Raw genomic sequence first — 121,896 nt, 5'->3', positions numbered from 1 at the left:
TGTCATGGGACAATGCCCGTGATCCCATCATCCCCTGGGAGCAACTGTGGTAGCCAGAGTGGAAGAACAAGCCAAGAGGTGTAAAGGCACAGACTGGAAATCAGGACAGAAATGGAGCTGTAAAGCAAACATTTACAAGATCATATAGACACTCACGCCAAATCTTCATCTGATCCGAGTCCCTTTCCTGCAGTAATGTCACTGGCTGACTGGCTGAGTTTGGCGTCTACCTCTCCCCCTCCTCTCTTACTCCTACCGAAGAGACGAGTTTTCAGAGCCTTCAGTTTGGACTTTTTACGTCCTGACAGAGATTGAAAAAAGAGACAGATTCAGGTCACAGCAGCTCACACACACATGCGCCAAACTAACATACTAGTCTCTTCTTTTTTTTTGCACCTTTTATATTCTCTGTTTTAACACTTACATCAGACGCATGTCACTGACAATAAATGGTCCCTGATGTGTGCTAGTCACATGTTTCAGTGTTATGCTGACCTTTATTCTGATTGATAATGTTTGTCAAAGACTTGCTTCCTCTTCACCATAACACTCTTATGTAAAACTTCATGACAGGTAATCTTACCTGGAATGTCCTCGGTGCTTCCTTCTGTATCTCTAGAGAAAGACTCCATCGGTCTGATCAATGAAAGAAGTGCAGAACAGACGACAGGAAAGTGTGTAAAGAAAGGCACCGATAATGAGAAACAACTGTGACAACCAAAACCTCAGGCGTACACTTTTTAGAGGCTGTTGTCACATGCTGGAGGGCATCTAACGTGGTGTGAATCTGCCAGTGGTCTGTTCTCTGTTCTCTGGCAGGCACGCATATGCACTTAATGCACTGGTGTGATAGCCTGAAGGTGTGACTCTGGACTTGAGGTTCAAAGGTTTATTGGCATATCAGGAACGGCACAAACCTTTACTGTAGCTAGGCAGGGCGTGCTGAGGAGTCTTTATGGTCAACAATATATAATCAAAGAAGCTTTTACTATTAAATGACCATTAAAAACACATTAAATGCAGTGTCATCAAGAAAAAAACAACACACTATGTAGGTTATAGAGGAGGTATTAGTATTTTAAATATGGTATTGTTCTAGTAGGAGTACACATAAATATCACGCTGTCACAAAGCAGTGCAGCCTGGATAATATTTTGTGAACGCAGCAAAAGCTAAAATCTTGCTCTCAGACAGCTTTACTTATGCAACTCTTTGTCTGACAAACATCCAGATTTGGGTTGATGTGTTACTGGGTGCAAGATTCAGTGCAAGGTGCATGTTTTCATTTGTTTTTACAGGCTTCATATTGTACCCTGCCCTGCAGCTAGCGTGCTATTTGAGACACACAATTTTCAGTCATTTGGTTTTCAACTGTACTGATCGGCTACTCGAGTAGCCGAGGAACTTTTAACAGAGCATGATCCTGTACAGCATCTGTGTCTGATAAGACAAGATGGGGCAGGTTATGGATAAACATGCAAAGTCCACACTGCACCTCTAACATCATCAAGCCTGCCCTCAGAATACTCAGAAGTCTGACCTATTAACAAAGGATATAAGTGTATGAATAACCGAGGAAACTCCCAAAAAACTGTGGTTGTGACTTACACAACATTTGAACCTCTTGCCCAAATACATTTTGTGTGGGTTTTCCACCAGAACACTGAATGAAACTAAAGTGCAAATGAATCAGGCCATACCTCAGAGTTTTATCACCCCTATAGCTATAGCCCCAACCGAGACAGCGGATAATCAAGTGGATTATTGACATTGCAGAGAGATCCTTGTGAGATTTCACAGCAACATAATCCACACAACAGCTTGATCATAAAATCCCCATGCCAGGTACTGCATACTTCTCCATCTCTATGTTAAAAGACACATTCACACAACGTTTAGTGCAAAATTGAGTAAACTTACCCAACGTCTAATAGCAGTGCCTTTGCTTCTCTTCCTCCTCTTTGTCCTCCTCTCTGGGCCGAGTTGTCTTGTCTCAGCTGTGTCACTGTTGTTATGTTTAAACCTCAGGCTTGAGTCGTCCAAATCTGCAGACGGAGGAAGATGCAGAGGGAAGGGAGCGAGGGAAGTGGAAGGAGAGAGAAAAACATGCAGGGAGAAAGAGATAGAGAGCGATGACACTTCATGACCGGGTAAGCAAATGCACAAAGAGAAAAGAGGACAGAAGAGAATAAGAGAGACAGAGAGAGTGAGAGAGGGAGAGAAAGAGAGAGAGATACTCTATTACATTAGTGGCACACTGTGGCCCTCTGCGCTAAGCTCCTTATAAAACGCTAACCTGATTTTAGGCCCAGAAATGAGAGTAGAGGGAAAAAAATAAAGCTTCAGTTGGAAAGAGGGCAGGCTGCTGGAATAACGGCTCATAGGACTGTTTACACATTACACCAGGTTGCTTACACCCCCAGGAGATCACAGAGGGGTGTGTGTGTGTGTGTGTGTGTGTGTGTGTGTGTGTGTGTGTGTGTGTGTGTGTGTGTGTGTGTGTGTGTGTGTGTGTGTGTGTGTATGAAAGTTAATAATTGAAAAAAACACACACACAACAACCCAGAATTAGCCATCTCCCAGCACTAAGATCCAGAGTTCAAATCCAAATTCACCACACATTGATGTGTGATAATTGAGATGTGTGTGATTTTAGAAATACATGAACATAATGTATGTAGACTACTGTATGGTATACTGAGTGTCCATACATCACTGCTCTTTTTGAATGCATAAAAATTGACCTTTTTTGCATGTTTCAACTATATCTCAACTGTAAATTGTCTAATAAAGTAAAAAAAAAACTAAAAACAACAAAAGTGAATCTCTCAGTAATACTGGTAATAGAGACAAAGCTATCCCACACGTTACGTTTTATAATCGATGTGTTTCAACGGTGAATCTAATTGTCTACACATTCACACAGGATAACATTGAGAGATGGGAGCACTATCTAGGCCACTGGGCTACAATCAGTGAGAGGGAGGGCAGCAGGAAGAGAAAGGCAAACCTTTGAATCCATATTTTTTGTGTCTAAGTGTGTGGCCGAGTAGCTTCTGTGATGAGGCTCCTCATCACACAAATCCTTATCTCTTGCACCAGAATATAAACCCAGCCGGTGACATCTGGTTTACATGCAACCAACAGCATGTTCACAGAATACAGTGACATAAGAGTCTTGGATGTGGTTTTATTGTCTGTAACCTACACATAAGGGACAAAATGTATGTTTATTTGATCTTAGAATGTGATTACAGCTGATGTGTTGTCCAGTATGCGAAAGCTGTTTGCACATAGGCCTATTTAAATACACTTGCACAAACTGCTTCTCGCACATCAGCTTTTTGTAGGCTACTTGAGGACGCTCATTGACTGCTCTTAGAAAACAAAGGCAGCGATGTGTGTTAACAGTTATGGTCATCTCTGGTTCATGTGGTTCCCTGATGGATTATATTTCTTCCCCTCAGAGCCCAGATGAGGACGGTACACATCGAGATTAAGGGCGATAGATAATCCGATCACGGCGCTGTTTGAAGTCATGCGGGTTTCCATTCATTCAAACAAACTGTTCCCCATGAAAATTAAATGAGGGAGATATTTTTTCAATGATTGTTGTTTTTTTTTATAGGGGAAATATTTCTGTCATTAAATTAGCCTACATAAAACTAGACTCATATTGGAGTTTCCTAAATATGAGTTGTAATCCTTTACAGCGTGCCTACATCCAGCAGCAGTTGAGATTGTTGTGTAAAGGAGAATAAAAAATAATGTTTTTATATCAGGCCTATCTGATAAAGCTGCCACTACAGTAAGGTTTTGTTATTTCAAGCAATTTGAAATAATGGTTAATGATATGATGCTATTTGAATGACTAAGCAATCTAAGCAATACAGTTCATCCTTGGAAATAGCTAAGCCAAGGAAGTCCAAAAGTGCCCAGAATAATGTGAAGTTTGGACATCCGTTCAAGCGTTCCATGACTGATGAAGATCGTGTGATATGGTCAAAAGCCCAGAAGCAGGAGAGTAAATAAGTCTTGAGTTGAGATTCTTTTGAAAACTGGAAATAGTAGTTTGACAAAACAATCTTAGGTTGACTTTCTAATAAATCACTATATACCACAAACTTAATAATCTGCTGCGGTTTGTGTTGTTTATCAAGTTAAATATAGTTCTAATCAGGTTTACAGTTCTAAATCTTGTAAAACTCCTTTTTATTATTACACTTTTTTATGTATGAACTTTTTTTTTAATTAGCATGAGAGACACTGAATATAAAGTAACTGGACAAGCTCAAATCAAGGTTAAAATTGAATAATAACACACAGAGAAATTTTATATTATAAAAGCACTTTAGTTATAATTTTTGAATGTTTTAATTTATTTTTCCACCAGATGGCGGTATGGCACCTTAAAAAGCAAATAATAGAAAAGTTTAAAAAAAAAAGTCAAAAGAACCCAAAATTACATATATCTTACATTAAGATTCAAGCTTTATGAATCTCATAGTGTTTTTGTGTGTTTGGCTTGAAAAATGTGTACGTTGGTCTCTTGGCACTGCCTGAGGTCATAGTCACAATATCCAATAGAGAATCGGCCCTGGGAGATAAAAAGAAACACTTCTTACAACCAAAACTCAACATGTTGATACACAGACATTCAGCACCGTAATTCTGACAATGGCAGCAATAGAGAAGGATGAATATTAATTAGTATGAAGTCTCACCTTAGGTTTCTTGAAGTAATCCAGCCCTCTTCCTATTTTGATGATCCAACCATTGTCAAACCTAAAAACACAATTCATTTTGGATTACTGCCATAAATAAAGCCCCAATCACAGAGAGCGGAGTGCTGATGTAAAGGTAAATCCTATAAACTCAAGCAAGAATTTCTTTAAAAAGAAGACACCATCATTTAAAAACAATTCTTAGGCTATACAGTGTAGTGTTTTGGTATGAAATCCTTTATGTGTCAGTTGCAGCTGTACCTGATCTCCCTGTCATGTATGGTGGAGGAGTACTGCAGATCCAGAGTCACTCCCTGAGCACTCAGACTCTCTTTCAGCCCAGCCAGAGCACTGCTCTGCTGGCTACTATCCGCCTGCAGAACGGGACGGACGGCATTAACACAACAACACTAACTGAACAGAAGAGACCGCTACGGCTGCTGTCATTCACTACATAGTGTGACCTCATTTGTAAGTAACCTACTTCATCCTGTGAAGTGAGGAGATGGATCTTTTTCACCTTGCAGGGTGCTTTCAGCAGCATCTCACAGTACCGCAGGAAGTTGTACAACTGTAGTGGAGAGGAGGGAAAAGGGGTTTGTTTGACATGTTAGAATGAGTTTGGTATGGTTATATGTCGAGATCCAAATTTAGTTAAGCTATAAACATTAGGGGTGGGGGAAAAAATTGATACAGCATAGTATTTCAATATTTTCTGCGTCAATGCTGTATCGATACACGGTAGACGCCAAGTATTGATCTTTTATTACATATGGGTTGGTCAGTTTGTTTGTTTGCATATACATAGGTTTACTCCTCGACGCAGCGGGCCATAGTTCGACTCCGACCTGCGGCCCATTGCTGCATGTCATTCCCCCCTCTCTCTCTTTAATATCGTATCGTGACGTAAGTATCGTGATGATATCGTATCTTGAGGCCTCTGGTAATTCCCAGCCCTAATAAACATCAATACAAAAGGTACAGTGCAATGTAAAAATAAAAAAATAGGTTCAATATCTAAGGCAATAAACGTAAATCAATTAATTCTTTAAGTCGTTTACATATTACAAATACCAAATACAAGTTAACATTTTGAAGACATCGCTTTTGTAGTTGAACTTGTAAAGTGAAACAGGAGCTTTTGGGGCCCTGGTGCAGATACAGGCTGTGCCCGGTTATTAAACCAATTTTTGTTTTATTAATCAAGTAACTAAAAACATAATGTATAAACTGATTGATAATAAAAAAAAAAATAATTTGTAGTTGCAGCAGGAAGCCAAATAAAAGAAGCCAAATCCAGCTTGAAAGACAGAGGAAAAAACCTGCACAATAAAGTAATGATGAAAACTAAGATCTTACTTGGTGGGTGTGCCGTATGTATGGGTCTTGTACCCAGACCTCTGTGAGTAAACTGCTCACGTATGGCTTGAACAGAGACTCGTAGCTGTAACCAGTCGCATCCTCTGCTATTCTTATCTGCTCATGGTATTTCCCATCTGCCCCCCCCCCGCCCCACACACACACACACACACACACACACACACACACACACACACACACACACACACACACACACACACACACACACACACGCTTGATTAAACACAACTGTATTTAATGATATGCACCGTGTAACTTACATAAGATGAACTGAAGTAGTAAGAGTGGGTAAAAAATACAGAAGCAACCTTAGGGCCCTTCAAATGTTTAGTTTTTACTTGTGCCATGTGAATCACTTGTTTGTTGGACAATGATTCATTGAATTGTTATATATTTTTAATATGCACCACTCCAGCCTTGTGTCAAAATGGACATTCATAAATTTCAAACTAAATGTCAGATAAGACAATTTTTACCAAAAAATAAAAAGTAATTTCAGTGGGTCAATGGGGACCCACAGAAGGTAAATCCAGCCGTGGCAGGGGCAGATGCACACTTTGCCCGGTTTGTTATTCATCCTTTAGTGCTTGTATTACCGTAATTACCTTCTTTCATCTGGTTCACATTAACTTTGATTTGCTCTGCTCTGTCCATGTAGCTCTTTATCTTCTCTCTGTAGTGGCCTCTCTTTGAGTCATCTTTCACAGCTGCTGACAGAAGAAAGTAAACAAAATGAAGTTACGGTTCGTGTATTCATTATGCGGCCTCTACTGTATGTATGTATACCTTTCATCGTGTCTATAAGCAGCTGGATGCCCTCCTGGTAGCAGACAAGAGACTCTTGGAAGCGGCCGCTGTGGTCGAGCTCCACTGCCCGCTTCAGGACGGAGATGGCGGATGCCTCCATCCCTGACACATGATTTTGTGTCATTATTCTCTCTCTCCCTCGTCTTTTTAGAGCTATTATAAAACCAACAGGATATTCATGCTTATCTACTGTCAGGGAAGTCACTGAAAGAAGTGGCACCACCTTCTAACTTGATAGCTACGTAGGTGCGCCACAAAAATATTTCCCGTAAAAACGTAATGGTGGAATAATGGTCCACGATGCTTAGACGGGTGCAGTTAACAACATAAACATACATTTAATACATCTATATTTTAATCATATATTATAAAATGTAAATAGTTCATTTACCTTTTTTTAAATCTCAAATATAGTTTAAAAATAGTTCTAGGAACTTTGTTCTGGGAACATTTGCCATATCGATGCAGTTTCAATGTAACCCCTCGATGTTTCCGGTTTATACATCCATGGAGGAGACAAAACTGTCATGATGCTTACTTACTGTTGCAGTTGTTTTTCAGCTCTTTAATTAATGTTGTACGTGTGAATTTGATGTATATATAGTTACGTTTGTGTTTTTAGTCATAACGTTTAGTTACGTTTCATCCACGCGCTTATTTTGCGGTTAGCAGTGCTGGACATTAAAGGTAACCTTGGCGTGCGTGACTAGTTTTTTTTGTACCTGGGGCCCGTTAATAGTAAAACTACGGAAAAATTAAACATGTCGGTTGTATGTCACGGTTTGAGCTCTTTGTCAGTCAAGGTAGGAACAATATTTTTTTTTTCATGTTTCAACTTTTCCATTCTGACCGAATCAAATAACGTGTTCTGTAATTTTTAATTGGGACAATCAATGTCGATACTGTGGAGGTATTTGTATTTAAATGTGAGAATTCACTGCATTGCTTTGTCTTAAAATGTATAGTGAACAGTTTGGCTTTTACAAAACAATTTACAATATATTTTCAAACTCTAATTAGCTGACAAAACTTGCTGCTATGCTGAAAGTTGCACACAATAATCTGTGATAAATTGTCTCAAAGGTCATTCAATTGTAAATAGAGGACACTAATAACACGTAATAGGGATACATTCTCTGGCTGTTTTTTATTTTTATAAACCAGCAAATTGTATTTGATAGGGGTGCACGATTCAGAAAATGTCACGATTTGATTCAAAATCGATTTTTAGTCTTAAGATTTGATTCATAATCTATTTTCGATTCAAAAACGATTCTCGTTTTAAAAAAAACGATTCACAGTATATAAATGTAGTTACTTTTCCCATGTTATTGCAGTAGACATACAATAAAAACAAAAATTGAATCGATTTTTGGAAATCTATGAATCAATTTTGAATCGGTAGAGCTTGAATCGCGAAACGAATGTGAATTGATTTCTTTTTTTTGCACACCCCTAGTATTTGACAAATTACAGTACTCAATCACAGTGTTGCAAAAAGTTAAAGCATTGCCCAATGCTCTCAATAAACCCAGGGATGTTAAAGTGATAGCCACCACAGTATAAACCTGGCAAAATCTGACAGTTGACAAATTTGTTATTGTCTCATGTTATATCACTCTGTATATGGACACTGTATTTGTGTGCTCCTGTATCAGAAAACAAATCTGCCTTTTAGCCTATGCCAGTTACCCCACTTTGATTCAAATCTGTTTTACAGTTCCTGTCAGAAGCTACACTTTTGTCACCTTGCCCATGGTTTGTGTCTGCACGCAGCAAATTTACCAAAGCAAGAATCCCAAAAGAGGTAAGAATTACCCCAGGCTCGCTGTATGTCATTAGTTGCACAAAATTCGCAGCATTTTGTCAATCAACCACATTTTACTTCCTTAGTAGTTTTAGTTAGATTTTACTCACATAGTATATATTGGTAAATTAGGTAGATTGGATTAGTTATGATGCTTTGTTCTGCACTTCTAAATGATTTAAGAATCACTTTGGCTCATTTGCTCTGCTCAAATGATCCGTTCCTTTTCTTCGCAGCTTTTTGCAGAGAGATCAAAAGAACATGAGAAATATGGGGGAGATCCAGACCAACCTCATAAACTGCATATAGTGACACGAGTCAAAAGCACGATGCGCAGACCGTACTGGGAGAAAGAGATGGTGAAACATCTTGGGCTTGAGAAGGTACAGCTTTTGTGCTATTCCGTTCAACAATAAAGAAAATGTTTAACATTAGATTTGGGAAATATGATATTAACATGTATTGTTTAGGACTACTTATGTGTTAATAGGTATGTTCAGTGATTTTTATGACTACAAAATAAGCACCTCAATAAGCATTATACACATAAAGCTATAGTGCTCAACTATTTTTTATTACTGGACGTCCGTTACACTTAAGCCATTGCCAGATGAGTTAATACAAAGCTAATTAAGCCTAAACTCTGTATTTCTCAGTATAGCTATGTTTAGAAAATGGTGTAGTCTGGCGTCTTTCGTGCACAGAAGCTCGAGTGAAGATAATTACCTCCTCTGAAGAGTCTATGTTTTTTAATCCTCCGGGTCCTCCCTGGCTACAAGCAACTGCATGGAGGAGGGGTGGGGGTGGTGCCATAGGTGGTGCGCCATCACTGAAGGCTGGCTTCATGTGGATGCAACGTCAGTGTTGTTGTCATTACTTAGAATTCCTCATGAGGGAGACAGAAACTAGGCACTATAGCTTTACCTCGCCTTGTAGACTGAAATGATACCCTAAAATAGTTAGCTGTGATTAGGCTCGTTCGAGATGAGCCAGATCTGCGCAGAATCGATCGCCACCCAATGCATGCCGGTTAGATTTGTGTCCGACTTGATCCCATTGACATATATATAATGGACCAATAGACCCCGTTGCTCTGGACGGAGACCAGTGAAGGCTATTAGAAGCACTTTTCCGGTGATGGCCAGCTTTACTGCGCAGCCTCCAACTGAGAGAATGTGACGTGAGCAACGTGTCTGAAAGTTGTAAGTCTTCTGGTAGCTGTGCCAAGAGAAATCTCAATCATTTCCAATCTTACAGAGACGGAGAGTGTAGGTATATGTAAGGAGATAACATAAGCACAGGCTAATTATTGCTAACTAACATGCTAGTTAACATTAGTAATTAAACCTAAACATCTCATGTAAGTTGAAACTGCCTGCGTGCTTTTCCTGTACTATACGGTAATTCCTCTACTATGGAGCGACAGTAAGTCATTTGGTTATGACAAACAATCTTTAGCTTATTTTTTACAAAAAACGTAAAAAAAAAAAAATCTGTCACGGAACCATAACGTGCAACAAAAGGTACAAGGTAATGGAGCCTTTTTGATTACATTGGGGATGTTTCTTTAGAAATAAACAACGGACAAATAGAGTCTTTAAAGTCTTCGGTTCAGATGTAAAGTTCATTCCCGCTGTCAAGTAGACGTAAGGAAAAAAAAAATGGCTAATTATTGGTCAGTGGAATGCTAAAACAGGAGGTGATCCTGTACTTTGTAAGCAACAAAATGGCGACCATCGGATTTTTCAAAAACGTTCTGAAGCCATAACGTGAGGTACAAGGTAATGGAGCCCATTGCTTGATCCCGACAAATTGTCTTTCTCAGATGTAACGTTACGCTGTCAAGTGGGTAAAAAAAAAATGGCGATAATCTGACGATATCAACAAAAGGCCATCGGAGGTTCCGCAGTTTTTAGAGCCAGCAACGATAATCTCACGATATCAAGGCGGCCGCAGTTTTTAGAGCCAGGCGCTGCAGTTGCTCTCCACCGACTCCAAGACCCAGGCGGACCCAGGGCATGCTGGGAAACGCCGGCCTCTCAGCTGATCTAACAGCTGATTGGTTCAGAATCGACTTAACATGATGATGTTTTATATAAACTTTTTATTGATTTTGAATCTGAGGGATTTTAACTGCGATTTGTCTGATTTAAAAGCTTATTCTGTACAGAACACATGTTGTGTGGCTGATAGTTATGTTTAGAAGTCAGAGAGACTAAATCTGTTCAGATTATGGATCATCTACAGTCTGTTGGTAATTAAAATCAGCAACAGATCGCATGTAAAGAATTTTGACAGCTACTCTGTCATAATAAAAACAACTGGAGACTGTACAAGCTGATATATGGGTATGATGATAAGATTTTATTAAATCGGAATTGGACCACAGTGTTTCTGTCACTTCCTGTTCAGCCTGAAGGCTGCTGGAAACTGTCCGACTTGAGAGCGGATTTTTGTCACCCCCCCTCCCCCCTCCACTATAGAGGCCCAAGCAACATTTATTAAAACATCTTCTACAGGCAAAATTTAATTTCTAACTCTTAACACTCTCTGAACACAGTCTCTGATTGTCCTCTCTGTTTTCTCTTTGTTGTGTATTTAGGCACATGTTCCTGTAATTCACAAAAATACACCTGCAGTCAATAGCCAACTGAAATTCGTCAAGCACCTTGTCAGGTAAGATTAATGTAACATCTGCCTTAAATGAATGGGCGTCAAGCCTCTGCTAATCATTAAAGCATTTGTCTGGACATTTAAAAAGACTGTTTGTATAATTTCTTGTCCCTCTATCGTCTCTTCGTGGTTCATTCAGGATCCAGCCCCTGAGGACGCCCTATGGACTCCCTGCTGAGCAGGACATGGGTGACACCTACATTAACAGCAAAGGGGAGTTGATTGTTCGTCGCCTCCTCCAACCTGCAGACCCCAAGGCTATCGAGTCTTAGCTCTGCTTCCAATCATATCAATTAATAGTTCAATCGTTCATAAATATCATTAAAAGTCTTATGCTTCATAGCTTCCTGTTCTGGTTCCACTAAACTGAGAAACTTGTTTGGTTTAATGGGTTCTAGATCTACTCAAATGTTCATTTAAATAATGCTCACACTAATGAGTAATACAGATTACAAATTAGGAAATCTGCAACCAGGATCTTGGTGCCAACGTTCTCCAAGGAAATACGCTGGGGGGAAAAAAACAAAAGGACTCCGGGGAGTAAACTCCCCAGAAGCTAGGATTAGTAACAAGCATTTCTGGGACGGGATACACACAAATAGTAATAGTAATAGAAAGGGAGAGGAGAGAGCAGCTCAGTGTGTCAAAGGAAGGAAGTCCCCCGGCAGTCTAGAACTATAACAGCGTAACTATAACAGCGTAACTAAGAGAGACAGGTCATAAGGAGAGGTAGCTTTTTCGGGCTTAGAACTCTCTCCCTGCCGGATCGGGCTTGGCTGGCCTGCCTCCCTCTACTTTGTTATGTATTATTAATCTAACAATTATGAAGAGAAGCAGGTGGGCCAGTTAGGTGAACACTGCAACTCCTCACTCCCTAACTATAAGCTTTATCAAAGAGAAGAGTTTTAAGTTCATTCTTGAACGCGATTACAGTTTCTGCCCCCCGAACCCAGATCGGGAGCTGGTTCCATAGGAGAGGAGCCTGATAACTGAAGGCTCTGGCTCCCATTCTACTTTTAGAGACTCTAGGTACCACCAGTAACTCTGCATTCTGGGAGCGCAGTGCTCTAGTGGGACAATAGGGTATTAGGAGCTCTTCTAGATATGATGGTGCTAGACCATTTAGAGCTTTGTAGGTCAAGAGAAGGATTTTAAACTCAATCCTGGATTCAACAGGAAGCCAATGCAGAGAAGCTAATACAGGAGAAATATGATCTCTTTTCTTAGTTCTTGTGAGAACACGCGCTGCAGCATTCTGGATCAGCTGGAGAGTCTTAAGGGACTTATTTGAGCAACCTGACCGTAGGGAATTACAATAGTCCAGCCTGGACGTAACAAATGCATGGGCTAGTTTTTCAGCGTCGTTTTGAGACAGGATATTCCTAATTTTGGCAATGTTATGAAGATGAAAAAAAGGCTGTTCTTTAGGTAAAACAAGAATGGAGACAAGTCCTTTGTCTGCAGCAGTTAAAAGGTCGTTGGTAATTTTCACCAGTGCCGTCTCTGTGCTATGATGCTTTCTAAATCCTGATTGAAAGTCATCAAATAAACTATTGCTATGTAGAAAATCACATAACTGATTAGCAACCACCTTCTCAAGGATCTTGGAGAGAAAGGGAAGGTTAGATATAGGTCTATAGTTTGCTAAGACCTCAGGATCGAGGGTGGGTTTTTTCAGAAGAGGTTTTATCACAGCTACTTTAAATGACTGCGGTACATAACCTGTTAATAAGGACATATTGATCATATCTAGTAATGAAGTGTTTACCACGGGTAATGCTTCTTTGAGTAATCTCGTTGGGATGGGGTCTAAGAGACCGGTAGATGGCTTAGCTGAGGATATCTTTAACATTAATTGTTGAAGGTCTATAGGATAAAAGCCGTCTAAGTAGATGTCGAGACTAGTCGTTATTTCTAGCAACTCTGCGTTTAAAGGTGAACCGTTAGAAGTTGAGGGCAAAAGGTGATGAATTTTATCTCTAATTGTTGTAATTTTATCATTAAAGAAGCTCATGAAGTCATCACTACTCAGAGCTAGAGGAATAGATGGCTCCGTAGAGCTGTGGCTATCTGTCAGCCTGGCTACAGTGCTGAAAAGAAACCTTGGGTTGTTCTTGTTTTCTTCTATTAATAATGAGTAATAGTCTGATCTGGCCTTTCTTAGGGCCTTCCTATAGGTTTTGAGACTTTCTTGCCAATCCAAATGGGATTCTTCCACTTTTGTGGAACGCCACTTACATTCGAGGTTTCGCGAGATTTGTTTTAATTTGCGAGTTTGGGAGTTATACCAAGGTGCTAATTTCCTTTTCTTCATCATCTTTTTCAGGGGAGCAACGGAGTCTAAGGTCGTCCGTAGGCAAGTCGTAGCACCGTCTACAAATGTATCAATTTGAGAGGGACTGAGGTTAACATAGAGGTCCTCTGTTATGTTAAGGCATGACATAGAGTCGAATGCTGTTGGAATATCTTCTTTAAATTTAGCTATAGCACTGTCAGATAGGCATCTGGTGTAGACGCTTTTATCTAATTCAATATAGTCAGGTAGTAAGAATTCGAAAGTGATTAAAGAATGATCTGTTAATACCGAATTCTGCGGAAATATTATTAAATCCTCAATTTCAATACCATATACCAGCACAAGGTTGAGGGTGTGGTTAAAACAGTGCGTCGCCTTGTGCACACTGACTGAAACCGATTGAATCCAATAATGAGTTGAAAGCAGTACTAAGGCTACCATTGTCAACGTCCACGTGGACATTAAAATCACCTACAATAAGTACTCTGTCTGATTTAAGGACTAAACATGATAAAAAAACTGAGAATTCAGATAAAAATTCTGAATACGGACCTGGAGCCCTGTAAATAACGAATATAATTGGCTGTAATGTTTTCCATTTTGGATGTTGAAGATTAAGAACAAGACTTTCAAAAGGAGTTATAATTTAATTTAGGTTTATGAGTAATTAACAGGCTTGCATCAAAGATGGCTGCAACTCCCCCTCCTCGGCCTGAGCCTCTAGGAATTTGAGTATTAATATGACTGGGAGGAGTGGCTTCATTTAGACTAACTTTTTAGTTCATGGCCCAGCCAGGTTTCAGTAAGACAAAATAAATCAATGTTATTATCTGATATCAACTCGTTTACCAATAATGCTTTAGAAGACAGAGATCTAATTTTCCTATTTTGTTCTATCGTTGCAGTCGTTTTAATTCCAATTATCGCTAGTACTGTAGCTGCTGTGGCCGCCGTCTTCACGTATCGCAGTATAGAGCTCCCAATAACCAGAATTGGCTTCTCAGCGGGTGTAAGAGAGGCGAAGACGCTCCGGTTTAGAGCGACCGTCATCATGTGCACTCCATGGTCTAGATCTAACGCTACGCTTCCCCCGGACAGTCACCCACTCGCCCGGCTGCTCGGGGTCTGACGGGGGACAGCTAGCAGAAGTTAAAGAAGCTACAGTATGGTGGTCCGCATTAACTACATGGTGCTGGCTAACTACGGAAGCATACGATTCTGATTCCATGGTGCGGAGCCTTGACTCAAATTCACTAAGCCTTGCCTCCAGAGCAGCGAATATACTACATTCATTACATGTATCGTTATCACTAAAGGAGGCAGAGGAATAGCTAAACATTTGACACACAGAGCAAGAAAGAGCAGGAGAGGGAGAGGAATTAGCCATTGCTAATGGCTAAGCTAAAGTAGCTAACAGCGTTTTAACAATTGTAAATTCAGCGAGTCAGTCACTGTAAGTGAAGCTAAGTATAAGTGTTTGAGTAAAACAATTGTAATTCAAATGCAATCCAGGCAAATAGCCGCCAATTTAAACAGTAAAGCAGAGTTTAGTATCTAAGTTTTTGCCGGAGCAAACTTGTAACACGCGAACACCGGAAGTGACAATACTTCTTCTTCTTCTTCTTTAGAGTTTAACGGCAGTTGGCATCCAAGTCGTTGCATTACTGCCTCCTATTGACAATTTCTCAATATTTATTTATTCAGACCAATACACTACAATTTCCTAAAAACACCAGTACCTTTCAAAAATAGATATTTCCTTCCATTCATAATAACACCACTTTCAAGGACATCTGTAATCCTGAGTTCACCTAAACCTAATTTCCGTAGTCCAGCAAACATAACCCCTCTTTCTCGGACATATTTCCTGCATGACATCAATACATGCTCCACTGTCTCCATTACCTCACATACATTGCACAGGCCAGTCGGATGTTTCCCTAATATAAAAAGTGTACCATTTAATCTACTGTGACCTATTCTCAGTCTACTGACAATTACTTGTTCTTGTCGGTTAAACCCACTGTAACTCATCCCTACTTGGCCTACCTTAGCCTGAATCATATACAATTTCCTCCCCTTATTTCCACCATCCCAATACTGTTGCCACTGTCTGGAAATTTCTTCCAACACAATGCTTTCCCCCTCTGACTTTGATAGTTTAGTATTCAGTTCCACAGCACCCTTCTTAACCGCCTCCTTTGCCAATGTATCCACTCGCTCATTACCTGGTATTCCTGCATGAGCAGGAACCCACATGAACACCACATTCACACCCTGATCAACAAACCTTGAATTTGTAAAAAAAATTTCATACACAATTTCTTGGGGATTCCTGGCTGATCCTGATTTGAGACTCGACAGCGCTGACACTGAGTCACTACAAAGGAGTACATTGCGCATCATCACCTCTTCCACCCATTGAGTGACACAATACGCTCACTTTACACGTCAGCACCATCAAGCCATCTAACTGACTTTAGGATGACGCTGCCGACGAAGAAAAAATATTTCCCCCAAACATTCAGTTATTTTCTGATGTTTCTGGAGTGGTTTCACCGCCACCCACAAATATGTAATTATTTTCAGCTGTGAAAATCTCAAATTCCCTGCATCGTAGGAGGATGCAACTTTTGGAGTCTAGTATGGATTTGGGACTCCGTTTAAGTTGGCGTGTTTTAGATTTACACATGCCTCACCATCCTGTTGAACCTGTTAACACGGAATCATTTACACCTCATTATTCTTATTGGTACGTTTTTTGGTGACCACACAAAATTCCCAGTAATCCCCTGCTAACCTCAATCTGAGCACAGCTCTAATCAGCCAGAATAATTGAAGACACCTGAACCAACATTAAAGGGGAACTCAAGCATTTTCCAGGGAAGAAAGGTCTTAACAAGAAACGACCCAGTGTTTTACACCCATACTACTAACTAAACAGGATGCTGCTACATCCACTTTTCTCATCTGTCTCTCACAAGTACCTTAACTTTATAGAACTATACAAAATCACAGCATACCTTTTTTATTCACATTTTTTATTAAGTCTGCATTAATCAAGTCAAACTCTTGCTACAAGGAAATGGGATGTAAAAATGAATTCTGATGCTAAAAGATGATCTTGGCAATCATGCATCAGGGTTTCTGTTCAAACATCAGGTTAGGAAACACATGAAATAAATAGAACTACCCAAACGAGCACAGCCGTAAGTGCACGGATGTAATTTTTTGTTGTTGTTCAAATGTAATTCATTAAATAAGGGTAAAACAAAAAGCGCTTTTATAAAAACAATTAATTTGAGATATGGTATATTAAAATAAAATCTGTTATGAATGGGAAAGTCACTGAGAGAAAAGGAGAAGAAAAATGAAAGCGGGCTGTCTGCTAAACTTTATTTTCCTTAAAGGAGGTAGCCCTGAGAGAAACAACCAGATGACTGTCGGTGCTTTTCAGTCATCTTCAGAATCAGAATCCGAGTCGTAACCCCCGCCTCTGATGGTTTTCTTCTCCACCTTTGTGAACTTGGTGCCCGACCTTTGTGTCATTGTAGGAGGCTCCATCAGGTTACCGCTAGAAGAGATCAAAAAGAAGGATGTTAAAATCAGGTTGTATATTGTTTTTATCAGCTCATTACTGGGATTCTGTAGCTACGATGCCTAAAAAGGTGTCTCACCTGTAGTTAATAACATCTGCACAGCCCAGTCTCCATTCAAGCATCTCTGTGGAAAACTCATCTGTGTTTCCCAGGTCAGAGAATCCAACCACATAGTCCTTTGTTATCCCGTCTAATAGCAAGGCCAGCGTAGGAATAACCTTGATTCGCAGCCTCTCTGTCAGAAACGGGGCCTTTTCCACATTCAGTTTGATGAATTTGGTCTCAACATGCTTCTTTGCCAAGATGGCCAAGTGTTTGTCAAGGATCTTACATCTTTATGTAGGGAACAGAGGACAGAAGGACAAGTTCAGCCGCCTGATGTACAAAAAAACTTGAGATCTAACATCAAAGAAAATGGGATCGTTTTAACAATAATAAAGTAACAATGAACTAAAAGCTGTGTGCTAGTAATATGTAATTTTATATTTATATATATATATATATATATATATATATATATATATATATATATATATATATACACACACACACACACACACACACACACACCCCCCCTTGGTGTTGTCTTCCCGTCAACCCCCCCCCGACGTTTTTGACGCGTTTTAAAATTTTTCTTCTACACATTTTCAGCGCTTATTTCTACATCCCATATTTTCTGATATAAAACAAAAATTGAAAACAGGTCAATGTTACCCGAAGTCAACACAAGGGTTAAGATTCTGCGGAATCCGAATCCTACTCCCATCCTCAGTCCATTAACACAGTAAATACTGAATTTAGAATAAATGAACGACAAATCTTTCTAGCACTACATTCAATTTCTCAAATCGTACATCTGTCTCTTTGTCACTTTATTGATTTAAATAAATACTAGCTATACCTAGACTTACCTGAAGGTAGAATTTTTGTAGAAGTGGCAGACAACGTTCTTGCTATCTTTGACCTCGCTGAAAAAGTCTTTCTCACTTGAGATTTCTCTGTACTCTCCATGGCCTTTAGACAACCACTCCTTAAAAACAGAGAACTAGGGTGAGTAGCAGAACAAATCTCAAAAAATAGACAAACTGGCTTTTACATGTGAGCATCATGAAAACATTTTTTGTTGATTATTTGGGATGCGTGTCAAAACCATTTCCCCATGAAAGATTACTTGTACTCTAGATGTATAGAAACTCCAAAGCAAGACTAAAAAAAAAATCACCACAGGGTTCCCACCATGGTCCTTAAAATTCTATTACTTTTCCTAAAACATTACTAAACAGGTTTTCATTTATAAAAGATTATTTGCTGTTTTTACAATTTTGTAAAAAAAAAATAAAAAAAAATTTAGAAATTCACAATATTCCAGAAATCCTGTGACAACTTGAATAAGGCCACAATCAATCCGTCACATGATAACAAATAATGCCAAGAAATAGATTATTGCAATGTTGCTGTAACAAGTTTATTTACTAAATGGTCCAGATAATTTAATCTGCTTCAGAAACTGAATATAAAACTGTTACAAAGACATCCCACATACCTGCTTCTGTTTCTGGGCTTTTTTAAGCGCCTCTAATCGCTTCTCCTTCAGTCTTTCCAAATCATCTTCATCCATTTCATTCAGTTTGCTCAACTGTGCATCCACCTTCTCCTCCACCAGCTTGGCTGAATGCTCCAAGACCTTTGTTATGATGTCAATTGATTGGTTGGCCATGGTTGCCTGCTCAGTGAAACTCTTTGAATCTGGGGCAAAAGAACATGACAAACTCAGACATGACAGCAGATAACACACAGGTTAACAATAAAGATACCAGTTGAGATTTCTCCTGGCCATAATTGCATGGACATGCTGCAATGATAACAATTAGGCTACATCAGAGATAAACTTAAAAAAAATTTTACTATGAAAATACACAGTTGTGCAATGTAAACTGTCTGACTCAGACTCATGCGTCTAATGCTAAGTCTAGTGTTGATTCAATTCCATAGTCGTTTTGGGGGCTGTAGTTTGTGATAATGGTTAATTGTACTGCGCCACACGGAGGCATGTTTCTAATATTGAGTGTATCCTCATTGATTAAACATGTTGGGGGGTTCAAAACTGAACATCAGAACCATCATGGCGGTACCGTTAAGGTGTATGGCAGGGCTGTAGTACTGCAATAAATTTAGCTAGGTGTAACGTTACCTAAGCAACTGGCATCTGTAAACCCAGGCATGGTTGCAACTGCCCTAACATGAGCAACGCAGCAACTTACTACGATAACCACGTATGTAGCTAGCTACGTAGCTAATGTTACTGTCCAGTCATTGTAAAAAACGATACGCCGAGAGCGGTCAGACTGAACAGCGTCTTTTAGGTAACGCTAGAGACAAAGCCTTGGTGACAACTGGGCACACCTTATTTTCAGTTCGCCGGTTGTTAGCCATACCTTACGGATTGTTAGCTAGCTGTGTTAGCTAACGTAACCAAACGTTACTTGGTTATGGTCGTCTTATCTGTTCGACATTTCCTTTTTCGCTTCTTGTGCAGCTAATTATACACACGCCAGTCAATCGAAAAATGAAGCTAGGTGCTAACTCCTGCCAGTAATCCAAGGAAAAATCAGACCATAATAACGTTATGTTAGCCTGCTAAGCTAGCTAGCATTAGCTCTGCGAATTGTTCTATGTTAACGTTAACACCTAGCTAGCTAACACTCGGATATGGAACAATACTTGACAAGTGTTTGAGATGGTAATAAACGTCATTAATGTGTGGTTTTAAATTAAAACATGCTAATGCATAACCACACTATCGTTAAATGACTGGGTTAACGTTACCTGATTGAACTCACGGACACTTGTGTTTGTGCGCGATATCGGTTGCTGCGGATGTATTGTCACAGTAGGCACGTTTGACATTAAACTACATCCGGGCAATTCATAAAATAAGTTTTAAAAAAGTATTTAAAAAAAACAACTTGTGATGCATGTTTTAATAAAGTTAAATCTTTGCATTTTATTTGAAGAAAATTTATATTTAAAAGCAATAAATGCTTTAAGGCTTTGCTGATTTTATTTATTTATGTAGAGCTCAAATCTCCATCCATCCATCTTCGTCCGCTTATCCGGTGTCGGGTCGCGGGGGGAGCAGCTCCAGCAGGGGACCCCAAACTTCCCTTTCCCGAGCAACATTAACCAGCTCCGACTGGGGGATCCCGAGGCGTTCCCAGGCCAGGTTGGAGATATAATCCCTCCACCTAGTCCTGGGTCTTCCCCGAGGCCTCCTCCCAGCTGGACGTGCCTGGAACACCTCCCTAGGGAGGCGCCCAGGGGGCATCCTTACCAGATGCCCGAACCACCTCAACTGGCTCCTTTCGACGCAAAGGAGCAGCGGCTCTACTCCGAGCTCCTCACGGATGACTGAGCTTCTCACCCTATCTCTAAGGGAGACGCCAGCCACCCTCCTGAGGAAACCCATTTCGGCCGCTTGTACCCTGGATCTCGTTCTTTCGGTCATGACCCAGCCTTCATGACCATAGGTGAGGGTAGGAACGAAAACTGACCGGTAGATCGAGAGCTTTGCCTTCTGGCTCAGCTCTCTTTTCGTCAACGGTGCGATAGATTGAATGCAATACCGCACCCGCTGCGCCCGATTCTCCGACCAATCTCCCGCTCCATTGTCCCCTCACTCGCGAACAAAACCCCAAGGTACTTGAACTCCTTCACTTGGGGTAAGGACTCATTCCCTACCTGGAGAAGGCATTCCATCGGTTTCCTGCTGAGAACCATGGCCTCCGATTTAGAGGTGCTGATCCTCATCCCAACCGCTTCACACTCGGTTGCGAACCGATCCAGTGAGTGCTGAAGGTCGCAGGCCGATGATGCCATCAGGACCACATCATCTGCAAAGAGCAGCGATGAGATCCCCAGCCCACCAAACTGCAACCCCTCCCCACCCGACTACGCCTCGATATCCTGTCCATAAATATTACAAACAGGATTGGTGACAAAGCGCAGCCCTGGCGGAGGCCAACCCTCACCTGAAACGAGTCCGACTTACTACCGAGAACCCGGACACAGCTCTCACTTTGGTCATACAGAGATTGGATGGCCCTGAGTAGAGACCCCCTCACCCCATACTCCCGCAGCACCTCCCACAGTATCTCCCGGGGGACCCGGTCATACGCCTTCTCCAAATCCACAAAACACATGTAGACCGGTTGGGCATACTCCCAGGCTCCCTCCAGGATCCTTGCGAGAGTGAAGAGCTGGTCCGTTGTTCCACGACCAGGACGGAATCCGCATTGTTCCTCCTCAACCCGAGGTTCGACTATTGGCGAACCCTCCTTTCCAGCACCTTGGAGTAGACTTTACCAGGGAGGCTGAGAAGTGTGATACCCCTATAATTGGCACACACCCTCTGGTCCCCTTTTTAAAAAGGGGGACCACCACCCCAGTCTGCCACTCCTTTGGCACCGTCCCAGACTTCCACGCAATGTTGAAGAGGCGTGTCAACCAGGACAGCCCCTCCACACCCAGAGCCTTGAGCATTTCTGGACGGATCTCATCAATCCCCGGGGCTTTGCCACTGTGTAGTTGTTTGACTACATCAGTGACTTCCGCCTGGGAAATCGACGACAATCCCCCGTTATCCTCCAGCTCTGCCTCTAACATAGAGGGCGTATTAGTCGGATTCAGGAGTTCCTCAAAGTGCTCCCTCCACCGCCCTATTACCTCCTCAGTGGAGGTCAACAGTGTCCCATCCTTACTGTACACAGCTTGGATGGTTCCCCGCTTCCCCCTCCTGAGGTGGCGAACAGTTTTCCAGAAACACTTTGGTGCCGACCGAAAGTCCGAAGCTCAAATCTCAAACACCTTTATATGCCTATTGTAATTGAAAAATAAAATAAAGTGGCAACCTGTAAGATTTCAGTCCTAGTTAATTTAAAATTCTTATTTGAGTGAAATCAATAGAATTGTGCTTAGAGTTTAGCAGTCTGGAGTATACGCGGGCTGGACTCGGACAGAAAAATGCGGTTGGGGGTCAGACCCAGAACCAAATGGGGTGTTAAGAGTCAGTGTCGGTTGGGGTCTGGGGCCTTGTTGGTGAGGCTTACTGCTGAGTGGAAAAAACTGTTTTTGTGAAATGAGGTTTTGGTCCTGATGGACTGCAGCCCCCTGCCAAAGGGGAGAGGTTCAAACTGTTTGTGTCCGGGGTGAGAGGGATCGGCCACAATCTTTCCTGCCCCCCTCAGTGTCCTGGAGGTGTACAGGTCCTGGAGAGCTGGCAGATTGCAGCCAATCACCTTCTCAGCAGAGCGGATGATGTGCTGCATGTTGCCCATGTCCTTAGCAGAGGCAGGAGCATACCAGATGGCGATATAATATATATATATACATATTTTTATATATATACACATACTGTATATTATATAAATATTGCAATACTTTTATCAATTGGCCATAGGCTCAATCGCCATTGTGTTACCTCCTTCCACGGTGGATAGTGTCTTAACAGATTTATTTAAATGAAAATCTTTCAGACTACAGCTTTAACATTTTGTTCATTATTTTTATGTAAAACCTGCACAATGTAATTTATTGTCATATTATTGATATAATTTTGTTTGTATTTAATAACACATAAATGACTCCAAAACAAAATCAAATAATATTAAAAATATATATATAAACGTGCAAACCATGCAAAAAAAATTGTTGATAAGAAAATGACTGTGGCTGGTTTTACTGGGATTCCCCACATTGTTTATTGGCACAAACATGCAAGACTTCAGCATATTGCACATTAGTGGATTTCATGCCTGCAAGCCCCCTGCAAACACATTAACAATGGGGGAAAAAAGTTTTTATTATTAAGTTTTGAGTATTGAGGTATGGAATACTACTGTATTTATCTGCTCCTCACTGTCAGATCAAGGACACAGTGTAGATGAAGATTGACAGCCTTTATCTTTCAAGAATAGACATTCGTCACTATTCCCAGTTTGTAATATACCAGTAGAAGAGAATAGCCATTTCCCCCCTTCAAAAGGTTACTTTCAGAACCAACATGATCTTGATTGGAAACCCTTCTACAATTCAGGTTGTAACCTTAAACAATGACAAAGACAAATAAATGAATACAGAGTTTACAGTTTATTACCAAGATTTAGAAAACTTACAAACAAGTTCACAGCTTCAGGTCTTCAGGCACGAGCCAGTTTAGAGAAGACAAGACTGGCCAATTTTAACTTCTGGCCATTCCCTTCTGGAAAGATATGAAAGGTGAAAAGAAGCAAACATCTTGAAAGTGATTGGAGACTTGCACATTCTGAATTACATTCATTTCAACAAGTTGAAAAAAGTGACAGATTGATTTGTTTTGCATATAGGGGATACTGCTTTAAACAAACTATGCACGCGCACACGCGCGCGCACACACACACGCGCGCACACACACACACACGCGCACACACACACACACGCACACACACACACACACACACACACACACACACACACACACACACACACACACACACACACACACACACACACACACACACACACACACACAGATCACAAGCCAGCCAGCCGCATCTGCTGAGTACTTCTAATCATCAATCATAAAAGTTAAGTTCACAATACAATGATGTAGCCACAAGCCATACAAATGTCTCCAATATATGAAGTACACAAGTACATACTTTAAATAAAAATCAGGTCACCTGTTCCTTTGCAAATCCAGCATTATTTCAATATTCAGATTTGTGGAACTGGTAACTAGGTTGCCAACACACTAGAAAAAGTTTACTCCAGATACAAAGGCTGTATGAAATGTTACATTATCTTGAAGGAACATCTCACTTGCTAGTGAAAAAAAAAAGAACTGCATAGGCTACTTATTGATTGCCATAACCCCTGTCAACATCCTCCCAAGGCAGAGTGCTACTGAGAATCAACAGTTAACCTCAAATGAAGTGCTTTGGCCAGCTTCGGATTTCCATGTTGGAACACTTACAAACAATTAAAGAGTGAGAAGATTTTACAATTTAAAGACAGTTACTAAGAATTCACTACATGTAAACAATACAAGAGGTAAACCCTCCACATACATATTTTCTCTTAAAACTTTTAACAAGGGTCTTTGAAAACATTATTTACATTATACTATAATAACAAGGCTTGGCACTTGTCTTTGCGAGAGACAAGAAAAAAAGATACCACTTTATGCGGCAGACTATATATTTTTTTTTTTTTGTGACACAGCAGTAGTAGATAGTTCACATGTCCGTACAAGTGGCAGGAGCACCAAAGAAACTGATGAAAAACAAGACATTTTAATCCTACCATTTCTGGTATTATCATAAATCTGATGTCTGAGGAGTGCTTAACTGATTCTAAAATCTCTAAAAGGTGCTTTGCGTTTAAACATTATGGATGTGTTTACCACAGTCATTATTTTAAACCAAGACTGATTTAACTGCATACATGGAAAAAGAAACTCCCAACATGTGTATTTTAAACCTTAGGAACACATAGGGGACGTCAACTGCTATTTCAGATGAAAAACGCTCATCAGGAGGAAATAAAAAAATCTTATAAGGCTTGGCTTGTATAACAAATAGTTAAGCACTGCCTGCAAAATGTTTTTATTTATATAAAATTTCACATACGTTTATTTAGAAAAGAACTCCACATGAAAAATGATGAAATTGCAAAAAGCTGCTACGCTTACCACTGTTCTGAGTTTTGGGGAGTAGATTCTAAGTTAATTTTCTGCCTTTCAGTTTGTCTCAATTTCACTTTTCCCTTAAAAAAGCAAGCACAGAAAATAATGAACTGTACAAAATCTCATGAAATACTGTCATGGCTCTTGTAACACTTTCTCATATTGTGTGTGTGCGTGTGTGTGTGCGTGTGTGTGGGGAGTCATTCATTTGTGTCTCACTCTCAGGAGGCCACAGAGAACATTAAGTTGAGAAGGACGAAAATCATAATTTTAACGTCATAATTTGTATTGCAGATGACCATGTGAAAGTAGCAAAACAAAAAGTCTTGGTGCAATGGTAACACACAGAGAGAATAGTACCCCCTCCTTCTTCATACTACTTTTAGGGTGCTACCATAAGCCTGCTGCACAACCACCTGCACGTTGTCTAGGATGAAGTCAAAAGCCATACTCCAAACAGACTCTACCGACTGCTGCATGAGCCTGCAGAGAAAAGATCAAAAGGCAACATAAATAAAAACACAAAATAAAGCGCGTTAGGTAGAGGAATGGAGGTGGCTAAACTGTACAGTTCTTACCTTTTCATATATTTTATAATCAGATCCAACTTCTCCAGATCTTTATCCTCAATCAGATCAGTGCAGTATTTTACCACCTGCAGGATGTCCTCCTCCATGGGTTCTAACAAAAAGTAAGAAGTGATTAAATGGATTACATACAACATAAGTAACTGCATGAGTAGGCACTATGAGAGAGCTGTTCTTTACTGTCTACCTCAGAGGTGTCAAACTCAATTTCCCAGAGGGCCACACTGGAAACTAAGAATGACATCAAGGGCCGGACATGTTTAGTTTATTCACATGCTTTTATTTCATCGAAAAACTCAAGGATCTTTTACTGGATTATTGCAGTGTCTCATATAGTCTTCTCACTTACAGTTTGGTCCACATAAAGCCCCCAAAAAGTAACTACTAACATCAAAGCGCCAGAAAAGGCCCCCAAAACGTGGAAAAAGTGGCAAAAACATTGGAAAAAAGGCACCAAAAGCGTCTGCAAAAGTGACAAAAACTTCAGAAAAAGCTACAAACACTAGGTGGGCCGAAATGTATTGTGAACCTGAATTGATATACGTCAAAAACATCTGCAAGGGGCCAGATTATGCCCGCGGGCCTCGAGTTTGACACATGTGGTCTACCTGTTATGGTGGTGACCCATTCCCGTAGGAGGGTTTTAATGTCCGTCAGGTCATAGGCTCCGGCCAACACTGGAGAAGGGCGAGGAATGAATTTGGACAGAGACTCTGGGATGTCTGGTTTTGAGGTTGATGTGGAGGGACAATTTTCAGTCTGGGAAGGGAAAACAGGTGTGAGCTGGACAGATTACTTAATAGAGTACAAACTGGCAAAAAAGGGGTATATCTTCACATGCTGCCATTATCAACATATATTGAACTGTTCTTTGGCTCACCTTTAATATGTTTATTGTTTCCCGTGATTTCATAGGAGGTGGTAGGGTTTTGGCTGGGCTGTTAGTTGTGTGACGCCTCTTTAGAGGGGAAGGACCTTTTTTAACAGGGCTCACGGCATTTTTTCTCTTGTAGCGCCGCTTCACTCGACCAATGCCAACTCCAAGTCCTGACTGTTTTAGCTGCAACAGTGGATTCTTCTGCTCCACTGCTGAGAAACCAAGAGGAAAAACAAAAAGATAAAGAGAATATGCAAGCTGATAATAGTAGAAAAAACAAGCAAAACTAATTCTTAACAAATTCACTTGGGGACTTACATATTTTTGCCTGGGGCTGGACATTTATTACGCGGTTGTAGGAAGACTTCAGTTCGTCCTGGAGCTCTTTGGGAAGGGCAGCAAATACATCCGGATCAACCTGCAGTCAGAAAGCCGAGAGACTAAATCAAATAAAACGTCTAGTGACAAACAATAAAATCAGCTTTATATAATTGGGGACTAATATGCTCATTTGGAGAAAAGCTTTTGCACTTCGAATAAAAAGGTGCCTCTTAAGCAGGGATCTTCAATAGGGGTCCCGGACCCTAGGGGGTCCTCAGAGTCATTGCAGGGGGGCCTCCAAATTATTGTTAATTTTTGAACATTTAAAAAAAAAATGTAAAAGTCTTAACATGATTCCAACATATTATTAGCTAATATAAATCCACACTGATGATAGGCTTACTGGCCCATATAGGTAAGGTAGTCACTAAGGTAGCACAGATACAGTTCATCCCAAAGGATTACCTGTTCCACATCATGAATTATAAAATAATTCATAAAATCATGCCGACAATTATTAGGCTATTTTAATAGCTTGATAGCTTAGTATTCTATGCAAAAAAAGGTATCTATAAAGGCTTTAGGCTGCCCTAAAAGTTATTGTAGTTCCAGTTTGATATACAACTTCATTTTATACAATATATGTAGTAGGGGGTCCCTGATCCGTCTCTGTTTCAGTTAAAGGGTCCTTGGCTTAAAAAACGTTGAAGACCCCTGCTCTTAAGGATTACATGTATTGATATTTTTAACCTACACCGACCGTAATAAGTGTTCACATTTCTCTGTGACAACTTGGGCCTTTGACAGATTTATGGATTATCTACAAAAGGCAAAATCTCAAACGTTTGCATCCCTACCTGTGAGAAGTTTGGTAGTTCCAGCACAATTCCTGGACTGTCGGGCTGGTTTGGAATCTGTAGAAGCAATGTGCCAACGGGTGGAGTGTAGAGTGCAGGACCAGAGACAGGAGGACGAAGAGGGGAGGTAGGACGAGACTTTAGAGATGGAGGCTGTGGAAGAGGAGCAGCGGGCCGTGGACTGGGTGACCGACGGTTACTTGCTCTCCCATCCCGATTAGTCCATGACTGCTCCACTTGTTCTCTCAGATCTGCGGGCAACGCCGCCAACACAGAATGATCCACCTTGGATATCGTAAAGAAACCCGAGTTGTTGAAAACATTCAACTGTTCAGCTCTTATTAGACGTGCCCTTCAAGTCCCTACCTGTGAAGGGGAGGGAACCTCAATGCTGAAGTTGAGACGGGCTCGAGAATGTTTTGGAGTTTGTCTGCCTGCCTGCTGGTCTCTGCTCGTCCCTGGGACCGGCTCGGGAGAGGACAGAGGACCTGGAGAGGAGCGAGATGATGGGCCTGTGGTTGACGAAGCCTTTTCCTGATGTGTGCTGTTGTCAGCAGCATCTGTAACATTGATGCTGAACTCAATTGATTTAACAGACAACAACACATATATAAACTGAAACACAAAGACTTTACACAAACCTCCGTGACTGGATCTTGCACTTCCACTGCCTAGCAACATTTCTTTGATGGAGCGTGTCCCGGGGCCCGAAGAGTCCTGGGGGACAGAGCGGTGTCCGTCAAGAAGCTGAACCTGGATGCCGACTCCTCTCATGTCCTGAACCTGCAACTTCATGGCGTGGAACAGCTTGATGACTGCAGTGGCTATCAGCTGACCACTGTCAGTGGATTGAGCGAGCATCACAGTCCTGACAAAAAAGGAGACGGATATGGATATAATATGGAGAAGCAATGCATAGAGGACATTATCAATCAACCCGTAACATACACAGATGATAGTTTCTTTCCTACCTGGCTAAGTTATCACATATGCCATGACCGCCGTATTTAGCAGATTCGAGTGGCGCTCCAACCTTGCGAACCATGACCTTAAGAGTAACTCTGCGTCCACGCAGCCCTGCTTCTTGTAAACGTTTTTGCACCTCCATGGACAAGTTAGTCAGGAAAGACTCTGCCTCATCAACCTGATCACAGAGGTAGGGGGACAAGAGGGTTTGAGAGATAGATGGGAAATGCAGGGAAGATAAGAAAGAAGAGAAAGAAAAAAACAGGAGAAAGAAAGTAGTAGTAACCGTAGTAAAGCGAATGTTGTAGTTCATCTCAGCTGAGACGGACTTCCTTTCCTTCTCGTAGCGGACAGGTCGGTCATCTAGCCCCCTGCAGAAGCGGAAGAGGGTCTGTCCGGTCCGGGGTCCAAACTTCTTTTGTAGCTGAGACAGAGACACCTGTTGGAGGTCCCCACATGACCTCACACCCATAGCAGCCAGTTTTTTGCCCATAACAGGCCCAACGCCTAGAAAAAAAGAAATGAAAGATTTATCAAATATTTACCACAGGAAAGACTGTACGCTGACAGCCGGGACTAGCAGGTGGTGCTGTATCTACCTGGTAAGCTGGTCACTGGCAGGTCCCTGATAAAATCATCCACTTCTTCAGACTTTAACAAGTATTGGCCATCTGGCTTGGCCTTACGGGTCGCCAACCGAGCCAACAGGATGTTGGACCCTGAACGGATGAGTCAGTCTGAGTTTGTTAAACAGGAACGCTGGCTTGATGTATTTTACATTTATAAGACAAACTCACCCATGCCCACTGAAGCACAGCATCCGGTTTTCTCCTTGATGTCTGCTCTGATTGCACTAGCCAGATCTTCTGGGTTGCTGCCCAACTCGGTTAGCAGAGCAGAACCGTCTATCAACACTTCGTCACAGCTCAGAGCCTCAATGTCATGGGTGTAACTGCAAAAAAATAAATAAATAAATGAGAAGGTGTGCTTTAGGTCATTTTTTATGTAACCAAGAGGGAAGTGATTTAAAAATTGAAGAGGAAGGTTCTTCTTACCCTGCCAGAGTCTCATACATGGTGAGCGCCACCTCTTTATAGGCCTCAAAATCATATGGGACAGACTGCAGCGAGGGACACAGCTGTTTTGCTTTGCCAAAAAACATCCCATTTCTCACACCAGCCTGCCTGTGAGAGAAAACCAATTCCCGTTAGTACAAAATACAGACATTTGTGCTGTTTAATATAAATGAAAAGCCCACAAGTGTGTGATTATATCTTACCTAGCCTCATAACTGCAGGATGCAATCTCTGCCATTGAGAGAGTGGCAGCAGCCTGGTCCACTCCGTTAGCATGGGAGTCAGGACTCTCTTGTGAAGGACTTCTGTGTAGATCCTCATCTGCCCTCTCTGAGAGGCAGAACAAGGGTACACTTAAGATTGCATGTTAAAGGACGACATGTACGGGAAAATACAGGAAACACACTGAGCCAGGCCTATGGAAAATCAAGGTCAGCGCGCTCCATGACAAACAGGTTGAGTATAATGATCTCACCAGGTTGTGGATGAGTATGTTTCCTCTGGTAGTACTGCTGCTCCAGCTGAGGGTGGGCCCCGGGCCTCAGGGGCACTCTGCCCTGTCCACGGTTACTGGTCACAGCTATAGGCTTCCCTGCGAAACAACCATGAACTCAACCAGGAGCACAGACTGGATGGATGAGACTATTCTATGCAGCACGTGCCTGTGCACATCATCCACACGTTTCAATGGCAGCACACAATTTAAAACAGAAAAAAAGGCGCCTTACCTCTAAGCTCTGGCCGATGTCGGATCCCCACAGACACAAAGAAGCAGTCCATGTCCACATGAAGAATACAAGATTTAACACTTGTGGGTGCTGACGTTCCTGACCACACAAATAAATACATACAATATCGTCAGAGAAAGTTTTCCAAATCACAAATGAACATGAGCATGAGCATCTAAATCCAGTTTAAAACGGGCCACACATGCAACATCAGTACACCGTAAATTAGCAGGGACACAGACGATGATCCCAGAGAGAACATTTTTAGAAATAGAACATGTACTCCTAGGCCTTATGGTGCTGGTTTGCTTTTTCACGATGAGACACGATTTTTTTAAAATGTTTTTAGCATTTATTGACACTTTACAGTCGAGGGCAACAGGACACATTGCAAGAATGAATATCACTAATGTCTCGGTCTAAATTTGAACAAGAGAAGTTGGAGTTAACACTGCCTTTTCTTAATTCATTTTTGTATTTAAATTTTTACTTTTATTCATTCATTTTTTATAACTGTTTCTTCATCTGTTACCAATTTGTATGATATTTTTAACTGTGTCTTTATGTCTTGTGTAAAGCACTTTGAATCGCATTGCTGCGGAATTGTGCTATACAAATAAAATTGCCTTGCCTTATGAGGTATGCGTCTCGGACTGTGTAGTCACCTAAATTTACCCTTCTTTAACAAAAAAAAAACTAAAATAAATAGCTGCTTTTCTTTTTACAGGGAAAAGCAACAGTGATCCTTCCTTTCCTACCTCGACTGTCTGTTGAGCGCTGGGCCACAGATTTCCTCAGTCGGTCTTTCCCAGGAAAGGAGGCCCCTCCCACCGCTTTTCGCTTCCCGTGCAGTTCATTGACATACTCCGAAAAGCTGGACCTCCATGTGGAGATCTGGTGTAAACGTGAGTGAGAGTAGAACTCAGAGATCAAACCGCCTGTCTGTGCCAGCAGCTGAGCTGACGACTTAGATGGTGATAAAACCTTTTCAGTGGGAGGATCCGGTTTGGCTGTTACGTTGGTTGTGTTAAGTGAGGCAGGGTCAGACGAAAAGGCATTGTGGTGACTTCCGTTCAGTCGAATTGGAGTATGTGAAAGAGAGCGAGATGCGGGTGACAGAGTCTTTTCTGGATTTGAATCAACTTGACAGGATTGCTGGAGCTGTTTTGGGAGTAGGTGGCTCTCAGTGGCTTTTATAGCCTCCTGGTAGGTGGGTGGTGGAGGTTTAGGTCTCTGCTCATTGGCTCCATGTGAATTGGATTGCTTTAGAAAGACAGGAGACTGGTCAGATTGTTTTGGAGGACTATGGGGAAACTCATAAGGGTCAGGTTTGCTCTGAAACTGTACTGGAGGACTCTGAGGTTTATCATCTGAACTCTTGACTCTGCATGGAGGCCATTCATTGTCAACAGAGTGTTCATCTGTAACAGGAGACAGGTCCTCTGGCTTTAAGGCACCATTAACAAGGTGAGTGTGTCCATTTGTCAGATGTGCTTCCTTCACCACCTGCGGGAGAGGATCTCCTTTGCCACAATCTTGTATTTCATTCATTTTTGAAGGGCTCATCACATCCAATGAGTTCTGTAATAATCTGTTTCTGTGAGATCAAAAGTTGAAGAAGAGATGTCTTAATCAATATTAATGTAACAAGATGTTCCAATTGTGTGTGCAAAACTTTGTAATCTCTCATTTAAGTTTTAAATAATAATAATAATAATAATAATAATAATAATAATAATAATAATGTATACTCACATTTTTATTTCCACTTCCTTGCAGCCACTCCGGGCACTGTTGCAAGAAGAGTTGTTCTGAGGTTGTGGTTGGCTAGCTCTTTGATGCTGGAGATTAGAATTAGCTGTTTGAACAGCAGACTGTTGGGGCTTGTGGGGGTGCTTTGTGGGGCTTGGGTTAGACAGCAGGTGGGTGTGCAAAGGGCTTCTGTGTCTGGGATCTGTATTGAGGTAAGTGGATGCTAAGTGACTTGGTTGTTGGTTAATGAAGCAAACTGCAGAACTTTGCTGGATGGACTGAGGTTGGATGTTGCCTTGGTAAAGTCCACTGTGGCTGGGGTTAGGGACAGAGTTGGATGTGGACTGGTCATGGTTGAGTACAGAGTGCTGAATGCTGCCCTGTGGCAGATGAAGCTTTTGATGGATGCTCGGCTGAAGCAGCCCATGGCTGGGTCCTGCCATCTCTGACGTCTGGCGCAGAGTCGTGCCAGGGAAGAGTGGGCCTTTCTGTTTAGTGTACAGCTGGTACTGGAAGTAAGGCAGGAGACGCCCAGCCTTGATACTGTTTCAAACAAATGACAAAGTTAACACAAGGATTTTCAGCAAATATTTAACAATATGGTATTAAATGAGCAAGACAATTCCCACTGAACACACCTGTCGGGGATCCACTCTGGCCTGATGATCTTTTCCCCTTTGAGCTCCTGAATTTTGCTGTTGGGCAAGTTATTGGCGATGATGTGGGTGGTCTTGGAGCGAGAGTAGTACATGTGGAACTGGCCACCATGCAACATCATTAGTCTGCGTAGCTCATCTGCACTTGGCTCTGCTCACAGAGAGGCAACCAATAAAACAGTAAACCAAAAAGACACAAAAAACATCACAATATCAGACAAAAGTCCTACTTATAGATCTGCAGACCACATCACAAAAAGAACAATAGATACAGTTATCACATAAAACCATGACCTGAAAGGAAGTAAAAGAACGTTTACATTTTTTTGACATTAGTACTGTAGCGCAGTGTTACCTGTGTATCCATTGACATAGATGGCCACACCGCTAAAAATATTGGAGCATGAACCATCCTTTTGTTTCTCTCTGGGGGCATCGAGTTTAAACTGCTCCTCCAGCTTAGAAACTTTTGCAGCCATATAGCCGCCCTATAAACACAAAGGAGAGCAGTGAGACAGAACTACAGTCTTGATATGCTGGTATGAATATTACAATGCCTTCTCTTACAATAAGGTACAGTATATCTACTTCCCTCAGCAAGCAACACTTTTTTAAGTTTATGTATAAAGATTAAACTCAATATGTGTATTTTTTTTTAAATGCTGCTGTTATCCAACATGCTTGCACACCATGTGCATTTTCTTTTATGGGTGGTACATAGAATATCAGTGTATATGACATTTAAATAGGGGCACACACAAAAAATAATTTTCTTCTTCAGTTACAGAGACACTGCCTAATTACTGTCATGCTATGGTGATATTATTGTTGTTATGAGATGTTGGCTATATGGCAAAATGCAGCTCTCGCAGTTGCGTTAAAGCTTTGCCCGGCAGTCTAGCCTTTACCTAATTAGACAGTGACTAGTGATCTTCTTCAGGCTCTTAGCTGTCATAATGAAATTGCATGGAGTGAAGAACAGAATTGTTCACTTCCAGTAATATTGTGAAGCTCACTATGCATAAACCATGTAATACATTTTATCCCACTGGATTTTTTACTCTTAACACAGTACTCTGAACAACTGCCCATTCAGCTGCCTATCTATCTACCTTAAGGTTACACTTCTCCGACAGTCATATAGCCTACTGTTTTCCTTTTTAGATCGAGCATGTCCTCATACTGGGTTTATTTCTGCTTTACATTGTTAATTATGATGACATGAGAGATACTCACACTTTCAGCCCAACCATTGTCACCACTGTCATTGGCTCTCTTCTTTGTCCATCCATCTCGGCTCATACTGAGCTACCTGAAAGCAGCACAAGAGGAGTTACTCATCAGTAGTCATACGAGGCAAAGCTGAGCTCAGGCACCAGACTGCAAAAGTTTAGTGCTTAGTTAATTGCTTAGGTTATTTATAAAACTATTTAGAGGAGCCACTGACTTCTGTATTTATGACGCACATAAATAGCTGTCCATACATCCTAAAATGATCCTGGATGTCAACACTAATCAGATAAAGGTGTGTCATTTTAATTACCAACTTAATATTAAGGCAAATACACTTTTGAGAAGTGAACAATTACTGAGTGATGTTTTCTTGCTAGTTTACAAAGGTTTCTCAGGTGCATACAAACAGTGACACTGGTAACAACTAACATTTATGGCAGTTATGTTGTGCATTTATTATTGTGGTGTAATGTTTATTCAGCATAAATGTTATGATATTGGTTTTATGCTCAGCTTTGTGTCCAAAGGCATGCCCGGGCAGGTCTTCGCGAGACTTCACTGTGTTTTATAGTGGTGGATCTACATGTGAAGAAATCAATGAAATCTCCCTTTTATTAGATTTTCACAAATAGAATAAAGCTTTTCCAAATCTCAAAGTGGATTGCAGGCAGCTTTAATGCTTTACCTAAAATGTCAAACACGCTTGCACAACAGTAAAATGTGGTAAAAACGGAGGATGAGTCGCTCAGCATTATAAGTTAACGTTATGTTTCTCGCATTGCCAGACCTATTCTCCACAGCGCTGAACTGCCGAATCGGAAGTCAACTTCAGCGTTGTCGGGCAGGTCTTCTGCCATTGACAGGTAGGTTACAACAGAGCCCCATGTGGCACTTTGTCACGTAGCCTAGCCACTCTGCTTTGCTAATTAATCGTGCATGTCGCTGCGCCATGGCACGACTGTAATATCATGTCAATTCAAGCAAGCAAAAATACGGGTATAAGTGTGTTGACTGCACTCGCTAACAATGCTGCCAAAATTAGCTCGCAAACAAAAGACACAGTAACGTTATATGACTTTGGAACTTCAGTACGGTGTTAATCTGTAAACAAACAACAGTCCTGAGTGATTGTAACAGAAGTCACTCGCTTTTACCTTTTATTCTGTCAGACTGGGTTGTTCGCCACAGACTTCTCTCTGCAGATAGCTACAGACCAACACAAACGTTGAGTGCGCACTGATTACGAGGTAGGACCAAAGCAAAGCGAAATCAAAATCCTCCAGACAGTTAACGTTAGCTCGACTCCTCAACCTTGACTTTGTTATTCAGAAAAGCCCTTTTGGTGGACAGATATCCCCTTATTTTGTCTTGTTGCCACGCCATGTCTCTTCAACATTTTCGCTCTCTCTCCACCCCAGTCCTTTTGCTCTCCATTTCTACCGCCTGATCCCTTTGCTTTCCTTTTTCCTCAGTGAGCGTCAAGCGAAGAAGGCGAAACATAGCAGTTCCGGAGAAAATTTCAAAATAAAACATATGATGAAAATTTAAAATTTTGTCTAGGTGTGTGAGTGTGTTGAATATACCGTCATAACATTGTGTGGAGAAAATGTTGGGTTAAAGAGCAAAACAACATAACATTAATGAGTTATCAAACACATATACAGTGCTTGTCCTGCAGGCAGTAGGCCTTTGCCATAGTAAATGTGTACGTATGTTAGGTCATCAGACATAGCTTTCTTCTACTCCTATTAAAGTCAACTGGCACAAAGCTTGGATAACCAAAAAGGTGTTAATGTAGAAACTAAGTCTATATAAATATATGAATATAAATCTATATAAAAAGTTATATTGTTTCATAACACAAGTAAGACATCATCATAGGCTGAACTCTAACTGTTAAATACCAATAATGTTATGGTCTTTTGTTAGACGTAGCTAGTAATTGGAAAGAAAAAAAACATACGTATAGTTGTGTATATTTGTGTACATATATTTTGGTTGGACCATTCCCCTTTGGCTAGTTAAGTTCAGAAATTACTATGTTGACTAGCAAAAACACCTGTATTTTATTTTCAAAAACAAAATAAGCCAAATTTCCGGTTCACTTGTAGCAGCCAATGGTAGCAGCTCAACCCGGCTGCAATATTTCTTTTCCCACTATAGCCACGACAAGACCCGCCCTTCAACAGCATTCGCACACTACTATTGGCCAGGCGTCCATGGGTCCTATCCCCTGACCAATCCCCGAATCCTAACCTTAACCACTCGAGGTGAAATGCCTAACCCCAACCAATCGAGCTGCTTCGTAGGGCGGGTCTTGGCGTGGCCATAGTGGGATTTGTAATTTTGCAACCGCCTAGCCTATGCGGACTACTGAGTGCATGTCACATGAACTGACTGTATAAAATAGCTCTTGGAAGCTTTGTACAGTTTTGAAACACCCACTCGGATACTTCCGCACCGATTTACTCGACACGACCAGCGTTGGTGTGAAGCTTTTCGATGTAGAAGTAACCGTTAATTAATCGCACTCTGACCGATTGTTCACCTTTTAAAATGTTTCCCTGCGGCTTAAGTCAGGATGTTTTCTGTTCACAGGGCGCCCACACCTCCCGCTTTCCTGCGGTAGACAGTCGATCAAACGCCTAGTCTAGGATTTTTTTTCCCGGGTATTTGTACTGTCTGGCTCCGAGCAGGGTTGTCCTCAGACGGCCTGGCATACAGACACTGACGGCCGTGACGCAGAGGCACGTGCAGATTGAACGAGCCAGCAGCGTAATGGCAGGCTGTAATCATGGTGGTCCGCAGACAATAATAACCATGTTGGCTACAGTCTTCCCAAAAAAAATAGCACACTTCTTGTGTCACTTGTCACGGCTTCTGTGCATGTCCACGTTAGTCAGCAGCTCATTGAACGAATTAAATTATCATGGAGTAAAATAAGGTCATGCAGACAGAAAGGGCAGGCTACAACCTGAGCATTTTTTGTACATCAGTGCCTGATTTGATTTAGACTAATTGACACATGAATTATCTAGCTTTTTAGAGAACAAAGGGTAAATTGCAAAGAGCATGAAGACATTGGTTGATTTACTTGATGTTAAATCAAATGGCATATAGGCATACTTAATTGTAGCCTACATCATCTTTAAATTAAGGACAGTGGAATAAAGTAGGTCATAATACAGGGAATGAAAATTAGATTAGTTTGCAACAAACCCCATTTCACAGAATCAAACACACCAAGATGCTATAATTGACCTAAGGTTTGTCGTGGCCCCCTTATTGGTTGATTTCTGTTGCTATGGTACCAGACATCGGATGCTGAAGTTTCATGCGCGATTTGAGACTGTGTTGGTGTAGCATGAAGTATGGTTGCAGTGATAGATAGTCAGAGAGTGATTGATGAATGTGTGAGTGTGTAGAGAGAGAGAAAGAGAGAGAGGGAGATATCTGCACAACTGGGCCGACTAATGAGTCTGACTCACACGCACTGACTGTAGTGTGTGTGTGTGTGTGTATAGTGATAGAAATAAAGCCAGGGAGACAGTAAACAATCTAGGATCCTCTTCCTTTCCAAGACTAATGCATCAATATATTAACACATGAATGATTGATTTAACACCCTGCCTACAAAGTTTATGATCATGAAATAAAAAAGAAACACTGTGAGACAATAAGAGCAGGATATTCAGTGGGATGCTTCTCCCAAACATTGATGGCTGAGTGTTTTTCAGGGAGAAATATGTGCATTGTGTTTTTAGAGACCAGGTATGCTGCAGGCACAGGGGGCCATGGGATCACTTTGTGTATTTGGGGCATCCTTGTTCATAAACAATTACCAATAATTATGCAAAAGTCTCAGAATCAAAGACTGTGTGCATGCCTGTATCTGAAAAATGTCACAATTTCATAGCTCTGAATCACTGCCCACATATTTCATTTGTTGAGCAATTCAAATAATTTAAAGAAAATGAATGAAAATAAAACGGCAATTCAATTTGATTGTCTAGCTGACTCTTTCACAGAGTGAAACAAAACATCCTGGTTTTTAAGAGGTCTTTGAGCGGATGATTTGAAGAAGGTCATGACTCACAGATAACATAGTAAGCCTTCAGTTAAAACATGGTAGCCTGACAAGCCAGACCCACACCAAGATGTGGCTGCAAATTAAATTTGCTGCCACTAGGGTGCGTCTAGATTTCTAGGCTAAAAACATGGAAGATAACCAAAATTAGAGGTAAAAGATTATCACCTGATAGTGATGCTGTGTTACCTGTGTCAATCATACTGTAAGAAGCTTGACATTTAAAATGCATACTCCTGAACTAGACCTAAGACAATACACGTACCAAAAAGTAAGTGACCTCTTCAACTTCATTATTCATTAAATTATATAATCCCATACTCAAAACAGGGACAAAAATAACATTTGCATAAAAGGGACATTGGATGTTGGCAACTAAACTAACCAACATTTTTATTTCTCCGGTTATTGTTCTTTTTTATTTTTTTCTAAAAACAGATAATCCATGAAATATTGCACAGTAAAAACACATACAAGATATTTAAAAAGAAGAGTCATTAAAACCTTCATTAGAAAAAGATGCAGACACATTTCCTACTTTAGAGAAAGTGGTATATGATTGATTGGTCTAGTTATTTTTTTTAGCATCTTTTCCTGTTTTGGCAGCAGAGAAACAGTCCACTGGTTAATAATTAAATCTGAAGTATGAAAAGTTTGAAGATGCACATGGAACTGTACTGTATGAGAGTACTGTCACTGTGGGACATTTGGCAAATGATTAGAGACTTAAAATCCATAGCGCACACAACTCTTCAGATTAATCCAATGATGAGGAATAAGGTGCATGTAGTTCATCTGTGAGAAGTTAAAAGACTGCTCCTTCAGAAGGTTTTGCACACAGTACCCCCAACATCCTATGAGGATGATCAGGCTCCATGGGATTTCATCCAACTCCATTTCACACAGCTCAGTAGGTATCAGTGCTGTCCTGTCGGCTGCATAGAGATCCAGAGTGTTGTCTCTTCTAAACAAGACCTGGAGATCCAGTGGGCAGGTTACAGTAAATCCTCTCCGTCGTTAGTTAAGTTTGGCACTAATGCGTATCCACTGAAGAGCCTGTCTGGTGTACTGGACAGCGTGAGCAATGCTACTGTGAAGAGTCAATGGCCCAGACAACGTATTCAAGTAGTTGAAGAACTCTGTAATGAAAAAGGAAGACAGACAGTGCTCTTAAAACATCTTTGTTTGACACAATGTGGCTTATTTTCATGTAAATCCATCTCAAACATTGGATGTGTCTGTGTACCTTTATTCTCCTGTGCGAGGTTGTCTGCCACCTCCCAGTACTCATAGCTGTACAGGACACTGTTGGTAATGTTCAGGTGATTTGCTGCCATCTGGTGGATACGTTGGGGAATGCTTATGACAGAGGAGAAGGCGCTGCCCCCGTGTGAACCCCGTCCAAGGTGTTTGGCATCGGGTGAGAGTGAAGAAGGGGGTCCTCCTGTACCCCTGGAAGTGAAAACACGTACACAAAGTGGTGGTGATCAATGAAGGTTCAGTGGCTGGAATGCAAGCTAATGAAACAGAGAGCCTGTAAGATGAAGAAGTAATCATCCACCTACTTCCCAGAGTCACTCCAACAGGGTGGTGTAGAAGGCACTTTGGGAGAAGTCTGTAATGACACCATAAACAAGTCATCCAAACCCAAATGTTTACATTCTACCAAGAACTTGAAAGGACAATAAAATGTACTTTATCTTAATGTCTCTATGTAAATGGAACCTCAGACTTTTTTTATTTTATTTTTTTAGATATACCTTAAAGTAGTCCAGCAGAACTTTGGAGTATTTCAGTGCATGGTCCTTCTTTAAACGAAACATTTGCCAGTAAAGGAGGGCAAGGCACCGGAAACTGTGGACAACACAAGCTCACGTCAAGGAGACTCAGATGGACCACAAATCATCCTCAAAGTACAGGTCCTTCAGAGTGATGATAGATGTGGCGTAAACAATGGAAATGACATACGCACCACAGAACCGCCAGCTGTTTGTCTTCCTGTCTCGCCCCAGGGCCAGAGTGGCTCTTCAGCCTCATTGCGTACCTTAAGACACAGGACCGTTAAAATGGAGCTGCAGTTCATGTATATGTATCTGTGAGTGTCTGTTTGTCTCTCAAATCCAAATTACTTGCTTTTGTTTTTGCATGATTGTGCAGTATACCTAATAAGCTCCACTGTCTCTGAATACATGGTATAAGGAGACTTTGCCTCTAGTGGCCCTTCCTCCATTGCTTTCCCACATTCCATGAAGGAGAGAGCAGCATCAACGTAATTCACAGCCTTCCCCAGCTTGTCCACCTGGAAATAAGAAATCCAACATTTAAGTAATATTGAGAGTAAATATTAAATCAATACTTGCATATTGTAGCATCTAAAACAAGCAGGAATTAGCTGAAAAGTACTTCAGCTCTGTGCAGTAGAGAGATTTATCCAGGAGGTGTTTAGCCTAGCTTAGCACAAAAACTGCACACAGGGTGCAACGGCTGAATGTATCTTATGTTTGTTAGACTCATGCAGCATCCTCCTTGCTGGTTTACCTAAAAGGCTGTCGGCTGACTACTTGATTACAAAATTCTAAGTAATTCTAAGAAAAAGAAAAAAAAAATTACTTCTCTTTTTTTAAAGCCCTATATGACCTTGTTTCACAATACCTCTCTGACTTGCTTATCCAATAGGAACCTATCAAAAAGTATCGGTTATGTGACGGAGGCTTTCTGGTTGACCAAGTGTATACATGTACTGTATATAGACAGTATCTTATGTTTCTCTGTGAAGCACTTTGTATTTTCCCTGAAAACAAATGTACTGTGTCAATAAAGTTTTGTATCCTTGCTTACTGAACACATAGACATTAAAATGTTGCCAAACGTCTCATCTTACTCCAAGTCAAAAAGCAAGTGGTTGTATTTCCCCAAAAATGTCAAAGTATTTCTTCAATGATTGTACAACATCCCATTTTTGCTTAACTGTCGACAATTTCTATTCAGTTAAAGATAAAGGACTCACCATTGCGTCGGCACGGTGCTTAATCCTTTTAGCTTCATGTAAGTAGTACTCAGCATGGTGTGGACTAAGATGGACAGAAATACAAAAAAATTAGTACAGTGCAGTTGTAGTGTTTTTTTGTCACCAGTAAGTCACAACAGTTGTCTGGTGAGTGTGTATCAAACTAGTCTTGCATTGCCAGACCTATCTCCACAGTGCTGTGGAGTAAGGTCTGGCTACACCCCAGATACATTCTGGGATAGGAAAAAAAAAAACTCTGGGTTGTTCGCATTTCTTCAAACCAATTACATCGTCTTGGGCCACGCTAAGCTCCGAACACAGCGACGATAGCTCTGTAAAATAGTCCCGGGAAGGAACTGTGAGCTATTTCAATCAGCTGGATACGTGGTTAAACATAATTTGCTTTCACCAGTGTATAGCTGTGTGTACTTCGCCCCATTGCAATCCCACCAATCGGTCCCAAAACGTCCCAGTTAGATAGTAAATGCCGTAAAACATATTCTTTGTAAATCTTTACAATCGATCACTAAAAGAACCAAGCAGGCCGGACTTGCTGCACGATCCACGTTTTCTTCAAAATTTGCAATTTTCAGCGTGTGGTTTGCTAGCTCGAAGTTTGTTGTTGTTATCCAAAGCGAACAGAGTTTGAGAACGGCAACACACAGAGAACGGAAGGTGGCGCCGGATGTCAGATAATTATCCTGGAAATGTAATTCTGTTGATCCAGACTAGTAACTAACAAACATCAAGCAGTGCGGGCTATGCAGTGATGCTTACGTTTCATTGTTTGGCACGGTCCCCCTGTGTCCTGCAGGGCCCCAGGACTCGAGTGGTGGTTGGGGCTGTCTTGACACTTTGACACATTCCACCTCCATCTTGGGCTGAGGGCACAGGTGAAGAAAAAGAGGTGAAATAAACCAAAAAGTTGTGAGGAATGAAGTTGGGATGATCCAAACAAGTGCTTTAGTTGTATCACCTTTATAGCAGAATCTCTATTCTTGTCTCTGTTTTTGTGGACATGGATGTGATGCTGCTCTGAAGTCTTTGTTTTGAGGGGAGGCTTGGTGGACTCCGGGCTGTCGGACAGTGGAGACAGGGGAGACAGGGGAGACAACGGCCTCTTGCTGTCCAAGTACTCCTCCAAGTACCTGCACATACACAATCGCACATGGGGTGTAAATATAAATACGCTTATTGTATTTGTGTATGCAGTATGATTGCACATGTGTATGTGAGACAAAGTGGTGTGTTTAGTTGTCTTTTCACCCGTTGTGTGTGGTCTCGGTCACAAAGTTGCGCTCAGCTGTGTGAGATGAAGACTCTGTGTGGCCTGAGAGGTCATTTGCATACGGAATACTCCTCTTGCTTTCACTTTGTGACACACCATTCTCCAACTGGTCACACACAAACACACATCCGCATGCTTTGAAGAACAAGCCTGTATCATTGCTTTCATATTTATGCATGCAAACGTACACATCAAATTCAACAGAGAAGACGGTAAATATGCATGTTGTCTACCTTGCGTTTCCTTTTACTGTCTTTCGTCACAGTCTCAGGGACGTACAGGTGTTTCATAGCCTCTCTTTGCTTATCCTTGGTTGATGAAGAGGAGGAGGAGGAGGGTTTTTTAACAGTGGAACTAGTAGTGCTGTCCGGGACCCTTTTGAGAAGACAGAGGTCTATCTGCACCACCAGATTTCTAAGCCCTCGCTGGGAAGGCGCTGTAGCTTGTTCACCACGCCCGAACGGGACCAAGGTGTAGAGTTTTTGCTTCCCCTCACTCTGCTGCCCCTCACTTGGATTACCTGAGGTTGGTCCTCTGTTGTGCACCACCTTCGGCCTGTTGGCGTCAGGCCTGCCTGGGCCTTGTTGCCCTCTTTTGGGGAGTCTCTTGTGAGAGGTGGAGTCTGCTGGAACTTTAGTGATCGGAGTCTGATATTCTGATTCTGAATCTGAATTTGAAGAGGGCGAGGCAGAGGGCGAGGAGGATGGTCTGTGAGGGGTTGGGGAACGTGACGGAGGAGGTGATGGGTCTTGCTGTAACTCTCTCTCCTCCTCACTTCTCCCTCCCTTTTTTGTCCTTCCCTGGTGGTGTGAGTTGTCTTGAATGCGGTGTCGCTCGGTGTTGGTAGGCAGTCTCTGTTTGGCCTGGACTGTTTGCCATTCGCGTCTATGTTGCTGCTCCCTCCCCCTCCTCTTTTCCCCTCTTGCAGGCTCCTCTCTCCTCCTCTGCCTCTCTATCACTCCCTCCTCCTCTGCCTCCTCCTCCTCCTCCTCTTCTGCCGAACTCTGAATCCAGGGACGTCTCAGTAGCTGCTCCTCCGCCAGCCTCCTGTCTTCCTTTCTCTCCTGTTTCCCTGGTTTTTCCTGATGTCTGTCCTCTTTTCTCTCGTGTTTCCTCCCCTCTGCTTGGGTCAAATGATCTCCTCTGTGTTCCACATCCTGTTCCTTGGACTGGGGTTTCTTTTGTGTTGTTTTTGTAAGGTCAACATGCACAGAGTTTGGCGCTGTAGCCTCAGAAGACTTGGCCCTATGTTTAAAGCTGGGTGTTGATCTAGAGTTCAACCCAGTATTAGATTTAGTAGCACCTTTAGAGATAGATTGGGAACTTTGATCAGAGTTGGTTTCACGACTAGTGGGAATTAAGTGCTTAGCTGTTGTGGGGCTATGTTGTAAACTGGATTGAAATGAAGGCCTGGGCTTGTGGTTGGAGTTGTGGTTGGATCTGCTACTCTGGATTTGCTCTAAATGTGATGTGTGTTTGGCTTTGGGAGCCTCAGAGAGCTGTTTAGAACTTGGATGAAAGTTAGGCTTAGGTCTAGATTTGTGGCTGTGATTCTGGTTAGAGTTTAAAAGAGCAGAAGCCTTGGGTTTGCTTTGGTCTTGGTCCTCTGTGGGTCGAGTCTTGGACCTGTGCTGATGAGTTGGTTGAAAATGAGTACTGTTTGTAGGCTTGCTTTTCGTGTTGGTGTAAGGCAATGGAGTAATCCTATTTTTTGTCCTGTGGGGATTGGTTGTTAGGCTAGGTTGTGTTGTCCGAACCTCGGGGTAGTGCCGGACCCTGGAAGGAGCAGGTACGCTGGGACTGGGTCTTCTTGGAGGCTCTCTAGGTATAGGGCTGGGGCTACGGCTTGCTCTCAGGCTCCCACATGGACTGGGGCATACACTTGGAACCGGGCTAGGGATCGGATTTTGCCTTGGGCTAGGGCTGGGACTTGGGCATGTGCTGGGGAATGGGCTGGGGCTAGGGCAGAAGCTATAACCAGGGCTAGGTAGGGGGCTGTTGTTGTGGCTGTAATTAAACTGTGGGCTGGGAATAGGGCTTTGGCTAGGGCTGTATTCCTGATTGCTGTCCCAGGACCTGGCTGGAGATGGGGCTCTTTGAGTTTGGGGAGAGGGAAGGCGTCCTGCAATGCTCTGGGAGGGATCCTGGTCACTGCTGGCAGATTTGTTCCGGGACTTCTTTAGCCATTTATCCAACTGCCACTGGGCCGCAGAGGGGTGATCAGTCTTAAAAGAGCACAGAAAAACAAAATTAAATATTAAATCATAAACTAGTTAAATCTTATGGTGAGGCTTAAAAATAAAAAGTATTTTCAACAAAACCTACCCAAAGTTTCAAAAGTACAGAAGAATGTTCCATTGCATAGTCATATATAGATTGTAGTATTGGACTATTATTACTGATGTATTAATGTGTACGTAACAGCTAATTTTAACTACTTCATACTACTTCATGTTAAGGAGTTCAGTCTCTAACTCAAATATTAGAAAGACAATTCTGGCTACAATTGGCTCCTCAAAAATTGTGTTTGTGCAGGAAAAACAAACCTGTCTAAAGAATGAACTGAATCAAGAAAGTATAAAGTGCGTTTCTTTACTAGAATTATGAAAAACTTGATTTAAAAATACTCAAAACAAATTGATTTGCACTGAAAACCTGCTCAAATATTCTTACTGCGCTAGTGGATTTTTTTCACATTTTAAGAAAATAAGAGGTCCAAGAGGACTTATGGACTAAAATGACTTGATAAGAGGGACATTTCTGCAGGGAACATACAGCATGTATCATAATTGAAAAAGGGGAAAATTTGAAAGTTGAAAAATCATAATTAGTAGAGTAACTTAAGCTCTGAAATATATATGTATAAAAGTAGTGAAGTAAAGTACAAGTACCTCAAAATTGTACTTAAGTGCGGCATGTGAGCAAATGTACTTGTTATACTCCACTGTACATGTCTTTTTCTGTACTAGTTCAGAGATACTAAGGTGCAAGAAGAGACATTTAACATGTGAGGAATGACACATATGACTACACTCACTGCACATAACAAATACCTCACTAACTCAGCGGCAATTAAAACAATTTAAACTCCAAAAACCTGAATCTGGATGACTCATGTCTAAAAAGTGTGATAAAAATTCCAACTGACATTATAACCTCCTTTCAATAGCCTACTTACTACATGGTCTCACAGGGCAAATCTGTGCTTACAGTAGCTCAACCCCCATCCAATTATGCCAAATGACTCACTTAATGTTTTCTTAACAACTGGCTTGGTAACCAAAAATGAGACAAACACATGAGAAAGCAGAAGTTTCTAGAAAAAACAAAGAAGTTACTCACGGCTGGAGAGCAAACTTCTTTCTCTCTCTCGCGTTCTCTCTTTCTCTCGTTGCTGACCAGGAACTAAATTAAACCTCTACTCCTCAAGTCAAACAGTGACCCTCCTCCCTTCCTCACATCCCTCGCCCTCTTTCCAGAGAAGACACTGCATCTCTTGTACCGTCTTAACTGCCCTCCCTCCTTCTTTTCTGTCCCTCCTTCTTTCTCCCAATACCTGGAACTCTGAATTCGCTGCTTCCATAACTCCAACCCCCATCTCTTCCTTGGGAGACATTTAAACAGTCCACGTAAATGAAAAACACATGGTGTGCACCCCTCCGCCTCACCACCCCCAAACACACACTCCACTCCCTCCCTCTCTATAGGGGCCCAATGTAGTGCATGTTTAGTAATACAGTCCACTATGTCGTACAGGGCCTTCCATTCATAAAAGAGGAGCAGGTTTCCCCTTCATTCCACACATAGTACACGTCTCAACACTCACAATGCCGCATACCTCCAAAAGCTTGTCATACCTACCACACTCCACACCTCATCACTAAGTGACCCATTCAATAGTTATCTAAGATAATGCCATGCAAGTAGTCCACATTATCTGTGTGCACGGTTGTTTTGAAAGCAAAGGTAACTCTAGTTGTAGATGTAAACATGAACTCGAGTCTTGATGACTTCCACCTCCCGAGGGCTTTCCTCTTTAAGACTGGACCTGTTGACATGACACCCGGGCACTATTTCCCAAAGCTACCTCTGCCCCTCACCCTCCTCCTCTACAACTCATATACATTCCTCATCCTTCTGTCCCTCCCCACACCTGCTGTCAACTGCCTCGAGGCCACCTCGCCCTGCAGAGAATTTACCCGAGGAAGAGACAGACAGGCGAGGCATGGACAGAGAAGATAGAGAGCAGAAGAAGAGGAGGCTGGGGCTCAGCGCTGGTACCTCCTTGCTGTTGCACGGTGGCTGCGTGTTGGCAGGCGACGCAGGATCTGGGAGAACGTCTGGGCTCCGGCTGGGGCTCCGGGAGTGAAGGCTGCTGCTGCCTGACTCAGCGGTGGAGTCCGAGCCTGAAGAGTCTGAGCTGGAATGTCTCACCCGCCTGCCATGTGTGTGTGCTCGCTGTGCTGACAGGCTGTCAGTCAGTACACACGCACACGCACGCACACACACACACACACACACACACACACACACACACACACACACACACACACACACACACACACACACACACACACACACACACACACACACACACACACACACACACACACACACCAGAGAGGGGTCAGTGTACGTACACAGCCGAGCGGAGCCCACACAGGCAGGCAGGCAGGCAGGCAGGCAGGCAGACACACACACACACACACACACACACACACACACACATCAGATAGGGGTCAGTGTACGTACATAGCCGAGCGGAGCCCACACACACACGTCACACAGGCAGGCACGCACGCAGGCAGGCAGGCAGGCAGGCACGCACGCACGCACACACACACACACACACACAGAGGCAGGCAGACAGATACTGTTGTTATTCACAGTTTAACTTATGTTTACAGACAAACATCCAAAGCTCACAATATACACAATATACAATATACAATATACACAATATACAATATACACACATGATATTTGTAATGGAGTACCTGTGTCCATCCCAGGAAGCTGACTCATGAGTTACCTACAGAGACACAGAACAAAACAACAGTAAGTAATTATTTACCACAGCAGCATAATGTACAGCTGGCTACACTCAATGTCTTACCTCTGCTGTCTTAATATCCTCAGTAGCAGTTGTGCTAAACTGTGTATGGGTGTGTGTGCACACAATTAAACACTACCAGAAAAACAGGCATTCTTCAGCAGGAGCTGCCAAACTATCCAATCATAGTCTCTCTTTCGCTTTGTCTTAAATTTTCTTTTTCTGTTCTCTCCCACTCTCTTCCACTGTCTGTTTGCCTTCTTAAGCATGCACAATAGCATGAAGATATGTCCAACTTAGATCAAAACTACTTAGTGACTTAATTTGTTAGTTATTATTTCTGCCATACCTAATATTTGTCCCATCCCACATGGGATAAGAAGACACTGCTATCTTACAAAACATGCATCTTCCTGTAATACATATAACATATGAAGACATTACATTGCTGTTACAACGTTATAATTACTTTTATATACTTTCAAAAAAACATATTTACATGGAAAAATTCCAAATAAGTCTATCAAGATGAAGGGCTTTTTTTTTCTCTCATCTCTCAGATTTTTTCCAAGAAACTGGATAATTAATCTTACTAAACAATAATGCTGATGTTATTATTATTATTATTATTATTATTATTATTATTATTATTATTATTATTATTAATAACCAGTAACAATAAAGAAATAGTATCACCTACCCTTTGAGTGTCATCATCATCACTGCTCAGCTTCAGGTCATCAGCAAGCATTCTGTAAGCAACGAAACACACAGTCAGTCACTAGGATTTCAATAGAGATGCACCAATACTGACTTTTTTTCTCCCAGTGCTGATTCTGATACCGATATCTACCAATACTGAGTACTGATTTGATACCAGTGCTCTCTTTTACAAATCCATCATATCAGATTGGTGCATCCATAGTTTTAAACACTTTTAAGTCATCCTGAAAATGTTCCTTTACATCAAAATAAAAAAATATGATGGTTTATTTTTACAGTAAACTTCCAAAACAATAAGCCTCTGTAGGCTTCTGTAAATGTGATCAAACCAAGAGACTGTATTAGACAGATATTTATACACGAGAATCCACAGTTAGTTAAGATATTGTAGAAAGTAGTTTATTCACAGTTATATTACAAAAACAAAGATAACTCAGTTCTCAAAGCCTCACAAATTTGCATCCAATGTGTCTAATGACCTTTATATACTGTACTGATCTCTGTCTTGTTAGGGCCAGAGCGCCGACTGCGGCGAAGGCCCTATTGAAACTGAAGGAATTATTATTATTTTCCCGTCAAATGAATTGGCTTTTTGAGGGGCTTAATATATTCAAAAACTCACCAAATTTGGCGGTCGCATCAAGTCTGGTGAAAATTTACGTATTTTAAGGGTTTTGGGAATAGGTGCACAAAAATGGCTCGCTAGCGCCCCCTAGAAAGTTAAGAAAATTGAGCCCCTGCAGTGCGTTTAACGTAGACTCACGAAACTTGGTACACATATGTAACATGTCAAGATGTACAAAAAACTTCATTAGAGCCATATATGAAATGTGCCTTATATGACAAACATCATCCGATTTGCATGAAACTCACAATGTGTGGTCTACGTGTGATACTGAGCCGCCCCCTATAATATGACCACGCCCACGTACTCAGGCCACGCCCCCTTTCATAAAATTTGAACCGTTTAAGGTAGAGTCTTGTGTGAGGTGTCATTGAACTCAGCGGAGAGTTCCTTCTTCATTGGTGATGGTTTGGCCCGCCCCCTATGTTCAAGCCACGCCCCCTTTAATTACTAATGGCCCGATTGATGTAAACACTTGTGTGAGGTATCATTGAACTCAGCAGAGACTTCCTTCTTCATTGGTGATGGTTTGGCCCGCCCCCTATGTTTAAGCCACACCCCCTTTCATACATGCTGACCCATTTAAGGTACAGTAGAGTCTTGTGTGAGGTATCATTCATCTCAGCAGAGGCTTCATTTTTAATTGGTGATGGTTGGACCCGCCCCCTTTGCTTTAGCCACGCCCCCTTTCAAAGCTAATGAATCGTATGACGTAGAGTCTTGTGTGAGGTATCGTTGAACTTGGCGGGGAGTTCCCTTTTCATTGGTGACGGTTTGTGGCGTCTGAGTGCCGCTCAAATGCTTGGTCGCAAGGAGCGGCGTCCGCCGGTAACACACGACGCGCGCAGAGGCGCGAGGGCCCGTCCATCGCTGCTCGCAGCTTTAATTAATATATGTAATTAAGTACATTTCAGTTACATTGCAAAAAGTGCTCAGAATCTGTGGAAAAAAGGCTTCTTTCAAATGTTTTGAAAATGTTACATCACAAAGGCCGTGCGATAATGTGGAACAGGAAGTTGGCTTACAACACTGAACATGTGTTTCGCCATAAAAGGAGGATGTAAAGAGGTAACAAACAGGAGCACATCGGTCTCAACTGACAGCTTCAGGAATGTTAACTGACCTTTGACCTGACCTTGTTATGTAGCCTGAAACACTGTGTTGGCTGACCCATAAGTCTATTTCCCTGCACTCTCCTTAATGCTGTTCCCTGTGACTGTATTGACGATGATGTTCATGATTTGTAATTTCACAAAAGTTGCTGAGAAGAAAACATTAATTATGTGTGTGATATATTATATTGTCTGTGTTTGGTGACCTTCAGTGGATCATGTTTCCTCATTACCCACTTACGATTTGTGAGGTGCTACGCGAGGGTGACGGGTCATTCGCAGCTGTACATCCCCCCGATCTTACAGAGAGAGAGAGGGAGAGCGAGAGAGAGAGAGAGAGAGAGAGAGAGAGAGGAGAGAGAGAGAGAGAGAGAGAGAGAGAGAGAGAGAGAGAGAGAGAGAGAGAGAGAGAGAAAACATTTAAAACCAGGCGACAAACAATAACAGAGCGCCAATTGTAAATTTTTGCACATATCAGACAAGCCAACTTCTCAGTAAATATTATCACATACTTTGCCTTTGCTGTGCAGTCGGTAGTTTTGCTTCCTTTGGAAAGAGGGAGAACAAAAGATAGTTGACAAAAATCTCTATTTACACATACCTAAATGCTTATTTATTTGTTTTTTTTATATATATTTATTCATGGCGCTCTATTTTATTATGCAGTTTTTTTTATCTGTGTTTTTAAAGGAGCCATGCTCATAATTTCATTCATGCTTTACATATTTCTGTGTTTTGCGGAATGACAATAAAAGGAATCTTGAATCTAAAAGAGTACTACAAAGGTTTAGCATTACACTACACAACACACACACATACAGTACCTTAGGGTTGTAGAGGATTCGGGCCCGGTCACCCCCTAAGGCTTGCTGGGACGGCCAGGACTGAGTCATGTCCTGTGCAACAGAAGGGAGGAGGGTCAAAGGTGAACTGTGAGACTTCACTGTGATTGATGTTCTAAACATACAGACACTCCAGCCATCCTAAATCTGTTCCCTGAACTTTCTTTTTTCTTTCATTTAAGAGCAACTTATCTCTCCCATTTGACAGCTGACACTTGTTATCAGCACGATTTCTTCCCACCAGGGGGAGTGTGACTGTGATAAATATGGGTTAGTCTCAGTGTCTAATGTTGGCTGTAGGCTGAGAGATGTGTGTTACATGGTTGGTGTGGGAGTGTGCACTTTGCAGCTGTGTCAAGAATCCTCTGCAATCATTTTGTTTCTTTTTGACTGATCTCCAGCTGTATCTTTTTCCAGGTATTTCAAGTATCTGCTATATTTTGTTAAGCTATTTTAGTATGTTTCACAGCTCTTTTCTCTTTTGGAAAGTGAAGTTGTGTATGGCTGTGTGCATTCCGTGAGCAAATGAAAGACCCTGGCTCCATTTGTTTTGTTTGTGAACCAATTACACAGTATAGGCTGAAAATGTGATCTAATAAACTTTCTAGAAATGGCATGATTTTGAATTCCAAGAGGACCGGTCTGAGTTTCACTAAACTGACAAGTTTCATATAAAGAAAAATATTGAACATTTGCTGGTTACAATCTCTTGACTGTGAAGATTTTCTTGCTTTTCTTTATTTCTTATCAAAGTTATTTAGCAAAAAATTGAAGACATCAGTTCTTGCTCAGTTAACTTGTGATGGACATTTGCGACTATTTTTTACATTTTACAGACTGAGAGATTAGTGAATTAGCAATACATTAATTTATTGTGAAAACTATTTTTAGCTGCAACCATATTTAATTCTTGAACGCATTGTACAATTACAGCCAAATTTAGTTTACAGTTCACATAGGGACGCCTACCCACCCTACAAAAGTGGATGGTAGTTCACCTATAGGTGGTGCTACAGCAACCTGATATATATAAGGTCTAACCCTCACACCATATCCTTTAACAAATCCCTAATATTCTCACATACAAAACAAAATTCTGCCTTCTCCCAAGTACTTTAAATGTTGATACAAAATTAAAAAAAATAATAATATAAATAAATGTAGGCTTGCCAGAGGTGTGAATGCTCTGAGCTCTTTTGAGTTAACAAAACAGTATTTACTAAAACATGATAAATTGAAAATTACAAATTATCCAAAGGGTAATTATTATTATATTTCAAATACATTTGGTGCATTCTCACAGATAGCAGGTGTCACTGCTCACCCTGAGGGAAGATTAAAGTGATGATTACACTTGATTATACACCTTGACTATTATGAAAATTGAAACCATTTCTTATTTGTTCTCTCTGCACCATACTCGAGAGGAAACCAGCCTCACGGAGAGACCTCTGCAGCCACAGTGCACAGTATTTTCTCCTGCTCTGATTATAATCTCTGCTGATTAGATTGCCTGCAGTCACATTCAGACAAACCAGGCCTCATGGATGCTGACAAAATGGCCTGATTTTGTACAATGTTAGCATAATCTGGTTCCTCAGCTGTGTGTCCTAATGTGGAAGCATGGGGTTTCAGTGTGTAATGTGTGTAGCGATCACTGTTTGAGGGATAGCAGTAACAGAAACAGTGACCAGGCTCTGGAAAAGGTTACATTTTTCAGCAGGGTTGTCTGAGGATTTGTGTGTGTAGCCTATGTGTGCTTGTGTGTGTCAGTGGTCTGAGTGCGGATCAGAATGTGTGGTAACAGACACCAAACTCAACTAGAGTTGTTGAGATTTAAAGGAATAGTTCAGCATTTTGGAAATTACACTTAGATCGATACCAGTTACATGTCTGTACTCTAAATATGAAGCTACAGCCAGTAGCTGTTAGCTAAGCAAAAGCCAAAAAACAGTCACACATAGCACATAACCCCCTGTAAAACAACAATGTGTCGATTTGACATGTTGTTTTATGTACGCATTAAAAAAAAAAATGAATGCAGTGAATGAACAGAAGAGAAATCCGAATCAAATCAATATTTGGTGTGACCACCCTTTGCCTTGAAGACAGCATCAATTCTTCTAGGTACACTTGCGCAAAGTTTTTGAAGGAACTCGGCTGGTAGGTTGTTCCAAACATCTTGGAGAACTAACCACAGATCTTCTGTGGATGTAGGCTTCCTCAAATCCTTCTGTCTCTTCATGTTATCCCAGACACACTTGATGATGCTGAGATCAGGTCTCTGTGGGGGCTATGCCATCACTTCCAGGACTTCTTGTTCTTCTTTACGCTGAAGATAGTTCTTAATGACATTGGCTGTATGTTTGGGGTTGTTGTCTTGCTGCAGAGTGAATTTGGGGCCAATCATACGCCTCCCTGATGGTATTGCATGATGGATAAGTATCTGCCTGTATTCCTCAGCATTGAGGACACCATTAATCCTGACCAAATCTCCAACTCCATTTGCAGAAATGCAGCCCCAAACTTGCAAGGAACCTCCACCATGCTTCACTGTTGCCTGAAGACACTCATTATCGTACCGCTCTCCAGCCATTCTGCAAACAACCTGCCTTCTGCTACAGCCAAATATTTAAAATTTTGACTCATCAGTCTGCACCCCAGTTCCTATGTTTTCGTGCATAGTTGAGTCGCTTGGCCTCGTTTCTATGTCGGAGGTATGGCTTTTTGGCTGCAACTCTTCCATGAAGACCACGTCTGGCCAGACTTCTCCGGACAGTAGATGGGTGTACTTGGGTCCCACTGGTTTCTGCCAGTTCTGAGCTGATGGCACTGCTGGACATCTTCCAATTTTGAAGGGAAATAAGCTTGACGTGTTTTTCATCTGCTGCACTAAGTTTCTTTGGCCGACCGCTGCATGCGATCCTCAACGTTGCCCATTTCTTTGTGCTTTTTCAAAAGAGCTTGAACAGCACATCTTGAAACACCAGTCTGCTTTGAAATATTTGTCTGGGAGAGACCTTGCTGATGTAGTATAACTACATATATACTATAATTGGTTGATCATACACCTGACTACAATCTTACAAAATCCCTGACTTTTTGCAAGTACCTATAAGAATTAGGTAGTGAACACCAAAAATGTATGTGATTTCGATTTTTCTTTAGTTTGCTCACTTTGCATTTTGTGAATTGATAAAAATAAACAATCATTATTTATATTTTTTAAAGCCTTCTTAGTTTACAAAATTTTTTCACACCTGCCTAAGACTTTTGCACAGTACTATATATATATATATATATATATATATATAAAACATGTGATTGTGTTACATTCAGACAGCTAGCTGTTCCACCTGGTTCAACTGTTTATGCTAAGCTAAGCTAACCAGATGCTGGCTGTAGCTTTATATTTAGCATACAGACATGAGAGTGGTATCGTTCTTCTAACTAACGCTCAGTCAAGAAGTGTAGAATTATTTATTTAACTCTAGTTGGAGTCTGCTAGAAGGAATGTTTCCAGTTTCATTTATTTAAATCCAAAGATGCTCATGAGATGACACATTTTTATCAACCTGGCAGGTGACTCAAAGCTTTTCTTCCTCCTCTTCAAACTTGCCACCTCTACAGTAAGCCCTCGAGGACAAGTGTTTCCTCTCTCTGCTCATCCTTTCACTTCATTAACTCTCAGTCACCAAGGACACAGCACCAGCCCTCACCCCTTTCCTCCTCCAACAACAACAAGGTCTCCCAGGTGGAGCATTATGTGTTGCTATCTTCCTTGCCCCCTCCTCCACTCCATGTTCTGTATCTCTATTCTCCTCCTCCGCTCCTCCTATCTGTCCCACACTGGTTACAGCCTGACAGGACACAGGGAGCTGTGATCCTCCGCAATGTAAAACCTCAAACATAATAGGAAAAAAAAGGTAGAAACCTCAGAGCCACTGAGCACAGACTGAGAAACCTTATGAGATTAGAGCTTTGATTGATTAATTGATTAGTTGATTGATAGATAGATAGACGATATCCTGATTTCAGCATCTTAGACATTAAGACTCTTTTTCTGTTTTATATTATTTCAAATGAAAGATTATTGGGTTTTGGACTGTTGGTCAGAAAAAAAACAAGCAATTTAAAGATTTCACCTTGCATTCTGGGAAATCTAAATGGACATTTGTCACTATTTTCTGACATTTCATAAGTAAACGACTAATCAGATAATTAAAATAATCAACACATCCATAGTTGCAGCCCCATGTCTTATGTGCTGCTGGTATTTTCTCCACTAAGCAACGATCGTCTGTAATTATTCTATATGGCTGTTTCCAATGGCTCAAACCTGGAAAAAGCAAAATATTCCCCACAATATAACTTGATACATTTAATGAGGGATGAATCTGAATTATAGCACATGTTCAAAGTAAATTACCGCTACTGTGATTACTATTACTTTTAATAATGATAAAAAAAAATCATCAAAGTCAAGCGATGAAAAAAAAAGTAATTCCTTACCTCCAGAATATCTTTGGCACAGTTGTGTTGGCTTCTTGTTACCTGTGCAAACAGAAGAAAAGTGATGGTAAATGAGGAGAAAGTCACAGGAAGTTATGACTTTGTGACACTTCAGAACAACAGACACAAGCCCAGCTATTAACTAGACAATCACATGGAGAAAGAGCTGCTGTTGCACACAAACCATTTGAGCATCTAAATTACAAGTGCAGAGTGTGTCTCATCTAAAATCCACACATACGCAAGTTCAACAGCAAATAAAGCTGTGCACTTGTACACACACACACACACACACACACACACACACACACACACACACACACACACACACACACACACACACACACACACACACACACACACACACACACACACACACACACACACACACACAGCTCATAGACTCATTCATTTCTTTCACCTGGCCGTCATTGCTCAAGTTGTGAACTTTCAGTCTCCTTCACAAAGATAACATACGCGTATAGTACATAAACAAAAAAATCAACTTCGGCCCTCTGTTCCCGCCTTTTTGCTGCAACATTCATAACACTGTCACACTTTACTGTCAATCTTACAGTGTCTCTCTCTCACACACACACACACACTCACACACACACACACACACACACACACACACACACACACACACACACACACACACACACACACACACACACACACACACACACACACACACACACATACAGTAATTGTGAGAATTGAGAGAATTGAGAGAAGGTTGAAAGCTTGTTGATGACTCATATCTTAGAAATCACAGCTGCAGATGATCAGACGGATGTTGATTCTGCTGCAAGCAACTTTCGGTTTCCATCTGCATCAGGCAACCCCGCTCTCTCTCTCTCTCCCCCATGTTTCTCGCCTTTTTACAATTCATCTCACAATTCAAATTCACCTCGTTCCCAAGAACCATGTTGCTCAAGCATTAAGATAAAGGACCTAATACTTTACATTTGTGTGCAACTGTGTAGTGCTTTCTATTTATGTGTTTCATTCTGACTGTGGGTTTTGTGTGAAAACAGATGATCCCACTGCACAAATTAGTATCACATATTTAGTTCCTCATCCATAATAGCTCATCTGCAGAACACTTATATGGTCTTTCTCCTTGGTTATATACATTCCATACTTTAAGGAACAGTGTGAAATACCCTATATAATCATTCTATCACCCCTTTAAATATTTCCTTTACACACTATATTCCATTTTCATTTAGGTGATTTGCTTCTTTCTTTTATGCCCCACTCTGTCTTCTGTGCCATCTGTGCAGCATAAGTATGTGTAGGCCTATGTGTAGTGAAGCGTGCGTATGTGTGTGTGTGTGTGTGTGTGTGTGTGTATATGCGAAACTGCCTCTTCTTGCATGCATGATTCACTAAGGTCAGTGTCTGAGAGTGGCTGGACTCTAAGCCTGCGGATGGAAAACAGTGTGTGGGAAAACTGTCACAAACAGCTACAAGGCAGTTATGGGGAGTAGGCACTAAATGAAAAACATAAACACAGACAGACAGTGTTTTATCTCCCTGTGGCAGTGCACACGCTAAAGCCTGGTCTGCTTCCTCGGTTTACACTAACACGTCCATTATGGATATCATCATTAGCAATGTGTTTCACACGTCCATATAGGCTACCAACTAGCACCACAGGCTACAGCTCTGGTGCAATACCCTGATGAGTGAACATTCCCCCGGGGCCAAACAAACCACAACCCATCATAACACCTGCAACAAACAGCATGCAAGCCAACTACTACCAACCACCTGTTACATTCTTAAAGCATCAGCAATTAGGCTACTGAAGTTATGCTCATTTTCAGATGCTGTTCAGCACTTCAATCTGCGTTGAGTAGGCTACCTTTAAGAAAAATCTGAAAAACACTTTTAATCTGCAAACTGAATATTTATGAAGATAGAAACACAAAATGCACAACAGGAATTATTCTCTTATCTTATTTCAGGATTCAGTAATCTTTAAAAAAAAATTAACCTGCAGGTAGGCCTACTCTGTGTAGGCTACAATTTGGGGACTTTAAACATCCATCATCTTGTGCAAGAACAAAAACAATATTGAAAGACGTACTCAAACTGCTTTATACATAGACTATAATCCACACTCCATGCACCCTCTCACCTGAGAATATGCGCATCTGAGTAGAAAACAGACAATGGAAAGTTCCCCTTTGCCACCGAGGACAGTAGGCATGGTTCCTGGAGATGGTCAGTGCTCTCCTCCGGTGTCCATGCCAGGGAGGACTCGCGTTAAGAGCAGCGGATGCCCCTGCGTGACGCTGGCAGACCGGGCTCTTCACTGCCGGAAAGTGTCTGTGTCACTGGGGGAGACAGAGGGCGATGTAGGCGGGCCGGTAACGTCAGAGATGACACACACGCAGCTCACGCAGGGACATCACGACTCAAGCACCCCGGTGGATGTTCATCATGTGCTTTTCAAAGGCGTATTAGGATGTCAGAGCTGCTAAATACACCGGCGTTGGGACACTCTGTAATGTAGTAAGATTTATGACATAAATGTCTCATTTACAGGGGCGGTGCTAAGAATTAAGTGGCCCTTAAACCGAGATTAATTGATGTTTTGGCCACATGGGGGCATCTCAACAAGTGTGTCAATATAATAGATGACGGTGTGGTGTAAACATAACCTTAGGCAAGATAATATGGCTAACGTGTTAGCAGTTGCCTGACACAACTATGAGCAACATTTACAGACATGAAGAGTCTGTTTAATATTCACTTCCTTCTTAGGTTTGCTCTTCATCAACTCTTAATAAGAAAAATACTGCCCTGAAAAGTAGAACTTTTTAGCTGCTAGTGTAAATGCTCCACTATGTTAACTAGCTAGCATATTTGCTAACTTTGTCTGTCTGTCGTTTGCTGCTGGGCTGGTAACCTGTACAATCTGTTGTTAAGAGCTTTTTGCTGAAATGATATGGAAAGGAGCAATGACTTGCATCTTTATATATATTTTAAAATCTTTATGGTGATTTATCTAAAACTTAGGCTATGAATCAGTATAATATGTATGGATACTACTAACATTACAGAGGCAAGAGAACATTTAAATGGAAAGTGAGCAAATATACTTTATGGTATTGTATCCAAATGTAAATATGTAACAAACATACATATGTAAATATGTAATATAAACATAAACATAAACATACATACGTGAATGGTAAGATTTGAGCCAAGTCCAACACCGTGTATGCCTTGTTACAAATATATTTTGTTCACAACAAGGTGAAGTCTAGCCTAGCTAGATGTTATGTCACAGTAACCCAACCTGATAGATATTTATTATTATTTAGCATATTTATCATACCCCATTTATGTCAGTGGTTACTAATAAAATCCAGGAACAGTTTAACAAAACCCCCATTAAGATTTGCTTTCCTAAACAAGCATGTAAGTGGACCTTGTTTTTTTTGTCTTGTTTTCAAGGTCAAGAATGAACTTTTAAGTCAACGTGAATGAGAAGTCCTAGAGATCTGTGTAATGTCCAAGGCAACTGAGCAAATTCAATCTGCTTATGAGGTCTGCATGATATGGCCAAAAGTGGACATTGAGTTGAGTTTTTTTTTTTTTACAAAAAAATGTATATTACTTACTTTTGCCCCTCTGCTTAAAGAATTTCTTTTTATTATTATTTTGGATTGAAGAGTATATAGTGTGTACTTCTTTATGTGAATCCATATACATAAATACTTTAACTGTAAACTGTATAACATTAAACAGTTCTGTGACTGAGAGCATATTGTTGGCCAATGACAAAATCTGATTATCTTTCCTTCCTGCAGCTTGGCCTTGTGTGCTTGTCGAGTCCATCTATTTTTCTGCTTAATGCATTCTGGCCTGTGAAGTGGCTCTGGATTGCATGGATTTTGCCTTGTCATGATAAAATATGAGCTGTCTCCCTGGCTCAGATGGCTCTGGGGGAAGGCTGGGAGAAGATGGAAAGACGGACACACAGAGCTTAATATATTTGCATTGACTTCATTGATTTAAGGAATCATATTTGACACATTGTTCCATATAACCACATATCCTCCTCTGAAACAGAAGCAGAAATTTGGTTTGGGCTGCACACCCCTGAAACCACAGTGTCCCTTATTTGTTTGAGGCACCTGTCAAAGACTGACCTCAGCCACAGTGTATATAGCTGGTAGTCCAGATATAGAAACTCATTTAAACTGCAGAGTGTTGAAGAGACAAAAAACACTAGTTAAGGAGACGAAAAGGATACATACTGTGTACTGTGCCTAATAAATGAGCGACTTTGTGACGTCCATTATCTTTGGTTCTGGTTAATTCAACCTAACGTCATTGCATAAATTCATTCTTCTTAGTTCAGTCTATCAAATGTGCGTTTGTGTGGGTGCACACCTTTTTGTCTGTGGAGTTTGTGTTTCCGTGTTTTAAAGGGAAGTTTCATACACTCTGTTTCTTGTGCATTAACTCAAGAAAGTGTTTAGTTAAGATAAATAGATAGATACTTAACTTATCCCCAGGAGGAAATTTGCATGTCACGGTACAAGAGAGATAAAAACGTGCTTACTTGTGACTGGGTAAGGCTTTCTCATTGACTAGTGACAATTCTCACATTTTAGTTAAATAGTTAATTAGTTATTCTCACCACACAGCTTTAAAAATTATACAAAGACAATACAAGGCAATTGATGAAGCAGCAGGAACACAGCATCAACAAACAACATGATTTGAAAAACACATAACTTTAGAGCAGTTAATAAAATAGTGATTAAAAAACCCAAAAAATGTTTTAGGGATGTGCTCTATACTGAGGAGAGACATGGGTGGAGACAAAGGTTATTGTTGTTAGATGTGTCAGTAAAATTAGAATTTTTTTGACGTCATGCACCAATGACGATGTGAGAGGGAACACTGACAGGGTCATTCCTTTCGTCTTGAGTCATAGGTGCCACTCCTGTATTACTAAAAGTACTGACTCCAGTGGCAAAAAATGTAGAGCTATATCGATTAACTGATAAGTCAATCGACATAAAATTATTCAGAAGCAATTTAGATAATTGATTACACATTTTCCTGCATTTTTTAAGCAAAAATGGCAAATATTCCCTTGTTCCAGGTTCTTAAATGTGAAGACTTTATGCTTTTCTTTGCCATTCATGATAGTAAGAGAGATGTTTCTAATGTTTTGTCCTCCTTATTTACATACATGAGGGGTGCAGGATATTAGAAACACCAATGAATATAATGCAGTCCAATACAACACCAGCACAAACTATGACTTTAATGCTAAAACACATCATTAATACATATAATTAACACCTCTATGGCAGTGTCAAAAACTGAACATTATAGGCATAATAATAGACTTTAGGGCAGAACAGTGTTATTACATTGCATTAGATTGTACACTAATAAAGTGTATGTGGCTGTCAGTCTGCTCTTTTCTTTGGACTGGATTGACTCACAGCATGTGGTCCTGATATTACAGCAAATCTCTGTCTCTGAATCTTTCTGCTCTCTTTCTGCATGCTCACAAAACAGGAAGCAAAGAGAAGAGAGAAGCAACCATGTTTTCCTATGGAACAGAGTGGAAATGTAGGGATGAACTGGGAATGGAGGGATAATAAATGCCTGGGGCCGGTCTCCACAGCCACACAGTAGCACCCTTGGTTACAGACCCATGGTGACAGGACCTCAAAGGCACAACGGCATCCCTCGACGCTGCCTGTTTAGAACACGGCTGGCCTCAAGAGTCAGCCTTCCTGACAACACACTCTCCCGCTTTCTTTCTGTCTTTCTCTCTCTCACAGCCTAAACGAGGAAGATGGATCTGGAGAGGTGTTGGGAGAGAATGAGTGGGCCCGAGCTACGTTGTCTGTCCCTGCAGCTTGCTTTGGTTACCATGGAGATTCTAGATTCCTGCAGGTAAAGAGGGAAAAGTAGACAATTGGGTACCACTTTCTAATAAGACACCCTTTATACAGGCTTATATAAGCTCTAATTTGTGTTTTTTTATGGTTAACAAATCATTTACTAATGCTTTATAGATATAGTTATAATCTTTTTATAAACACACCTTTTAGGGTTGCCAGGTTGTGAAACATCCCCCAGAAAGGTGCTATTCTCATTATCTAATAAGCCAACAAGTCTGTGGTTCAAAAATGTTTGTCATTTCTGAAGAATGTTTACACCTATCTCAATGTTAATAAGTTGTTGAATGGAATGGATTTTGGTCCAGATGTTCTGCAGCCTTGTGCCAGAATATAAGTGATCGTCTATTGAAGGGGTCTTTCTGATGAATTTAAGGGCTAAAAAGCAGCATGGATGCAACACTGGATGAATAGATGATCAGATGGTATACAGTGAGCAGTGAGCCCCACCCTGTGGCCAAAGTGAGAAGTGAAGCTTTATTCTACTACACTGGCAATTCCCTGCATTACTGTGATATGTATCATAAATGTTTTATTTTTCCCTTTGCCTCAGGACAAACAGTGAGAGGGCTGGATTATGTATTCTTGTTTAATAACACCTCGTCAACATGCACTCAGACGCAAACAGGCTAGTGAATATGATGATGTGATATGATACGTCTCAGGGCTCCAACTAATGATTATTTTCATTGTCTGTATCTGTTGATTATTTTCTCGATTAATTATGTCAATAAAAACAGAAAATATAATGCTGATCGCAATTTCCTCGAGCCAAAGTTGACATATTCATATTGTTTGTTTTGTCCAGCCATATGTTCAAAACCCAAATGTAATCTGTTTACTATGATATGACGAAGAAATGCAGCGTATCATCACATTGAGAAGCTGGAACCAGAAAATGTTTGGTATTATTGCTTGAAAAGTGACTCAAACGATTTAGAATTGATTATCAAAACTATTAATTTTGTTTCCTCGGCTGTAATATGTTGGGTTTCTTCCAGGTACTCCAGTTTCCTCCCACAGTCCACAAACATGCAGCTCAGGCTGGACAGAAACTCTAAACTGCTTTTAGTTGAGAATGTGTTTGTGTTTTTCACCCTATATGCAGGCTCCAAAGCACGTAGAGGCTGAGATAGAAGATATATGGAAAAAGAATGGATGATCTGATATAAGCACTCTTTAGCAGTGGTTCCCAACTGTGTTTTGCTTATAAAAAAAGTGGTGTATTGTGACCACATATCACAGGTAAGCCTCATTGTGGACACATTTTTCCTTCTCACATTTTCCAGCTGAAGGATTTAGAGGCCTGGAGATGTGAAGGTATCACAAGAAGAAAGAAATTGAGAAAAGATAAAAGTCAAACATGAGCCTAATTTTGTATTACAGAATTTTTTCTTATTATTTTCCCCTTTTTTTAATGATCTTGTTTAACCCTTCAGTTTGGGAACTACTTCTCTTGGGGTAGACTGAAAGCCATAAAAAATAATGACTCAAAACAGTGATGTTGGAGCATCACTGAGGTATTTTCTGGTTAAAACAGACCATTATGGCTCAGTATTTAAATCCAGCTGTCTTGACTACATTTCCTGCCTGTTCTTTGTTGCCATTTGGTAAATGGTGTCTTGAAAATGTAGCCAAACGTAAAAACATTACTGAAGCTGTGCTCTAACGTGTTTGCTCAGCTGCTTCCCCATTTGAATTGATGCCTCTCCAAAACACAGCAGATAACAGCAGATAGCCTGCGGCATGGTCATAATAAACGGATAAAAAGAGCAGGATATGCAAAGCCACGCCGAGAGAAGCCTATTCATGCCATGCTGAAGTGCACTAACAACTGCTTGGACTGGCTTGTCCCTCTTGTGTGATGTCATCCAATGGATGAGTGGCTGGCGGCTGCGATGCGCATGTATGCAGTCTATTGCCTCAACGCATCACAGCGAACCGCACTTGACAGCTTACCAGGTTAGAGGGGGGAAAACACACCATTCAAGGGAGGAAACCAGACCTGCTGAATTTCCACCAGCCAGCCGTCAACCGCATCCACCCGAGGTAGAGCAGGGTTTCCCGCAGCCCCTCTCTGTCTCTCTCTCATCGACACCTCATGCATCATTTTTGTGGATTAATTATGTTTCTGTTCTAACGCACAGATGACAGCGTAAACGGGGCGGTAAGCCGTTCAGATACCCAAAATACAGCCGCTTTGTTGAATAGGATCTGTTGTGACTGGACATGAATTCGGCGGAACAGACGGTTACATGGCTGATTACGCTCGGGGTGCTGGAGTCGCCAAAGAAGACCATCTCGGATCCTGAAGCGTTTCTGCAGACCTCCCTGAAAGATGGGGTGGTGTTGTGTCGGCTGCTGGAGCGGCTCAGCCCGGGGTCCACGGAGAAAGTAAGGGCAACATATAGCCTAGGCTACTCCCCCCCCCACCCCCCTTCTGCATAACCAACCGCCCGCCCCGTCGGCATACTGTGTGCTGCCCAGATCCGTGAAACCGACGCGGTTTGTTGTCTGGCTTCTCTTTCTGCCCAGTGGCCCATGAGGCGATTTCTTTTGTAGGTCACGGCAGCCCGGGTTATTGTCTGCGAAGACAGCACTATTTTATGTTATATGGCTGCACATACGCGTATGTCAGCGTGTGTACAGAGAAGAAGAAAAGGCCGCTGTTTCCACCGCGTATTGGTCTATACTCTAACATCACAGCACACAAAAAATTGATTGATCAAATATATCAGGAACTATTATATCCACTATATGGTTTTAATAATGAAGGCGTCGAATATGCTTTTAATGCAGGTTTAAGCACTCAACAACGTTATCGTGTGAAGCCCCCGTTTTAAATTTCTCTTTAATCGACGGCGCCGGTTGCGTAGCCTACATGTCAGTGTATTTTGATACACACAGTATGATCAGTCAGGGATGACTAGCTATCTGAACACAGACCACAGCAATAAGAGTGGGCCGCCATTGACTGCAAAGGCACACAGACAGAGATGGACCCTCTCTCCATTTAAAGAAACAGCGCAGTGTTTGTGTCTGTCAATGTATAGCGTCAGTTTAGAAGGGAGGCAATGTTTTCCTCAAAAGAGGCTCAGGGCTGCCTGCACCTTCAAATAAGCGTGAGAAATGTGACTGTTAAATGGCAAAATGTTCCTCCATTTTTCACCCTCTCACAGTGACGATGGGGTGTTGTTCAATTTCAGAGACATAACCAAATTATGTTTTACTATTTTCCCTCACAAGAGGACTTGATAAAAGACAGCCTATTTAAAATACTGTGTTTGAAAGAATCTGTAGCTACTTGAGAAAGGGGAAAACAACTGGGAAATAGGTGCCTTGTCCTGATGGGTGAAAGCCAAAATCAGTGTGGTAGGATGATCTAAATTATGTTAAATATGCTGCCATCTCATTTGGGGAAGATGTTTTCTGGACACATAACTGCTAAGAACTTCCAAGACATGACATGACAAAAACTGTCATGGATAAAAAAGCTTCTGTCCTGCCCCACAATATGTTCATTTTATCAATCTAACTTGATGTGATAACTTTATCCAAATGGTAGCCTAAAGAATAGAAACATTTGAGTTACAGTAGTAGTACAAATCTAAATCTCTGGTCAGAGGAGACAGGTTTTTGTTACTCTTAAATTAACTCTGACTAGTGTTCACTTCAATGGAACAACAGAGGCAACAAATGTCTCTAATAGGTCTGAAGAGACCAACTATAAATGGATATATAAACAAAGTGAGCTGATTATATATATATATATATATATATATATATATATATATATATATATATATATACACTCACCTAAAGGATTATTAGGAACACCTAAATTTCACGTTAATGAATTATCTAATCATCCAATCACACGGCTGCTGCTTCAGTGCATTTATGGGTGTGGTCCAGGTCTAGACAATCTCCTGAACTCTAAACTGAATGTCAGAATGGGAAAGAAAGGTGATCTAAGCAACTTTGAGCGTGGCATGGTTGTTGGTGCCAGACGGGCTGGTCTGAGTATTTCACAATCTGCTCAGTTACTGGGATTCTCACCCACAACCATTAGTAATAATAATAATAATAATAATAATAATAAATTGAATTTATATAGCGCTTTTCATAGACTCAAATTTGCTTTACAGGGGAGGGTAGATTACAAAAACAGAACAAAACAAAATAAGATTCAGGCACAGATGAAAAGGGGAGGGGCGTGGGGCTACGGATAGGCAGAGGTGAAGAGATGGGTCTTGAGGCGGGACTGGAAGATGGTGAGGGACTCAGAGGTGCGGAGTAGGGTTTACAAAGAATGGTCTGAAAAAGGAAAAACATCCAGTATGCTGCAGTCGTGGGGGGTGAAAATGCCTTGTTAATGCAAGAGGTCAGAGGAGAATGGGCCGTCTGATTCCAGCTGATAGAAGATCAACTTAGACTCAAATAACTACTCGTTACAGCCGAGGTATGCAGCAAAGCATTTGTGAAGCCACAACACGAACAACTTTGAGGCGGATGGGCTACACCAGCAGAAGACCTCACCGGGTACCACTCATCTCCACTAAAAATAGGAAAATTAGGCTACAATTTGCACGAGCTCACCAAAATTGGACAGTTGAAGACTGAAAAAATGTTGCCTGGTCTAATGAGTCTCTATTTCTGTTGAGACATTCAGATGGTAGAGTCAGAATTTGGCGTAAACAGAATGAGAACATGGATCCGTCATGCCTCGTTACCACTTTCACCTTCAGAACTGCCTTAATTCTTTGTGTCATTGATTCAACAAGGTGCTGGAAGCATTCTTTAGAAATGTTGGCCCATATTGATAGGACAGGGTCAAACACGGTATTAGTATGGTGTTCCTAATAATCCTTTAGGTGAGTGTATGTATATATGTATATATATACATATATACATATATATATATATATATATATATATATATATATATATATATATATATATATATATATACATATATAAATACATATATATATATATAGTTGAAAAATAAACTTATCAGTGTCCTCTGGTGGACAAACTAGGTAAAGGTGATACCTTAAATTAAATTATATCTTTGGCATAACTGCACTGACAGTTCTTGTACTTGCTCCAAATACTACCACCACTACTTCTACTATTACTCCTACTGTTTGTTTGTTTGTTTTAATTTTATTTCTGGGTCATGCCAAACATTTTGGCCCATCCCACATGGGATTACAAGACAGCACAAACTTATTTAGCAAACGTCTTCCGGTCTAATATATATATATATATATATATATTTTTTTTTTTTTTTCCCATGTCTTGCTTCCCACTTTCCCCCTAACATTTACATGTTGAGCTTCTATAATAATGATCTAAAATCCCTGGGCTAGTTGTTAATTGTCTAGTCATATCGTGCCACTGTCTGGCCAAGATGTGGGCCTTATCTGGTTCTGTTTTTGCTGAGCAGCACTGTATGTGGACCAGAAGAAAGTGGGAGATATGGGCCACAGCTGGGTCAGATGCTGGGTCAGTTGCTATCTGGGTAAATACCAGTGCTGTATAGACCAAAGACGATATATACTGTATCATGGTATCATATCATGGTTCTTTCCAATTAGCTAAAATTGGGCCGCTTTCCTTCCTCACTTTCATCTCTTCTTTGGCTTTTAGATTTCTCCCAGTTACATTTTGATAGACAGATGAGGCATGAAGTGAGGATGGTGGACTTGAGGGCAACATGTATTGCCTCAATTCTCCCTGTATACTTTATCTGCTGGGTAGCTTCTAAATTTCCCAAGAGTATGCAGAGTATCCTAGTATTGCATTATGGATCTGGATCCGCAAAGTAACTAAAGTTACTAGATACATTTAGTGGATTACAATTACAATATACATAGGCTATATATATACTTATTGACAGTTAATATTAGGTAGCCTACACCTAGCTAAAAGTATTCTGCTATAAATCCCACTTTCATGAAGGTTATAATATTTTAGAGAGGTGTAAATTCAACTTTTGTTGCTATTGTATTGCCTTTATAATGAGAGGTGTTTCACATATTTTGTCCACCCCGTATATTAATGAGGCTTCATTTTGGTCTCAACACTTTTCTTCTTGTTGAAGTAGGTTGTTAAAAAACAAAAACAAAAACAAAAAAACAGTGCACATAGGCTACACCAACCTCAGTAGGGATCCCTATTTGTCAACGTCATTTCCCTCGATCCAATACCACAGCCTCTTCCACTTCCCTCCTGCGGCATCAGCGTCCAGCCTCCCCGGAGCGATAGGCCCACTGCTAACACACACACACTGTAGAATGCGTGTCAAGAGAGACTCGATTTGAAGGGCTGATGAACTCACAAAAAAACCGCACTGTGAAACCAAGAAAAACCTGCAGCGTGAAGTGGAAGTTTATCTCTAACCAGCGTTTCCGTCTTTCCAGATTTACCAAGAACCGAAGAACGACGGCGAGTGCCTGTGCAACATAAAGGAGTTTCTCAAGGGCTGCACATCGTTTCGCGTCGAGGTAAGTACCTTCTCACATCTTTGCTTATCTTGTGTTTGTACCACACCCGTCCGCATAGTATAACACCGAGAGTTGTTGTTTGAAATTGAACGTTAACGGGGAGACACTGATACAATAAACAATGGGTTCATGGAGTGGACACGGACGGAGACCCTTACAGAGGGAGGAGGAATGAACTACAAGCCGAGAACAATCGCCCATCGCCCGGCTGAGTCAGATTTGCTTGTCCGTTCAGTGGCGATACATTTGCAACATTTTGGCAACCTCAAGTAACTCAAATTGATAAAACTATTGCATTGTAGCGTGCTCACATTTCCTGCTTAGGTTTTGAAGCGCCTGGTGTTTACGCTTTCTAATTAATGCAGAGCTTTGTCCTCGGGCTCATGCGTGGCTTTATTGTCACCACCACCGTTTCACACTAGCCCTTTTATAAAAATTGTTTTGTTGAGAACAACTTTTTGTAGCTATGAACAACATAGGGACATGGTTATGTAAGTATAGCTGGTTCTAACTTGGTAATTACAGTCTTATTATTGTCTTATAATTATAAGGTGTAAAGTCTAAACATGTCCTCAGATTAAGTGCCTCACCCTTGCAGGGCTATATGTAAATATTCGGGTAGGTTCTAGTTATGGTTAGTGAGAATACCTCCATAATCTTTAGCGAATGGAGGACAGCGTGTTGTTTAAGGCTGCATAGAAGGGTCATTGAACCACACTAGTTTGACAATACAACTCAGTGTTCCTCAGCATTGCCTCTGCTTAATGAGTCTGCAGCCACTGGACAAGAGGTGGAGATGGGGTGAGACAGAGCACTGTCATATTAAGTGTATAAAACATGCCTTTTAGTATTTACAGACAGCTGAAATGTCAGGGAAGCGAAAGACATCTGTCATGATTGTATTGGAAAGGGCTTCTGTTTGTTTTGGCTCACAGGGGCAGGCTCTGGCAGTGTTGAGCAATAATCTGCAGTTTTGGTAACAAATAGTCGAATTCCCCATCATAAACACTCTTTTATGTCCTGCTGACTTGTGCCATCTCTGGCGGAGATGCTGTGCTCAATACCATCACAATTTTCCTGTCTTTCTCCCCCCCCCACTATCTTAGGTCTTTGCTTGCGTGCAAGAGTGTGTTCAAATATATGTGACTTTTTTTGAGTGAAGTGGACAGAGCAGGATTACAGTAGTTTGGGAGCTGGCAGTCCTCCCGCTCACCATTTGTGGAGCAAAGATGGATCTTCTCCAGAGCCCAGAGCACTGCTGGCTCTGCCCCCAGGTAGCTGCGGCTTCAGATTAGTGCAGTGGCTGCTTGCACGAGAAGACAGACGGACGCTGTGCTTTCGCAGTCTTGACCTACCTCTTTTAAATGCAGTTAAGCTGGGTGTTTGGCTGAACATCAACAATGCTAGCCTTGCTGTCTAGTGGGGATGTTTCAAGAGGATTGTTCTCTTTTAGATATAGTTTGGATTCCTTATGCAGATTAGACACTCAAGACCGTGTCTCACATTTAGGCAGCTGCTGTTACTGACCCTTAACCCCAAATGTATTTGACCACAGGAAGTGATCATTACTGTTCCCATGACCCCACTGGTCCCTCTGGAGTAATAACCTTACCCCATGTCTACCCTGAGAATAATCACAGATCCATCTGTCTCGACTAAGGGGAGACTTTGAATCCATTGCATTCAAAAATGAAAACAAGAAAAGGCTGTTGTATAGCTATCGCAGTAGACGTATAATGCTGTTTGAGGTATTTGGCCACTGACATATTTTTTATTGAGTAAAATAGAGAAAAACACCCATCAAAATTATCAGAGCCGATGTGAAATCTTTAAATGTGTTGTTCAGTCCGACCAACAGTAGCTACAAAACCCACAGATTTTTTGTTTTGAAATAATATTAAACACAGAAAAACAGCTAATCTTAACATCTTGGGTGCTGGAACCAGAGAATATTTGCCACTTTTGCTTGATTAAATGACTGTATGACAATTAAACGATTATCAAAATTGTCACTGATTAACTGATAAATTGACTGAGTTCTGGTTGGCTCTTTACTCAAGCAGTTTGGATTTGGATTTAAGCAATGTACATGAGGTAATTAAAGGGATATTTATATTTAGATGCAAATCCTTTGCAGTGAGTGACTTGCTAATGTCTGTGACCCATAGACATCATCTTCACCAGAGCTACACCGATAAATTCGCCGGGTCGATGCATCAAATCAGATTTAGTCATTTATCAAATATTGATATTGGCCTCAAAAGTCCAGTATCGGAGGGCTATAATCTTCCCTTCTTGCTTGTCAGTGGGGGTTTTGTCTTCAGGAACTGAAACACATGATCAGTTGGATTGGGGTCGGCTGACTTACTTGGCTGGTAAAGAATATCCCACTGTATTTGGCCTTAAAGAAAGCTTGGCTGCCTTGTCTGTATGTTTAGGATCATTATTGTCCTGTTACATTGTCCTAAAATTGTGACAATCAGTCCAGTGATGTAAACCCTATATGGATGTGAACACCCTTAAAAGTCAGCACTTTAGACCTATTGTTTTATTTCAGTCCAGTGTTATTGTCTAAATACATACTGTATGTATTCTTAACTCCCTCAATGTAGCCAGCTGTACATACTTGTGTACTTGTGTACACAGAATCATTAATATTTCAATATCATTTTAAGTAATCTCTTATGAAGTAGTCTGATATGTTACCATATCCCATTAACTGTAGGGTACACGGAGTACATGGTTGTAATACCCTATAAATAAAAAAACACTCATTTTCTACCACTTTGTTGTAGTAGCTGAGTCACAGAGGGGTGTTGCACTATTGGCTAAGCCTGTTTTGAGGGATCATTACCTGACTGTAATGTGGTGGCCTAACAGACACGTCGAAGCCTGTTATGTTCAATATTTCCATTAGGGCTGGGCAATATATCGATATTATATTGATATCTTAATATGATACTAGATATCGTCTTAGATTTTGTAATATTGTAATATGGTGAGTGAGTGTTGCCTTTTCCTGGTTTTAAAGGCTGCATTAGAGTTAAGTGATGTAATTCTCTGAACTTACCAGACTGTTCTAAATGTTATATTATTTGCCTTTACCCACTTAGTCATTAAATCCACATTTCTGATGATTATTTATCAAAAATCTCATTGTGCAAATAACATTTTCTTAAAGCACCAATTGTCAACCCTACAATATCTTCGCAATATCGACATTGAGGTATTTGTTCAAGAATATCGTGATATTTGATTTTCTCCATATCGCCCAGCTCTAATTTCCATGCATGAGTGTTTGATTTAGGCTATGTTTAGACGGAAATGATCTGAAGAGAAAACGCAAAAGTGGCGTTGCATTCTCACTTTTTATTCCGCGTTTAGACAAGCGTTATGGGGGGGGGAAATCTGCGTGTATATGGTGATGCAAAAGTGTGTGAAATGCGATGTAGTGTGCACACCAGGCGGCTAGGTGGTAGTGTGACGCACTGCCACACAACAGCACCAAGTCCGCGCACCTTCCTTCTACTTGTCTCCCCCTCCTCCTCCTCTCTCCCTCTCCTCTCCCTAGTAGCGCGAAGCAAACAACAAAACCTGTCAATTTTGTCTGGACAGATGAGGAGGTTATTGCTCCAAACAATGCACACACATACACACACGCGGAACACTTGCACTGTACATTTTTACCCTTTAGAAGGGAACGCGACAGTGGAGCGTTTTTAAGATTTCCACTCTGGAGGGTGGTTTCACTTTTTTGCGTTTTTAAGCCCCAAAAATGCCGTCGCCGTCTAAACGAAAGGCACATCTGATCAAATATTTTGTTGTTTTCACCCACGAGTGTATTCGTGTAAACAGGGTAGAGCTGGGCCATATGGAGAAAATCAAATATCCCGATATTTTTGATCAAATACCTCGATATTGATATTGTGGCGATATTGTAGGGTTGACAATTGGTGCTTTCACAAAATATATATTATATATTTATATATATTATATATTTTTGATAAGTATTCATCAGTTATGTTGATATAATATCTGTGGGTAAAGGCAAATAGTAGAACAACTAGAACAGTCTGGTGTGTTCAGAAAATTACATCACTCTACTGTAATGCAGCCTTTAAAACCAGTAAAAGACAACACTTGTCATATCAGGATATTACGATATCCAAAATCTAAGACGCTATCTAGCCTCAGATATTGATATATTGCCCAGCCCTAAAACAGGGCCTAAGATCCTACATCATGTTTCACTACTGACGACTGGTAACTTTTTTTTTCCTAACTGAGAATCTGTTCAATTGACTTTTACGATGGAGGAAGAACCAAACTTTTGCAGTTTTTGCGTGAAAGAAAAATTAAGTACAAATACTGAAAGTTAGTTGTAGTTTCAGTCCCAGTGGATGTATTGACGGGTGAGGAAGAGGGTCCTTCCACATGAATGTTCCTTAAGGACAGCAAGTCTTCCACTAGCTTGTAACAAATACACACACATATAGCCTCTTTTACATAAATACACTCTCGCAATTCACATATTCCCTGAGGACATATCTGCAATCAGAGCGGAAGATTCAAGAGACTCATATCTCTCAGTCCCTCGCCCGCAGTATAACTGAAGCGAGAGGAACTAATCAAATAAAGCCGTTACACAGGAAGAGCGACAACAACTACAGTCATCAACAGCGATACAATCACTGCCATTCATAGTAACCAAGAGGCTAGTGAGCGTCACACTGACAGTGATACAGACCATGCTGTATGTGTACACTTTTACTAAAGTTAAAGTAGAAGGCTGGCATTATTCAACATTTTTTTTATTGTCAACCCATCCCATGGAAAAAAACAAAACCATCAATTCATTAGTCTGTTTATCAATACTTTCTGACCTTCCTTCCCTGTCTGTGACACTTGTAAATAGCGTTCACATCAACATTCAAGTTGTGTGGGAAACTCTTCTCTGAAACGTCTGATATATCCGACTACACTTGATGTTAGAATGCAGTTTCTGTGTTCACTGTCTGGACTCTGATCTGATCACTGGTCTTTGTGTTTAAACTTGGTATTAATAAGAGTTCTCGTTATCTTGATTCTGGCCGCATTGTTTTTGGATTGCAATATGCAAATTAGCTCTATATTCAGCCAAACTTTGGTTATGCAGGAAGTACTTGTCAATAGACATTGTTGGCTTTGGTATTTTCATGGGATTGGTTGGCAATGAGAAAAATATAGAATACAACCCTTATCCTTTGATGCTCTTGTATGAAGGGAACTCAGCTTCAGTCAGTGTCTTTTGTAATGCACATAATGCATTATGATAGAACGCCGTAAGCATATCTGTGCCTGCTGAGCTTGTGTGTTTCGCCCACAACTTTTGTCAAAGATAACAAGTTATCGATTGACTGCTCGGTGCTGGCAGTTTGGCCCAGTGATGACTACTGTGCTTAAGGCCCGGAAACCACCCTGACTCTCCACCTGGCTCTTCATGCCACTGTTCTCTCTCTGCTGTAATGCTCTTTGCTCTTTATTTATTTATTTTATTTTATTTCTATCTTTATTTTTAATTTAATACATACTGTGTACATATACTTATACTTATATTGTTTATACCTATACTTATATTGTTTATTACATTTAGAGAATGTGTGATGTGCACCAACAACACCAAAACAAATTCCTTGTATGTGTTAAAAAACGTACTTGGCAATAAAAACCCTTTCTGATTCAGATTCTGATCAGCGTTTAGCTGTAAAAGGGAAATACGCTTGCTTATGGCTCTCACGCTCATGTTCTTCATATCCTCCCTCTCTCTTTCCTCTCTCACCCACAGCCGTTTGAGGCCAGTGACCTGCTGCTAGGACTGAACTTCTCAAAGGTGCTTAGCAGTCTGGTCTCTCTCAATAAAGTGACTGCAGGTGAGTCAAATTTTGTGCAATGTGTGTGAGTAATATGATGTGTGTGGGTGTTTTATGAAAGACAGGCAAGTAGTCATGAGTGTGTGGGCGCTGACTGCAGATAACAGGTCTGGTGTATTTATATTTTGCCCTTTCTGTCCAGATATCGGCGTGGGCAGTGACTCAGTGTGCGCCCGACACTCTTCTGCCCATCGCATAAAGTCGTTTGAGTCGTTATCCTCTCAGGCTTCACTGAGCCGATCCTCCAAGCTGCTGCACAACCAGTTTCGCAGTCTGGTAAGGTCAACACTCACTAACAGCACAGTTTAGGAACACTGTAGTATATATCCACGAAGTTCCACTTCTGGGATTGCTCTCGTTCTGCCGTAAATTCCGCCGTTACCTTCCGCTTTCTTTGTGTTGTAATTTTAAACTCCGGTGGATTTATGAGGACTATGGTTAACTGCTCCACAGATCACTGCATGGTAAATCCAGACAGCTAGCCACACTATCTGTTGGATCTGAGTTTTCTGTTGCACGACTAAAACAACCTTTTGAACGTAGGCATGTTCCACCAAACCAAGTTCCTTCCCGAGGCTATTTTGCAGCGGCACCGTGGCTCCGCTCGGCGCTTAGCACCCAAGACGATTGTGAGTGGTTTAAAGAAATGCCAATAAACAAGAGCTCATTTTTCTCCCATCCCGGATTGCTGTGTGGACTAGCCAGACCGTCCTCCGCAGCGCTGTGGAGGAAGGTCTGGAGACTATTGATTGGCTGATGTTGTTTTTTGTGAAAAGGTGCAAATTGAGCCTGAAAATTGGGGTATGAAGATAAGAGAAAGGTTATAATAGAGATGGTGTTGAGTGTTTGACTGGAAATTAGAAAAGCACCGTTGAGCCAATGGTTTGTGTTCAAATATTTGTTTAACTTTAAGCAATATCTTCTAAACCAATCACATGAAGTCATAAAGACTGGGTGCACCATACAGGAACATAATTGTATGCTTTGTTGTGTACATGTTTTATTAGATCATGAGCCAGTTAATGTACACCCAGGTCTATTTACATAGGTAAACACATGTTGTTAACCCACCTCAGCAGCGCTGTGGAGGTGGGTCTGGCAATGTGAGACTAGGAACACAGTAGATCTGGTCCACTGAAAAGAGTCACACAATAACATTAACACCCGCCAATATAATGCAATAAAAAGCCACAGATATGCAGTGCGTACTACCTTTTGTAAAGCGTGTAATGTACCGTTTTTGATTACACTGTGTCAGAGAGCAATTGATTAGATATTTGAGTTCACAGTTTGTATTTGTTGTCCGTGGTTATAAGACATAAGTATATAATGATATATACTGTAGATTGTTAAAGGTCTTGCACACCCACATAGGTGTTTTCTGTTGCATTGGTGCAACAACCTGAGCAGCACTAGAACAAATGATTAATAATGAATGAAAATGAGATTGAACGTCAACTAAGAGTTCCTTAAAGGCACAAAATCAGGAAAAATGACAATAACATTCAAGATGACAGAATAAGAAGTGTTCCCCCAAAATAAAAATAAAAACTACAGTTGTAGTTTATGCTCTCTGTGATGATGTTAGTCATACCTGTCTGTCGCAACTCATTTATAGATTGTAAAATCGCTTAAAAAAATGAAGCTTGATTTCGTTCAGTTAGGGTTTAAATTGCAGGAAGACAGCAAGAACTGCAGTCACAGTGGAATTTGGTTTTGGTTGCAATATGGTGAAATCTCCGAAGGATGGAAATAATGAGCAATTAATGTTACACAATATTAGTTGAGTTTGTTTAACAAACCAGATGGAAACTCTTCTTGTTGTCACTTTTCTCACACTCCTCACGCACACACACGTGCCTGCCCTGCTAAGAGATCGACGCACACACCAATGCACAAGTATAAACATCAGGCCGCTTATGTAGGCTACGGCGAAAGCTCTGCGTGGAGCCTCCACAACCATAAATCACGCTTAACTTTACATCTCTTCCATAGAAACTGTCCCCATCACTCTGTCATCTTCTGACTGTTTCTGCTCATTTTTTCTTTTGCCTCTCTCTCTCTCTCTCTCCTTGGTGACATCCTTCTGTCGTTTGTCAGGACATGTCAGAAAATAGTGGACAGCAGCTGCTGGTGAGGGCGCGTTTCAACTTCCAGCAGAACAACGAGGATGAGCTCACCTTTGATAAGGGTGATATCATCGGCGTGACTCGTCAGGAGGACGGTGGCTGGTGGGAGGGGATGCTTAATGGCAGGACTGGGTGGTTTCCTAGCAACTATGTCCGCGAGATCAAAGGCTCTGGTAGGTAACTCATCTACCTCTGAAAATTTCAACATTAATACAGCAGTGTAGTAATTCACAGCATTATCTTATATTCGTTCCAACATCATTTAAATAGGTCCTCCTCTACTGCATGTGTCTGTGAATAATCACAGAGCAGCTGGAAAGATTGAGTAGTTTTCTAAACAGATGTTTCACATCACACACATCACATCACAGTTGCCATTGTCCTTGCCATTCCATCTGGCCTCGTGACAGTAACACAGCCCAACATCTGTTACTTCTCAGGGCCTGCTGGGATCTGCTGTTTTCCCCCTTGTAAAACAGGTTGATGTGCCATTTGGCAAGAGGTGGCAGCTTAAAATCTGATCCTCTGTTTGACTGACATTTATTTCTTCAAACTTATTCACAGTTTAATGATAATATTTGGTGATCGTAAGACCAAACTATAAAATACAACAAAAGGTTCATGTGAGAAAAGCAAGAAAAACAGCAATATGAATAAGAATAAAACAATAATATGAGTAGGGATAAGCTGCTCAGCAATGCTGAGATGTGATGAAGGGAAAAGAGGTGAAATAGTGCTGCTGAAGCAAGTAATGTTGAGCTATTGTTATTTTTTTCCTCAATAAATATTGTAAGTGCAAATTTGCATGGCTGATGTGGACTTACTGTGGATATGAATCAGTGTAAAGACGTTTTGTGCTTTAGACATGCAATAAAACGACAGCTGTTATTTTTAGCCAATAGCTGTAAATATCTTTATGCAGATAATTATATTTGTAGTTTCTGAATTTGGAAGGAGCGTTGGGTTGAAAACTCTGGAGTCTTTTAACTGTGTTTTAGGTAGTGATTCATGCAAGATTTTCTTAACTGATTTAAAGCCATATCAGCACTCATCCACAGATAATTTTGGAACTACAAGTCATGTCACATATTAAAATCTATTTGAATGGATAAGGCCAAAAAACTCCTGTTGGCCCACGTTTATATATTTAATATTTCATGCATAAATTACTTAAGGCTTAAGTATTCATTGAAAATGCTTATTTTCACGTCTCATTAGATATAATGGTAAGAAGTATGTGCCCTAAGGCTCAGATCAGACAGACCACGTTTTAGCAGCCTGGGTTGGCTTTTTGTAATTGTTTGAAGCTTTTTGCTCGCTGCAACTCAGATCAGAAAAAACGCCCAACGTCATTTAACTTCACAGCAAAATGTTGGCTAAGGACAGGTGAGTCGACGGTTGCTGAGCAAGAATAACAAAAAGACGCAACTGGTCTGATCGGGGTATCTTCAACAAAAAAGGCAGTGCAGCGCACCTCGCGTTCGTCTGATCATGTTTGCATTCACACCGCCTGCGTCGGTCGTCAGACGGTGTGGCAAAAACACATGTCTTTCCATTCATTTAGAAAAGGGGTAGTGCGTTTAGGCTGCGGGAGGCTTTGCCGCAGGGGCGGCGAAAAATTTACACCGACTCAAGTTTTGGAGAAACGCAACCCCACATCACGCTGCGGTGGCCAATCATGTAACCGGCGTTCAGTCTTGTCAGTGTTAGAGTCCTGTACAGTTAACAGTATCAGTTCCTCTATCGCTGCCACAAGAAAGTTTTAAAACACAAGCAGCCCAGGAGTTTGTCAGCTGAATGTTTGCCAAACAGCAAAGCACTGCCGATCTGTCTTGCTCATCTCTTTTCTTTCTCCGTGAAATGAAGCTGCCTTCAAGTGTGGTCGGAAATGTCGAGATCTATAAACGATCTGACAGAAAACAGTAACTGTGAAATATAAAGTCTACTTGTGCTACATTGAGGGGTTAAAGAACACAACAGGACCTCACACAAATGGGCTGTTTCAGTGACACTCCCACACGCTGTTTTTGGTCTGAATGGGACCTAATTCATTTCTTGTGTCTCTGGCTGCAGACAAACAAGTGTCCCCCAAGTCTGGCACTCTTAAGAGCCCACCTAAAGGCTTTGACACCTCTGCGATCAGCAAGACGTACTATAACTTGGTAAGGACTTGCTTTCCCACTTCTCTGTCTCTCCTTTCTCCACTAACAGCATGTTGAAATTCTGAGATTCTGTCTTTTTATTTGTGCCTGTATCTATACTTTTTTGCATTAAGCATTTGTAAATTCTCTTGCCTGAAAGTAATTTCATCGAGGACCAAGATAAAATCTAGCTGATCTCCTAAACCACAATTCTCTTTAACCATTGACTACTTTCTCACCTCTAAATGTCTGTATTGCAGCTGAGGGCAGGAGTGGTTTGCCTGCTCTCTGCCATCACATTTGCATGATGAGAGCAAAGTTTGTTTTCAATTTGTTTTAATTTTTCTCTGTCTCTATCACACACACACAAACAAACAAACAAACAAACAAACGCACGCAGACACTGCTTACAAACGGGGGATGATTACTGTTATTTGAACAGTTATTTTAGTCTGTTTATTTGGTTCTCTCAGCTGGCTGTAGGTAACTGTTTAAGTAGGACTGACATTGTCAAGTCTCACCCTCCTGATATGAAAGAATATGCTTCATTACAATTCATTATATACAGTAGTTGATCAACCAGGACTTTTTGCTATATTCTTATCAGAGACACAGTATATGCTTGCGTGACTGAATAAATGAATGTAATGTGAAAACACTGATCAGTTATGTGACTCACCTTCTGAACCTGTGTTGTGAATCCCTCCATATTTTTCACTACACACAAAATACATACACAACATGTATAAACTCTGAAGCACATCTTGTGCATATATAGCACACTCTTTGGGTGTTTGAATTGGATAGAAGAAACATTTGCATTATAACATTTATGTGTTATAAGGTTTTATTGGATTTATACCACAATTTGTGCTACAACTACAAATTAAACTACAATTAAACTGTAATAAAACGACTGTATCAAAAAACAGAGCTGTTTTTTTTTCTGTTTCTATTGTAGGTGTTGCAGAACATTTTAGAAACAGAGACCGAATATTCCAAGGACCTTCAGAGCCTCCTGACAAACTACCTGCGACCTCTTCAGAGCATTGACAAGTACGACTCATTTACACATAAAACTAGAACCTGATTATTTCAGCATGATTGTTGTATAACAGGAACCTGGATCAATCCGATTTTGTACACCTCCCTAACAACAAATCTGGGTTGAGTGCTTGACTTTCTTTTGCACGTTACTGAATATGTTGTCACCATTTTGCTTTACCCATCCTGTCTTTTTCTTGCAGACTGAGCAGCTCAGACGTGGCTCTGATTCTGGGAAACCTTGAGGAGATCAGCACCTTCCAGCAGATGCTCGTCCAATCGCTGGAAGAGTGCACCAAGTTAGTCCCTCCCCACACACACAGCCCCTCTGCAGCAGCATCCTCCTAACTGTTTCATAATAAGCAGAGGGACATCTAGTGTCTGGCCGACTGTACTACAGGGATGTTGGATTAAACAATAGACTAGGGAATTTGTCATATATTGTGGCACTTTTGGCCTGTGGCACACATACACATTCCATATACTTCTGCTCTATTTTCTTGTCTGTGTGTGGAAGTTTGCATAGAAGCATCTTATCAGTGTGTGACCTTTTTTTTGTCTTCAGGCTTCCGGAGAGCCAGCAAAGGGTGGGAGGCTTCTTCCTCAACCTCATGCCACAGATGAAGGCTCTTTATGTCGGTTACTGCTCCAACCACCCCTCTGCAGTTAATTTGCTCACCCAGCACAGGTACGTTTATACATCAACTACATTTAGTTTTATTTTAAAGTCTTTTAAACCTGTTTTCATGCAGCGGGAAGAAGAATAGGGCTTTCATGTTACATACACAAGGAAACAGCTGTTTGTGACAGCTTGTATTAGAAAAGGGACTGGTTATATTGTTGGAGTTTGTGGAGTTTTTCTTTGTTATACAGTTGTACTGTTTGATGGTTGTGGCAGCTTTCAAACCCTGCAGTCAGCTTTTTGTATTATCAACACAAGTGGATACAGGCTGAAGGAGAGAGAATGAAAGAAAGATTTGTTTGCAGGTTCAGAGCAAATTACAAGAGCAAATTACAGTGAGTACAGGGGGTACAGGTCGACATGTTTAACCCACTCTGAACCTGCATAAATAGATTATAAAATAAATAAATAGAGTCCCAACTCAGGAAGGGACCCCAGGACACTCAGGAACAGTCTGAAAAAGGCCCAAGGACAATCAGACCTGATCTAAAATTTGTTTGTTTTAGAGAACTGAGAGGACGTTTTTCTTTAACTCAGCTGACACAGGGGATCTAAATAATGTGAACTGCCTATTTTTATAAATTAGGGCTGTCAAACGATTCATTTGATTAATCGCTGAATTTCTATAGTCTATAGTTACGATTAATCACATGTTTTATGTAAAATTCTATTATTTTGCATTTCAGAACTGTTTTTAATAACAATGGAACAATTTTAACAATGGAAAAGCAATTCTTACCAGTGTATCTTGATTGGGAATCAAATGAATGCAAAGAAAGTTAATTTATGAACTTGACTTTAAGATTTGTATTAGTTTATTATTTATTTACTGTAAACAAAAGAAGAAAAAAGAAAAAAAAGAAGGTCAAGAACAGTCAGGAACTTGTTTATTGTTAAGGCCCTGGTCAAAATTTAAGATTTAATAATAATGTAATAACTATAACAATAACTTATTTCACCAGTAAATTGCTGTTGAACGACAAAAACAACCACCAGATGGGAAAATGGTATTTTACAATTACTGTGAATGCACCTTGAGCCTACCTGTTTTAAGCGAACGCACCGTCTGCGTTGTTTAATTCCGACAAAGGCTGCTGCTGCGCTGCAGAGCAGACTGTTAGGTCCCGGTGTTGAAATACAGTCACACTTTACTCTGTTTAACGTTCGCTGTCAGCATTTTAACCGTGTTTAATCCAGCTGCTAGCTAAAGGTAGGCTAACGTTACATGCTGTCAGGTGTAGTGTAAAGTCAGGCACCGAAATTTTCGTTCTTATTCGGTCTCGTTACTACCGTTTAGGTTGGCACGTTTCGGTACCCAGCACTACTTACCAGAGTCAATATAGTGTGCAGTAACTTCTAAATGATTTTGATCACTGGTTGATGAGACAGCGTTTGGACTTTGCACTTTGGTTTCAACAACAGGTCGGCGAGTAGCACTCTCCAAAATAGTGCTTTGCCTGAGCCCACTAGCATCAATCTGAGCTACTATGCTTAGCTCGTAGCTGGTAGCTCAAGCTTGACGTGCTTCGGTTATATTTTAATTCGGCTTTATACAATGTGCCTATGGCTTTCGACTTGTCTACGAGCCGTCCGGGAGTTTTGAAAAATAAAAAAAAATATAAAGCGCCATTCAGAATTGTGTTGCTGCTGCATTTTTCCATCATGCCTGCAGCCTGCAGCAGTAGGATATGTTAGGAGGAAGTATGGCAGCTTGATGATAAGTAAAAGTGCGGCAAAGAGTCAAAATAGTAGCCTGTTAGGCACGATGCGAAGTCGAGTGAAGTGAAAATAAATTAATAAATGGCGGCATGCGATTAATGCGCTTAAAAAAAAATGTACGCGTTATTCTAGACCATTAATCGCAACGAGATTAACGCGTTAATTTTTAAACTATTGTGAATGACAATACACTGCAACAAATACTGCTTTCCCAAGCTGTGTGAGAAGTGCTGTTTCAACTTAACTGCAGTGTTTTTTTTTTATTGCACTTAGTTGCCAGTTGCATTATTAGGTTGTATTATTAGATACACCTAGTTGAAGGTAGGTATACCTAAAAATAAAAAAAACAGTCTTGGAAATAATCCCACCTCCATGAAGATGTTTTGGTTTGCAACCTGGGAAGTTACCGTTTGTGATGTTGACTGAAAAGTCAGTGTAGGTCATCAAGGTCACATGATAAGCTAAATTAATCATTTATTTTGTCTCCCTGTCTCTCTCTCTTTCTGTCCTCTTGCAGTGAAGTGTTGGGAGAGTTCATGGAGGGGAAGGGTGCAGTCAGTCCTGGGATTCTCACCCTGACCACAGGCCTCAGCAAACCCTTTATGAGACTCGACAAATACCCCAATTTACTCAAAGAGCTAGAGAGGCACATGGAGGTGTGTATCTAATGATCTGTCGAGAGCACTTGTGTTATGATGTGTGCTTAACAACCCACACGTTTCTTTTTTTCCCCCCAGGAGAGTCATCCTGACCGACCAGACATTCAGAAGTGCATGGCGTCTTTCAAAAATCTTTCTGTAAGATGATCTCACTTCCTACCCTGTCAAATGTAGCATGTAACCAGACTTAATATGAAATAAATGAATGAATAGTCTTTAAGCAGTTTTTTGTTTCCAATTGTGTCAGGCACAGTGCCAGGAGGTGCGGAAGCGCAAGGAGCTGGAGCTGCAGATTCTCACCGAGTCCATCCGGCTGTGGGAGGGGGATGCCATTAAGACCCTGGGCTCGGTGCTCTACATGAGCCAGGTCTTAGTCCAGAGTCCTGGTTTAGAGGTACCAGCACCATCGACCTCCTCCGCCTGCACCTCATTCAGCTAAAAACTGCTACGAATATTGCTTCTCCAATACATTTTGCCCAAGCCATTACGCTCACTGCTGACTTCAGCTGTGAATGTATAAATTACAGGATTTTCTATTGCCATTTAACTAACTAGTGCAGTGCCCGTTTGGAGCATTTGAAAGACACACACACACACACACACACACACACACACACACACACACACACAGAATCCTTAATTTATAGTTAGATTACGTTTTTTTTAACGCTGTAGCACATTTGGGTTACTTATCAATATAAGTATTTCATTTTTGTTAAAGTTGCATTAAATTGATGTTTTATCAAAGGACAATATAACATGAATGAAACAAACTTTTGGCTAATAAGTACACATCAGTCATTTTAGATGAAGAAAAGTAAGAAAACAACCAATTTCTTTAGATTTGATTAAAGTAGCTGTTACAATTTGGTAAGATACATCTACGGCTGCTTCATACAGTATCATTATTAAATCGTGTTTATTACTTGACAGGAAAGTCTGGATCATCACCATATTTCAGCTTTCAATAAACTCAGTGATCATGTATTTATCATAAGTTAACTCCCAGTTCTCTGTGGCTGAGAAGAGCAAAATGGATCTTTTAATCATGGCATCTTAAGTGGACCTTAATTGCGATAAAAAAAAAGCACTATCGGATTTGAATACACAAATTGTAAGTAGCTTTGGACAAAAGCTTCTGCCTAATGAATGTTTATGAGAACACGTTTAAAGGATTGACCAAAAGTGACATCTTTCCAGACATTTTTCTCCATTATGATTTAATAGTACCTCACCTAAAGTTTTATATTGTAATTAAATACTATAATGTAATTTGCTTGACATGAGAGCGTTTTCAGTTACTGCTTGCATTGTTGAAAATGGTCTGGTTCATGTCAAAGATTCACGATAATGAATGAGGTTAAAACTGAGGACAACCTTTCAAAAATTAATTCTAAAACTTATCAATTTCACATCAACTGTAGAGGGTGTGAACTTTTTTCCTTGCTGCTACTGCCTTTTTGATGGTTTGTTTACATTATATAGCTTAAAAAATTGCAGTTGTTTTGATCAGCTGCAACCCACCTCTGGCCTGTGGACCGATACCCAGCCATTGAATGTTTCCTACAGGGACACAAGGAAATTATATAATTTGTCAGAAAAGCTAAATAATAATTTTATAACTTTGTAGACTTCTGCGGAAATTACCTTGAACTTGCTGTGGCCTGTCTGTGCTGTGTTCCTGTTACTGTTGCAGCTAACTAGCTATGATACAAAGAAAACAAAGAGAAAAAGAAAACGGAGCATTTGAGTGGCGATTGAAAGAGTTTTTTGAGATGAAAGAGGATGTAAGAAATAAAAGACCTAAAGTGGGTGTTATAATATCCTAATGTTCGTGAAGCAAAATGCATAATGCACCAACAGCCTATGGTTTGTTGTGGTAATGTGAATAACTGACACATGAAAGGTGCACTTCATCAAGAAGATCATTCAGATAATGAATGACCGATAATTCACACTAATGTGACTTTTCTCTGAGACAGTTTGAAATGGTTTTATCTCGTCTTTAGTCAAATGTTTACATACTAGAGTGTTGATATACAAACTGGATTACACCTTATAATTTTCTTGCATTCCCGCTCTCTTTCTCTCTCATTCTTATTTGACAGGAGAAGAGTGAGCGTTACCTCATGCTCTTCCCTCATGTCCTTCTCATGTTGTCTGCCAGCCCCAGGATGAGTGGCTTCATATTCCAGGTCAGTAATTTACATTTTCTCAGATCAGTCTTGATTTTCTGTTCCACTCTAGTGTGTAACCTTAGAGTTCTGTACTTGATATAGTGATTGAAAGATAATGTCTCAGTTGCATCTTGATGGGATGATTTCCATCTGCAGGGAAAATTGCCCCTGGCCAGCATGACAGTGACCAAACTAGAAGACTGTGAAGCCCATAAAAACGCCTTTGAGCTCAATGGTAAGGCGAACATGAGACGAACAAGAGTGTCTTTAATTTACACATAATTTACACATGAGGCCTTTAAATTCATTGTCTCTGTCTCGGCAGGCACAATGTTTGACCGTCTCCACGTGGTTTGCACCAACCAGCATGACCTGAAGGACTGGGTGGAACACCTGACCAGACAGATCAAACACACTGCAGCCACAGGACCCAGCCACAAACCCCTCACTGTTCCCTGCCACACGGTCAGGAGCTAATCTTTACATACCCACATACAGAGGATTTTTTTTTCTTCTTTTTATTTATGCCCTAATGTCGTGTAAACACTGTAACTATATATGCTGATTTCTCACAGATTTGTATCTGCCATCAGAGGTTTGCCTCACATAATGCTAGCAATTACTGTTCAGCCCTGTGTAAAGTGGCTTATTTCTCTCACTAGAAATACAATGCAAATACGTAATTATCCACATTCAGCTTTATCCCTTGAATAAACAATCAACAATAATGAGAATTTTATTCACAATTGGCCACTTGCATGTTGGTGGCTGCATTGTGGCAAGAGGTAACTGTCTGCGGGACTTCAGTTAATGGGGAATGTAATGTTCTTCTAATCTTTAGGCTCATTAAAAACAGGGGGTCACATGCAGGAGGCTTCCCTGTAGAGGTATTTTGAGCATCTTCAAATGCACCAGAGATGCACACGTCCCATCTGGCCTGGGATTGGTTTGGGTTCCCCCAGGAGGTGCTGCAGGATGTGGATGGGGTAGATGACATCTGTGCTACTGAGGGCTGCGGTTCCCAAAAGGACCGATGAATATTTGCAGTGTTTTTAATAACTTGGTCCATGTACAACTACATTGTCGCTGTATTGGAGATGCACTCCTGCCTAGTTTCACTGTGACCCAGAGTTTCTTTCTGAAAAGTACATACTAAACATATAATTTCTTGGTGTTAAATAAGCATTTAAGAGCAGTTGTAAAGTGGAGGAGCAGAACTGTTTAGTGATAAATCTAATTACATACGGCCTTTTGTTTTTGTTCCTCAGCTCCCATCTCACCCTCTCACCCCATCCCGGCATGCTGAGGGAAGGGGCATGACGGTGGCTCCCACCTACCACACCCTGCCTCACCCCTCCTCCCATGGAATGTCTCACAGCACCATGATGTGGGGCCCGCTGGAACCACCCAACACCCCCAAACCCTGGAGTCTGAGCTGTCTGCGACCCGCACCCCCTTTACGACCGTCTGCAGCCCTCTGCTACAAGGAGGTGAGGGCCCGTGTTTTTATGTAGTTAAGACTTCTTGATATGGTTTTGTTATGTAGATTTTCTAATTGTCATACAATCGTCTCACTTTCTTTTCAGGATCTTAGTAAAAGTCCTAAGAGTGTGAAGAAACTCCTTCCCAAGCGCAAGCCTGAGAGGAAACAGTCTGAAGAGGAGTTTGCCTTGAGGAAGAGTACGTTTAAAATCTTTCATATTTATGTCCAGAGTTTGTGGATTATTTGCTTATTCGCTTTCTTACTGAGGGTTAGATGAGAGAATCACTAACACTTGTGTTTATGTCTGTTAAGTATAACGATACAGTCATTGACAGTTAGCTTAACTTAGTAGAGGAGAAACGGCTATCATGGTGTTACAACTCCCCAGAAAACCACATATGTGTAACAAAAAAACAACAACAAACTTTTTGCTAAGCTAAGCTAAGCTAATGTTCCGACAGCTATAAGAGGGGTATTGATCTTCTCACCTCACTCTCGGCAAGAAAGAAAATAAGTGTACTGTTTGTAGATACTGTAATTTGTAAACAGTGACCAGGGATCTGATGGACATGAGCATGACAATTTATTATTTCCCCTTCACCTTCTCTTTCTCAGGTACAGCTGCTCTGGAAGAAGATGCCCAGATCCTGAAAGTTATTGAGGCATACTGCACCAGCGCCAAAACCAGGCAGACTCTTAATTCCAGTAAGAAAACACCAAATCGTACTTTTGTGCATACACAAAAGAAGATAGGTTCATACTGGAGCTTGCTGTCTTTGTTACTGCTATACTTGTATTCTGTTACTCAGTGCCTTTCTTCAACTGGTATTCTGAACTGATCTTTCTAACAGTATCTTCTCCTTCTGTCTGTCTGTCTTTCACTCCTCACTTTTGGCATTGCTCTGTTTTACCTCGAGTTCCTTTTTCTCTTTTTTACATCATTTTTTGTTTTCTCCATACTGTGCTATTACCTTCTCCCATCCTGCATCTCTCATTGTTTTTTTTATGATTTACCATTTGTTGCGTGCTGCATATGCTGCCTTCTCCTTCTGCACCGTCCCTCCTCTGTTTCGCCCACCGTTTCCTCCCTCTACTTTTGCGACATCATCGCCAAACTTGGCTCCGCCCCGACCAGCCTGGCAGGGCACTGACCTGATGCACAACCACGTGCTGGCCGATGTGGACCGGTCCTGTATGGACTCCCCGGGCCGCCGTAGCAGCGTGTCACGGCCAGAATTGTCCTCTGACCTTTCGGAGGACTCTGACTATGACTCCATCTGGACCACCCACAGTTACAGGATGGGTTCAGTGCCGCGTAAGAGCTGCATCTCTCACCAGAACTAAAGAACGTTCAGTACTGCCACGCTGTACTGAAATGTAATGTACAGCACGCTTACCTCTTTTACCTTCAATCGATTAAAAGAAACTAGATTTTTTTATTTATTTATCTATTTATTTTTTATTTTATATTTGTTAATTTTTTTTGTTAACTTATTTGGTTTATTTATTTGTTTTTAGATTGTTTTAAGATGTTTTAAGCATCTCCCTGTTGCCTTCGCCACTTTCCCTTTTATGTGCCTCCTCTATTTGTGTAGTTGTCATGCAGTAAGTGTTTGGTAATTCTTGTTAATTTATCTTGAATGTGACCACTTCCCTTCTTTGACCATCAATGTGGCAGACTCTCAACAGGGAGTAGAGGGGTGTGGAGTGGACTATAGGGGAGGGATAACCAGGGGAGGGAGAGGTTGGGACTGATCTTTTCCTGTCTGATATTCAGATGTAATTCAGGAACGAGTGTAAATTCAGGAATGAGTGTATTCTATTTACCATGTACTACTTCTCTCCAGTATGTGTTTCTAGAGTATATATGCTCAAACATAGCACAGATGCCATACACACACGCACAGGTTCAGGCACACTTGCCCCTGTTGCCTGATAATATAGCAGCATGCAAAAGAAATCTTTAAAACATTGCTGTTTTCATCATTTTGAATCTTTATTTATGTTGCTAAACAGGATTAGATTTAACATACCATATGACCAATAGCTACTAACTACTAAAAACCCCTGCTAAATGTAATTCTTTGTGAAACACGGTTCATTATTCTAAGTAGCTGCTACAGAAAGAGGAGATTATTACATACAGGTCACTCTCTTGTCAAGCTTTCTCCAGCTAGATAAGAGCTAGTGAATGCTAAGTTTAAGATTGAGATTTCTTCCTGTACTCCGATACAATAGAAGTGTATGTGATTTTGTTGGTGGTGCTCGCAGCTTTGAAAAATTACATTTACACACCAATGTATCTTTCCAGGATTTATTGTACCCATTACTCTGGATAATCCAAAGAACGCACTGTCAACAGTCCACAAACTACTTCCTACTGCAGAATGTGTCACTATGATACTGTTCACAGGTTTCCAGACACATAGTTTTATAAGTTTATTTTTTTCAATCCTGCGAGCACCACAAACTAAATTCATGTAAAGTTGTGTAAGCAGAAATATCAACGTCAGTAACCTGGAAAATTTCTGCGTCACTAGATACTATGTCTAGAGTAAAATATTTTTGGCAAACTGACCCTTTAAGTTACTCATTTGAATGATTTACTGTATTGTGTAGTCTCCGAAGCATCATCCTTTAAAGCCTGATCTTCCATCCAGTAATGTTGCTGTCTGTCCGTGGTTCTACAGGGTTACATTTATATTTAGTTTTAAACCTCAAGTTAGTGCGTTAACAAAATAAAAAGCTTCATTTTAACCAGGCATAGCATACCAGCCTGACACCAATAAACTGTTAACAGCCTTACACAGCTGTAATAAAAATCAAATGCCTTTGTTTAATGTCTCCTGCTAGTTAAAGGAATAGTTCGACATTTTGGGAAATGCGCCTATTCAATTTTTTTATTGAGAGTTGGGCAAGAAGATCGACGCCACTCTCAGATCTGTCTGTAGCTGGAGCCAGGAGCAGGTTAGCTTAGTTTAGCTAACAGCAGTTTATAGCATATAGACTGGAAGCAGGGGGAAATGGCTGGCCTGGCCCTGTCCAAAGGTAACAAAGTCCATCTACCAGCACCTCTAAAGCTCACTATTTAAATACAATAAACAAACCAGATATAATATGTTAAATAGTGATCTTAAGAGGTGCTTGTACATGGATTTTTTTCAACCTTTGGACAGAGCCAGGGAAACTGTTGCCCCATTTCCAGGCTTAAACCTGCCACACAGAAGCGTTTTTCTTTGTATTTCTTTTTTAAATATGTTAGGTCCATATGTGTTGTGTTATGTGGTGAATGTGAAAATGAACTGCTACCTCCTCTGCCAGCTCTAGCCACTGAAAAGAAATAGGCAGAGAAATCAGGCCAATTACAAAAGCTGCTCAGTCTGACATCATGTTGCCTGAGCTCATTACTTAGCATACATTAGCTCACCCAGTTGTGCTGGATAAAGGATTCTGACAGCCAGGCTCTCATTGGCTAGCTGTTAGCCAATCAGATTCAAACAGCTTAGCTTGTTGAATATTAAGGAAAACTGACAGAAATCGAGGAGAGTCTTCCTGCAGGCTTTCTATACCACGCTAGAATGGCTTGCAACAAGGTAGCAAAGGCATTTTTTTCCACAAAAAATGTTACAGAGTCCATGGTAGAACTTCAGACATCACCACAAAGTAATGAAATACATGTGGCAGGGCACCTTTTAATGCTAAGCTAGGCAAAACATGTCCCTACTCCAGCTCTATACCTAACACACAAACATGAGCTTGATATTGATTTTTTTTTGTCTTACTAATGGAAAGAAAGCAAACAAGTATAATCTAATTTTATGTTTAAATCTTTTAGTTCCAAGAGAACAGCAAACAACTCATTACTTAAAACTAGCTGGGCTCCTCTGTTTCCAGTGTTTACCCTAAGATATGCTAAGCTAAGCTAAGCAAACCAGCTGCTAACTGTAGCTTCATATTCACTGTACAGACATGAGAGTGGTATCTATCTTCTCATCAAACCCTTGACAAATAAGCGAATAAGCCTATTTCCCAAAATGTTGAACTCTTTCTTTAAGTCGTAGCTGTTACCAGACTCTGACAATTTTGACCAGGTTAGCGTAATGTCAAAAACACAACTAGCACCTATGCTACGGCCTCATAAGCCAGACATGCCTTTGTGTTGTCTGGCTTTCGAGGTTTCCCATGCTATCTCTTGCATTAATGACTATTTTTATGAAGAAGTATTTTTCCAGTGATGGTATTAAAAGTACAGGTTGGAATCCACTTACAGTAGAGTCTTATCACCTCTTACAGCAAGCAATGTGGGTGACATACGGAATATATTGGTCCATGTTACAGTACTATTTACTGTTTCTGATTTCTTTATTGTATTCATTATTTTGTATACAGGTGTTTTTTTTTATTTATGTTTTATTCTGTATGTCAATGTTTACAAAATGATTCCTGGAAGAATTATTTGTTTTCTTTTTTACAATCGTATTGCTCTGTATCAAAGTTTACACAAAAAATTATAACATGAAGTGTTTGAATTATTTTGCACAATCATGTAACAGGCCAGTGGGGTGGGGGATAGAATCTGTTAAATTCTGTACTTTTTGTCGTCTATCTAGAGTGTGTATGATATAGACCTAAAGGTAGACTTGAGTATTCAGTGTTATTGTAAAGTAAATGCTCATTCATAGTGTAAAAGCATTGAGGGTAAAAAATAAAAATAAAGAAACAAGAGGCTGTGATTATACAGGAACATTTCTATATGAACTACTCATTCAACCCCAGAAAACTGACAGAGTGAACTTGAAATATAAGAGCACATAGTCTCCCTTTCTGTAAATACTAGTTGTTATGGAGCAAGAAAATATAAATCCATTCTACCTTCTATGAATATTTGAGCTAAGAATATCACTGTCCTTATATCATGTGCTATACTTTGTGACAGGTGTATTCTGTGGTTTAAGAAGACAAACTGTGGGACAGGCAGGCTGAAAAGAGACCAATTGTCTTTGACCAACGTTGTCCTAATGCTGTATTCAGTTCACACATGTGACCATGTCTTATCTGCAAACAGCACCTTCAGTGTATTTGTTGTACTCTGCTGAAGTGTTCAAGTCCCAAAACGCTGTATTATGAGTTTTGAATAAATCTGTCATTTGGTAGACACTGGCATTCTGGTGATTTGTGAGAACAGCAAATCTGATTGTGTTTGGTGTTTGTTGTCTTTTGGGGAAGATGCTGGAGTTCTCATTAATTTCAGATTGAGAGAATTGTTACATGAATGAATGGATTAGCATGTGTGTTTTTTTTTTGTTTTTTTTTACCAGATATCTTCACAGCCTCTCATTTCCCTTTACTTTCCTGATCTCTTGTCTTGTATGACTAACACACTACTACTGCCAATTTTGGTCTGTGCTTGGTTCTCTTTGATTCTGTCACTCGTTTCAATAAAGAAGTTCTGTACGGTCTCATCTTACTACAAGGTGAGACAAAGCAACGTACCGATTTTTGAGTGCACTTCTGTTTTGAAACAGGACCGCGAAGGGAAACAGGGCTGCATGTGATCATCCCCGGTGAGAAGAAAAACCTTGTGGAGGATCCCAGTCGCAACGGACAAAGTACAGCAGAAGAAAAGTAGGATAATGGATGCATCTCTTACACTTCAGTTTTGCCCTGAATCACTGTATTGACATATTATAAAACCCATGTAGGCCAAAACCAACAATGCCCGAAGCTTATTTGTTCCTACTGAAGACTTAAATCTTAAAAAAAAAAAAAAAAAAGGCTCAGTAATTTTATAAAACAGCTGGACACTGTATATTGTTGCAAAAATTACTCAAACAGGAGTTAATAGTGCATTTATTTGAGGCTATTTTCAGCTGCGGATTAATACACATGGTGCTCTAGTGAGTATCTTCAATAGCAGAAGCAACTATAGAGCCCATGTTGATCGTAATGAAGGAACATTGAGTGCAAGAGTGTTGCTTGTTGATGTGTTTTTAATAACAATGGGCATCTATTACACAGAGGAATAAGCTGTTTCAGGCTTTGAGAGCTCGTTAGTAGGCTCAATTATTCTTGGATATGCTCTTTTCATGTTGTCATCATCAGCAATAAAAAGTATAGAATATCACCAGACCATCCATGAAGTAAAAAGTTGCAATGTCAGCTGCTACTTTTGACGTCGTAATTATTGGTAAACCAACTGCTTTTGTTTTATGCTGCTACTCTGAGCTAAAAGGATAGGCTCACATCTTTTCAAGTGTGTCTTAAAACAACACTCACAGGCGCATATGTGCAATGAAACAGATTTTGGTTGATGTAATTGTTCCTCTCGTCCATACTGGCTTGGAAGTGATCCATTCCTAATGTGAATCAAATGTAAGTGATGGGGAGACAAAATCCACCGCCCTTGTTCTGTGAGTGTTATTTTAAGATAGACTTGGGGGACTTGAACCTATCCTTTAATAACCAGCCTTGTGTGCATCACTGATGTGCTGACCTGTGCATTTTTATCATCTTACAGGAGCCTGGTGGATGTGGTGTACGCCCTGAGGGATGAGGTTCAAGAGCTGAAACAGGTGATTGTTTATGAATAGGATGTTTTATGAAAGAAAACAATAGTGTGATTTATCTAATATGTGACTCTCAGATCTTAGAATTTAGTGAAATGGGCGTTTCCTGTTCTCCATCTTGCACATCAGAAGTTTGAAACATTAGATGTTTCACATTTTTTGGGCCAGTGACATGAATGATAAGATTGTTTTACCTCACAGGATAATAAGAAAATGAAGAGGTCCCTGGAGGAGGAGCAGAAAGCACGGAAGGATCTGGAAAAGGTTGTGAGGAGGGTGTTAAAGAGCATGAATGACTCAACGTGGGATGAGACAAACCTCTGAGGATCTTGTGCAACATCTCCATCCGAAGCTTTCAAAAGAGAAAGAGCATGTACTGTATATGTGTGGACTTGCTTGCGCTGTCTGTGATATGCGCACAATCACACACGTAATTTAAGGTTGGTTGTGTGACTAAGAGGACAAGAGTAAATCTGTAAGCAGGCAATTTTGTGCTTGTTTGAGATGGGTGTGTGTGTTTGCCCTAAGAGGAGTATCGTTACTGCCCCTCTGATGAAAAGACAGGAACCACTGCGACGTCATGCTGAACAGGCTCGACCATCTATCCCACGATAACATTCCTCAAAACAACAAGCAGGCTGGTGGGGAGATTACACACTTAACCCTTGGTGTGTCCATCACCTCAACATCCATCATCGGTGTCTTTGGCAGTGTTCAGCATGGCTGGAAGACAAGTGGAGACAAGTCTTCTCTCTCTGTTTACAATAATTGAATGGTCCGCTGTCCAATGGTACATAAATGGTATACTTTCATGATGTTAATGGTCACAAAGGCCTTGGACATTTCTGAACTTGAACCACACCATTATATAAGCATTTCATAATGTTATTTTTATGAGTTGATTTTTGTTCTGTCTCTCCCTGACACCGGCTTAGCCTGGTGTTTTTTGTCCTGAAGTGAAGCTTGTGGCAGGAAACTCATCTTTTGTCTGTTTGTCTGTTTTTTTTTTTTTTTTTGCCTTTTTTGTCCTCTTTATTGTTTGACCACTTTGCGGTTTGACTTTTTTTTTTCTAGGGATCCTAGGGAATTGTACAGATATTGAACTTGTTCTGTATAATGTAAATACTGCTTAAAGGTTAGCCTTTGCCCTTTGGGAGAAATAAATGTGTTTCTAGAAGAATGACTTTGAGTTGCTGCTAAATCTGACTATTGACTACTTAAATTTATATTGGATATAATATTACCTCATCTTGTGGCCCTATCTTTCAGAAATGCCCCATGTTAAAATGTAGTTTTAAGACTTTATTATAAGTAGTACACCATAGGAATACTGCCTGTGTTTCTTGGTCTCTGTGTGCACTGTACTTAGTGGGAACCTGGAGATGTCAGACGATCAAATTCACGTTGATGTTAGGAGCAATGTGTATTTAACCACCGGTTATGTCCTAACTACTGTGAACATGAATTTTCAGCAGATCAGCCATTAATATTTGCTTCTCACATTGTTTGATGTGAAGGATTTTCAGAACCCCGAAGAGGTGAAAGTATCCAGTATTCCAAATAAAAACATGTTTAAGAAAAGACAGAAAAAAGTAAACTAAAATACATTTTGTGGAATATTTTTTCCCCCTTTCTGATCTCATTATCATTATCTTGTGACCTCTCAGATTTACCCAGGGGGAATTTGGGGGTCCCAACCTCCAGGTGTAGAAACCATGTAGCGTAGTATCCTACTAGGTGTATAATGAGTAATGTCAGTGAGAGATAAATACCACCCAAGATTTGATAAGTGTTGACCCAACCTTTCTGCCTTTGTCTTATTGTTACACTAACATTAAATCACTGTGGAAATATTTTCCTGTCTTTTTTGGACACTGTTAAAATGAAAACGACTCCTGTCAAAGTGAAAACAAATTGATTTAAAAATAAGTCCAAACATAGAACAAAAAAGATTCTGGAAACCCAGTCGCTATGACATCACTGACGGTCGGTTTAGAATTCTTATAATAGGCTACAGCAATAGGAAACCAGCAAAGTGGTCAAGTGAGTCAGATCATCAGGCACTGTTTAGGCCAAGTTTGTTTGATTTCGAAATTTGAAGTTATTTACAGGGGCGTCGGACTGGGGGGAAAAAGGGGACTGAGTACCCAGGGCCTTCATGTGAGGAGGGCCCAAAAAGATGCTAGAATTAATAGAAGTGGATGTGGGGAGGGGCCCATAGAAAATGCCTTTCTACAGGGCCCAGAATTGTGTGCTACGCCCCTGGGTATTTAAAACAAAAGTATTAGCCTTTCTTTTCTTCTTTTTCTCTTTTTTGACTTGAACTACTTCAAGCCGAACAACTCATATCCCACACGTGATGCAGTCAACTCAATGCCGACGCACCCTTCGCAAAATGGCGGTCTGTTTAAATAGTTTCTGTCTGCCATTTTGCTGCTGGAAATCAGGTTCAAAGAAGTCCTTGAAAGTGGGGTTTCTGTAAATGGAAGGAAACATATATTTACATTTTTGAAAAGCACTGGACTACTTAGAAAATGATAATGAAATGAAATAATAGATAACGAGTAATTACCAGTAGGAGGCAGTAATGCAACACATAGGATGCCAACTGCCGTAAAACCCAAAAGAAGTAGAAGCAGAACATCTTGCTGCTAGTGCAAACTGTCTAATTTTCTAACTGTACTTCTGCTGCTCATGTAGCATTTCACAATAAGCTTGCCTGTTAACAGGTATGCTTATTCCGTGCTTTTGATAGTATTTCTGGATTTTTCAAGTGAGCTGTCAGTTGTTTGTCCTTAATTTTGGCTCAGTCTTAGCCGGAAGAAAAAGTTTTCTTCTCTATTGGCAGATTCAGACCTTCATCACCCATTCCCAAATGACTCCACTGGGGTGTCAGGGATAATTGCTTTACTTCACACAGACTTAACCAAGCCAGGTAGGCCTATGTGCTGCTTCTGAAAACAAATATATCTTAAGATGTCTTGGTTCTGTTAAGTTGAGTTTTTGTACTTCTCTCGAGGCTGAGGCTGCTGCTGAGCTTTTGTTCTACCGTTTACATTGCTGTACTGACGGTGACCTGCTGCTTATCACACTACTTACTGCAATTAATAGATTTTCTTTGGCCACTTGGGGGGCAACTGAATAAGCTGTCAACAAACATTGACATTATCACCTAACGCAGTGTTCAAATTACAGGGGAGCTAGGTGTGGGGGCGGGGCTTGGCTTCCCCAAAAGAGACCTGAGCTTCCCCAGAAGTTTGGGCAGGTCTCTAAAACCTGAATAATAGCCATTAGCCCATATAATGCTGAAATGAATGATATAAGAAATACATAACAAATTGAAATCTAATGTCCTCTCATTGTTTATTTTAAAAGTGTGTCAGTGCAGCTGACTTTATCTTCTGTCAATAATGTGTGTAACATGATTGATCTCGACATGTGCAGTTTTTTTTATTCATGGCTTGCTTTTTTGTACTTTTGTACTTTGTGTTACTATTGTGCATTGATTTGGTGTCAGATTGGCGATTGTCAACAAGTGGTTCGTTCAGTGTTCGCTACTGGAGCGCCTCTGAATTTTTCTATTTTGTAATATTTGGTATAGAAGAAGAAGACATGCCTTTATTTATCTCGGGGGGAATTCCCATTTTCACTCTATTTGTACAGTTTTTACACACATTACACATGCCTGAAATACACACACATGCTCAGGACCTACATGCACTAATGGGGAGATGTCAGAGTGAGGGGGCTGCCAATGGATGATCGCCCCAAGCAGTTGGGGGTTTGTTGCCCTGCCCAAGGGCACATTGGCAGTGGCCGTGAACTGGCACTTCTCCAGATACCAGTCCACACTCTGGACTTACTGCTGAGCTGGTAGGCGGTGATAACTAAATAAAGCTTCTATCTGCCTGTTAGCTCTGAGTAAGTTAGTTTGTTAATTTTATCATCACTCCTTAATCTCTGCTGTGCTGAAGATAGTGTATGATTGCAGGGTTGGGGGGGAGGTCAGACTTATGTGAATACAGGTTCTTTGTTCACGTTATAAATCCGTTCCACATGAGTTGGACATTCAAAAAGTGCAGCAAATAGGTTTGCATGGCAATAATATTGATTGCATCTTGTCATTGACCTAACACAAAATCATTCATTGTTTGAGTGCATGCCTCCTCCTTTTTGAAACGACCAGCCTATTGAAATCTTTTGTGTACCCTGATAATCACGACGAGCTTTGTGGATGATGATGATCCCATTCTGCTGCTGTTGGATGAATAAGCACAGATGTCAACCTTTTCACTGTGACTCTCACCTTGTCCACTCATTGGTAATGAAAACAATTGCCTTTTGTTTCACGTTGAATATTACTTCATCGGAACAAAGGCACAATTCACAATCCTCCTGTGAAGCAGATCTTGGCAGATAAAGCCAAGACAGTGCTATCGTGCTCTGACCTTGTTGACTTGACTCTCACAGTGTTTGGCTGGCCGACTGCCACTCAGTCCCCACTAATGAACCAGAGCATGAAAAGAGCCACTGCAGTGCTGCTGGGAAGTTTACCTGGATCTCTTAGCTGATGTTAGCTTCTTTCCAAGTAGGCAAATAAGTATACATTGCTTTAAGACTTGCGCTCCAACTTTCCTTTATTTCTACTCCCACTTTTCCAGGACTCATTTTAAGAGCCTTCTTCCTGTCAAGTGTATGGTTGGTGAGAAACATGTGAATTGTAGAGGCAGACGTGTATTATCAGGGTTCTGACCTGCCCCAGCCCCTCTTCACTCTCTCTGCCTCTTTCTTCCTACCAGGATGGAGTGACAGCTTGTCACTGTGGGTGCTCCACAATACAGCCCAGGCTCCCAGACTATTGTGGAGCTCAGAAAAAGCATCAAGGTCTTCCTCTCTCTTTCGTTCACTCTTTTCTCTCTCTTTTCAAAGCAGAGAATCAATCAGCTGTACACACACACACACACACACTCATACATACACACGACTCACTTCTTTTCCCTTCCATCTGTCTATTCAGCAGCCAGTGATCATTTAGACTTGACATGTATTGTGAAAAACTGAGCTGCTCTGCCTCTTTCTTCTTCTCTTTCTTTCACTCCCTTTCTCTTTCAACTGTCTGTCATTAATGTCCAGGTCTTACAATATACGAACAGAGGAGAAAAAGAAAGCGAAGAGTAAGGGATGAATTGATGGATGGGAGGATAAGCACTGTCTTTTCTTTAAAGATTTGTTATTGTACAGTACTGTCTCCCAGTCATTTTTGGTTGGTGTTTCAGTCTGAAAGCCCGTCCACGTGCTCTTTTGTATGGGAAAGCAATAAGGCCCCATTGAATGAAGCTGAATGGACCTGCCATCCTTAGGGGCTGAGGCCTGAGGACTCCTATTCTTTAGCCCCCAATCTAATTGGAGCTGAAATGAAATGGAGGTTTCTTATGAAAATAGGCTTTGTTTGGCCGCAAGGCTGGTAATTCATAAACAATAAGCAGGGCCCCATTGTGTAGATAATAATATATTCATGCTGCTGGAGATGGGGAGAAGGCAAAGCGAAGGCTGAGGATATATAAGGAGGATAGGCAGAGACAGGGATGGAGAGTGGAGGGATAAGAGAAAGGGGAGGAGGAAGACTAGGGGCTAATAGCAAATAGTGGGTCAGAGAAAATTGGTAATGGTTGGGTAAAGGCAGAGGACTTATTAGATGAAGTGAGAGGACTCAAAGTGGGTAGGAGTGAAACCTGAGTGGGAGTTGGGGATGAAAATTACGGCAATAGGAGAGATAGACAAGATAAGAATGAGGCGAGGAGGGCGGGAGATTGGGAAATGGCTTTGAGTACTTCTAAGCCTACAGGTGACTGGTTTGGCAGCGGTGGGGGGAGAAGGCAAGTGAGTGAAATGGAATAGGTTGCACAGTGCAAATCTGTGTGGAGTTGACAGCGGTGGAGCTGAAAGTGGATTGGTCAAGTGCAGAGATGGAGCAGAGCAAAGCAGTAAATGTCTAACAGGCGATGGGGGAAGATGAGCGAGGAGACCAGTGTGTCTGCGGTGGTATGAAACTGACAGGAGGGCTTTCACTGCCTGGAGACACGAGGGGTGGCTGAGAAAAACAGGTGAGCTTTCATGCCACTTTGATGCATCAGTGTATCTAGATTATCTCTCACTGTTATCATCTGTAATCGTACAGGTCAAAGCTGCTTCTGTGAGATGATCCTCAGCTGAGTCTACGCACTCTGTCGGACAGAGTTTCTCTGTCCGACATTCTCAAACAGCAGGACCATAAAAAGTGCTGGACTTAAGTGCTCTGTGGAGTGATGGACTGACTGAGAGGGAGCCTGCTTTCTGTGTCTGTTCTAAGCACTTATTTCAGTTCACTTTGCAGGCTTTTTACCATTTCATTGGGGAGTGATTACAAACTGTACTGGAGATACCCATTCCTTTGGATGCACTTCCTCTGTGCTGCAACTTTGATTACCGATTTCTTAATATATATATTATAATATTTTTTTTTTTACTAACTTTATATCCTGGACAGAGTTTGAGGACATGAATGCAAAACTGAAATTGTAAACACGTCTGATTTGAATTTACTGCCTAAGATATAGATGTCATAACTAATGGTGAGTAAACTGAAATGACACTTTATTTGAGTGGACTTGAACTGAGTCTGTGTGTCTGAGTCAGAGGAGTTTGCATGCTCTTGCACAGACAGAAAATATTTGATCTGCATGTACACACAGTATGAAGGAAAATACAAGTGCATTGTCAAGTGTTACAATAATCCATGTAGTTTAGCTGTGGTCCACCCATCCCCACCAATTATTTCTAATGAAACTAGAAGTTATTCTGTCAACTTCTTAGCAGTGAAGGAGGCTGATAAGGTATGCAGAGAACTGACAATGGCAGGCCTATTATGATAATAGCGACCATTTTTAACACCGCCGTTGTGTGTTTACATTTTTAAACCTGTAATTACATATTTTGTGTGTGTGTGTGTGTGTGTGTGTGTGTGTGTTATATAATTAGTCATGATGTCACAGGAGTGTTAACTTATCACTATGTATCCTCTTAAGAATGCGCAACCAATCAGTTCTTTCCAAGGTTATGATGGATATGGGAAGATTAAAAAGTACTTAAAATACATTTCTGATATGCACTGATGTAAGAAAAATCTGGAAATGGTTATTAGCCAAAAATAACTGTGTAAAAAAGAAAAAAAAAAAACATTTATCCTTCATTATGTTGTTGTCACGTGGGTGTAATCCCCAAGAGGTGGTGGTATTTGCTTAGGTCCAAACATATGGTATGTGATCCTTGTTTACCTGGTGCTGTGAGTTTTTAGGTTGAGCCACTAGATGTCAGTATTTATCAACATATCAACCAGAATTGCAGCAGCTCCAGCATGTCCTACATAAGACCAAATTTAGCATAAAGCTGAACGTATGCGCTCATATTCTTTTGGTTTACTTGCCTATGTGTGCACACATGGTGTTTATGCAAATTATTATTGAGCTTAACAATGTGAAGATATAAACTTAACATTTAGGTATCATGCAGCAGTGAATTAGTGCTAATGCTCTGTTTTTAATGCTTTAGCAGTGTTTTATGTGTACATTTAAAATTATACTTTCCACCAGCTTAATCTCAGCAGGCAGATTGGTCTAAAGTCATTGAAAGAAGTAGAGAGATTACCTTTCATGTTTTGGCCAAGACTGTAGAATTGTACTATTTAATTGCATTTAACAGTAAAGGTTATGCATTTATTCTGAATCCTATAGTTACTTCTACCACAAGATGGCAATCACACATAATGATAATCCCCTCAGGTGTGTGTCTGTCTGCGTTGGTGTCGGAGGGCATGGGTGTGTACGCTCTCCACATGCATGCTTTTGACAAAATGTCTTTACATTGATGTTTTGGATTTGTTTGTCTCTATCCTACATGTGTGTGCGTCTTTTCAGTAACCTGCAGTATTTAGTGAGTATCCGTGCAGGCGGAGCTGGATGTCTCCCTGCTGGAGGTCCTTGTTTGTTTTGTTTATTTGCATGCAGCAAAGTGGTTGCTGGCGGTGCTGGTCACTACAAGTGGCTGGCATTCGGAGCCTGGTAATCAGGCTGCAGGCAAACTGGGTGGCAGCACTCCGAATGGTTTGCTGGAGATTATCCCAAAATTATCCATGAATTATCCCTCAGAATTACGCCATTCCAGTCAGGCCCTGTCCATTGATGGGACTGGGAAGAGGGAGAGTGTTGGACGAAGAAGTGTGTGTGTTGCACGCGTTGTCAGGGGGAGATTTGGATGTGTGTGTGTGTGTGTGTGTGTGTGTTTTGTAATGACTCTGGCAGTGTTGGTACATTGGGGTAATGGAGCATGTTAATCCACATCAAACAGCTATTAGCAGCAGATTTTACTCATAAAAGTTGCTAGTTACAGTAAGAGGAAGGACAGCATTAACATACATCTAGCAACCTGTGTACTTTTTTTATTTAATTTTTTCTCTCAGTCAGCCAGTGTTTTGTTTTTCCCAATAGGCATTTTTTGTTGTGCCAAAAAAAAACAATCAAATCTAATGCAAAAGAAGTTTGGTGTTCAGCTCTCTAGCTAAACTATCATCAAATCACTAAAATCTGCAAGAGGCTGCTGTGTAAATGTTGTGTATGTCAACATTTTTATGTATTTATTCCCAGAGCTACAGGTTTTCATGCCATTTGGAGCATTGTATTAAATTCATTTCTGTGTGGCTGCTGTCACTGCAGATTGTGCTGTCATTATAGTCTGGGTAGATAGGAGGGACTAGTTGTCTGCGTGTGTATGCCTGCATAGCCCAGGAGGATGAATAGTGCTGGTGAACCTCTCTGCGATAAGTGTTCGGTAAACGGGTCAGTGGATTGTCCTCCGAGGCTCAATCTGAGCTATTTTCCCTGACTGAGAACACAAATTATCCTCCGTATTCATCCCATAAAGAGACCACCAGTGGCGCAGACTCCATGTAGTATGTTGTGGCTGTGTTTGTGTGCTCAATCACCCTATTTTCTTGTGCTTTGGCTGAACACAGGGTTGCTTGTACATGTGAACCACAGTATGGGATAACTTATGCACGCTTTTACCCACTCAACAATAACGTTCAAATGCAGCGTTGGCAAACAGATGAAAGCACAACTATTGAAGATGAGAAAATAATTAGGTGTAGAGCAGGTGCAAGTGGAGGATCACAATGAAACACACACTGGCAAGGAGGAGGAAAACGGTGAGAGGCAAAGGGGAAAGAGAGGGAGAGGCCAAGGTGGCGAAAGGTTAAGTACTCCTTTTTTGGATGCGGTCCTTCCTGCAGGGCCTTGTTCCTTGACCTGCTAGTTAGAGGAGGGGGGTAAAAAAAAAAGGGAGAGAGGGAAGAGGGGAGAAAAGGCTAAAGCTGCATGTGAGGTTGCAAGGTGAGAGGTGGAAGAGCTAAAATGGGAGTAGTATTTGCCTCTGGCTGACGGGGAACAATTGAACACACAAAGAGGCACGCACACACACTCTGCACACACACACACACACACACACACACACACACACACACACACACACACACACACACACACACACACACACGCACTTACACTTAGAACTACAGTCCCAGCAGGCTAAGAACTTCAGTGCAGTTGTTGCCATGGCGATACACTGAGTTGCTGACCCCCCCGACTCCATTTTTCCTGCTGCTTTGCTATTGAAAGAGATGATTGACAAGTGTCCAAATGTCAGCCGACCTAGCCAGGCCCCAACACAGATGGGGGGAGGAGGGGGAGCCATTTTATGTTACTTTCACTCACAGGGAGGAAGATGTGTGTGTGTGTGTGTGTGTGTGTGTGTGTGTGTGTGTGTGTGTGTGTGTGTGTGTGAGAGACAACAAGTACTTCCAATAGAAATCGCAGTAAATTGTATCTGCCCCCTGATGCCAACAATACATTGAACAAACCTCAGATACACACACCTACTGTAGATGTTGTATTTACACACACACACACACACACACACACACACACACACACACACACACACACACACACACACACACACACACACACACACACACTGTCCTGCCCGAAGAAAGCCGCTTTTGAATGCGAGACAGGGTAGTATATTTGGTTTGTCATTTGAGCTACACTGATAACCCATTCAGTAAAAAGCTGGTTTGGTTGTTTGGTGGTGGTTATTGAGTTTTAGTGTTTAGTGCTCTGCTGTGCTATGTGCATATTTATGTGTGCAGCCCTGATGGACTAAATCTGCATAAATCCACTTATTATAAAATATGATAAACAGTAGTTTACATGTGGCCGTGAGTCTTACACAAACAGCTCCATATTGTCTACAAGGCTTTTGCTTATTTCTGTATATTTGTTCCACCTTTTACCTCTGGTTTTTGTATCCTCTCTCCCTTTCTCACTGTCTCATTGTCTGCAGGCTTAAAAGGATCGGTCTTATCTTGATCACCCACAGCAACACATTAACCTCTCCTCTCTTATCTCTACACTGGTCATTAGTGCCAAAACCCTTAACGTCCTATTGACAAGGGCCACCGAACTATGTGTGTGTGTGTGTGTGTGTGTGTGTGTGTGTGTGTGTGTGTGTGTGTGTGTGTGCATGCGCTGAGTTATCGTAGGTGACATGCGGTTGAGATCTGCTGAGTTGGTGATCTGAGGCGATAACATTATTAGCCTGTGGTGTGTATATGTGTGTATGTGCCAAATATAGCTAGCAAGACAGTGTGAGAGGGGGATATGCTGTGATATTTCTTTAAAATGTATTTGAGATTATTAAATTGAACAGGTGATGGTGAATATTTCTGTGCTTTTCTTTTGATTCTTTAGTGGTCTGTGCATTTTAAAACATCTGGTTAATATGTTTCTGATTTACTTAACATGAGTATATGTATAATAAGGTCTGAATTACACTCCCCTCCCACCTGAATACTTTGCAGGAAGATGTAATAATTCAAAAGATAGTCATTCGTTTTGCTATGAGACCATTTAGAAAGTATTGAAGGAAGATTAAATGTATTTCCTGTCTCTAATGTGGCAGTATTGGTGTTGAATGGGTTACTCCATTTGCTGCTGATGGAGAATTACACCTGAGCGCAGTCAAACAGCTGTCAACAGTGAGTGTATCGCAAATTAAATCAATTCAATGATATCATGTCTTGACACAAAGCAATCTAATCACTTGTAGTGGTAATATTAGCACCTGCTTTAAACACTCCTTGTACATCCGAGGGGTTTTGAAATACAAATACAAGTAACAACAAAATCCTTACATAAATCAATTCGCTCATCGTTTATCACTTTAATCTCTTCAGGGTCACAGGTGCTACAATTATTGTCATTTTAAAGAAATAAAACGACAACAAAATATTGAATTTAGTTCGTTAGTGTCTCTTTTGCAGATGTACCATTAAAACCCATTCATTCTGACTGAAAAACAAAATCAGATTTCTAATACATGTCATAGAGAAATTTAGGTATTTAGTTTTGAGTTAAATGTGTGCCACTGTTTGTCTCTAAATGCGGTACTTATCTGTCTGTCTCTTTTTTTTGTCTGTTTTTTGTCACCTCCTTGCCCTGTGTGTTAGTGGTGCTGACAATCTAACAGGTTAAAAGAATAATTGCAACTCTATTTACCCCAAACAGCCTCTCCTCTGCACGTAATTACACACACACACACACACACATACACAGATAAATACACAGACACACTATCACATACTGAGGCGCACTAAGAGAGGGAGAGAGGGAGAGTCCCTGCACTAATATTTAGGTAGTAACAGTCATGTGTTTGAGTGAACCCTCCTCTTGTCCTCCTCTTCAACGCAAAGCACTGTTAACCACCGGCACTCGCTGAGAGAGGAATACACCCCGCATTAACTGCACTTTGTGTGTGTGTGTGTGTGTGTGTGTGTGTGTGTGTGGGTGTGTGTACTGAATGTGAGAGAAGAGTGAGAGATTTGTATGAAAAAATATTCTGACAATACCATCCTCCAAGGTGAAGAGCTCTATAGCGAGTAATTTATGAAAATACTGTAAATAATGGGATTATTTTCATTATTTACTACTCTTTTGATTTATTTATTTTTGATTATTGGATTGACTTATTGGTTCAAACACCAACTATTTTCAGTTTACAGTAATACACAACATAATGTATTTGCTTGAAAATTACCTAAAGGATTGATTGATTACATACATCCGCGGGCGGACATTTCTGTTGCCTTGAGTGAATTAAGTGACATTGTACACAAATTTGAGAATTCCAAGGTTAATGCTGTGGCTATAGTAGCTGGTGATTTTAATAAATGTAATTTTAAAATTGCCTTTCCCAACTACTATCAGCATGTTAAACATCCAACTAGGGGAGCACACATCCTGGATCACTGTTACAGTAATGTAAAATCTGCTTATAAATCCAGTCTCAGACCAGCCTTTGGAAAATCCGATCACTCCTCTGTGTTACTTCTTCCTACATATATACAGAGGAGTAAACAATCAAATCCTTCGTCATGTATTGTTCAGTGCTGGATGAAGGAGAGTGAAGTGAAACTACAAGGATGCTTTGATGCTACTGATTGGTCTGTGTTCCATTCAGAAAACTTGGATGAGTATTGTGATGCAGTGACTAGGTACAGTGACTTTTGCATTGATTGCTGTGTTCCAAGAAAGGTAATTAAACGGCATGCTAGTCAGAACCCGTGGTACAATGCAAATGTGAATAGGAAAATGCAACAGCGGGCCGTGGCTTTTAAATCTGGTAACGCCGCTGCTTATAAGCTGTCCAGATATTCTTTGGAGCGGTCCATAACAGCTGCTAAACGAGCTTGTGGAGCTAAGATAGAGGGTCATTTCATGGAGGGGGACCCACGACGTATGTGGCAAGGGTTAAATTCTATCACTGCTTGGAAACCTAAAGGAGGATCTATCACTAATGTTGATCCATCCTTGCCAAACGAACTAAATGAGTTTTATTGTCGTTTTGAAATCGGAAATGTTGAACCTGTTGTTTTTCCTGCTTGTAATGAGCAGAGTTTTAACATCATTCAAGAGGATGTCCAGAGGGTTTTGGCCAGGACGAAGGTTAGGAAGGCACTTGGACCGGATTGTATTCCTCCCCGTGTCCTTAAACTGTGCTCCGAGCAACTTGCTCCAAGCTCCTGTTCTGACAGATCTTTTCAACATGTCACTGAAGAAGTGCACTGTTCCAGCTAGCTTTAAAAGATCAATTATAATTCCAGTGCCCAAGAAGACACCTGTGACGTGTCTGAATGACTATCGGCCAGTGGCCCTCACATCTGTCCTGATGAAAACCTTTGAGCGGTTGGTGTTGGATTTTATCAGAGATCAAATCCCTGTGTCTGTGGACCCACTATAATTTGCATACAGGAAAAACAGAAGTGTTGAGGACGCCATTTCTTTTGCTTTAAACTCTGTCTATAAGCATCTAGATGCACATAAATCATATGCTAGAATGCTATTTATAGACTACAGTTCAGCTTTTAACTCAATGGTCCCAACAAAGCTCATTCATAAATTGAAATGTCTTGGACTTGATGATGCCATTTGTAAATGGATTTTAAATTTTTTGACTTGTCGACCACAAAGGGTCAAAATCAATGGTTGTATCTCAGATGAGCTGTATGTTAGCACTGGTTCACCGCAGGGGTGTATTCTGAGCCCCCTGCTGTTTACATTGTATACTCATGACCTCGCAGCAACTCATGATAATATTGTCATAATCAAATACGCCGATGATACAACTATCATTGGGCTGATCAGCTCAAACGATGAATCTCATTATCGCGAGGAGGTGGAGAATGTTGTTCAATGGAGTAAAGAAAACAACTTGCTTTTGAACACTTCAAAAACGTGTGAACTTGTTATTGATTTTTGTCACAATAGGATTCAGTTGCCTATTACTATTCATGATTCTGATGTGCAGATTATTGAGAAATGTAAATTTTTGGGTGGGACTCTTTCTCATGATTTGAATTGGAGCTCTAATACGACTAATATCGCTAAGAAAGCGAGACAGCGCCTTTTCTTTTTACGTAGGCTTCGAGAGTTTACTCAAAATACTACGATTTTATTGAATTTTTACTGTTGTGTAATTGAGAGTGTCCTAACCAGTTGTATTACTGTGTGGTTTGGTAATCTCACTCAAAAAGAGAAGAAGGCTTTGAATAAAGTGGTTTGCTCAGCCAGCAGAATTATTTGCTGCACTTTTTTAACAAAGCATCTTAAACTAGGCACTTTAAATTTATGTATGGATTTCATTGTACAGCATTTTTATATTGAGCATTTTTAATATTGAGACTTCATGTGGCTTTGTTTGTCTGTTTTTATGTTGTGTCCTCTGATGTGTTGACTTTGCACTTTGAGCTACTTGCACATTTTTTCCAATGCAGGTTACACTGCAAATGGCTAATAAAGTGAATCTGAATCTGATTGTCAAAATAATGTTTCTGACTAATTGATGCAATAATAAAAGGATGCATGTTTTTAGGAACTATATTAAGTTATAATATTTAATGGCTGGTTGTGATTATTTCAAGTAGCATGCTGCCTAATAATTGCTGCTAAAATATTCCACAAATTAAAGTTTTATCAAGCTTGCTTTTGCTCAATAATTAGAATCAGCTTTAATGGCCAAGTATATTTACACAATCAGGCTGTCAATATACTTAAAATAAACATTAACCTACAGCCAAAACGAGGACAGTAAAGCTGCACAAAGATTAAACATATAACTATTATGTGCAGACAAGTAGTTGAGATGCTGTATATAAATTAAAACAACAAATAGACACCATATAATGTCTATACAGGTCAAACTGTTACAAATAGTGCAAAGATTGCCTAAATTAATTTTGTATGGATAATGTAATAGTTAGTTTATGTGTATACATGCATGTGTACACATCTATGTACAATATACAGTTAACTTAGATTCACATTTGACAGTGATGCAAAATATGTACACGTTATCTGTATATTAAACTGTAATATATACATTCATAATTTGTTGGTTCCGTAAATGATTTTAAAAGAAAAACATAAACGTAATGTTGAGAACCTTAAGCTTTTCATATTGCTCCAGGTACAGTTCCTGTCTCCAGTCTTCAGGCGTATGGTTTCAGCCTGCAGCTCAGTGATGCAGTGCCTGTCCTCAGACTGTGGTGGCGCTGCTGCTGCATTGTGATTAACAGCTGCTGCAGCTATACTGTGGATACACTCATGGCCCGGCATTACATTAGGAGACATTATCTAAATACTCAACAAAGTGAAATTGAATTTAGGGCTCCGTCTTCAGCCCCACCCACCCACCCCCCTCTGCTGGTTCAACTGGCCCGCTCTAGGATCCCATTCTCTCCTTATTGTTAGAGCGAGTCGAGCAGGATCCTCTGCTCCTCATCCACTCTCAAATTGAATCAGTCTCAATTTGACCTTTTATGTACCAGAATCTGCTACAGATGTACAGTATGTGCATGCAAGTAACGTTTGGCGTGTGTGCGTGTGTGTGTGTGTGTGTGTGTGTGTGTGTGTGTGTGTGTGTGTGTGTGTGTGTGTGTGTGTGTGTGTGTCCACATGTGCCCCCGTGTCAGCTCGCATTGCTCACAGTGAAGTGGGAAACAGCATCTCCCTATTTGCTGCAGAATAGACCAATTAGTGTTTAGCAACAGAGCAGGAACCCATGTGAATGTGTCATTGATTAGCAGGATTTGGCTAATCATCACATCTCATAAACTCACCCGCTAATGTCAGCTGGATCTCCTACAGTACGCCTCCTTCTCCTCGCTCAATCTATCCTTCTATCTCCTCTCCTTCTCCTTTCAGCTCCCTCTTCCCGTCTGTCTTTCCGCACTTGTCTTTTTGCCCATCTGTCTCCGTCTGTCTTCTCTCCCTTCCTTCCTCTGTTTTTCTCCCCTCTTCTCAATTTCTTCCTTCCTCTCTTCTTCTTTCTTCTCTTCTTTTTTTCAACACTGGAGCGTTTACAGTAGAAGGAGCTGAGCGGATGCTGACTTACCTCCTCGTACATCAGGAAAAGAGAACAAGTCTGCATTGCTGCTGATCTATAAATGCAATGCAATGCTTTTTTAATTTGATTTGTCCACTCTGCAGTTATATTTGACTGATTTCACTGTACTCTTCACCTTTGCTGGAAAAAGCAGCTTTTGATGTTTCTCAGTTTTTTACATCTCTTAAAAGACATCTTCAACAAGAGACAGAAAGTGCCTCAAACTATCACTTTTACCCATCCAAAACTCTGTTTAATAATTTTGTTTAATTAAAGCCTCCCTGTTTGTAATTTCAGGTCAAAACAGTGAGAAAAGACATGAAGTGGGTTTGTTGTTACAAAAAACAAAAGATGATGTCTGCGAATGCAAGTGCATTATCCCAAATCTAATTACATTTTAAGACCTTGGCTTTAGATGGAACTGGGCAAAGTGACAAAACAACAGTAGCCTACGTTTCATAAGCGGAAATGTATTGTCTTTTTTTTTTCACATGTAATTAACAAAATGCCACTTGCTTACAGATTTTAATTATTAGTATACCATGTTCATTTATTTAACCTGCAGATTTTTTTTCTTGATTAATCCTGTTAATCCTATTAGGCTAAATGACAGAAAATAGGGAAAAATGCCTTTTACACTTTCTCAAAGCCCAAGGTGACATTGTTACATTGCACTCCAACACCTAAACATATTCAGTTTACTATCACATAGGAAAAATAAAAGCAGAAAATCCTCACAATTTAAAATCTTAAACAATGAATCCATTATTGAAATTGTTACAGATTATTTTTCTGTTGATCATTTCAGTTCTAGTACATTGTTTGTATTTGTTAAATAGCACAAGTATAGCACTTAAAGAAGAAACTTAAAAAAATGTTGTTTGAATTTTAACTGGATTTAATACATTATTTTTAACATATATATATATATATATATATATATATATATATATATATATATATATATATATATATATATATATAACGTATTTAATATTTAACTGAGCTTGTCTTCAAGTACACTTAAATCTTACCACCTATTCAGCTATTAACTATTTGTGATAGGAACAGGAAGAAGAGTTTTTCTCGACATTTTATCTCTCTGCTTTTGAATAAGAAGAAATCAAATTAGTGGTTTTGGAGCTTTGTGTGTTGTGTAATAGGTATTAGTTATCATATTAATTAGCATCTGTTTGACACAGTATGGTGGCCAGCTGGGAGCATGAAGGAGTACATGTGGTGTGTGTGTGTGTGTGTGTGTGTGTGTGTGTGTGTGTGTGTGTGTGTGTGTGTGTGTGTGTGTGTGTGTGTGTGTGTGTGTGTGTGTGTGTGTGTGTGTGTGTGTGTGTGCGTGTGTGTGAGAGAGGTTGCAGGGGAGAAACTCAGATCGTTTGATTTGTTGTGTTGCTAATGTGACACTGATTATACAGGTCAGAGTAAAACAAAGCGGTGAAACGCTGCAATGCTAATACAGACGCTGTGATAACAGGGTTGTCATCATAAACACACACACACACACACACACACACTCTCACACAAACACAGATATACCTTCATGTGAATGTATACACATCTACATGCTTGTGTCCTTGTGAAACACATGCACGCAAGACACACCAACACACTCATGACACACACATTTGCAGGTCATGGAAACATGTCTCACAATGACTTCAACAAACCACACTGAGCCTTTTTTTTTTTGTAAGAGGTAGACTGTTGCCATGGAGAGAAGAGGTTAGTGAATTTGACCTATGCTATCATGCTAGCTTTGGTCCCGCAGCTGTAATTTCAAATGAGAGAAAAAAAATATGTGTTTCTCACTGAATTGATTTATCCCTATGTTTATGAGTAGATAATTGCAGTGATGCTTAGATGGAGGGTTATTTTCATGGGGTGACTCTTTTGTGTGTATTGTTTTTTTCTAGGCCACTGTTGATGTAGGGAGTACTGTAGCTCTTTTTCTTTCTTTGTGTTTGTGTGTGTGGGTTTTCTGTATGTGCGCCTGTGATTTTGTTTGTGTGTGCGCCAATCTCCACCGCAGGTACGGCAAAGGCATGGGAGACATTGTGGTTTATGAAGAGTGGTGCGTGATCAGACTGCCCTGTAGCAGTAACGAAATCAATCACAATAGGACTGAAAAACTAAAAGTGACTAAATATACAGCGTATTTGTTCTGATTTAGTCAGCACAACTTGTTGTTCCATTTAAACTGAGCCAGTTTTGTGGCATTGGTTCTGCTTGCACTAAGGCAGTCAGAAGGAAATAAAACTCATCTCTTATTACCTTTAACATTATTTGACACAATTAATCCATTGTGTCAAACAGAATGGAGCGTATGTGTGTGTAACATATGGAAGACGACAAGACAGCAAATAGGGAGCCAAGATATGGTCATCTGTCTGGCTTTTGGGATAATTTGCAGGGACGGGTGTGAATGTTGGTCGACATGGGCGGGGACGTGTCAATCATGTGTTTGACAGGGCCTTGTATTGGTTGTCATGTTGCTCGGCAGCCGAGGCAGCGGAGCCACGGACCTGGGGGCAACACAGGGGTCACCGTCTGCCCTAAACGGTCCCCTCAACAGCACAGGGTTGCAGATAGGCGAGGCGTTGCTCCGAGGAGGTCAGACCAGGGGTGATTCAATTCTCTGTGTTTGGGCGTTGGGAGATTGTGTGCTCACCTCTGTCAAACCCTCCATATACAGGTCAGCAAAAATAAGATGAGAGACTCACAGCAGCGGAGACAAGGGACGACATAAGAGAGTATAACCTGTGTGTGTATGTGTGTGTGTTTGTGTGTCTGTGTGAATGTATGTATAATTCACCCAACAGGTTTGTGTCTCTTCCATCCTTTCTCCAGTCGTCTGCACAGGCAATGTAGTGGACACCAATGTGCCTCTTAGTTTTCAGTTGACACTTGAAGTCCCCAGTGGGGATACCGAGGGGGTGACTTTGCTCCTGCAGCCTGAGAGACTTCCATATTCATTGTTTCCTGTTTCCCTCTCTTCATATACCTGTTATCTCTCTTTCATTGTCTGTCTGTACTTCTCTCTTGTACTATGTTCTCTCAATTTTTTGTCTTTCAACTTTCCTCCTCAGGGACACTTCTCACCTTGCTCCTATATGCTGAGGGTGTGTACAGATGTCGTCGTTAGGTATTCCTGTGTGGCCCTGTTCTTAATGGGATTTAATACAAATCAATCACGTGCTATTCTTTCAGTAATGTCAGCAAAGTGTGGAGGTGAAGGTTTTTGCAGTTGTGATCAGTTTGTGTTGCAAGAGCCAGTTAAACATGTTGCACCTGTTAAAGGACATAGGAGTAGTCCTTCAACCCAGAATATTATGGGCATAATTTGACTACTACTGAGGACTTGCAGTGTGTGTGTGTGTGTGTGTGTGTGTGTGTGTGTGTGTGTGTGTGTGTGTGTGTGTGTGTGTAACCAGTGGGATCTACCATCTGGTAGTGAAGGCCAGTAGACCGTTGGAGCCATGCTGCCCTATCCTTGTCAGTGGCAGCTGTGTGTGCCTATGGCTACATGTGTGTGTGTGCATTCACATGTGCTTACAAATTATGACTGTTGTGGGTGTCACAATATGATCAAACCAGTAACGGTCACCATGTGTTTACACATCTAGCATCTAACTAACTGAGTCGTTCCTGTCTCCTGTGGTCCTGCAGCAGTAAACCTCCGACTGACTCATACAGTAATGGCTTTGGCGTGGTCATAACTTGATGTTTTGCTGGTGTCTGGTGCTCAGTTTTCTGATTTATTCTCTGGCTGACTAACAATTATTTTCATTATTGTTTCATCTAATTATATTTTCTTGATTAATCAATTCATCGTTTGGTCTATAAAATGTTAGTCTGGTTGACACCAGACCCTTCTCAGTTGTAACTGAGAGTGGGTCAGGGCAAGCTTCATTCGCAGCGCATTTCCAAAGGGGTGTCACCAACGGACGCCGCTCAAATGCCTCTGGGCGCAATTGGATAGTCCTTCAACCAATCAGACCAACGATCCGGGTGACGTAGCAGCGGCATCAACGGGTTGCTGCCGAAGCGGTGGCCGTCATGTTGAATGTAAACAAAAAGCTGCTTAACTTTGCTGCGCTATCGTCAATGTGTAAAGGTCGCCTCAACGGTTGTGATTGGTGCCTCGATTTGGACAAATTGGAAATGGGCTTGAATGGGCTCTTGGCCAGACTAACTTGCAAAGCAAATCTCAAATTTGCCGGAAGTTCGTCAGGGTTTTCCCAGGCTAATAAAATGTAAGACAATAGTTAAATGGGCGCACCCAATGTGACGCCAAATTGCTTTTGTCCAACCAACAGTCCAAAAATTGATTAATCAATGATTAATCAATTATCAAAATAGCTCTCAATACATTTTCTGCCGCTCCACTAATTCAATAATCAATTAACTGTTTCAGCTGTCAGTGTGTTGTCATATTTAGTGGCAAAACCCCACTCACAGATTTTGTCTTGTTAAAGTGAATAACGTGAGCATTAAAAGCTAAAACGATTGGTTGATCAATCGATTGAATGAATAAACTATTTTGACAATGGATTAATTATTCAAGTCATTTTTTAAGTGAAACACATTTCAAGGCTACATCATAATGACCTATCCAGGCACCACCCCAATCACCCCTTACTTTTTACTGTCCTATCAAGCTTGTTCCCAGTTTGAGACATTTGTCAACTTTTAAATCTATCTGAACCCGCTAAGTGTCTCTTCTCCTCTTCTTCCCCTTCATCTCTTGTTCATTCTACCCCTCCCCCCTCACTCCAATCCCAAGGGCAAGCCAAAGGCTGACAGCTTTGTTTGTGTTCTCCACTAAGTGATTTTTAATCAACTGGTCTGCATGAGTCCTCCCAAGGGCCGGAGCAGCAGAAGCTGTGAGGGATTGAGCTGAGGGCTGGTGGATGGCTGGAGGGAGATAGTGGAGGTGAGAAGAGCAGCAGACTACCTCACCAGTAAGCCGGCTAATTTTGAAAACGCTAAATGTGTAAAAAATAAAAAAAGTGTGTCCATATTAGCGTTTTCAGGTTGTTGTTATCTGGATCTCTGTCCATATTAAAATGCCTGAACATCAACAAACGGCCACATCTCTTTATTTTCCTGACGGTAAACAACAAAACTGCTGTCTGTGATCACCTACACTGGGTTTTAACCAGAAGGGCACTCGGAGAGTGCAGACCTCTGCCAGGGAACTAATTTTTCGGATTATTTCGACAACACATGAATGCAACACAAACACCCTAGCTATTTGGGACCAGGCTATTTCTGGGAACAAAAGCGTTCATTCTGAAAGTTACGTTGAAACATCTCTGGTTTGTCTTTCTTGATCTGTTCTTGAATGTACTGTAACAAACGACAGAGAGCGAGCTGTGCCCAGCATGCCATTCGACAGTATAACAGTTAATAGGGATCCCCTCTCAACACACTACACTAGCTCTCATGTACATAACACACTACTAATAAATATGTCCCAAAGATCTCAAGAGCTCGCACCTGACACTGTGATTACTTGTAGGGCTGACACCTGTTGGTTGGTCACTGGTTGATTGATATGTTCTTGTCTAACAAAATTCTGATTGGTCTGACAATCGCTTTATCGTGTTACTTTCATAATGCCATGTGCATGCAAAAGCGTTTTTTTACCCATCTGAAACTGCTCAGCAGAGCGCCTTAGAGGTGCAGGGTTTTTTCAGCTGAGACGCTTTGGTTGCTATGATACGGAAGTAAAAATGTCGGCACAAGGTAGAGACAAGGTACTTGCTCTGGATTAGGGGTGCAAGATATATCGACTCAATATTGTTATCGCAATATATCAAAAGTGTCGCAATAAGTATGCAATATTTTGTTTATTTTGTGGAGCATTGCGTCCCATCCGTTGGCTGTGTGGCTTACGGTACAGATCCATTTGACCGTGCAAAGCTTCTTTCTCGCCGCGTTCCACTCTATTCCTATGGGTGACGTCAAGCGACTTCAACGTGCACGCAAAGCATTCCGGGAAGGCGACGCTGCATTTGAAAAAATGCTGCGTGTCAAAAAGCTGGCCGATGCCCATCTTTATGCAAATGAATCCGTTGAACGTGACGCGACTATCCAGTAGAAGTAGACGAAAATCTTTCAAACTGACCTTTGTCGATCTGAAATAAAAACAGATTCAGCAACTGTATTGCCTATTTCTCGCTTAAAATGTTTTCAGAAACACATTTCGGTGAACTATTTTTGTAAAATACTAGATTGTATTCTCAACGAGCCGCCATGACACTCTGTTGAAATTCCAGAGAAGCCAGACCCACGTCGGCCGTTCGTCCAATCAGCTGCCGGTCAAGGGCGTGGAGCATCAACCATGGATGTATGACATTGCGACACCACGCTTCAGTTGTGTCGGACATATGGATCTGTACCGTTAGTTGTGTTTGATTTAGAGCCCGCTTGAAACGCTATAATGATCATGTTTCATTGGCTAGTTACCATGCCAGTTGCACGTTAGTACACGTCAGCGCACAGGTCCACTACGTGACAAACCCTATGGAGCGTACCACATGTGTGCATGTTTCGAAAGAGTGACAGTGTAAGTGAAGAAATTGATTGAGACAACAAAACGGAACAAATCAGAGAAACGAAAGAAAAGTTGTGTCCTGTTCCAGTAGAACATGTCCTGTTCTGTAGACATGGTCCTTATTTATTTATTCATGTTGTACCAGTCCAATATGACCGTCAGATGAAATAAACCTTGTGTTGTAAGAAAACTTGTTTAATTTGTTATGAATCTGTTTTTGTTTTCCCGTAACTTTTTTAATTTGACATATGTTTAAAAATATAGTTTGATGTTTAAAAATATAATGTGTCTAACGTAAAATTTCATTTTTATGCTGATGACACTGTAATGTATTGCTCAGCACCCACCGCAAACCAGGCCCTCTCACAGCTACAACTTGCTTTCAACACGCTTCAACATAATCTCTATGATTTAAAACTTTTGTCATGCTTTTTTCAAATTCAAAATTTAAATCAAATCTGCCCTCAATCCTCACTTCTCATGGTACAAAAATTGAATGTGTATCTAAGTACAGATATCTTGGTATTTTAATTGATGAATCTATTTCTTTTACCCTTCATATTGAGCAGCTAGCTAAAAGATTAAAACTTAAATTAGGGTTTTATTTCAGAATCAAATCCTGCCTCTCGTTCGAATCTACAAAGAGGCTGGTTAATGCCACTTTTATGTCTGTACTTGACTATGGTGATGTTTTACACGTGCATGCTTCGTCTAAAAGTTTACATGCACTGGACACTGTACACCATGGAGCTCCGAGGCTCATCACTGGTATGAAAGCCCTCACTCACCACTGTGATCTATATGAATGTGTTGGATGGCCTTCTTTATCAACACGGAGACTTCAACACTGGCATACTCTCATATACAAGGCTATTTTAGGTCTCCTTCCATCCTACCTTCTGACCTATATCAATGTAAACAGTACTGGGACTTACAATCTTTGTTCCCAGGATCTTTTCCTTATGTCTGTTCCAAAGGTTAGAACTGAGCTGGGGAAAAAGGCATTTAAGTTTGCTGCTCCCTCTGAATGGAACAAGTTGCAAAAATCCATGACACTTACTAAACTGGTCTCATTGGTCGCTTTTAAGAAGATGTTGTTTGACTTGGAGGGAATGACATCTGGCTGTAGATGTTTTACCTGATGTGTTTAGTATTCTGGTTGACTCTGAGGGATTTGCTGTTTCAGTTGTTTTATGTTCTTAGTGTTTTTGTGTATTTTGTATTGGCATGTATGTGTGGTCATACTGCTGCCTGCCTTGGCCAGGACACTCTTGAAAAAGAGATTTTTAATCTCAACGAGTTTCTTCCTGGTTAAATGAAGGTTAAATAAAATAAAAATAAAAATAGAAATTAATATCTATCGCAATATTCCTTATCGATATCGCAATATTCATTATCGATATTGCAATATCACATTTTGTCAATATCGTGCAACCCTACTCTGGATGAAGGGAAGGCTGAAGCACATAGAGAGAGAGGACGGACCCGCCAGTCTATGTGGCCAGTAGCATAAATCTGTCCTGTGTTGTTCATGTAGGATGTGACACTTACCCCTAATTTCCACTGGGCGCTGTGTTCCGGGCGCGACCCCTGCGAGCAATCGCAGCCATTCAAGTCAATGCTTGATGACCCACCAGCCACGCCGCCTCCCAGAAGCGTGCGTGAAGGCTCTCCCTTCTGCTCTGCTAAAGACACCTGCCAGGTCTATTTTCACGCAAGCTGCGGGGCGTTCGTACTGGCGGGGAGGAAGTGGAACAACTAGAGTATCCAGTCAATTTACCAAAACACCCCTCACCCACCCAATATCGTATACGTCTCCTCTACAACACCACGGACGACAAGAGATTCATCGTGGAAGTGGAAAAACACAATAAGACATCACAGATCTTTTTTTATAAGGAAAATACATGGAGTTTAATTGCAGGAGTGCTTGGAGTGGAAGGTAGATACTAGCTTAATAAACACAGGATTGTTCTGTAAAGTCTGCGAGTCAGCCAGCAGGACACTCCGCTTCTGAGACGCTCCCGGTGTGGTATGGCGTGTTGCTGAGGACGGAACAAAACCACGGCGCAGCTGGAACCCAGCACAGACGCGCCTGGTGGAAAATCTTGTGGTATTTGTCCCGCCTATTCCTTCACTGTGGGTAAAAAGTCACAGTGACAAGGACAGCGTTTTACCCATGGAAATAAAATGGATAGAAAGCGAATTCTGTGACAGTGGCGGATTTAACGAGCTAGTTAACTAGCCATCTAGCCGTCCGCTGGTTGGCTGGCTGGTTCCACTGTGCTTTAATGCTGCATTGGTTACAGGAAAATGAGCAGCTGGCTGGGTCTACTGGGTTTTCACACGCAGCTCCGATAGCAGCTCATACTGTTTTTTTATAAGGAATACATTATCGCTTATCGAAGCTGCCTGTGAAAACCCAGCGTTAACAGTGGTATGAGCGAAGAGTGCCCCGATGCTCACCGCTGCATGGTAAGAGGTGTTGCAGGCTGCTTGTGCTGCGGTCCGTCCTCCCAGCGAGCTGCGAAACACTTTACACTGACATGTGTAGTCAAGACTAATATTAATTATTAATTAATAACAATCACCTTTTTTATTTTGTACTAGTCAAATGACCACAGCAAACAGCTCATTGTCCTTTCTATCCATATTATTTCTATGGTTTTACCCAAAGTTGGGCGACCAGAAAAAAAACGGCAAACATGCGCTCAGCAAAGAATAGACGATCAACGCCTCGCCACGTTGCTGGCATTTGTAGTGTAAACACGCAACGCTCCCATTGCAAATAATTCATAATAACGCTGGCCTCAGTAAAAACGTTTTTAGGAGAAATACTGCGGCTTTGTGTGAATGTGAGAAAAGGATTTTGCATGTATCAGCTGAAAACAGACATTTACATCTGAAAATGGAGTATGTCATAATATCTAGTATAGGGCTAATAGTGATGTAAAATGATAGATGATTTTATCCACATTACATCACGTTGTCACAATCATGAAAATGTCAATTTAAAGTGTATTACACAGAGATTTCCCTGCCACTGAGCTGACATTAAACCACGTGGGGCAGTATAATGTTGAAGGGAGCGTGAATTGATGGATTGTCGTATGGCGACTGTCAAAGTGGAGGCGTTGAGTCTATAATGCTACTTATTAGGGGATGGGATTAGTCTACAGATTATTTATGTTATTTATGTGGTAATCCACAGACAGAGTGGTGACAGAGATTCTCACCTTATCAAAACATTCATCCATCAAATGCATCTACTCCATATAGAGCAGATGATGCATGCAACATAATGCATACAGCCCTCTCCCTCATACAGCTTTGTATCTTGCTTATTTTAAGGATATTCAACACAAGTTGAGGGATGTACAGCAGTCATTTAAGACTGGATCTGTTTTCCTGTACTTTTTTTGCTTTATGGCTACCACAGTGTCATTTAAAGCACTTAAAGGTAAGGTGTAAAAATATCCTGTTACAAGCCTTGTAGCAGGACAGAAAGTAGGGAGAAATGACAACACTTAGCTTATCTGTCCTCTTGGTGGATGAATCAGTTAGCCCACACACAGAGTGAAAGAGAAGGAGGCCATGGGCTTCTTATTTCATTCAATCTACCCTGAATGAGTCAAGGTCTCAGGCCTACAGAAAAATGGAGAGAGAGCGGGTAGAGTGTTATAGTATTGGTGTTTTCCAATTGTTAAACAACCTTCAGCGAGAATGGCAGCTACTACCAATATTACCAATCAGGCCTTCAAATTGAATGTAGAGACAAGAAATGATGGGGAGGCTGCATCTGTTGAAAACATTCCTCTTCTTTGAAATAAACTTCTGCCTCCTTTTAATGACTGGATTTGTTCAGTGATCGCATCTGGGAGTACCAGTTGCTCACATTTGGACAGGACTCAGGTAGAAATGAGATTGGTCTTCTTCAGTGGCTCATCTTTAGCACCAACAGATCGTGGCGTAGGATGCACTGAATGCATCCAGCATCCTATACACACACTCACTCAGCTGTTTTGCTATCCTGAGCGTCTGGTCTCGTTCCCTCTTTCTGCTCTGCAGAAGCAGCTGCGGAGGAGCAGAGATAACTCTTAACTTTGTTTTGACACTTTTGATTAAGGACCATTGAAGGAACACCTGTATGGCGGGAGGGAACAATACAGTGAGCCCGTAGAGAGATTGATTTTGTGCATTAGAGAAGCAGCCTTTGTCTAAAGCCACGAGGCCCTTTGTTATGCTAACCAGCCGTGGAAGATTTCCAATTCAATTTCACCTGAACGCTGGTCAGCAGCACGCTCCATTGTATGGCGTCCCTCGGGCCCCGGCAGCCCCCCCACCACCGCTGCCACCGCTGCCTCTCCCCTGTCGTCTCTCAAACTGCAATTTAGCTGCTGAGGAGGGTGTGTGTGTGTGTGTGTGTGTGTGCGGGTGGTTGGGGGGATGTGGCCTAGATTGACAGCCGACTGGATACTCTTGCCACAATATTCACTGTATGCCGTCCTTGTGTGTGCAGTGGGCCGCGGAGAGGATCACAGTGAAATGAGATGATATTAATTATCCTAATCCTGATAGCTCTCTCTGAAACTCTGCTTCCACTCATCGGTCTCAGGAGAGGACTTGGATGGTCAGACAGAGAGAATGTCAGAGAAATGAAATGAAAGCCGACAAATTCTGTAGAGAATACTCTCAACAAAAACACCTCTCACTGAATAAGGTAGATTTGCTGCTCTGTCTTTCGCTTTTCTTTTCATGATTTCATGGTCGCTTAATTGTCATTCTATTTCCAATATTCCACTCATCCGGTAATCGAGATCTTTTTTGCCTCATTGAATATCTTAATTTGGAGTGGAAAAACAGTAGGAATAAAAATAGTATAAAAATACAAAATATTCAATTTCTCTTTAAAGTCGTAATTGTATGTCTTTTCAAACAAAATGTATATTACTTCCAAACTTTATACTACTTTGACTAAGTAAAACATTTACGCTCTTTATTTTATGAAAAAACTAAAGGAGGTGCCTTTTTTTAATTGAATATTTCTGCAAAAGAGCCCATGATAATTGAACCAGAGGGGAAAGGCAGGCTGCATGAATGGGCCTGTATTACATAGAGATTTGTATTAAGATCAAGTCTCGACAGTGATGAAATAACACAATGCTCTGCTGCAACCATTTACTCCGATACATGCATTAAGAGAAACTTCATAACTCACTCATTATGCTTGATGATTGTATTATTTTAGTGGGGTCACACTCCAGTACGCTGAATTTGATAACATGACTCTGAGCTCACAGTCATTAATTAGTTTTTTCTTCTTCTATCATGAAATAAGCTGCTTGCTTTTGCTGAGTGAAATACAACTTAAAGATTCTTTCATCTCCTTTGAAGTTTCAGTTAATGCATCTGTATGCATTCTGTATTTGTGTGTATTTTACACAGTAGGGAGTCTTGCTCTCCTGTGCAGAATTTCTTTGCTGAAATATGAATGGTTATTACAATCAAACACAGTGTTGTTTGTACAGTATATTTCACCACGTTTAAAATTAATTGATTTGTCGTTTATCTGTGTGTTTGCATGGTTGTTTTCGATTCTGATAGTTCATTGTTCCGTAATGCAGCACATCAACACAAATGTGCACATAGAAAGGCCTAATCCTGGCCTGAAGTGGAGGTACAGTATATTTAGAGCGTTTTTGATTGTAAAGGTTGTTATTATTAAATTTGAGTGACGATCACGGTCGTTTGATCATGAATCAATGCCTCGCTGTTCATGTGATGTGCTTAAGGGGACGTGGAAGTGTAGAAATTGTTTCATGGGGCATTTTGTGTTTCTTGATCTTTGAGGGGCTCTTGTCTTCTCTCTTGAGCTCGCCCTGTAGCCTGATGAGACCCCTGCAGGCACCAACCCCCCCCCCCCCCACTAACTTACTCACATCCTGAAACCACCAGAAGCACCAGACGAAGTGAAGTGAGGAGAATAGCTGTTTACCCCTTGTGCCTGAGGTATCAGTGCCAGCATAGAGTGGCACATCTCCCCCCTCCCACCCATCCCCCCCCCATCCTTCAAAAGGCTTGTGAAGTGTGAAGTATATTTTTGTTCTAGTGTTTTTACACCAATTTTAATTCCACAGCTGCATATCTGAGAAGCAGGATTTCCTTGGTTAGCTTCCCAGATTTTCTTTCTCTCCATCTTGCTATTTCCCTCCCTTATATCCTCCCTCTCTCTCACCCACCCCGTCTCCTTCTCCTAGCCCTACAATCCCTAACCTCTCTGTGTCTCTCTTTCCTACAAACCCTCCCTTCACAACACCCCCCACCCCCTTCCGTTGCCTGGAGGCTGATTATTTTAGTGGAAATACCGCCATCGTGTATCGCTGCCAGATTCTGCCAGCCCAAGCCTCTGCCACCCCGCCCCTCCCTCCCCGCCCCCATACCCACATCCCTCCACTTAGAATAACCAATCTGATGATGTGACAGTTTCTTTCTCCCCGTAGAAAATCTGCCTCTAACCCTTTTTCTCTCCCTCTTGCATTTTGGATTCCAGTGTTGTTTGACATGTTATGGAAGGGTTTCAGCTTCCCACCTCCGCAATCCTTATTCTATCCCAAGGAAGCGTTTGGCATGGGAATCTAATACTTGGCAAAGAGGGCAAGGAAGGAGGTGGTGATGGAGGGAAGGGGGTGATATCTCTTTAAACGCACTCCATTCTCACTTAAATATCCTCTTTGTTTCCAGCCATGCATCTGATTTAAACTTTGATTTCACTGTAGCTTTCTTTTTCTTGTGTTTGAATTTGTTGTTGCGCAACTTCACCCAAAGTTAAAAAGGAAATATTGTGTATTTGTAAGTAATTATTTATATGTCCCTGGGTGCATGCGTCTATTTACTTGTGTGTCATGTAACTATATGCCAATAGTCTTTGGTCCTTAGGTCGATGGTCATCGGTTACCATGGCGTTGGCCGGAGGAGAAATCAGGTCCGGTTACAAAGCTTTGATGGCAGAG

The 121,896-nt window shown here is 41.0% G+C and overlaps 6 protein-coding genes and 1 long non-coding RNA gene across 12 annotated transcripts; 3 read left to right on the top strand and 4 right to left on the bottom strand.

Moving 5' to 3' along the window:
- Positions 1 to 4,358: 4,358 nt before the first annotated feature.
- mitd1 (MIT, microtubule interacting and transport, domain containing 1) lies at positions 4,359 to 7,166 on the bottom strand. Of its 2 annotated transcripts, none has more exons than XM_028591584.1 (7): positions 6,891 to 7,166; positions 6,710 to 6,814; positions 6,084 to 6,220; positions 5,209 to 5,295; positions 4,986 to 5,098; positions 4,725 to 4,785; positions 4,359 to 4,597 (listed from the first exon to the last, which is right to left on the bottom strand). In XM_028591584.1, the coding sequence occupies exons 1-7, from the start codon at positions 7,033 to 7,035 to the stop codon at positions 4,502 to 4,504; spliced, it is 744 nt and encodes a 247-aa protein (XP_028447385.1). In that variant the 5' UTR covers positions 7,036 to 7,166; the 3' UTR covers positions 4,359 to 4,501. The 2 variants fall into 2 exon arrangements, with proteins under 2 accessions (XP_028447385.1, XP_028447386.1); XM_028591585.1 differs by having other exon boundaries at positions 6,710 to 6,811.
- A 206-nt stretch (positions 7,167 to 7,372) lies between these two features.
- On the top strand, positions 7,373 to 11,733 carry mrpl30 (mitochondrial ribosomal protein L30). Its single transcript, XM_028591748.1, has 5 exons — positions 7,373 to 7,714; positions 8,632 to 8,718; positions 8,955 to 9,101; positions 11,321 to 11,394; positions 11,531 to 11,733. The coding sequence occupies exons 1-5, from the start codon at positions 7,673 to 7,675 to the stop codon at positions 11,661 to 11,663; spliced, it is 483 nt and encodes a 160-aa protein (XP_028447549.1). The 5' UTR covers positions 7,373 to 7,672; the 3' UTR covers positions 11,664 to 11,733.
- A 4,978-nt stretch (positions 11,734 to 16,711) lies between these two features.
- txndc9 (thioredoxin domain containing 9) lies at positions 16,712 to 20,198 on the bottom strand. The gene is made up of 5 exons (XM_028591396.1): positions 20,113 to 20,198; positions 18,830 to 19,032; positions 18,198 to 18,316; positions 17,365 to 17,619; positions 16,712 to 17,261 (listed from the first exon to the last, which is right to left on the bottom strand). Exons 2-5 carry the CDS (start codon positions 19,001 to 19,003, stop codon positions 17,141 to 17,143), a joined length of 669 nt encoding a protein of 222 aa, XP_028447197.1. The 5' UTR covers positions 19,004 to 19,032; positions 20,113 to 20,198; the 3' UTR covers positions 16,712 to 17,140.
- A 4,278-nt stretch (positions 20,199 to 24,476) lies between these two features.
- Positions 24,477 to 36,759, bottom strand: rev1 (REV1 DNA directed polymerase). Of its 4 annotated transcripts, none has more exons than XM_028591609.1 (22): positions 36,608 to 36,759; positions 34,063 to 34,138; positions 33,182 to 33,314; positions 32,809 to 32,977; positions 32,174 to 32,713; positions 31,177 to 32,015; positions 30,419 to 30,517; positions 30,166 to 30,282; positions 29,894 to 30,020; positions 29,670 to 29,798; positions 29,412 to 29,566; positions 29,214 to 29,333; positions 28,901 to 29,121; positions 28,620 to 28,792; positions 28,290 to 28,516; positions 28,015 to 28,208; positions 27,649 to 27,933; positions 26,789 to 26,888; positions 26,474 to 26,682; positions 26,202 to 26,352; positions 25,585 to 25,687; positions 24,477 to 25,489 (listed from the first exon to the last, which is right to left on the bottom strand). In XM_028591609.1, exons 2-22 carry the CDS (start codon positions 34,126 to 34,128, stop codon positions 25,378 to 25,380), a joined length of 4,269 nt encoding a protein of 1,422 aa, XP_028447410.1. In that variant the 5' UTR covers positions 34,129 to 34,138; positions 36,608 to 36,759; the 3' UTR covers positions 24,477 to 25,377. The 4 variants fall into 4 exon arrangements, with proteins under 4 accessions (XP_028447410.1, XP_028447409.1, XP_028447411.1 ...); XM_028591608.1 differs by lacking the exon at positions 36,608 to 36,759 and adding an exon at positions 35,214 to 35,546; XM_028591610.1 differs by lacking the exon at positions 36,608 to 36,759 and adding an exon at positions 35,214 to 35,546 and having other exon boundaries at positions 26,474 to 26,679.
- A 1,744-nt stretch (positions 36,760 to 38,503) lies between these two features.
- Positions 38,504 to 57,813, bottom strand: aff3 (AF4/FMR2 family, member 3). The gene is made up of 19 exons (XM_028590757.1): positions 57,458 to 57,813; positions 55,309 to 55,350; positions 50,779 to 50,850; positions 50,467 to 50,500; positions 50,196 to 50,253; positions 48,195 to 48,246; positions 47,439 to 47,473; positions 46,723 to 46,912; positions 42,675 to 44,666; positions 42,420 to 42,547; positions 42,130 to 42,301; positions 41,931 to 42,034; positions 41,154 to 41,217; positions 40,309 to 40,445; positions 40,119 to 40,190; positions 39,907 to 40,000; positions 39,712 to 39,761; positions 39,393 to 39,598; positions 38,504 to 39,285 (listed from the first exon to the last, which is right to left on the bottom strand). The coding sequence occupies exons 1-19, from the start codon at positions 57,527 to 57,529 to the stop codon at positions 39,164 to 39,166; spliced, it is 3,696 nt and encodes a 1,231-aa protein (XP_028446558.1). The 5' UTR covers positions 57,530 to 57,813; the 3' UTR covers positions 38,504 to 39,163.
- Positions 57,499 to 59,632, top strand: LOC114563837 (uncharacterized). Its single transcript, XR_003693691.1, has 2 exons — positions 57,499 to 58,907; positions 59,139 to 59,632. It is a non-coding gene; the product is annotated as an uncharacterized LOC114563837 (long non-coding RNA).
- A 3,511-nt stretch (positions 59,633 to 63,143) lies between these two features.
- On the top strand, positions 63,144 to 93,285 carry arhgef7a (Rho guanine nucleotide exchange factor (GEF) 7a). 2 transcript variants are annotated; one of them, XM_028590758.1, is made up of 21 exons: positions 63,144 to 63,653; positions 67,688 to 67,771; positions 73,596 to 73,680; positions 73,823 to 73,956; positions 75,781 to 75,982; positions 77,883 to 77,971; positions 78,912 to 79,006; positions 79,198 to 79,293; positions 79,560 to 79,682; positions 81,913 to 82,051; positions 82,133 to 82,192; positions 82,302 to 82,448; positions 84,163 to 84,249; positions 84,388 to 84,466; positions 84,557 to 84,696; positions 85,500 to 85,721; positions 85,818 to 85,911; positions 86,330 to 86,419; positions 91,240 to 91,339; positions 92,232 to 92,286; positions 92,482 to 93,285. In XM_028590758.1, exons 1-21 carry the CDS (start codon positions 63,489 to 63,491, stop codon positions 92,602 to 92,604), a joined length of 2,409 nt encoding a protein of 802 aa, XP_028446559.1. In that variant the 5' UTR covers positions 63,144 to 63,488; the 3' UTR covers positions 92,605 to 93,285. The 2 variants fall into 2 exon arrangements, with proteins under 2 accessions (XP_028446559.1, XP_028446560.1); XM_028590759.1 differs by lacking the exons at positions 91,240 to 91,339; positions 92,232 to 92,286; positions 92,482 to 93,285 and adding an exon at positions 86,850 to 87,110.
- The last annotated feature ends 28,611 nt before the right edge of the window (positions 93,286 to 121,896 follow it).

The sequence above is a fragment of the Perca flavescens genome, chromosome 11 (genome assembly GCF_004354835.1).
Source record: "Perca flavescens isolate YP-PL-M2 chromosome 11, PFLA_1.0, whole genome shotgun sequence".
Classification (NCBI taxonomy): Eukaryota; Metazoa; Chordata; class Actinopteri; order Perciformes; family Percidae; genus Perca; species Perca flavescens.
This window is presented reverse-complemented; position numbering and strand designations above follow the sequence as displayed.

Bases quoted from the DNA above. Each gene is read 5' to 3' on its own strand.
- rev1 (XM_028591609.1), bottom strand. From the start codon at position 34,128: ATGAGCCGAGATGGATGGACAAAGAAGAGAGCCAATGACAGTGGTGAC. The intron at 26,353-26,473 runs GTGAGCCAAAGA...TTCCCTTCCCAG, and splicing joins AAACAATAAACATATTAAAG to ACTGAAAATTGTCCCTCCAC. The intron at 25,688-26,201 runs GTAGACCACATG...ACTTTTTGTTAG, and splicing joins ATGGGTCACCACCATAACAG to AACCCATGGAGGAGGACATC.
- txndc9 (XM_028591396.1), bottom strand. From the start codon at position 19,003: ATGGCCAACCAATCAATTGACATCATAACAAAGGTCTTGGAGCATTCA. The intron at 18,317-18,829 runs GTATGTGGGATG...TCTGTTTTTAAG, and splicing joins AAGCCCAGAAACAGAAGCAG to GAGTGGTTGTCTAAAGGCCA. The intron at 17,620-18,197 runs GTAAGTCTAGGT...CCCTACATAAAG, and splicing joins TACAAAAATTCTACCTTCAG to ATGTAAGATCCTTGACAAAC.
- aff3 (XM_028590757.1), bottom strand. From the start codon at position 57,529: ATGCCTACTGTCCTCGGTGGCAAAGGGGAACTTTCCATTGTCTGTTTT. The intron at 47,474-48,194 runs GTAGGTGATACT...GTGTCTCTGTAG, and splicing joins ATGATGATGACACTCAAAGG to GTAACTCATGAGTCAGCTTC. The intron at 42,035-42,129 runs GTGATACAACTA...CTGTGCCCTCAG, and splicing joins ATAGAGATTCTGCTATAAAG to CCCAAGATGGAGGTGGAATG.
- mrpl30 (XM_028591748.1), top strand. From the start codon at position 7,673: ATGTCGGTTGTATGTCACGGTTTGAGCTCTTTGTCAGTCAAG. The intron at 8,719-8,954 runs GTAAGAATTACC...TTTTCTTCGCAG, and splicing joins AAGCAAGAATCCCAAAAGAG to CTTTTTGCAGAGAGATCAAA. The intron at 9,102-11,320 runs GTACAGCTTTTG...TTGTGTATTTAG, and splicing joins AACATCTTGGGCTTGAGAAG to GCACATGTTCCTGTAATTCA.
- arhgef7a (XM_028590758.1), top strand. From the start codon at position 63,489: ATGAATTCGGCGGAACAGACGGTTACATGGCTGATTACGCTCGGGGTG. The intron at 79,007-79,197 runs GTACGACTCATT...TTTTTCTTGCAG, and splicing joins CCTCTTCAGAGCATTGACAA to ACTGAGCAGCTCAGACGTGG. The intron at 92,287-92,481 runs GTGATTGTTTAT...TTTACCTCACAG, and splicing joins AGGTTCAAGAGCTGAAACAG to GATAATAAGAAAATGAAGAG.
- mitd1 (XM_028591584.1), bottom strand. From the start codon at position 7,035: ATGACACAAAATCATGTGTCAGGGATGGAGGCATCCGCCATCTCCGTC. The intron at 5,296-6,083 runs GTAAGATCTTAG...TCTCCACTACAG, and splicing joins ACATACGGCACACCCACCAA to TTGTACAACTTCCTGCGGTA. The intron at 4,598-4,724 runs GTGAGACTTCAT...TTTATCTCCCAG, and splicing joins ATTACTTCAAGAAACCTAAG to GGCCGATTCTCTATTGGATA.